This window comes from Ovis aries, chromosome 7 (assembly GCF_016772045.2).
Source record: "Ovis aries strain OAR_USU_Benz2616 breed Rambouillet chromosome 7, ARS-UI_Ramb_v3.0, whole genome shotgun sequence".
NCBI lineage: Eukaryota > Metazoa > Chordata > Mammalia > Artiodactyla > Bovidae > Ovis > Ovis aries.
The window spans coordinates 4,988,040-5,132,218 of NC_056060.1; the positions used below are offsets into that span (position 1 = coordinate 4,988,040).

A 144,179-nucleotide genomic window follows, 5' to 3' on the forward strand; every position below is an offset into this window, starting at 1 on the left:
TAAATACACCTTTTCAATCAAGATAGAATAGGCCTCAGGTCAGGAGTTTGGGTCTGGTAACAGCATCTGACCAGAATTTGATAACATTGCTTTTGTTTTCACTTTATTTCTTTTTGTTCATTTATATATGTAGTTAATTGCTTTTCGTGGTAGGTAAGGTCGGCTGTCGATGGTGGTGATAAAGTTCTGTTTTAAAATTTAAGTAAAAATGACTCCATTTATTGAAAGATACGTAATAGTGTAATTGGTTTGTGGATGCAGAAAAGTGCGGAAGTTTAACAGGCTGGAGAATGACTTCCTTGTGTCTAGACTGGACAGGGGTCTTTTTGAAGAGACTTGTCATTTTGAAATTTTTACGTATTTGATTGAGCTCTGAGAGCTAATTCCTTTTCTCACACCAGTGTCCTGGGTGACACACTACATCAGTGAATCATATCCAACGTGGTGCAATAGAATTGTTTTTATCACATAATTTGAAGCTGATTACAGTTTAGGCAGGGTTTTATTTTTAATTAGTTAATTTTAATTGGAGAGTAATTACATTATTGTGATGGTTTTGGCTACACATCAAAATGAATTGGCCACAGGTATACATGTGTCCCTCCCATCCTGAACACACATCCCACCTCCCTTCCAACCCTGCCCCTCTGGGTTGCCTTAGAGCAGGAGCTTTGGCTGCTCTTAAGCAGGGTTTTAAAACAACTGTGTACTTAGTGACCCCAAATGATATTGTACCTTAGTGTCTCTTTTTATTCCATTATCTGCTATGTAGGGTTTTTTTCCTTTCTTTTTTTCTATTTTTGGTGTAATTGCCGCTTCCCTCCTCTCACTCTTTTCCGAGTTCTGAGTTAAGGGGTACATAAACATCCGCTTCTAAATTGATACGGTTCCCCACCGAGTGCAGGCTTTCCTAAATAGAGCGCCTGGCCTAGAAGAAAGAGAAAATGTGCCAAATAGACATTTCCAACAGAAGTACTTCCGGCGGTATATGTTGGAAATGTCCTGTCTTCTTTGCTGGCCGTCATCCGTTTTTCTTAATTTCACTTTATAGCAGTCAGTTGTTGACTGCTTAACAGTCAACTGTACTTAGAGCAATGACAGTACCACTTGGGGGAAACTCATTTTAAAACTTTGTTTTGTGAATTTCTTTAGCATGAAAAAGCAGTGTCCCTGATAAATGAAATAGATACAGGAAGACTTCCATGGCTGCTCACCCGAATTCTTCAAAAGCTTCACCGGAAGGCTTGTATGTCTGAATTTCTATAGCTTATAATTTGTTCTTGTGATTCCACTGCCACTCTGTTTCTACTTGAAGAACTTTTTGCAAGGTGGTGTTCTGCAGCAATACTGGAGAATACTGGGTCTTAATGGCAACCCAGTCCGGTACTCTTGCCTGGAAAATCCCACGGACGGACGGGCTTGGTGGGCTACAATCCATGGAGTCGTGAAGACTGAGCGTCTTCATTTTCACTTTTCACTTTGGTGCATTGGAGAAGGAAATGGCAACCCACTCCAGTGTTCTTGCCTGGAGAATCCCAGGGACGGGGGAGCCTGGTGGGCTGCTGTCTATGGGGTCGCACAGAGTCGGACATGACTGAAGTGACTTAGCAGCAGCAGCAGAAAATTTGATGATAGTCCATGATCAAAAAGTTTGGGAAATTCTGCCTTCATTCCAAATACTGTTTTTAAAAAAAGTTATAGAACTTTTCAGAGTATATTTTATGGTAGTGTTAATAATAAATATTTAAGGGTGAATATTGTGTGCAGAATTTTCCGTACGTACTTGACCATGGAACTGTTTTATCTGTTTTGGGACAAAGGCTTTGTGGAACTTGCTTTGGGAAAATTCTGATATCATGATTTCATTTTTCCTCTTAATAATAATTCTGTGGTTTTGCTATCAACCAGTATATAATCTTTCTCTTCCACTTTTATTTCAAGGGTGTGGTTATCTTGAATGTATTGATAGTTGGTAATTCACTACTTGGTCACTAAACTTATTTCTTTATTGGGTTATAGAAGAATTATGAAAATCAGACACAAGAAATACCCAATTCATTACCAGAAACTAGTGTAATCCAATATACTTTGTTTACAGAAGTCTAGAATGGGTACCATACATTTCAGAAAGATTGATTTTAAAACTTTAAGTTATCTCATAGATTGACTTGCGGGTACCACCATATTTCCCTATTATGATAATTAGGTCTTAGTATATTAACATAAAGGACAATCACAAGTGTAAACCCCAGCATATAGAAATGTGTGAGGATTTTGGTGGTTGTTGTTACAGTGTGTTTAGGGTGCTACTGGCATTTCTCTATATAGAAAAATTAATATCCACTTTCCATTTAAAATTTAAGTTTCTTGGACACTTGGTTTCTAATTTTATAACATGGGCCTTAAATTTTTTCTCCCATTGAGAAGATAAAAATGAATGTATCTCTTTAGCTTTCTCTTTAATACCCATTTATGTGTGGGTTACTCTTGGCACAGAGGGAGAAGTTAAGCTGCTGTTGGAAGCAAACAATGTGACTTACATTTAATATTTATCTGCCCGGGGATGTTGTTGGATTAAGATGTTGAAGAGAGTTTGGAACTTTGTTTCAGAGCTGTGTTCTCCATTTGTTGTTCTGCTCACATATTTTAAGCTCCACCTTCTTTTAAGGGTGCGCGTGTCACGTATCAGTTATCGGGGGGAGATAAATGTTTCCTTGTCCCCCTTCACTCCACTTTATGAATAAAACTTCAAACCACTTTATTAATAAGATGCTTTTGAAGATCTTAAGAATGTTCTTTTGTTTTTGCTCTCTTTTTAAAAAAAAATCTCACTTTCTTATACATTTTGAGGACATTGAAGTTTGTTTTTCTATGTGCTCAATCACTATTTTTATTTTGTCAAAAAAGCGCCTCATTTGGCATATGTTAAAAGGAATCAGTTGACAAACTTGGATGTTAGATTGTACATATTCATTGAATTTAATGCAACATGTGGCTCAGTGATTATACGTTAGTAATACTGTTATTCTGTTCCTCATATTGACAAACTCTGGTACTGTAAGTCATTATTTCAAGAAGGTATATGGTAGTCACAGAAAATTACATTAAGTGATTCATAATGCAGGTTGACCCAAGTCTTTACATTCAAAGACTGCCTTTATTAACCCACATAGTTGTCCCTAATCCTCATTTCTGCCAGCTCCTCCCATAAACTTCCTGCACATTAATCTTAGAAAGAGTGATGGATGGTTTCTTTTTTTCTTTTATGTATAAGGATTCTCATGGAGAGATGGGTTTTAGGGTCTCTAAGGTCAATGCAGAAGGTGGCGATCTCATAGAGACGAGACTGTTTCAGGGAGGGAGAGGCAATTCCTTAGGAAAGCACCGCGTTGGATCCTAACATAACACTTCTTCATAAGTCAGTTTCAGTTGTATTATTTTTCTTCCGAAGTTTGTTGGAGCTGTTTGCTGTTTCTGTAGTTGAACACTTAGATTTGGAGTGCATGTTTGTCTTTTAGCCCTAGAATCACCCTAGTACACGTGAGATCTCAGCACACACTGACCGAGGAAGCAGAAGACACATTCCGCATCTCACACTCGCTGACTTCAGGACTTAACTCGTTCAGGGAATGGTGGACCTCATTATTTAGTCTGGAGAAGGAAGTGGCAACCCACTCCAGGATTTTGCCTGGAGAATCCCATGGACTGAGGAACCTCGTGGGCTACAGTCTATGGGGTCGCAAAGAGCTGGGCACGACTGAGTGACTAAGCAGCAACAATTATTTAGTTAGTATTCTATCTCTGTTTGCACAGTGTAGAGATGAAGTCATATAAGTGAATCCTGTTTGAATTCACATAAATTAAAGTGTCACTCTGTTCGATTAACTGATGACTTATTTACACTTTGTCCCTTTTGTGTCTTTCCAACTTATGCCTTCAGAATCTTCAGGTTCTCTTGTCTTAAAATTTAAAAGTACTACCGGGAGATGGTGATGGACAGGGAGGCCTGGCGTGCTGCGATTCATGGGGTCGCAAAGAGTCGGACACGACTGAGCAACTGGACTGAACTGAACTATATCTATTAAAGAAAGGCTCTTACCTATCACCAGTCTCTTACTGACTTATGGGATTAGAGCCTGTGAGGAGAGAGAAAAGTTTCTTAAACATAAACTCACTGGTATTCTGTCTTTGTCAGGTAAGTATATTCTTATAAAAATCTTGTAGGTAAGCAAATATTCTGTGTGTCCTAGTGAAAAAAAGGAGGGGATAAGATAGTATAGATTTAGGTGTTAGGTGTTAACTTTTAAAGTGGGAGGAATGTGAGTATCTTCACCTAGTTGGTGCCAATTTGAGGAATTCTAATATGATTCCCTGTTTTCCTTCCAACTATATTGAATTGGGTTCTGTTGCTGCAAGCCAAGTTATTCTAATCGAATTTAGATTCAGACATGACTGTTTCCCATGGCTTCCATTCTTGTAGGTTTTATTTATACTGCTTTGTACAGTAAGGGTTTGCCTTTATTTATATTCACAGCATTAATCACCTATTAATTTTTCATTTTAGGTTATTAAAACATCACATTCATTAGTATAATAATTAGAAAGTCAGTTATCCTCCTAAGGACCAAAACATTTGAGAACAACTCTGATATTTAATTTCTTATATTTTAAAAGGTCTGGCTGAAGATTTTGATTTTTGTCCCCATGTTAATATTGTTGTAGGGAGGTTTAGACTTATTAAATAGGTGTGTGTCCTGGAACAAGACATTTCTCTGGATCCTAGTGATTTCTACCACCCAGCTAAAAACTAACTGTATTACATTTGGTAGATAGTGGAGAATAAGGCAAAGGATTTGAAGGTGGCATTGATATGTACTAAAAACAACACGGGCTTTGGGATCACACTGTTTACCTCTTGGGGACTAGCTAAAGAATCTCGAGCAGGTTACTTACCTAGTTGAGACTTAAATTCTAGTCTGAAAGTTTGGACAATAATAGCAACCTTTCGAGGTTTTTCTGGAATTAAATACAGTGCACGCTCAGTCGTGTATGACTCTCTTGCAGCTCTGTGGATTGAAGCCCGCCAGGCTCCTCTGTCCATGGGATTTCCCAGACAAGAATACTGGAGTGGGTTGCCATTTCCTCCTCCAGGGGATCTTCCCGACCCAGGGATCAAACTGTGTCTTTTGTGTCTCCTGCATTGGTAGGTGGATTCTTTACCACTGCACCACGTCAGAAACCCTTAAATACGGTCAGAAACGTTAAAGCATCTATTGCAGTACAGCACATACATATCTTAAGTTTCTAAAAAAGTCTTTCCAGTTTAGGGCAGGAGACTAGAAATGCCTAGCTCTTTATAAGGCCGTTGTTAAGTTTTGCCAAAAGTGAAACTAGTTGTGAAAGTAGAAGGTGTAAAGAAGATAATTCCTTCCTCTTCTTTTTTTTTCTTTTTTTTTAAAAATAGTCTATTATCTTTAGGATAAATTTAGGAAGAAAATGTTTAAGGGAAGATTCAGTTCAGTTCAGTCACTCAGTCGTGTCTGACTCTTTGTGACCCCATGAATCACAGCATGCCAGGCCTCCCTGTCCATCACCAACTCCTGGAGTTCACCCAGACTCACGTCCATTGAGTCAGTGATGCCATCCAGCCATCTCATCCTCTGTCGTCCCCTTCTCCTCCTGCCCCCAATCCCTCCCAGCATCAGAGTCTTTGCCAATGGGTCAACTCTTCGCATGAGGTGGCCAAAGTATTGAAGTTTCAGCCTCAGCATCAGTCCTTCCAATGAACACTCAGGACTGATCTGCTTTAGGATGGACTAGTTGGATCTCCTTGCAGTCCAAGGGACTCTCAACAGTCTTCTCCAACACCACAGTTCAAGAGCATCAATTCTTTAGCGCTCAGCCTTCTTCACAGTCCAACTCTCACATCCATACATGACCACTGGAAAAACTGTAGCCTTGACTAGATGGACTTTTGTTGGCAAAGTAATGTCTCTGCTTTTGAATATGCTATCTAGGTTGCTCATAACTTTTCTTCCAAGGAGTAAGCGTCTTTTAATTTCATGGCTGCAATCACCATCTGCAGTGATTTTGGAGCCCCCCAAAATAAAGTCTGACACTGTTTCCACTGTTTCCACATCTATTTCCCATGAAGTGATGGGACCAGATGCCATGATCTTCGTTTTCTGAATGTGAGCTTTAAGCCAACTTTTTCACTCTCTTCTTTCACTTTCATCAAGAGGCTTTTTAGTTCCTCTTCACTTTCTGCCATAAGGGTGGTGTCACCTGCTATCTGAGGTTATTGGTATTTCTCCTGGCAATCTTGACTCCAGCTTGTGCTTCTTTCAGCCCAGCGTTTCTCATGATGTACTCTGCATATAAGTTAAATAAGCAGGGTGACATAGATCTATTAAATGTCCTTATTGAATATTGTTCTTTGGTGCTAGAGACCTTTCCCTAGCTGTTTGAACCAAGTGAAAAAGGTTAATAAAGCTCTACAGTAAAACAATCTGACTAAAAATAAAGCTGCATACTTAATGGAAAGCCTGGCCCTTTCATTATAAGTGGGAGAATATAACTGAATGTTTGATGAATGCAGAACTTTCATAAGATTTGAGACTATACCAGTTCAAGTTTAAAATAAAGAGGAAAAGAAGTTCAAAATGTATAGATCACCAGATGAGAGTATAAATTATATGGGAAAGTGTATATAAAATAGAAATTAAAGAGGTTGTGGGCATCCTAATGTCACATCTATACTGAAGATATAAAAAATTAAAGTGTCTTCCAATTTTGTATTTTTAACCAGAGAAAAGTTGTTTTCTGTGAATACTTCTGTTTACCAAAACAACCATTGACTTGGTTCTAAAAGAGTTAGATTATTTAAGTCCTGGAAGAATTTCATCTGAAATAGTTTTAGCAGCATACAGTATCAGTAATTATGATATGAAGTCAGCATAATCTTCTAAAACTGGTTTGATATTTGCTTAGTGCAGTTTTACCCAATTATGTTAGTGACCTTGAGAATTAAAAAAAAAAAAAAAAGTCGCAGCAGTGTCCTGTGAAAGAAGTTTCTATAACCTGAAGTTAATTTAAAATTACTTATGATTGTCACTTATTTTGGGCTCCTAATAAAATCCAGTTACAATTTTAAGACCTGGCAAAATTCAGTTAAAATTTCTATTTGCTTTATTCAGAGTACCAAGGAGTAAATTTTCCCCCTAATTTGTTTATGGAGACCTACTTTTCATAAAGGACTTAAACAAAAGCATCTTGGGTCAAGGATTTGCATAAAATATTCGTTTCTCCCAATGCAGTTAAATGGATGCTCTTTCAGAAGATGTTCTTGCTTGCAAAGATGGTCATAAAGTCATGCCTATTCCCATATGGAAGAAAATTTGTTATATGAAAAAGCTCAAAGGTTTAGGACAACCTGGGGCAGTTTTTTTGAGGAAGCTTCAAACAGCCCAAGAAAGAAAGGACTCTTTTGAGGATGAGAGTGATGCAGAGGCTTCTTGGAACAAAAAGATAAGCCAGAGGTCAAAGGGGAAGACTTGAGTTAGGTAGGGCTTGCCTAGTGGCTCAGCTGGTAAAGAGTCTGCCCGCATGCCAGAGACCTGGGTTTGTACCTGCGTTCGGACGATCCCCTGGAGAAGGGAAGGGCTACCCACTCCAATATGCTGGCCTGGAGAATTCCATGGACTATCCATGGGGTTGCAAAGAGTTGGACATGACTGAGGGACTTTGACTCACTCACTGAGTTAGGTAAAAGATGGGAGCGGTGGTAACAGGAGTGGGTGGCTCAGTAGCTTTGGCCCAAGGGAAGGAATGTGGGGAGGTGAACTTAGATAGGTCACCAGAGGTCCCTTCACTGATATGAAGGGATGTGGGATGTTATTGGCAGAGGGGAGTCACTGAAGTCTTCATAGGAATCAGATAAAGACGTTTCTGATTTAAGAATATCAGCATGACCACAATGTTCTGGGTAAATTTAGGGTAGGAAGAAATTGTGGGCAGTCGTTTTAGGATGAGATGGCAAAACTGAGTGAAGAAAATTATACCTATCCTTACATCACCTGTAATTGCCTAAGATAAGATTCACCTGGAGAGCTTTTAATTATTGCAGATTATCGCGATTTTCATCTGCGAGTGGTCACCCCAGTAGGACTGGCATCTGACAGGGAATTGATCATTTTAAAAACAGTTCCATGTGGTTTTATCTCCAGATGGCTGGGGAAATGCTGAATATTCATTGGAAGGACTGATGCTGAAGCTCCAATACTTTGGCTATCTGATGGGAAGACCTAACTCATTGGAATTGACCCTGATGCTGGGAGTGATTGAAGGCAAAAGGAGAAGGGGGTTGCAGAGGATAAGATGATTAGGTAACATCACCAACTCAATGGACATGAATTTGAGCAAACTGCGGGAGATAGCAAAAGACGGGATCTTCACTGGCCGTAGTGTATGCTGTCCCAAAGAGCTGGACGCAACTTAGCGACCGAACACCACCACCACCACCTAGAAGAGGCAGGCGCTGCTTGCTTCCCGTTTTGGTCCTGCTTACAAGTATGAACCCTGCTACTAATATGAACCCAGCAGTTCCTGGAAGAGGGTCCCTGCTCACTTCAGGTCTTCTTAGTCAAAGTGCCTTCACATCTCTCTGAACGTCAACTTCCCTAAATGAAAAAGGTTTGAGAGTGTCACTTTACCGTGCTATCTCAGTCTGTCCTCAGCCTGTCACAGGCCCAGGCATAGAATTCTGGTCAGTTCAGTTCAGTCGCTCAGTCGTGTCCGACTCTTTGCGACCCCATGAATCGCAGCACGCCAGGCCTCCCTGTCCATCACCAACTCCCGGAGTCCACTCAGACTCACATCCATCGAGTCCGTGATGCCATCCAGCCATCTCATCCTCTGTCGTCTGGTCAAAGGGCGCTTTTCTTCTGGGAGCTGGCGAGTTAGACACACGGAGCCCTGAGCCCAAGACCGTCAGTGCCCGTGGTGATCCCGGGGCTTGCCGGGTCGTGGACTACCACTCCCAGCATGCTCCGAGCCCCGCCCTCATCCTGCCAGGTCTCGCGTGAAGTGACGCAGCCTCGGGAGAGTTTATCAGGGAGGCTGCCGGCCGCTGGTATCCTGTTCTCCCTCCCAGGTTGGCGTCGGGGACCCTCTGTGTCGCCACAGGCACAGCGCCGCTCACACCATGGCTTGGATCCGGACTGCGCAACAGCCTTTCGAGAGACGTGGGTCTTTGGAGCCTCTTTAGTCCCGGGCCGCAGGCAGCTCCGCGGCGGCGGCGGACGGAAAGGTAACTGGAGGAGCCGGGCCTGCCCTCCCGGGGGCTCGGGCTCCGCTGTTTAGGACGGCCTGGCCCCCGTCCCCGCCAGGCCCGGGCCTGGGGCCTCGCGCTGCCCTCCCTCAGGCGGGCTTCCTCAGGCTCGGAGCTTGGCTGGACCGCACCGGGCGGCTTTCGCTCCGCCTTCTGTGCGGGGGGGGCGGCGGGTTCCTCCCACCGCGGGGTTCCTCAGCGATGACGCCCCCGCGGCCCCGGCGCCCGGCCCCGCCTCTACCAAGCCGGCCTGGTCCTGGACCACCCTTGCCCGCCTTCAGCTCCCCAGCCTCCTCCTTGCCTTGCCCCGGGAAACCTTCATCTTGAGCCAGCCCCTGCCCCTAATCTCCGTAGTCTTCTTAAGCCTCGCTGGGTGGAAGAGGCGGTGAGTCAGCCCAGGCCTTTCGCCTCCTGGTGGCGTTGTCTTGCCTCTGGTAAAGGAGAAGTCAGAGCTCTGCGGGGCAGGGGGAGGGCCGGGCCCCGGGAAGTGGAAGGGGAGGTGGCCTTGTCGGAACGCTCCCTGGCCTCCGAGGTTGATGGAGCTTTGGCTTCTGCGATGCTCTTTACGTGGTTGCCGTCTGAGCTTCATCACGGTAGGGGGGCCAGTGTAGCAAGTTGAAAGCTAATAACGGCTTCCTCAGAGCTTTGCCTTACAGATGGGCCACTTATCTGTGACCTTGGACAAGTCACTTCTCCTTTTTAGTTTCTTCTAAAGTGGGAGTAAACAATGGATTGCCCCAAGGGTTAAAACACAAGATAAGCGTTGTCTGAGTATCAGTCAGTACTAGCAACAAAGAATGAATTGATTGACTTGATCCCTGGCCGCTTGCTGTGGGTCAGGTTATTTTGACCCTGAGCCCTAACTTACTGAAAAATAAAATGAGTATAGTATCTCTTTTTAGGTTGTTGTGGCAAAAACATGAAATACAGGGAGATGTTTGGCAGACTCTGCAGGGCTGTGCCAACGCTGGTTATTTGTTCTCAGAACCTCTGGAATGGATGGACTCTTCCTGAGCAGTTTCGCTAATTTGCAGCAGCTGGACAATGCTCCTCATTGATAGCTGTCTGTCGGCATAATCGTCGCATCATCTCTCTCTGGTAAGGGGACCTTTTCACTCTGCATGGCGTCTTTGTCATATCATGGGTGTTAAGATCAGTGACGGGTACACTGAGTCCTTTGACTCTATCCTTTTTTTTTTTTCTCCCTTGGCGTGTCTGTCACTCATCGGCTCTTTATGTGTTAAAGCCATAAAACTCTGTGTGCCTGTTGAAAGAACAGCATTGGAGCTAGTCTTCGGTGTTGCCTGTAAGAAAATACCCTTTGTTATTTTTATTAGGTGGCGGGGAACTCAGCTCAAAATCTGTGTAGGAAAAGCGCCTGGATCCCAGTCTTTCAATGGCTTCGAGACAACCAGAAGTGCCTGGTAAACTTAGTTCTTTTTGATAAAGTTATGTTTTACCCTTTAAGGTTTTAAACTAGACAGAAACCACTTTTTCTGAACCAGATGTTAATAGTTACTCTCTGCCATTCAGACTTACTATTTAAATGATGCCAGTCTGTTATCTTATTAATATAATCCTATTAAATGATTAGTATTATCTTATTATCACATTAAATCTTAACATATTATCTTATTAACCCACCCAGGGTATGAACGCAAAATCTAACTTCGACCCAGGGATGGAACCCGGGGCTCCAGCGTTGCAGGCAGACGCTTTACGCTCTGCACCACCAGGGAAGCCCCGTTGCGCTTAAGCATATGACAGATTTGTCAGTTTCTTACGTATCAAGTCAAAATTCAGAATAGTTCTTGTACCAAAATGACTAAACTCGCCCCTTTTTTTTTGTGAGGAGGAGGTAGGAGATTGGGAAGAATGAAAGTCAAAGCAAAAAAGACACCAGCCTGATTTCAAGGCACCTTGAACTTAGTTATGAGAATATTCACTGCAATTAGTGAGTCCTGGGTTCTTTACAGGGTGGTAATTTCTGGGTTAGTGAAGCCACTGATCCTTCCTTGGACTGTTTCAGTGGGAGTGGTTAGTGATTTTTAAAATCTGAATCACTCAATTTTTAAAACAAATTTAAAAATCTGTTCATCATCATCCTGGCTGCACTGGTCTTCGTTGTGGTGTGCGGGCTGCTTTCTCCAGTTGCGGCGCCTGCAGGCCTGCCTTGGTAGTTGGGGCACGGGCTCTCCAGTGAAGGTGCACTGGCTTCGTTGCCCCATAACGTGTGGGATCTTAGTTCCTGGCTAGGGAGTGAACCCCTGTCCCCTGCCCTGGAAGGTGGGTTCTTAACCACTGGACCACCCGGGAAGTCCCTGAATCAGTTTTTGAGTCTCAGTATAGGTGATAGTGCCTGTCTCTCAGGGTTACTGTGCAGGTCAAACATCAAATAAATGAAAATTGTGAATCAAAAGTTAATATCGAATAGTTACTTACTGCCCAGAAAAATTTTTGTTTTCTTACTTATGGGAATATGTGTGAAAGTCGCTCAGTTGTATCCGACTCTTTGCGACAGTCCATGGAATTCTCCAGGCCAGAATACTGGAGTGGGTAGCCATTCCCTTCTCCAGGGGATCTTCCCAACCCAGGGACCCAACCCAGGTCTCCCGCATTGCAGGCGGATTCTTTTCCAGCTCAGCCACTGGGGAATATATTTCCTCATAAATACTACCTGACTTTATTATTTTTAGGAAGGCTATTGGGATGTCTTTAAGATGTTTGTGAAATTGCTCCCAAATTAAGTGGAGGGATAGGAGTCTCCCCTCTGTCTTTCGGTACGGATCCATCCTGAGTCTCAGCCTCCCGTCAGCTTGTGCTTGTTTGTCTTTCGCTGTGGTTGTGCTGACTGTAACCTCCCTGTGGGCGTCTGGGCCCCAGGGTTGCATGCACCAGGTTGCTGCTTGAAGGGTGGGGAGCATGGAGGGTGTGAGTGCTGGCTGGTTTCACCTCATGCTTGCTAGTGGGGTGTTTAAGATCCGTGCCTCAGTTTCCCAGGCTGGAAAAGGGGAAGAATATCTGCTTAATGAGGATTAGAAAAGATGAGGGATGCGTGCTTGACAAGGAAGGTACTTGGTAATTGTTATTTGCTTTTGTGTGTGTTTTGAGTGAGATAATCCACATACTATACAATCAGCCATTTTAAAGTGAACAGGTCAGTAGCGATCTTTAGTGTAGTGACAGAGTTGTGCAACCATCACCACTGCCTAACTCCAGAATATCTTCTCACCCCCAAAAGGAAGCCTTGTCCCTGCAGTGGTCATGCCTTATCCCTGCCTTGGCTCCTCCCTCCACCCAGTTCCAGGCAACTACTAATCCTCTTTCTAAGGATTTGTTGGTAATTGTTACAAATCATAATAGTAAGGGTAACTGCTTGTCCGACTCTGTTTACATAGAATGTCTTTGCTGGTTTGGGACTTAACTGCCACACAGGTTGATGTTTTGGAGAAAGTGGTTGTGTAATTATAGCAAGAGGAAAATGTCAGCCTGAAGGCAGGATCGGGCATTAGTCCTGGTTTGAAAGGATCCGCAAACAAAGTGAACTTTGCTCCCTGGTCTGGTAGAGCTGAGCGCGCCCTGGAAGTGGGAGCCTGGGTCAGGGTGGGGCGTTCCAGTGGGCAGGAATAGCAGGGTCAGCTGGTAGTGCTTTGAGAGAACAGTAGCCAGTAGTTTCTGGATGGACATTGCCTTTGCTCTTTTGAGTCACAGGGAACATTTGAAACTGTTTTGGACGCTGCTGGACACCCAGTGTGCCCAGCACGTCATATTGCTCATTTTCTGAGGAGATGTAGGAAAGGCAGGATCTGTCACCTCTGAGCCTTCACTCACTCATCTGTAGTATAAAATGGGAACAAGACTTCATGCTTTTTTTGGGGGTGGGTGGTGCAGGCCATGAGGCTTATGGACTCTTAGTTCCCTGACCCTGGATTGAACCTGGGGCCTCAGCAGTGAAAGTGCCAAGTCCTAACCACTGGACTGCCAGGGATTCCTAAGACTTCATATCCTCAGTTTTGCCTGAGTTGAGATGCTTGGGATTGCCACGGGGTGATGGCCTAAAGAATACAAGCTTTGAAATCAGGTGGGTTTGGGTTTTGATTCCTTACTGCACTTTGAAGTTATGTGACCTGGCTCAGGTAAATTGAATTGTTTGGTTTCCTAATCCATGAAGATGGATTAGGGCCGCTGTGTGGGTGAAGTGGAGAATCCAAAGTGGCAGGCCGAGAGGAACGGCTTTGTCCTGTTTCCTTACCTTGCCTGGGTTAGCTGTTCTAGAACCAGCTGCTATTGCTTTGTCCCAGAAGTGTTTCAGAGCCTTCCTGCCTACAGACAAATTAGTTTAAAGCTACCAGTATGTTCAGCTGGTAAACCCATCCTGACCAGTGTCTCTGTTCTTAGCTCTTGAGCCTAGTGGGCCTCTAGGCAAGATGTCCCTGCCCATCGGGATGTACCGCCGGGCATTCAGCTATGATGATGCCCTTGAGGACCCTACACCCATGACTCCTCCTCCATCGGACATGGGCAGCATCCCCTGGAAGCCAGTGATTCCAGAGCGCAAGTATCAGCACCTCGCCAAGGTATCTGACCCTGCCGAGTGCCGCTGGCAGGCCCAGCCCCTTCCTTCTCCTTCCTCTGCTCCTGAAGCCGCCGGTGGCTCCCAGCACCCAGCGAGTGGGGCACCCACTCATCTTTGTACATGTTAATGTTCCCTGTGGGGTTGGTGGGCCTCTTTTCCTTTATCATTTTAAACTAGCGTGGCCTTGTCTTCTCTCGTTACCCGCCCCTGCCGTTTCCACAGTATTAAGTCCAAGCTCCTTAGTCTTAGTCTGGATTTGCATGGTCCTGGTCCTCTGAACACCATGCGCCCCACATGCCGTGATCCAGCCTTGCCAGTTTCCTGAGATTTCTTGTGCTTAATAGGGTGTTGGATGCCTCTCAATCTCTGCTTGTCACTGCTCCGATTGCCTGGAACAGTCCCAGTCCCCGTCCTGTCCCATCTGCCTGACAGACGGCATCCTTTGAGTCTTAGCTCGATCTCAGTCTCCTCTGTGGTCTTCCTCTGTCCTCCCAGTAAACTGTCCCCCTGCTTTGCAGGTCTCCAGTGTCCTCTGGACCCTGTCAGCATCCCTGCTGTGTTACGGCACCCTCCATTAGCATCCTGGGGGCAGGGCTGCGTCTGATTTGTACCCCTCTGCAGCATCTGGTGGAGGGCGTGGCAGATGTGCTGCGCTGCTCCTCGTGCGGTCCTGTCTCAGGTGCCCGTCCTGTGCCGTCCCCGGGAAGCTGCCTCCCTGTTGGCCCTCCTGCCGCAGGCACACGCGCGGATCTGTGCTCACAGCCCTTTGTGCAGCTGGGCTCATGCTTCTTACATGTTGGCTGCAGGCGTGTTATTGGAGCCTCTGCTTCCTGACTGTCTATTCTCACCTCTGACTTCCCACGACCAAGATGCCAGAAAGTGGTCCCATTGCCTGAATTAGCTGGTGCTTCTGCTGCTGCTAAGTCGGCATCAGTCGTGTCCGACTTTGTGCGATCCCATAGACAGCAGCCCAACAGGCTCCCCCGTCCCTGGAACTCTCCAGGCAAGAACACTGGAGTGGGTTGCCATTTCCTTCCCCAATGCCTGAAAGTGAAAAGTGAAAGTGAAGTCACTTAGTCGTGTCCAACTCTTAGCAACCCCATGGACTGCAGCCTACCAGGCTCCTCCATCCATGGGATTCTCCAGGCAACAGTACTGGAGTGGAATGCCATTGCCTGAATTAGCTAGCCTTGCCCAGTTCAGGTGACTCCTCCTTACCCACACCTGCGGTCGCGCTGCACTGTGGGGTCGTGTGACGGCTCGGGTCCTGAGGGCAGGTAAAGCCCCTGTGTAAGCAGCCCTGGGGGTGAACCCCGAACAGCCTGTGCCCCCGCCGTGAGCCTGGCCTCACCCCTGAGGCAGCGTCTCATGTGAGAGATGAAAATACTTTTGTCATGGAGCTGCTGTGGGGATTAAAGAAGAGATAGCAGGGAGGCTCCCATCTTCTGTGTGGAGCCAATGCTGTGACTGGCTCCCAGCCCGCCTCTCTCGGTAGAGCCGTATCTGAGCCTTCCTTTCTAATGGGGGTGCCCCACTCACCCGCGCCCGCCCTGTCAGGCTCTTAGAATGGGGTGCCTCTTGCTGTCGCCATGAAGGAGTCCCCTGCAGCTCCAGGGCGCATTCCCCACATTAGTCATCTACCAAGATCTGACCCAGTCAGCTACTGAGGTGGAAGCACTCTGTAAAAAGTGCGGGCAGTAGCAGGAGAGAAGGGCCTGGCAGCGGCCGGTGGCGCCACAGCAGCAGGCTCCCGGGACTGGAGCAGGGGATAATAAGCGCGGCTCCTGATGGGGCTTGGGGCTTGGGCGGCCCGCCACCCTCTGCATCTGTGAAGGCTCCTGCCTGCTTCACGAGGCAAAGAATGTGGGTCCAGTCTTCGGCTGTGCCCCAGCTGGGACAGCTGACATTTGGAACAGCCGTTCTCCACGGGGAGCCCAGCCCCACTCTGCGTGCATGCTTCCGCTGGTCCTAACTCTCTACGCCCTAGGCATCTGCGTCCCCACCCGCAGCTGTCCTCCAAGTGAGGAAGCAGAGGTTTATTTAGGTTTTACTCGAGTTAGTTAGATTGTGGCTGAGAAGTTTAAATCCTGTTTTGTAACAGGGACACATTTCAGTACTTTCCGTCTACTCCCCTCCTTTCTGACCATATTTCCTCTCAGCTCCTTTGGAGAAGCAGAGAATAAGGAGGAAGCCCACTTCTCTGCTTCCAGTCAGCGCCGAGCACCGCGTCAGGTGCTGAGCTGAGGGAAGGCAGCATGCTCCAGCTTGCTCGCATGAAAGACGAATTGCTATGGAGACTTTCTGGTGTGTTTTAAAGGACCATTATTGGACCTTTAGAGCCGTGGTCCAGAAAGTGTGGTCTCGGGACCTGCAGCAACAGCATCACTTGGGGGTTTGTTGGAAATAACGTTCTTGAGCCCCTGCCCAGACCTCCTGAATCCCCTCTGGGTGGGGCCCAGCAGTTGTTTAACAAGCCCTCCAGTGGATGCTGGCGCTCGGCAGGGTTCCAGAACTACTTAGTAGATGCAGTGGTTAATCGCGCAAAAGCAGGGATGGTGCTCGGGACACAGTCAACGCCTAGTGATAGGTCTCCTCTGCGTCCTTAGGGCGTGGTAATATAGTGTACTGGACACAGTCTGGGAGGACAGTAAAGCCCAGGGCTTCCGATTCTGGCTCTCCCACTTCTATGAGTATGTAAATACAGGCTCTCTGTATCATCTCATATGTGCTGTCGCTGTGCATCATCTATAGCTAACCAGGTGGGGATGACAGCCCCCTTCACGTGTTTCCTCACAGATCTGATTGCTCCTGAAGGGGGGGTGAGGCTGTGACTCTGTGTCTGGCTCACACGCCCCCTCCCATCTTGAGCAGGTGGAGGAGGGAGAGCCCAGCGTCTCCCCGCGCACCCCGGCCCCGCTGCCGGCCACTCACAGTGCAGAGAAGGCCCCTGTGGTGAAGGCCAAAGCGACCCATGTCATCATGAGCTCTTTGATCACAAGTAAGCCTCTGCGCCCTCGGAATAGAGTCAAGTGGGGCGGGGGAGAGCTGAGTCCCCGCAGCCAGCTGCTAGGGGCTCTGCATGCCCGCCTGCCTCAGTGTCTGTCCTCAGCAAGCCCCGCCGAGGCCAGCCTGAAAAGGCGGGAGATTGACCCAGTGCTCAGGATTGCGGTTCATTCGGGGCACTCCCGCTGCTCTGTTGCTACAGCCTTGCTTTCCCCCGTCCATCAGTGTGGCCTGGGGCAAGTTGCCTTAACCGTGGCGGCTGTTCCCCCTCCAAGAGGTGGGGGATCTGGCCCGCAGTAGGTGGCAGGGTTAGATAGCACAGTGCTCAGGGGCCAGGGGCTTCTGCTGCTGCTGTCTCAGGCTCTGCTAGAGGAGACCCCCTCAGGCATCACCCACCTGCCCTGCACTTACTTTTTTAAATTAAATGGCTCAGAGTTGTTCTTTTTCCTGGACCTTGAGGCACCAGTCTTTAGTCTTAAGAATATGTGATTTATGGTCCTGATGAGACTAGAAACAAGATAGCCTGAATTAGAAACATCCTGACAAGTTCTCTAAACTCAGTGGTTCTGGAGGGTCCTTGTAGTTGCCGTGGGAGGTTAACAGTTAATAGATACAGAGCTCTGCTTGTCCGCAGCAGCCTCTGCTGGGGGCAGGGCACGTTGGAGGTCAGAAGCCCTTGTTTATGAGCTCGGGGAGGGCGCCAATTAGTCTTGGGCAATTCCTGAAGAGCTCACCCAGGAACCGAAAGTTCAGACTCTTACCTGGACTTAGTTTCTTATTCACACAGAAATGCACTGTTTGAATCAGCAGCTACTACTTGTATTTTGCAACCTTGAGAATGTGTCCTGGCAGTGTTAAGAAGCTTAGTCATTGTTCTTTCTGAGCAGTAGAACTTCTTTATTGAAAATACAGGTTACCAACAGCATAAAACATCGTAGAACCCCAGTATATATTGTTATCACTCAGATACTTATTTGGCTTAGTTATGTCCACCTGTAAGCATATTTTTACATAATTGTAGGTATAATAAACCGTTTTATTTTTTCAGCTAATACTGCCATAAACTTTTGATGTTGGTATAATCTTAATTTTTTAAAAAAGCTGCATTTAAATTAGTGTATTCATGAAGAAGTCCTTTCCTGCTTTTAAAATTTTCAGGTGACTACCTGGCAAGACTGGAAAACACCTTTATACATTTAGTGTGTGTCTGTTTTCCCTTGCTTCTACTTCTGATGGAAATAAACTAGCCTCTTGGAAGGGGAAGAACTAAGTCCTGAAGGGCCTGTGGCGTCTGCACTTTTGGCCCACAGCCGCCACATTCTCACCCATGAGGGGTGTATTACGCAGAGTGTGCAGGTCAGGCAGAAATTCCAGTCGCCCAGGGCGTCACTGACACCGGTGATGAGACGATCAGATGCTGTGCCAGGCCCTGTGGCGGGCAGCTGCGCGCACCGTGGGAAGCACCGCGTCGGTAGACCTCGGCCAGTTCAAGGCACATTCTCTCGGGTTCAGATCTAACTGCTACCCTGGTGCCGCCTGGCCTAAGCGTGGCCTGGTTTCTCTTTGGGCAGAGGTCTGAGAGAGGGTGGTGAGGCTCTGAGAAAGCTTTGTGTTGGAGAGCTCGCACTGTCTCTGAATGTCCGCTGCCTTCTCTGTGCCGCGTGTCTAAATATGAATAACAGAAAATGTCCTGGGGTACAAATGAGAGGACAGTGAGGAGTGTTTCCCTGGAGTTTGGCCGGCTGTCTCTTTAGGAGTAACCTGCTCTTTAGCTTGTGTCAGGGGGCTTCCTTCTGCTCAGAGACGCTTTGTGGGAGATTGAGAATTGCTGCCATGACGCCTGTCTGGGGGATCCTCTCTCAGACAGCCAGTGTGAGCTCTTGCTCCCGGGGAGAATGGTGGCTATGTTATCTCCCCCAGGTTGCGATGGGAGGTGGGGGATGGCCATGACTATCATGTCCTCTGTCCCCAGAACAGAACCAGGAGAGCATTCATCGTTTTGAGCAACAGGCAGGGCTGCGAGATGCCGGCTACACCCCACACAAGGGCCTCACCACTGAGGAGACCAAGTACCTTCGAGTGGCAGAAGCACTCCACGTAAGCTTGTTCTTAGGAACTGAACACACACAAACCCTCGTCCTCTACAGCCTGAGCGCAGCTGTGGTTCAGGAGTTCCCGCTCAGCTAGTTGGGGGTTGAGGAGAGTGGTGGGGAGAGACTTGAATGAGGAATTTAGAGCTGGTTTAGTCCCCCTCCAGAGTGGTTGCACTTTAGCTGAAAGGTCCAGGGCTCTCAACCTCGTTTCTGCTTATCTGCCTATAAAGCTTGGGTCGGAGGGTCAGATGAGATTCTGGGCTGATCCGTGTGAGCACGTGATGAACAGCAGAGCCAACGTGGGTCACTCTGTGCTAGTGAGTGACCGAGGGTGAGAAAGGAGAGTTGGGAACCTCAGAGGTAACACTGGATGGGAAGGAGTGTCAGGTTCTAATTTAATTTTAAAAAAATTTAGATAGTGTAGAATTGGGATGTTTCTGCTCTTTGATTTTTAAAATTGGAACAAATAAAGAATTTTCAGTAAGGCTTTTGTTGTTTAGTCACGAAGTCCTGTCTGACTCTTCACAACCCCATGGACTGTAGCCCACCAGGCTCCTCTGTCCATGGGATTTCCCAGGCAAGAATACTGGAGTGGGTTGTCATTTTCAATTTCTCCAGAGCATCTTCCTGAGCCAGGGATTGAACCCATCTCTCCTGTACTAGCAGGCAGATTCTTTATCACTGAGCCACCTGGGAAGCCCCTTCAGTAAGGTTTATAATGACCAAATGTATCAGTAAAATAGTTTTAAATGATTTTCTTTCAGGGACTATCATTTTATAATTAATGCTGCTTTTAAGATTTATCAAGCACTTATATTCACTTCATCTTATTAATCCTCTGACATAGACTCTATTATCCGTGTTTTGTAAATGAAGAAACAGGTTTAAGGTTATGTATTTAAACATCCACAGTATCTGAACTCAAATCTCTGGATACCCTATTCCCTGTGGATTCTTTCTCATATTCCAGAATCTTCTAAGAATTTGGCTCCTGAAGGGGCTTACTCGGAGGCGTGATATACAATATATAGAAGGAGGAATAATGTAGTTAGTGGCCTGTGGCAGAGATACAAGACACTGTAGACGATGGTTGCCTTTTGTAATGGGTGTCCCGAATGATTTTTGCACACACATAAAACTGTGCCGTGGGGGAGTCAGGGCTGGTTTGGTGTCCAGCTGAGGCTCTCAGACGAGACATGCTTTTGGAGGAGCTCCGTCAGCCTTTGACACCGACAGCTTTCCAGGGTGCCATTCCAAACTCACGTGCCCAGTTCACCCCATGCACCCATGGAGCTGAGTCCGGCACATCTTCTGCATCTTGGTTGCAGAACATGAGGATGGCTGAGATGCCAGCTCACATAGCTTCCCATGCTGAGGATGGAGAGGATTCACACGTGGGCACTTAAGCGTAGCCTGGGCATTGGCATACTAGCCCCGGGGCATGGAGATGTGTGGAAGCCTTGGCCCAGGAGCAGTGAGACAGGCAGGCTTGTCTCCCCGGAAAACTGCTGGTCTGTGGTTAGGCATCTGTTTACTGCACCCAGAGCACCGGGTGGCTGGGTATGGGAGGGAGAGGCTCACAGAGGGAGCGTTGAGCTGGAGAGAGTGGTGCGCCGAGGCTGGGCCTAGGAGAGGCAGGGAGGAGCGCTGAGGAGGGCCCACGGCGGGGCTTCTGGCTCCTCCACTTACTGGCTGTGAATGTGTGGAAATCAGAAGCTCTGGTGTGAAGTTAGTACAGAGATGTTTGAGATGTATTTGATGAAAACATGTTTTTAAAAGACGGCCTTTTACCTAGCACGGCAGAGCCGGAGAACATCTGTCCTGTAACCCAGAGGGCGCGCCTGCGGACATGTCCTTTTCCTGAAGTTAGAGTGAGGCAGGTTGTTTGCACCCTAACTTGGCTGTCTTGTATCTGCTCTGACTTTCACAAAGTCTCTCTTCTGAACCCATGTGAGCAGAAACTAAAGCTCCAGAGTGGAGAGACAGCAAGAGAGGAGAGGCAGCCAGCGTCCACGCAGTCCACCCCGAGCAGCAGCCCCCAGGCCTCCCCTAAGCAGAAGAGCAGGTGAGCACCTCACCAGCCCCAGCAGCCGGGGGCTCAGCCCGAGGCTTCCAAGTCAGGGGCGGGAGCTGGCGGCCCCTGGCCTCAGCAGGGAACACTTCTAGAGCTGGAGCAAAAGGATGTGTTACCTGGCATTTTATCCTTTCTCTTCAGAGGCTGGTTCACTTCTGGTTCTGCCACAGCCTTACCTGGCCCCAGTCTTAGCACCATGGATTCTGGAAGCGGGGATAAAGACAGAAGCTCAGCTGATAAATGGAGCCTCTTTGGACCGAGATCCCTCCCGAAGTCTGAGTCAGGTGGGGCACCCTCTTCCCTAAAGAAAGCAGCGTGGTGGGCGTTTGACCACGTTTGCTGGTAACTGCCGACAGATCTTGAAATTGTCTGCTCTGTGGTTTCCTTCTGCAGGAGGCTTTGCCATCCAAGCCTACAAAGGAGCCCAGAAGCCTTCTCCAATGGAAGTGATGCGCGGACAAGCCACCCGGAGGACGGAGGAGCCAGCAACGTTCAAGCCGCCCAAGATGGATATCCCAGTGATGGAAGGGACGAAGCAGCTGCCGCGGGCCCACAGCCTCAAACCCCGGGACTTGAATGTTCTCACACCCACTGGCTTCTAGAGCTTTCTGTCCCGGGGGCTCTGCATCGAGGGTATCGAGCCCAGCTCCCTTTACCTTGGCTCTGACATAGGAAAAGTTTTGTCTTTGTGAAAATCAGACTGAGGCTAGATGGAGACATAATTGGTTTTTGCGAAACATTAGTGCAAAGCTTGTCCTTGTGTGGAAAAGCCATTTTGTATTGCTTTAACGTTAGACTGAACTTGAGCAGTGGTGTATGGGGACCTCCCCAGAACTTGGGCCACTGCTTACTAGGTGACTGTCTGCGTTGTTCCAAAACCAAGGCTTCAGGATTCCTTCACCACTGTCCAGGTGCGCGTGGACAGACCATGGCGAGGGGATGTCCGTGGGCTAGTGCAGGCAGCTTCGGCCCTCACGGCTGTGCTGGTGCTGGTGCTGGGTGCTCCGGTCTGGTCAGTCAGGGAACCCAAGGCCTGCTTGAGATCTGGGTAGGGCTAGGAGCCAGCCCCGGCAGGGACCCCCCGCTTGTGCTGGCACCGGCGTCTCCTCGCGTCCTGGGGGACCTCGTGGGCCTGTGTCCCGCAGCCAGCCCTTGCTGTGGGACCTCTGGGGCCTGTGCTGTGGGAGGGGTGCTTCTCTTCTGCGTGTCACAGAACAAACACTAGTCTTAACACATCCTTTGTTGCACTTTAAAGTGACATTAATTTAGCTTCCATTTGCTGCAGTTGGAATGTAGTCTTGAGGTTCATGGGAAACTGCTGTCACTCTAGTTTGATTTTCTTGCTCAGGCTAGGGCTTCGAAATTTTTTTCCTGGGAGGCAGAAGAATTAAAAAATTTCTGTATGCAATCATTTTCCCCTCAAATGAGCCTCATGCCTTCGTAAACATACCTCGCTGAGGAAGGAACTGGGGAAGCCACTCTCTCATTTCTCTTCACTGTACACGTGCAGCCACTGTCTTGAACACCGTCCGTTCCTGCTGTCTCTTGCTTTGGACGGTATTGTGTCTACACAAGGAGCCGAGCTGACCTTCCCCCAGAGACACCCTGGAGTCTCAGATGATCAGAATTAATTTATTTGTGTCTTCTGTTATGCTTGTATCTCTTACTTGTTTTGACAATAAAAATCCGTACTACTTTCTCAAATGTAGATGGAAGTTTTTTTTCATTAAGTTACTCCATTCTGCCTGCTCAGTCATGAAACCTAAGCATGATAAATTTGATATTTTGAAACACCATTGCCTTTTTATTGTATCCTTTTAACATCAATCTTTTTGCAGCACACTCAATACTTTTGTTTCTATCCCCCTTCATTACGTTAGGTCTTAACAGACTGGCCACAAATAGGCAATATCACAGGTCCGATATAGGATGTTTGTTTTCCGTTAGGGACACAAACATCTTTCTCTTTCGAAACAGGTTCTCAGTACCTTGAATGACGTAACATTGATGTCTCAAATTTGTTTAGCACATGGATTCTTTTTTTCACATCTTGAATGGAAATGTTAAACATATAGTGCATACAGTATTACCTGTTTCAAAAAAAGTATACATAAATAATTTATTAAAAAATATATACACCATATGTATTTAAGTCATATCTGAGAAGAGGCTAGGACAGGGTTGTTAAAAAAAAAGATGTTTACTAAAGAGTTAGAAAGTTATCATAGCCTACAGATAAATAAGGTAGGTTTGGTCCTGTTAGATTTTAAACTACTTTCTATCCTTCTGGGACTTCCAAGCAGTTGGAGGTGGAGTTCAGGAGGTATTCTTGGTGTTCAGTGCCTCAGACAACCTTGTGCTGCTCCAGGCCTATGGAGAGACCTCCGAGTCGGGGTTCAGGTCTGCGGCAAAGAAGAGCAGGAGCCTGAGGAGGCGCACCTTGTCCTGCAGCTGCGGGACGAGCGGCTCCCCCAGCATGCGGACCAGGCGGCTGCGGAAGGCCTCGATCTGCTTCTCCACGTCCACCACGGAGATGTCGTCCCCCTGCTGGGGCTTGGGCTTGATTCTTTTGATTATTAAGTCTTTCCGGTCAATCACTGAGCTCCGCAAGTGCTCTGCAAGAGGGAAAAAGTCAGCGGCACTGTTCCGAACGACTTTCTATTCCTCTATGACTGGGGAAGACGGAATTTTGGTAGGTAGGGTGTAGGCAAAGATTTGTTGATGAGTGACTAGGCTACAAGTCAAAGGCCCATTTCTGAAAGGTCCTTTGTTCTGGTTCTCTCTGGACCTCAGGTTTTAGTATTAAAAAAAGCCTTGGTTTTAGTTCTTTTTCCTTTGTTGATTTAGACAACAAACCTATATTAAATAATGAAACTATTTCAAATGGATATAATTGGAGAACTACTCTCTGAAAAGAATTGCAAAGATATTAAATTTTACATGGTAAGTCTGTCATGATTTTGGTTAATCGTAATTCTGTTGAATCCATTTTGTATGTATTGCAGGATAGACCAAATGAATAAACATTCATGTTGAGAATAAAGCAAGGGTTCTCACTATGGGAGACAAGATTGAATTAAGGAACAGGAAGAGGAAGAATTCTGTGGAAGTGGAAACAGGTATCAGTATGAACTTTCATTTTTTTTAAATTACATAATTTACTAGCCCTTGTCAGAAAGGGCCTAGAAGCAATAATAACTGATGGCTGTCCCAGTAGCAATCAGCATACTCAGCACCTAGATCTTGGTTTTGAAATACTATTTCCCACTCCCCACTAAAAAATACCAGAACTCTTGGCAAAAAGGCTGATTTTAGGATCATGGCAAGGAAGTTACAAGGGGAACCTGGAACTTTTTTTTATAAGAAAGTAAGGGAATGCTTAGAAACTAATGGGGACATATTAGTTTCTGTTGGCCACATTTTGAACAATATGATGGTAAATAATGGCCAAAAAAATGGGACTATAACACACTGAATTTTAAAATGTCCCAAATCCATAGTAAATAAGAATGAGTGCAGGGAGAAGGGGAAGGTCATTTTTATCAGAAGGCCAGTTAAGAAATGTAGAAGGAATACATGACTAGAAAGGGACCAATTTTCCATCTACTAAATCAATTCAGTAGTTCACCAAATGAAAGGCTGAACGGGAGACTGAGTTTCACCCTCTGGGAAGAGAACACGGGAGAAGTCTCTTAGGGACTCCCTGACCATATGGTCCAACTTCACACCAGTGAGACCACACTGATGTTCCTGCCTCTTGATGTAATGCACTGGAAAGGGGTAGCCACCCTCATCTCTTCTGTGTTCTTGCTGCTCATGAGAGAATAAGCTGACCACCCCAGTTGTGCGGTGTTCTATGAAGTAACTGACCTGGACTCTTCAAAAGTGTCCTGTTACGAGAGACAAGTAAAGGCTGGCAGCTGTGTTAGATGACAGGAAGCAGAAGAGCATACCAGCCAAGCACAATGTGTGATGCTTGACTGAATCCTGACCCAAAGCAAAACCAAACAGCAGTCAAGGCTACCACTGGCACACATTAGATAACATTCTATCAAGGACAGAATCAGAGGGATAATGAATAACGGCATGTAGGAGGATATTCTTAAGCTGAAGTGTTTAACAGTGAAGGATTATGACAGCGCAACTTACTCTGAACTGGTTCAGCGAAAAAAAGTATGTGGATGGAATAGATAAGCCAAATATGGCAAAATGCTAACAGCTTCTGAATCAAGGTACAAGTTACAGGAGTGTACGTCATACTACTCCTTAAGCTTTTCTGTAAGTTCAAAAATAAAATGCTGGGGAAAAGTACAAACTTCTAAAGGTACCCATTACAAAACCATGACTCGGTCCCAGCAGGGCTCTGGAAGTGTGTGGGATCGAGGCACACAGGGCACAGGGTCACAGGCAAGGCAAATGGAGGGGAAGGGCCCTGCAGGCCTTTTGAGTCCAGGTGTACCAGAGACCATGCCAGCATCATTGTATCCATCTCATTTATAAAAGGGGGTAATGGCACCTTCATTAACAGGGTTCCTAGAAGGACTGAACTACAGGGTCTAGAAATTTGAGAAAATAGAATCAACTGAAAAGAAAAAGTATAATAAATAGATTGCAGAATATCCAAAAAGTCTGGAAACAGGAGGCACAGCTGCTCTGAGATGTCATCATAGGGGCATTTCAGCATTTAATCAATGTTACAGTGAGCGCCTACTCTGCCTCTGGGACAGGGCTAGGCTCCGAGGAGACAGTGGGATCAGAGACCTGGGCCCAGCCCTCCTGGACTGACATTCTAGCCGCAGGAAGCCTGACAGTGGTTAGTCAACAAAGACAGTTGTGGTTTTGGTGAGTGCAACCAAAGAAATCAACTGGGTGCTGTGATACACAGGAACACTGAGGATCAAGGGAGGCGGTGTATTCTAGCTGGGGAGGGCCTCTTAGTTGAGTCCCAAAGGATAAGGAGGTAAGCATGAAAAGTCTAGCGGAAAAGCAGTCCATGTAGCGGGAAAAGGTGCAAATGCCATGATGTAGGAAAAGCTTGTTTGGAAAACTAGAGGTTAGAGCTGGGTAGTAACAAGGAAAACGGGACCAGAAGAGACTGGCAGGCAGCCTGGGTCACAGAGTTTGTCTTCTGGACGCAAAAGGAGATACGTGGAATGTTTTAAACAGTGAAATGTGCGATACTTCAGTCTGCTACTGGGGAAGAATGATCACAGGGGGCAAAATCCTTTTAGTAGAATTTGATTTTCTTAAAGCATGTGCTACTCTGAAAAACAAGAAAACGACTTCAAAATAACAAAGAATTGGCTGCAAAGAGAGGGATGGGGAGACTTGGGAGCAAGAGGAACTTGGAATTTATTAATACCGGAAATTTAGAGAAGCAAAGGTTAGCAGTGCCCACCTACCCACCGCCCAAGGGGAGGAAGTCCTGGCCAGTGGACTTGAACCATTCTGGCCCAGCTGGCGGGGCCTTGGATTTCATGCTTCAGTAGGGATGAGAGTTCTTACTGCAGAGGTTCTTGGGGTTGTTGTGTGAGGCAGTCTTTGCAAAGGGCTTAAGTGGCATGAGATCTGGCTCGAGATACTTGGGCTGGGAGTGCCGTTACTCGTCCCTGGGTCAAAACTAGGGCTAGTGATTATCATGTGTCAAGGTCATCGTCACCAGGGCCTCCAATCCAACGGTCACATGGAGCCCTTTACCATCTCTGCAGCTCTTCCATGTACCTCCGTGTCAGTACCGGCAGAACCCTGGGTGTATCTTCAGCCTCGACACCCTTGCCCTGCCACACCCTTGTCACCATTACCCTCGCCTGACCTCCCGCGTCCTCAGCCAAGCTGTCCGCCACCCATCGGGCCTTACGTCAACCGTCTTGCCGGGCTCCCTTCACTCTGGAATCAAGACAAGTGAGCTCCCTAGCTGGGGGCCTTCACGCCCGCTCCTGTCTAGGCCCACGGTCTTGTTTGCTGCTGCGCTCCCCTTGCTCACTGAATCCTAGTCCTACTAGGTTGCTCTATGTTCCTTGGACTCATTAAGTTGCTTCTGGCCTCAAGGTCCCTGGACATGCTGTTTCTTCTTTCTGGGAAACTTTGCCCTCCCTATTCGCCTGGCTAATACCAGTACTTCACATCTTAGTCTGAGTATTACTCCTTTAGGGAGGCCTTCCTGAGTTCCTCCATAAACAAGTCCTACTTTTTCCCTTCACAGCATTTATTTTCATTGCAATTTTTACTAGTGTGATGGTTTGTTTCAAGCCAATCACTTCACTAGACAGTTAAGCTCTAGGAGGGCAGGGGCCACGCTGGTCTTGGACACTGAAGTTTTCCCAATGAGCCAGGTGCAGAGGAGGCGCTGGGTGAATATTTGTTGTCTGGATGAATGTATGGACTGAGCCGACTGTGCCCGAGTCTGCCTTTCTCCCCTCTGTGGATGAGGCTCCTTCAGGAAGGCTGTGTGTGAGACTCTCCTTGGAATGAACAGGCGTCTGACTTTCACATCACTCTCAGTGGCTCAGAGTGAAATTCAGGAAAGTAATTTTGTTCATTTAAATACCATATGTTTAAATTCCTAGATTCATAGCTTCAAAGTATATTCTAATTACACGCATCAGGAGAACTCACAGCATATGGCAGCTCGTAATTTTGCTGAGGCTCGGACTTGAGTTTCATGGCTGTGAAACTGGGGTGAGGGGGCTTACTTCCCTCAGCTCAGGTGACAGCCCAGCATCCACCTCTTAGGGGCTGCTGTGCTCTCTATGGGAACATTTACAAAATGTGGGGGTTCAAGATACATTGCTCCCCAAGGCCAAGGGTCAGTATGAAAGTAATTTAACCATGTATAGAGAGTTTAGAAAGTGGGCATCAGAAATTCCTTAGAACCTCATCTTCTAATCTCATCTGGAATTTTACAGAAAATTAATTTCCTCCAGTGTGTTTCCACTGTACACAGGCTCTGGCCACAGACCTAGGTTTGAACCCTGGCTCCGCAGGTACTTTCCTCTCCGCTTCTGTTTGCCCATGTGTGAAGGGGGTTGGTGCTCATCTCACAAGCTTACTGGGTTAGACAAGCCAGTGTATGTGAATTTGCCTATGCCCCCTTCCTCTCTTCCTCCTTAGAAGTTCCCACAAACAAAGGGCACACTTGGACTCCCCAACCTCTTTCTTTCCTCCCCACCCTTGGAGCAGGACAACTCTGTGTGTGCGCTCAGTTGCTTCAGTCGTGTCTGACTTTCTGCGACCCTGTGGACCGTAGCCCCGCCAGGCTCCTCTGTCCGTGGGATTCTCCAGGCAAGAATGCTGCAGAGGGTTGCCGTGCCCTCCTCCAGGGGCTCTTCTCCACCCGGGGCTCGAACCTGTGCCTCCTGAATTGCAGGGGGATTCTTTATCTGCTGCTCCTCCTAGGAAGCCCATTGGACAACTCTGGCTGACCTCGAAATGTACTCAGTGATGTCCTCCTCCCACTTGAACCGGGCAGAGATGACTAAGGAGCCGTCACAGTAAAATGCCTCCTGATAAAGACACTGACTATTTCAGGGAACCATTCAGTTGTGTTCTTCGCAGGACACTATTTTCAAACTTCTGGTTCTAAATATTTCTTCTCCTTCTTAACTCTTTTCCAAAGAAGCTGAAAAGAATGCTAAGGATAAAACAGGATTGGAACACCCCATTTATTCTTAGTCAGTATACACTGGTCTGAGAGCTTCCTCTCCCTTATTCAAGGCAGAAAAGAATATTCTGTAATAAAAGTCGATCCCATGTCCACCTTGAATCACTATTGCCCATGACCCAGGTATATTCCCTGGGAAACAAAACAGAAATGAACAACAAGTATTAAGGGTGAACTTTAAACAAAACCAAGCTGCTTTAATATTAAACTTTCTGCTAGATCTCCAAAAGAAACAATTTACATAAACTTCAGTGAGGCTGAGCACACATGGAATTTGCCTTTGGGGCTTTGTTCTTAAAAGGACACGTACCTTTCTTTGAGCATGTTAAAAAATGCACAAACCACACAACCTCACGTCATGGCCTTGACAACACTGTGTTATGTTTTAGTTACAAGTGTCTGAAACAGAGAAGACCCCTGTAATATACTCCTGGCCTGGCCACAGGCAGCCTGAGAGTCGGCAACACTGACAGCAATTTCTGCTTTATTTCACGCTGCTGCTGCTGCTGCTAAGTCACTTCAGTCGTGTCCGACTCTGTGTGACCCCATAGACGGCAGCCCACCAGGCTCCCCCGTCCCTGGGAGTCTCCAGGCAAGAACACTGGAGTGGGTTGCCATTTCCTTCTCCAGTGCGTGACACTGAAAGGTGAAAGTGAAGGCGCTCAGTCGTGTCCGACCCTCAGCGACTCCACAGACCACAGCCTTCCAGGCTCCTCCGTCCATGGGATTTTCCAGGCAAGAGTACTGGAGCGGGGTGGCTTTATTTCATGCCTATTAGCAATTAGTCTTGGCAAGTTATGTATTATCATCCCTATTCTATAGAAGGAAGAAACTGAGGTCTAGAGATATAAAATTAGCTGCCCAACGCAGAGTAGGTGATGGAATTGGGATTCAAACCCAGAACTTCTATATTCAATCCAGTGCTTTTAAATTTTTTTAATGTTTCTGTAATACCTTCCTCAATTCCAGGCAAAAGAGGGTGTAAGGACCATCTTATCTTCCCAAGAGCATTACCGAGCTAAAATCAACCTCAATATGATCATGTATGTGTGTATATAGGTGTATATATATACACACACATATATATGCAATGTATATATATATATTAAGGACAGAATAAATGGCAGAAATAGCAAGGACCTAAAAGAAGCAGAAGAGATTAAGAAGAGGTGGTAAGAATACACAGAAGAACTGTACAAAAAAGGTGTTAATGACCCAGATAACCATGATGGCGTGGTCACTCACTTAGAGCCAGATATCCTGCAGTGTGAATTCAAATGGGCCTTCGGAAGCATTATTATGAACAAAGCTAGTAGAGGTGATGGAATTCCAGCTGAGCTATCTCAAATCCTTAAAAATGATGCTGTTAAAGTGCTGCACACAATATGTCAGCAAATTTGGAAAACTGTGCAGTGGCCACAGGACTGGAAAAGGTCAGTTTTCATCTTACCCAATCCCAAAGAAAGGCAATGTTGAAGAATGTTCAAACTATCTTACAATTGAGCTCATTTCACATGCTAGCAAGGTAATGCTCAAAGTCCTTCAAGCTAGGCTTCAACAGTATGTAAACTGAGAAATTCCAGATGTACAAGCTGGATTTGGAAAAGGCAGAGGAACCAGAGATCAAATTGCCGGTATCTGTTGGATCATAGAAAAAGCAAGAGAGTTCCAGAAAAACATCTACTTCTGACTCATTGATTGTGCTAAAGCCTTTGACTGTGTGAATCACAACAAACTGTGGGAAATTCTTACAGAGATGGGAATACCAGACCACCTTACCTGCCTCCTGAGAAACCTGTATGCAGCTTAAGAAGCAACAGTTAGAACTGGACATGGAACAACAGATTGGTTCCAAATTGGGAAGGAGTACATCAAGGCTGTATATTGTCACCCTGCTTATTTAACTTCTGTGCAGAGTACATCATGAGAAATGCCAGGCTGCATGAAATACAAGCTGAAATCAAGACTTACGGCAGAAATATCAACAACCTCAGATATGCAGATGATATCAATATAATGGCAGAAAGTGAAGAGGAACTAAAGAGCTTCTTGATGAGGGTTTAAAGAGGAGAATGAAAAAGTTGGCTTAAAACTCAACACTCAAAAAACTAAAATCATGGCATCCAGTCCCATCATTTCATGGCAAATAGATGGTGAAAAAGCAGAAACAGTAGCAGATTTTATTTTTATGGGCTCCAAAATCACTGTGGTTGGTGACTGCAGCCATGAAGTCAAAGGAAGAATGCTCCTTGTAATAAAAGCTGTGACAAACCTAGACAGCATATTAAAAAGCAGAGACATCACTTGGCCAAAAAAGGTCTGTATAGTCAAAGCTATGGTTTTTCCAGTAGTCATGTATGGATGTGAGAGTTGGGCCATAAAGAAGCTTTTTTTTCAGGATCCCCTCCAAGATCATGTTTTGCATATAATATTCATGTGTTTTGGTTTGATTTTAATCATCTGGAATAGTTCTTCAGTCTTCCTCTGTTTTTAAGACATTGGGACTTTCGAAAGTACAGGCCAGTTAGTTTGTAAAAGGCCCTTCAATCTGGGTTTGTCTGGTGCTTCCTTCTGATTAGATTCGGGTCAGGAATTTTTGGCACCTAAGTGATGAGGTGTTCTCAGGGTATCACATCAAGAGGACTGTCAGTTTTCTCCCTTGTAAACCTACTGTCTTTCCTTATGTAATCTGTAACCATGTTAGTTTTCCTAAGGGCCTCGTTAATCCTTGGCTGATCAAATCACTCCTATCTGAAGCACCTATTCCACCATTATCCTTGTTGATATTTGCCCAAGTGCTAGTTAACCAATTAATTAGTCTAACTCTCCCAGATCCTCACTGGCTTTGCCTGTGACTGGGGCAGAGCCACGTTCACAGTCTTACATCATTTGCAAGATGTTCACGTTTACCTTGCCACTGATTTTCTGTGTTTGTATCATATTGACCGATGTTTACAACATCCAAGTCAGTGAGCAGGAGACCCAACAGAGATTCTGCAGTGATGGGCCAGGGAAAGCTGCCAGGGCTCGGTCAGGTCATTACTGAATCTTGCTCATGTTAGGGTAACTCATTTACCTACACAACCCTAAGGACTGTGAGGACCACTGTGGTATCTGCCGTAACAAAAATACTACGTGAACTCTTCTGTTTCAGAGCAGCGATTCCAGCTATGTCCTTTCTCGTTTCTTGCAATTACACTAAGGAACAATGATTTACGGAAGTTAATAGAGTCCCTTATGTGACTTTAATTCATAATAATGTCCATGGCCAGACTCCCACACCACCCGGTTTGTGCCCAAATGCTCCTTACCTCTTAAAACATGCTGGTAACTGGATAACAGGAACTGTAGGTGCTCAACCAGCTCATCCCATTTCTGCCACTGGGTTTTATCTGACTGTAGAGATAGTAAAAGCAGTTGGTAATAAATTCTTTCCTCAGTAAGAGGTTTATACAGTTTTTAAGTAACTTACAAAAAGCTCAAGGATTAAGGAAAAGGTGGTCTGGGCCTGGGACTGAAGTAGGGAAAAACATACCTGACACTTGAGCAGTGACGTGGAATTGTTCAGAAAATAGAGGGCCTGGGCCAGAGACAAGGGTAGGCGGGTGGGCGTCTCACAGCTGTGGAGAAATATGATTTCCAGCACTTTGCAGCGTAGCAGGTGGCTTTCCATGGTAGTAAAGAACATCTCTCTGCATGGAGGAGAGAGAGCGCACCATCACAACTATTGTTTCAAGGAACGTATACCACAATTCTCCCTGAATGCTCTAACCTTTGCCTAAACCAGAGAAGGCTAGGAAGGAATGCAATGAAGGCCTACAAAATCACAAAGCCTGTGGACAGGGCAGAAACAGATTCGTTCATGAACTGACAACTGCCAGAAAACTCCCTGACGTTTGAAAGCGAAAGACTATAGTTTAGGACACGTGAAGAATTACAGCATACTCTAACCAAGAGAATTAATCATGAGATTAAATGTTTCTGAATGGCCATAAAGTGCCATAACTGGCACAAAAGAGGAATATTATTAAGAGGAATAAAAGAGGGTATTGCTCTTGAAAAGCTCATGGTTGAACAGGGGCAAAAGTGTGCAACAGGAACCTAACGCGCAGGGCCAGTGTGTACACGGTGTGGTGGTGCCCCCATGACACAGATGGGAGAGCACACTCAGTCGGGGCTGGAAGCAGCCTCTGACGGGGGAGACGGCACGGGCGGCAGTGGGCTAGGGGAGTAAGGAAGGCCCAAGGTAAGAGGCACTCCAATGCTAGGAGAGACATGGCGAAAAGCAAGAAGCAAAGAGATATACACATCTGGGGCGCCACAGCCTTCTTCAGTTTCAAGTCTCTAGGACGAGGAGTCCCCGAGGGACTTGGCCAGCGAGTGTGGGCTGAGCACACTCAGAGGCTTCTGAGAAGGAGAGCTGTAAAACGAAGGCTGAGCTTCGGGAAGGCGAATCCCACTCACTGTTCTAAACACAGTGTCAGCTTCCCCCCCAGAATGTGATGAATCTCAGATGCACAGGGTGCATCTCTGGACTGCCTAAAGGCTTTTGCCTGAAGGTTTGGTTGGTGGTTCTTGCCAGGTCTGCGCATCAGAGCAGTTTCTGAGGAGTAGGCAGTGAACAGATAAGGAGATGGCAACAACAGAACCTGCCCCAGATATCAGGGTTCTTTCTGCTACAGCTGTCCCTTTGCAGTGGAGCAACATTTGGAAAAATAGGGGGCTCTTGGTGCCACTGCCGCTTGTAACAATGATAAATAACAAAGTATCTATTCATTTTTATTTTCTTCTTCCCTTTCCTTTTGCTGTTCCACCAGACACGTTATTAGTGTAAAAGCAAAATTTTAAAAAGCAGAATAAATAATTCTAAAACCTTTGCTTAACATTCTAAAGTATTAAAAATGTCTAAAATATTTATGAAAATCCATTTGATCTCCTTAATGTATTTTCTACTACCATTCTATATCTTCTGTGACAAATTTTCTTTAATACGAAGGACTCCAAATTATTACATTCCTAAGACATTCTCCAAATTCTTTCCAAGTCTAATTTCCACTCTGCATTTGATGTATGACTTTCACAGACAGTTGATCTATTCAAGAACTTTTAGTTTCAAACTGTATTTTCTCCTCCCGTTTTGACTCCAGAGTCTGCATTTGTCCTGGTTTTATAATCCAATACGGCAAACCCAGAAATATACAAATAACAAGAAAGTAATTTTAATGTGTTGGACATAGTAGGAAATGGAGGTACAATTATCTATAGCAATTCAAATTCACATTTTAAAAACAAGATAGAGAGGAAGGCTAACTTCCAGATCCAGCCTTAACAAGTATATCTGGTATTGGATTTACTCTCCTTTTATCAACAATTATACACAAAATATATGAAATAACTATTTTCAGGCATTGGATAACCTACTACAAATGACTATTGTTCTTGAGAGAAAGGGGAAAAAAGGTGGTGAACTCCATGTTTACCCCAGATTTCCTGCTGGGGGCACTTTCTAACTAAGGCCAAGGAAAGTATGGGTCCTAAACAGAAAGCAGTGGATTTGTTGGACGGAGCAGAGACTGGAGGTCAGGGGAGCTGAGGTGGCTGGAATATCTGTAACAGTCCCCCTTGGCACATGGACAGGGAGATAGCCAAAGCCTGGGAGAGAACAGTTAGTGAGGGCTGTGAGATGAGTGCCCAGTGTTGAGAGAGATGGGGTCTCAACGAACTAGAAGAGAAATCTCAATTGAACATGTTGGGCTTTCAGGGATAACCCCAGAAGACTAAGCTACCGGACATTAGTCTCTTAAGAAAGGCTGCTTTAGCATGCTTGGGGCTGGTGCACGGTGATCACCCAGAGAGATGTTATGGGGAGGGAGGTGGGAGGGGGGTTCATGTTTGGGAACGCATGTACACCCGTGGTGGATTCATGTCAATGTATGGCAAAACCAATACAGTATTGTAAAGTAAAATAAAGTAAAATTAAAAATTAAAAAAAAAAATAAAAATCACGTTCAAAAAAAGAAAAAGAAAGGCTGCTTTAGAATACCCTTACAATTCCTAGAAACAAGCTTCAAAAGGAGAAAGCTAACCTGCTAATAAATCACTATCTGCCAGACTGGAAGTTAGTATTCTTTAAAGGAAGTCAGCAGATTTCAGATTCTCAACAACGGACCATTCATGTTAGGCATGCAATAAAAAAGTATTAGACAAGGGAAAAACAGGAAAATGAATCCATACCCAGGATCAAAATGCCAAAGAAACAGACCAATAGATGACACAATGTTGGAGTTAGTAGACAAGGACTTTAGAACAGCTGTTATAAATATGCTTAGATTAACCAACCAACCAAGATATATATACACGAATGAATAGAGGGGGACTCTCAGCAAAGAGAAATGGACACTCTAAGGATGAACCAAATGGAAGCTCTTGTTCTGAAAGATATAACATCTGAAATTAAAAAAAAAAAATCACTGGATAGGCTTACCAACAAATTAGGCACCACAAAAGAAAAGAAAAATCAAGGAGGAGGAAGTGCAACAGAGAGAGAAAAAAAGACAAGTCAAAACAAAATTAAAAAACAAAAAACAATAGTAGAAAGCACCAGAGCCGTAACGTTCTGTGGAACAGTGAGACACAGCCTAGCATATATGCACTTGAATCCCCAGAAGATGAGAATTCAGGCCAAAAAAACCCGCCCAAGATATTTCAAACTTTGATCAAAAATATTAACTCACAGATTCAGGAATCTCAATAAACCCCAAGCAGGGTAAACACAGTGGAAACTACAACTAGTTACTGTAATCAAGTAGACGGAAAAAAAAAAAGCAGCAGCCAGAGAAAAAAAGACACATGACTCAAAAGGGAGCAACAGTAAGAAATTCTGATGACTCCCCATTAGCAAGCCAGAAGAGAGGGACAGCTTCAAAACAAGGAGAAACACCTATCAACCTAGAATTCATAGCAAGTAAAAACACTACTCATATATGAAGGTGAGACAGCATATACGGATAAACAAAAGCTTTGCATTACCAGTAGACTTGCAGTACAAAAAAAATTAAAGAAGCTAAGTTCTTTACCTGGAAGAGAAATAATACCAAATGGAACTTGGATAGTCAAGAAAGAAAGAAAGAACACCAAAGATGGTAACTGTGTGGGTCTGATATGTGTTTTTTCCAGCCACACTAAGCAATTGACTCAATTTTGACACTATTTACCATAGCGTCAGATTCCGCAGGTTAAGGGCTCAGGCCTACAAGGCTGCCCTCGCATTCTCTCTTTAGATGCCAACCCAAAGTCCAGCTTGTCAATCTGTGTGCTTCTGAACCACGTAGCTATAGATGGGAGGTTCCCAGGACCCCCACTTAGCTTTGATTAATTTGCTACAGGGCTTACAGAACTCAGACAAACCCTTTGCTTACTAGGTTACCAGTTTGTTATAAAAGGTTTAACTCAAGAGCAGCCACATGGAAGAGATGTGTAAGGTATGGGGCAAGGGTGAGGCACGTCCATGCTCTCTGGGTGCATCACTCTACAGGCAGTCTCCACCTATTTACCAACCTGGAGGCTCTCTGGACCTAGTCCTTTGGGGTTTTCAAGGAAGCTGCATCAGACAGGCATGGCTGATTAAATCAGTGACCCCTGGTAACTGAACTCAACCTCCAGCCCCTGTCCCTTCCCCGGAGGAGGGGATGGAGCGGGAGAAGGGAGGGTAGAGGAGAGCTGGAACAGAAAGTTCCACTTTCTAATCACATGGTTCCCCTGGCAACCAGCCCCCAACCTTCAGGTCACCAAGTGGTTTTCCGAAAGATACCTCATTAACGGAACAAAAGATAACTTTATTAATTACTCTTATCACTTAAAAAACTCCAAAAGAGCTCTGTGCCAGGAACAGGATGAAGGTCTCTCTCAAACCCCGCCCCCCACACAAGCTTGGATGGTAAAGAATCTGCCTGCAATGTGGGAGACCCAGGTTTGATCCCTGGGTCAATAATATCCCCTGGAGAAGGGAATGGCAACCCACTTCAGTATTCTTCCCTGGAGAACTCCATGGACAGAGGAGCCTGGTGGGCTGCAGTCTGTGTGGTCACAAAGAGTCGGACACGACTGAGGACCAACACTTACTTCCTTTATATATATATTTCTTATTATAGGTTACAATATCACAGATAGGTGGAACAAAGACCGTTCCCCACCCACATCCCTGAATTTCTTTTAAAAACAACTGTTTAAAGCAAAAACATGATTCCATCCCAGAGTAAAATGCATGACAACAACAGCACAGATAGTGGATGGGAGTGGATAAACGAAAAAAGGGTTATTAAGATTTTAACACTACATGTTACGATAGAGTACTAATTCAAGGTAGACTCTAATAAGAACACATATTGTAATTCCAAGAGCAACCATTAAAAAAATAAAACATCTCTGAAAAAGCATTTGATAAAATTTAACATCCACTCATGATAAAAACAGAAAACTAGGAATAGAAGGGAAATTCTTCAGCTTATTAATGAACATCTACCAAAAAAGTCCTAGAAATAGCATCATGATTAATGGTGGACTGACATTTTAATTAATCAATAATTAATTAATGAACTGAATGCTTTTCCCTAAATCATGAACAAAGCAAAGATGTCTGCTTTCCCCTGGATCATAACCAAAGCAAAGATGTCTGCTTTTGCCATTGCTATTCAACATAATATTGGAAGTTCTAGTCAGTGTAGTAAGGCAATAAAAGGCATACTGACTGGAAAGAGAACTAAAACTTTCCCTGCTTGCAGATGACATGATGGTCTACACAGACAATCCCAAGGAATCTCTGGCATGAGAGCATTTTCCATAAAAGAAAATCTGATAAGATACAGATTTCATCAAAATTTAAAACTTGCTCTGTGAAATATCTTGTTAAAGAGGATGAGAAGACAAACTACAGAATGGGAGAAAATATTTGCAAACTACAGTCTGAAAAAGGATTACATCTAGAATATAGAAAGACTCTGGAAACAGGAAAAAGCAAAAAATCTGTTAAGAACATGAGAAAAGAAATATTTTAGTAAAGATGTTATACAATTGCAATTAAGCACATGGAAAGATATTCAACTTCATTAGCGATTAAAGAAATGAAAATAAAAATCACAATGAGATACCATCATACACTTATCAGAATAGCTAAAATAAAAAACTGTTTTAACACCACCAAATGCTGGTTAGGATGCAGAGAAACTGGATCATTCATACTGCTGGGGAGAATGTAAAATGGTAAAGCCACTCAAAGAAACAGTTTGGCAGTTTCTTAAAAAAAAAAAAACTAAATAAGTAGCTACTATATAATGCAATGGAGAAGTAAATGGCAATTCATTCCAGTATTCTTGCCTGGAGAATCCCATGGACAGAGGAGCCTGGTGGGCTACAGTACACAGGATCGCGAAGAGTCAGACATGACTGAGTAACTAACAACACATAAGGCAAAAATTGCACTCCTTGGCATTTATTCCAGAGAAATGAAGATTTATGTTTGTTCAAAAAGTCTGTACATGAATGTTTATAAAAGCTTTATTCGTAATAGTCCCAAATTGGAAGCAACACAGATATCCTTCAATGGGTAACATGGTTTAAAAAAAATACCAAAGGTATACCCACACTATGGAATACTATTCAGCAATAAAAAAGACACCACAACCTGCATGAATCCCAAGAGAACTATGCTAAGTGAAAAAGCCAATCCCCAAAGGTTCCCTACTGTATGAGTCCCACTTATATAATATGTTGAAATGATCTAATTTTAAAAATGGAAAATAGATAAGTGGTTGCCAGGGGTGGGGTGGGAGGGGAGTGGGTAGGGTCATAAAAGGTCAGAATTAAAATCGTTACAGCGCTGGAAATGCTCTAAACCTCATCTTGTGTCGTCCTTGTGTCCTGATGGTGACACGCGCACCAAGTTTGGCACTGTCACCACTGGGCAACCTGTGCAAAGAGCACATGTGGTGTCTCTGTACTATTCCTGTCAACTGCATAAGAACCTATAACTACGTCAGAGTAAAATTTTATTTAAAAAGCTAGAAAGCTTTGCTTGTGCTCAGTCACTTCATTCTCTTTGTGACCCCATGGACTATAGCCTGCCAGGCTCCTCTGTCCGTGGAATTCTCCAAGCAAAAATACTGGAATGGGAGGCCATGCCCTCCTCCAGGGGATTTCCCAACCCAGATATCGAACCCAGGTCTGGGGCACTGCAGGCAGATTCTTTACCATCTGAGCCACCAGGGAAGCCCAAAGGGAAGAATAGAAAATACTTAATTAATCCAAAAGAAGGCAGAAAAGGAGATAAAAATGAACAAAGAACAAATAGTAAGCAAATAATAAGATGACAGATGTAAAACCAATAATTAATTTAAATGTAAATGGAATAACTAACTCCCGTTAAAAGGCAGAGATTGTCAGCTGCCTAAAAAGCAAATCCGACTATATGCTGCTTACATTAAACATACCTTTTATTAAAAAAAAAACTTTTTGTTAGACTCAAAGAGTTGTAAGAATAGCACTAATAATTCCCAAATATCCTTAGTACTCCAGATTCCCTAAGTGTTAAACGTTTACCATATCTTCTTTATCCTTAATATCTCTGTGAACTTTTTTTGAACTATTTGATAGAAAGGTGTAGGCATGATGCCCATTTATCCCTAACCATTTATCCCTAAGTTCTTCAGTGTATAATTCCTAAAAACATTTTCTAAGGTAACCAAGTGAGTGAGTGAGTGAGTGAAGTTGCTCAGTCGTGTCCGACTCTGCCACCCCATGGACTGTAGCCCACCAGGCTCCTCCCCCATGGGATTCTCCAAGCAAGAGTACTGGAGTGGGCTGCCATTTCCTTCTCCAGGGGATCTTCCCAACTCAGGGATCGAACCCGGGTCTCCTGCATTCCAGGCAGATGCTTTAACCTCTGAGCCACCAGGTAACCAAAAAAAAAAAAAAAAACAAACCAGAAAATTAATCTTAATGCAACAGTATTATATTAACTGTAGACTTTAATCAGATTCTTTTCATTGTCCTAATGTTGCTATTAATAGCAAAAGAAATCGCAGGTTAGCACTGCATTCAGTTGCCTGTTTTTTTCAGTGTCCTTTGATCTGGAACAATTCCTCATTCTCGCTTTGTCTTTTATGACATTGACATTTTGCAAAAGTGCAGTGCAGTTTTTTTCGTAGAACATTTCTCATTGGGGATTTCTGATATTTATCCATGATTTGATGGAGGTTATGCATTTTTTGGCAAGAGGACTGCAAAAATGTTTTGTGCATCCTATCAAGGAGCATATGATGTCAGTTTGCCCCACTGCTGGTGTTAATTCTGATTACTTGACTCCATAGTAAAGTTATTTTTCACTTCATAATTAATACCTTGTGAGAATATACTTTCAGACTATGCAAATATTTTGGTACGCCACAAAATTTCATCATTTTAGTACCCAGTCATACCTGAATTAATTCTTATTATGATGCATGCGGCTCAGAGGGTAAAGCGTCTGCCTGCAGTGTGGGAGACCCGGGTTCAATCCCTACATCGGGAAGATCCCCTGGAGAAGGAAATGGTAACCCACTCCAGTACTCTTGCCTGGAAAATTGCATGGACAGAGGAGCCTGGTAGGATATAGTCCATGGGGTCACGAAGAGTCAGACATGACTGAGTGACTTCACTTTCACGATGCATGCCAAATGGTATTTTCCCCCCAAATTCATCATTTCTTCTTATATTTATTAGCTGGCTTTCTATTATAAGGAAGAGAGCCCCTTCTCTTCCTTCCTATCAGTATTAGAATCATGGGTTACTATTCTACACAACAGTGTGTAGTCTTTTACTGTCAATATTTATTTTGATACTCAAATTATCTCAGATTTAGCCAGTGGAAGCTCTTTAAGCTTCTTTTGTCATGTTCCAAACATTCTTTGAACATTTCCTCACTTTTTGGATCAAGATGTTCTGGGCTCATTTTATACTTTATCTCAGGTCTGGAATCAGGCATTTCTTTCTTTTTTTAACATAAATTTATTTATTTTAATTGGAGGTTAATTACTTTACAATATTGTTGTGGTTTTGCCATACATCAACATGAATCCGCCACAGGTATACACGTGTTCCCCATCCTGAACCCCCCTCTCTCCTCCCTCCCCATCCCATCCCTCTGGGTCATCCCAGTGCACCAGCCCCAAGCATCTAGTACCATGCATTGAACCTGGACTGGCGATTCGTTTCATATATGATATTATACATGTTTCAATGCCAGTCTTCCAAATCATCCCACCCTCTCCCTCTCCCACAGAGTCCAAAAGTCTGTTCTATACCTCTGTGTCTCTTTTGCTGTCTCGCATACAGGGTTATTGTTACCATCTTTCTAAATTCCATATATATGCGTTAGTATACTATATTGGTGTTTTTCTTTCTGGCTTACTTCACTCTGTATAATCGGCTCCAGTTTCATCCACCTCATTAGAACCGATTCAAATGTATTCTTTTTAACGGCTGAGTAATACTCCATTGTGTATATGTACCACAGCTTTCTTATCCATTCATCTGCTGATGGACATCTAGGTTGCTTCCATGTCCTGGCTATTATAAACAGTGCTGTGATGAACATTGGGGTACACGTGTCTCTTTCAATTCTGGTTTCCTTGATGTGTATGCCCAGCAGTGGGATTGCTGGGTCATAAGGCAGTTTTTCTTAACAAACTCTGGTTCCTTTTTGTGTAAACAGTATTTAGAAACAAAGATCTGAGAACTAGGTCTGCTCATTGCTACTAGGGTGTAGTTGTTCCTATGCTCTCTTAGTGGGTAGAGGTAGGAAAGAAATGTGTGAATGCACACACACACATAATATATATATAAATGCTGACACCTCTACTTTTATTCCTGTATCTATCTATTTATTGGAACCACAAGTTCATACTGATGCCTCCAAATCCAATCCAGCACCACAGGGTTCCTTCTGTCCTTTCTGCTTTTCATATGTGTAACTCCTTTCTCTGACAGTGAGAAACTTGGCTCTCGTTATCCACAATACATTTAAGTGTTTAATCCTAGAATACATATAAGATATTTTTTGAATTGTTAATACTTCCTGTGAAAAAGAAATTTACTAACTAGAGTTTAATATTTATTTACACTTCATTTTTTGTCTTTAGCCTGAGGGTATTTAGTCCAAATACTGCGTTTTAACTTACTTGGATGGGCCGGGGAAGATGAACAGTTATCATAAAAGGATAGTATTAGGGATCTTTATGGTGATGGAACAGTTCTGCATATGTTGACTGTCTTGGGGATTATATGAAGCTACACATGTGATAAAACTTAGAACTACATATGGTGAGTGCAATCTGGGCGAAATGGGTGAAATCTGAATATGTTCTGTAGATTATACCACTGTCAATTTCCTCTCTGCGATACTGTTACAGTTATGCAAGATGTAATCACTAGGGGATAAACAGTGAAGGGTATAGAGGACCGCTCTTACTAGTTTTTGCAACTTCCTGTGAATCTTTATTTAAAAATAAAAAGTAAAGGAAAAAAGGTTGCTTGGGCTTGTCCTCCCTCCAACTCTCATCCCTCAGCCCCATTTAAATGAATAATAATTCATTTAAAACACAGGTTAATTTGTTTGTATTGCTTGTTAGGCTCTCCTCCAACTTCCTTACTGATTTATTTTTCTTTTTTGAGTATATAAAACATTAACATGGTTCTAAAAGTTATAACTATACAAAGAAGTATATTCAGGAAGTACTATACTATCAATACCAAATTAAGGTCATTGTCACTCCAGCCCAGCACCCTCGCTCCTTTCCAGCCCATCTACCCCTGTATGTAAACAATTCGATTGGTCTGCATTTATCTTAACTATGTTTCTTTTTTTTACAATTATAATCATGTATATTAAAAATGTTCTCCTTCTTATATATATATTTATTATGCATACTCTATGTATTTTGCTTTGTTTACTTAACAATATATTTTGGAAAACAGTTCATAAAAATTTTGCTCCTATTTTTAATATTTACTCTTTTATAGCTACATCTTCATTTTGTAGATATACCAGACATTCAGCCACTGTCCTATGTATGGGAATTTGGGTTGTTTCTAGTATTTTGCAATTATAAACATGCTGTTGTAAATATCTTTTGCTTATGTATTTTCATACTGTTAAACGTGCATCTTTAGGATAAATTCCTACACATGATTTTTCTGGGTCAAGAGATTATGTACATTTAGTTTTGTTAGATATTGTAAAATTTCACCACACACACCCCCGCCCCCCACTGGCCGTAACACTTGTACCACTTTGCATTACCACCAGCAATGTATGGCACCTACCTGCTTTCTCAAACCTTCACTAACAGAGTGTTTTATAGTACTTTAAAATTTTTACTATTTGTATAGGTTGGAAATAGTATCTCAGTGTAGTTTTAATTTATATTTATTTATTTTTTATATACATTTCTTTAAAGATAAATGAAGTTGGACATTATACAAAAACAAAATTACTATCTCTAATTAACATAGATGAAAAAGCTCTTAACAAAATATTAGCAAATTGAATCTGTCAATAGAAAAGAATAATATATTACAATCAAGTAGGGTTTTTTATTCCAGGAATGCAAAGTTGGTTATAATACGAAGGAATCAATCAATGTAATTCAGCATATCAATGGAATGAGGGAGGAAAAACTGTGATTATTTCAATAGATGAACAAAATACATTTTATAAATTCAAATACCTATTTTTCACAAAACACTGAATATCTTAGACAAAGAAGGAGGCCTTCTCAATCTGACAATGGGCACCTATGAAACATCCACAGCTAATATTATACTTAATGGTCAAAGACTGAATATTTTCCTCTAAGATCAGGAATAAGGCAAGGATGTCTCTTCTTATCACTTCTCCAACATTCTATTGGGGGTACCAGCCCTTGCAATAGGGTAAGACAAAGAAGGAAAAGGTATACAGATTGGAAAGGAAGAGATTAAACTTCTCATTTGCAGACAATATATTGTGTATATAGAAAATTCTAAGGAAATCACAGAAAAATTCCTACTAGAATAACTGAATTCAGCAAGGCTGCTGGATTTCTACCACTATCAGTGAACCACTGGAAAATAATAGGTCACATAAGTTATACTTTTGTCAGAACTTTGGAATGATACCTATGTAAATTAGTTTATATCATTTAACTGCATGTAAACTATACATAAACTTTAAAAGATTAAAAGGTAAGGCCATATAAAGTATCTTCTAGTACAATTTGGGGTGGTTGCAAATTTTCCCTTCCTGAAAAGTTTTAAATTAGGACCAGGTTTCATTTAAACTATTTTTGTCTCTGTTTAGTTTAAATTTGTTTACAGTTACCCACTCCTTAGATTTCCCATCTCTCACTAGAATCTGGGCATAAATAAATAAACAGTATGGGAGCTGGATCCAAATGAAATACTAACGAAGTGATAGAGCAAGCATGATTTTATGAATGCTTCCTTCTGGCTGACCACTGTAATGTACTGCCTTCTTTGAACTGACCTTGCAATTAGGAAGTCTTGGGTTTAAATCTGTATTCTAAATCTGATTAGTGATGTAAACTTTGGCTAGTTATTTAACTATTTAGAGTATTTTTTTCATTTGTTAAATGGGACCAACATTATAAAGCTTTATAAAAACATGAGATAATTAATGTAACAATGACTGGCACATTGTATGGATCCAATTAATGTTTGTCTTAATCTTAGCAGGATAGTTTAACTAAATCTTTATTACAATTCTATTTGGAATGACATTTTCTTCTAACAGAGGAACCAGAAATGTACAAGAGTAGTCTTGGTTATCAACTGGGAGCTTACAGGATGGGGTGGGAAGCAGAAAAGGAGCTGACAGAGATTCCCTCAAGGGTTACCACCCTACAGTAGCTCTCCCATAGTTATTTCCTGTTCTAGCAACTGTTCATGAAATTACAGTCATGGTAGCTTATTTTCCTTCCTTTGGATTCTAAAATTACTGGTTCAAAGGAGGAATCATTGGTCCTAGCCAAGAACTCTTATTTCTTTGTCTCTTCCTAATGGAATGCTTCACTAATTGTTTAGAGAAAGTGAATTCCCTACTCTTAATATCTGGGCTCATTCTACAGGTACAACTGTACTCACTCTTGGATCACCTCTTCTTCCCCTTATATGGACAGGCCTATTTCACCCAACAAGACTTTAGTAAACATTTATACCAGGCTCTCTGGCTGAGGGTCAGAGAAGATGGTAGTGCTTAACAGCTAAAAACTTGAGGGATGAGTGAAGTTATTAGACAAATGGATAAAGTGGGAAATTTAGGCTGCATTTAAGGTAACCTGCCTCTTCCTAAGAAATTATGCCTTAGTAGCAAATAATAACAGTTGGTTGAGAAACTATTTCTTTCAAAGGTTAAAGAGACAGGAACTATTTCTCTACCCTTTCCCCCCCTAATTTAACTACTGTTTGGGATTTTCTTTTGAAATTATGTTCCCAGATCAAAAAATAAAACAAAGCTAAGACTCACCTCTGACTCCTCTCAGGAATGTCCAGCACAAACCCAAACATCATTTCAGCAATTTTATTGGAGCTGCACGTGGGGGTCCTGTCCACCTCTACAGCAATAGACAGCATCCTCTGGAGCTGGCATACAATCCTGAGTCCAGAACACAGAACACAAATGAGCAGGAGGGTCCCTGCAGGCTGGGATGAGGTGCCCGCCAGTGTACTAAAGGCTCTTGTAAAGCACACACTAGGTCAGGGAGAACTACTCAAGCATCAGCATGCTTTTATTAGCAATTTCACCTACCTGAATCCCTTTTGCCAGATCATACTATCAACCTCTCAGAACCTGGGGTTGCGCTGCAAAAGCAAGCTGCTTTTAAATTCAAAAATAGAAACATACAATCTTTCAAAAAATATAGTTCTTGTTGCTTATCTATTTATTTAAAAAAAATTTTTGGCCATGCCACAAGGCAAGTGGGATCTTAGTTTCCTGACCAGGGATCAAACCTCTAGAACCTTCCTCAATCTGCCCCTGCATTGGAAGCATGGTGTCCCAACCACTGGACTGCCAAGGAAGTCCATAGGAACATATAATCTTAAGGATCTAGAGAGCTTTAAGGATATCTAACCTAAAACTTCTATATTCTACCGGTGAAGAAACAGCTCAGAATGACTAACAATTATCTGAATTTCTTTGATAGGAGAAAATACGAATTTACTACATAGTTTTCTCCTGTTACTGGTTCCTTTACAACAATCTTTCCCTAAGTTCAGCGTCAGAATTTCAACTGGTGAAACGTGACCCTCTCTCCCATCAGACCTAACTGTGGGAGAGACCCAGGCTGAAGGAAGGAATCTGAGCAGCCCCTCAGGAGGTGAGCCTCACCTGAAGGTAGCCTTTTCTAATGTGCGCTGTTATTTGTGAGGCAAAGAGGGGCTCTGTTTGCAGAAAATCTGCAGCCAGGGACACAATAGGTGGACCAGAGTCAGATCAGATTCTGGCTCTGCAATGACAAGCTATTCAATTTTTGACAAATTACTAAACTGCTCTGAGTCAAAATTCTCTCATCTCAAAAACGGGGAAATAACACCACCTATTTCATAAAGTTGTGCTGAGTAACAGATCTGGCATATAGGCACTAGTTAATGGTAAACAGCAGTGCCTACTGTTGTTAAGATCATGATAAATTTTCAAGGACTCTAATTTTATTTTTCTAATATCTACTTATAATTACTATTCTTATATTAGTTTTCTCTTAAGGAACAGTGTCTGCCTCTCTCTTGGTCTATATACTGGGGTTCTGACATAATCTTATTTTCCTACTTTAGGACCTTCCCCATTCTGCCCAAGCAAATGCTTCATCATTCCAAAACATTCTTCCTTTAGATACACAATTGTCTCCTAGATTAGTTAAAATCCATAGCACTTATTTAAGAATCCGGTCAGTGCAACTAAATTATAGCACTGTGAATCTAGTTGCTATATTTGAACAAATGCTATATTTGAAATATCAAGTTTAACTGGCTTTATAAACATAACTGACATAGAATAGCAGGTTACTTGTACAAGGCCAGCTCCAGACCATAAAATCCTGGCATTTCCCCCAAAATGCCAAGACCACTTTCGATTCTGTTAAAGAAATGCCAGGAATTTCTTTCTGGTGCAGTCTGAGGGAATGGGACCTGATCTGGTCTGAGCCATTGCTGTTACACCTTGTTGGAACCTGCAGGTTGAACTGCTATTCTTCTTCCAGGACTGGAGGAGAGAGACCCAGGCCCTTGAGGATTAGAGGCTGCTAGAACGTCCACTACCCGTGAGTCCCCATCTGTCAGGGGACAGATGAAGTGGTGAGTGGCTTTGATCTGTATTGTCTCTGGGGATCTAGGAAGGGGAGGCACTGTTGTTCACTTTCGCTCCGCTTCAGCTGGTGAATTCACTTAGTGATGTCCTGTTCACCTAGGGGGAAAGATCTGCTTTTGTTTTACCTCTGGAATTAGGAACTTAGCCTTTGGTCAAAATAAGGTAGTTTTTAGTAAGAATCAGCCTATGCTATAAGAGCTGTTAATTTTGGGGAAACTGCTCATAGAGAGTGGTGCTAGTCTCCAACACAGTAAACCCCAGAGCTCCAGCAAAGGTAACTTCTGTCTGCTCCTTACAGCTGATTGGCGTTCTTTGTCAGGTTAGGTTGGGAAGAAGGGTGATTACTGCTGGTCTTCAAGATTCCTTTTCCTGGAGAGGTTTGATTCTGATTTGGGGGCTGGATTAATCTGTCTTCAGTTACTGCTCTGATCAACCACTTGATGACATCCCTGCAATGGAGAAGAAGATAAGAAAGAAAAAGTTTAAACTTCTATCTTACTGTTAGGGTGCTCAGAACTGCAACTTTAATATGGACTCCTAGACACTTAGATTTCCGTAAAGGCAACAGAGAGGAGCCCTTAGGCTATTTTCAATATTTTACAAGTCTAATGGGAACCCTGCATTTAATTGCAGGAAGGTTACAAAAGATAAGGAAAATGTCAACAATTTTCTTTAAGTTAGAATTGTTGAAAGGTATCTCCAAGGTTAAAGTGTACTATCTGTGGCTTCCTGACCAGGAACATGCCTTGCTTGACAAGGCGGAAAGCTGGACTAGACAACCTTGCTGGCTTTCTATTATTGGGCTAATAACCAAAGCTTAGAGTATGTTCGGTGTAGTCATATCTTATACAGGGTGTAGGTACTCAGTGTTAGGGAGATAAAAGCTTCTCATACAGTCCACATTTAATTTTGTTGCCTTCTAAAATCTCACTAATAGTAAATACTTTTTGAAAAATCCACAAAGAAGGGAAGAAAAGGAAGGCAGATAATAATGGTAAAAATCTGCAAGTTGGAAGGAAAATCAGTATTTCACGAAACAGAATATTATATAGTAGTGGAAATGAATATGCTACAGTGGATAGGTAACAATATGGACAAATTTTAGTACACTATAATATTAAGTGAAATAAAAGTACCAATCAATTACATACAGCATGATACTCTTATAAACAGCTAAAAGGAACTAGAATAAAAATATATACTTCACAGGAACACATACAGATGCAATAAACTACATGAAAAAGAAAGAAAAATGATGAACATTTGGGATGCCAGTTACTTTGGATGCAAAAAGGTGCAAAAGTGGGTGATAGAGGATGGACGTGTGGTTAGATATAGGTAACTGTCAAGGTCCTAGCCTTTGATTTAAGGGGTGGGGTAAGAGATGCTGATTACAACATTCAGAGTAACCAATTAGCTAAGTAAATAAGGCAACTGTCATATTTAGATGATGTTTAATCTAACTCTATGCCTTTGGCAAAGGAATACATTTGAACTGACTTGACAGAATTGAGGAAGCTGAGTCCTAAGCCACCGGTAGAGAAGAGTAATCCTATTTAAAGGCAGTACAAGGTTTCCATGAAGTTAGGATAAAATAGGGTAAATTAAAAAATAAATATAATGGTTTATAATCTGTTTAAGAAACTTTTAGAGCCCTAGATCTTCTTTTCCAGCCCTGAAGACTACAGGTTAACTCTGTGGAGAGATAAACAGGGTCTCTGGACTAGGATATCAGGCACAGCTGGGAAACAAAGGCATCAAAGCAAAAACAGGGGCGTTAAGTGGACCTGCACATGCTCAGTGCAGAGATCCTCGCCATCTTCCCACACCTGTCTTTCAAAAACCTGGCATCCTGGTCTCTATCCTTCATGGAGGGGATCTGAAGTCTTTTCTGGAAAACCCATCCAGACCAAGAGGAAAGATCTAAAGTCATTGACAAGGTATTTTCTAAGAAATGAGAAGCCAGTTCCACCTACAGGAAAACTCAAAAATGACAAGTCCTCACCTGTACTCAGAGCTTCCATCAGCTTTTGAGCACATCAGCTTTTTGCCCTTGAACAAGAATAGAGCACCAAATTTTTCCAGACTTCTATGGACATATTCTAACAGAAGAGATTAAGGGAAAAAACCCCAAACCAACCCGCCTCTCTCCTCAAAAAAGCAACTTGGAGAAAACAGACATTATACAGAAAAGTAACAAAAACAAAAGCTATCATTAGTAACATCAAAGATATGAAAAGACACAGATCTAAGAAAGAAAAAGACACGAACAGATTCCTATTTATTAATTTTAAAAAGGAACATTTAAAGAAAAAGTAAAAGAGCTCTTGGAAATTAAAAATATAATAACAGCAATGAAAACTCTATTTTCCAGAAATGAAGGATATGAAATGGCCCACTGAATGTCCATCATAACAGATGAATATAGACCTAAAACAAGTATACTGGGAAAAAAGATTCTGCAAACATCCAGAGAAAAAAATCAAGGCACATACAAAGAATCAGTAATCAGAGTAGCCTATGGCTTCTTCACAGCAAGAAGCTAGGAGGCAATGGAAAACTTGGAAAATTTCCTTTAATATTCTGTAGAAAAGTTATTTGTAACCTAAATATCTATACTCACATGAATCAATGTATGGAAGATAAAGATATTTTCAGACATACAAAAACTCAAATTTTACTTCCCACATACCTTTCTAAGAAGTTACTGGAGACTGATCCATCAAAGCAAGGGAGTAAACCAAGAAAGAAAAGATGTGAAACATATCCAACACTGGGAACAGGTGAAGGGAATTTCACATTTATGGTAGAGACTTGGCAAAGAGGACAGCCAATCCAGGTTAAAGGAGGTCGAAGTACCCCACCACAGATCTTCAAGAAGAAGAACTTCAGAAGTGGGAACAAACATCTTGACAGGATATTTAAATCAAACAGCAGAGAATTTGGGACTGACTTCTGATATGCAAAAGAATAGGAGGAAACTAAAAATGAGGCAATTACTAACTCTAAGGAAAACAAAAAGTTATGAGTGGAGGGAAAAGTAATCATAGTTTGGTACTGGGCTCAACTCTGACTAGCACACAGTTATAGTGATCAGAACATCAAATACTGATCTAAACAAAGTTCTGATATAGCTATATTATGGTATGGGGGCTGGGAAGTGTGTGTGTGTGTGTGAGGAGGGAAAGAGGAAAAAGAGCTAACTCCTCATCTTACAGGTGGGGAGTCAACAGATAGTCAATAATAGTCAATTATAGCCAACAGCAGACAGCAAGGAGATCCAACCAGTCCATCCTAAAGGAGATCAATCCTGAGTGTTCATCGGAAGGACTGATGTTGAAGCTGAAACTCCAATACTTTGGCCACCTGATGCTAAGAGCTGACTCACTTGAAAAGACCCTGATGCTGGGAAAGATTGAGGGCAAGAGGAGAAGGGGACAATACAGGATGAGATGGTTGGATGGCATCACCGACTCCCTGGACATGAGTTTGAGTAAACTCCGGGAGTTGGTGATGGACAGGGGGGCCTGACGTGCTGCAGTCCATGGTGTCGCAGAGAGTCGGACACAGCTGAGCGACTGTAGCGAACTGAACTGAACAATAAAACATCAATAATTAGCAACACAGGCAAGTTATTCAGCCCTGAAGAAGTTAAATCCAAGGAATCTCTTAAATGAAAGAGTTGAAAGCAGTTACCCCTGCTGGAAAAGAAAACGGGGGTGAGGTCACCTGGGGGCAACTATATTTCTTAAATTGTGTAGAACCAGATTGCTCTTCGTATGCACAGTTAGAAAGAAAAGAAAATCCCTTAAGGGGCCACATGGAGACTGACTGACCACCACTCTCTTTTAAAAGCTCATTTTTGAGGTATAACTTATATAAAATAAATTGCACACTTTTTTGTTTAATGAGGTGGTTTTTTTTTAACTTTAAGACAAAAAATGGAAATTTTAATTGCACCAAGCTGAGGATTACAACCCAGGAATAGCCTCTTCTCTGACAACTAAAGGTCAAAGCACAGTTATACCATTTGATGAGTTTAGATAAATATATGCCCATATCCATGTACCACAACCTCAATCTAATAGCCACCTCTTATTGAATCGAAAGGCTTCCCAGATGCTCAGACGGTAAAGCATCTGCCTGTAATGCACGAGACCCGGGTTCGATCCCTGGGTCGAGAAGATTCCCTGGAGAAGGAAATGGCAACCCACTCCAGTACTCTCGCCTGGGAATCCCATGGATGGAGGAGCATGGTAGGCTATAGTCCATGGGGTCGCAAAGAATCGGACATGACTGAGTGACTTCAATTTAGTTTTAGTTTTTTATTGAATCAAATACAGTGGTTTTCCCTCCAGCTGGAATTGACGTTTTTCATTAAGAAAGCACAAAATAGTGTATTTTATTTGCATTTTAGAGGTCATAAATTCCCATCTTTAAACTCAAGAGTTTAGTGTTGGGTACACTGAGAGGCTCACGTCCTGAAAGGTGGAAATGAAAGAGAGCAACTTGTTAACGGATTGAGTTGGGTTCAGGTCTCCCATCTCCCAATTCAACGCCTAAGCTCATAAAGCAGAATGGTCAGGAGAGCTGCTGTCACTATTTAAATTGTTGTTTTTCAATTTTACACCCAGTTACGCTATCCTGTGCTCTTGTAGTTTCGTTACTTACTGATTTTCTACCTCTATAATTAACATTTAAACTTCACAAAAAATGCCACATTCACAGAAGCGGATGGAAGCAGGCAAACCTAGGGAGAAAAAGCCATTGTCATTGTTACTGCTCAGTTGCCCAATCGTGTCTGACTCTTTGATACCCCATGGACTGCAATACGCCAGGGCTCCCTAGCCCTCATCATCTCCCAAAGTTTGCCCAAGTTCATGTCCATTGAATAGGTGATGCCATCCATCCATCTCATCCTTTGATGCCCTCTTTTCCTTCTGCCCTCAATTTTCCCAGCTGACTGATAATCAAAAACATAATGAAATGTCCTTCTTTTTTAATTACAGGAATTATAATAGCAAATATCCTATATTGGCCTGTGAAAACTATTCTTAACAAATATGCAAGAACATATGAGAATGTACATGACTGAAAAAATCTCAGTGATGTTTTAAAAAAAGGAATGCTGAAGCAAAAGAAGGGGGGTAGTTCCAGGATGAAAATTCTAGTCTGAGATCCCTACCCTAGAAACCACATTTCCCCCTACTTTTATAAGGATATGGTAGTTTCCCACTCTGAAGCTTCTAGCAGCTTTAGCCCTGATTTTACAGAAAAAAACATGTGTTTGCTACCTTATTGTATCTTGTTCCATGTAACCTATCATGAAAGATTTCTCAGAAAGTTCAGTTCAGTTCAGTTGCTCAGTCATGTCCGACTCTTTGCGACCCCATGAATCGCAGCATGCCAGACCTCCCTCTCCATCACCAACTCCTGAAGTTCACTCAAACTCATGTCCATGGAGTCGGTGATGCCATCCAGCCATCTCATCCTCTGTCGTCCCCTTCCCCTCCTGCCCCCAATCCCTCCCAGCATCAGGGTCTTTTCCAATGAGTCAACTCTTTTGCATGAGGTGGCCAAAGTATTGGAGTTTCAGCTTTATCATCAGTCCTTCCAAAGAACACCCAGGACTGATCTCCTTTAGAATGGACTGGTTGGATCTCCTTGCAGTCCAAGGGACTCTCAAGAGTCTTCTCCAACACCACAGTTCAAAAGCAGCAATTCTTTGGCGCTCATCTTTCTTCACAGTCCAACTCTCACATCCATACATGACCACTGGAAACCCAAAAAAGATGTCCTTTTCATTATAGGAGACTTGAATGCAAAAGTAGGAAGTCAAGAAACACCTTGAGTAACAGGCAAATTTGGCCTTGGAATATGGAATGAAGCAGGGCAAAGGCTAATAGAGTTTTGCCAAGAGAACGCACTGGTCATAGCAAACACCCTCTTCCAACAACACAAGAGGAGACTCTACACATGGACATCATCAGATGGTCAACACCAAAATCAGATTGATTATATTCTTTGCAGCCAAAGATGGATAAGCTCTATACAGTCAGCAAAAACAAGACCGGGAGCTGACTGTGGCTCAGATCATGAGCTCTTTATTGCCAAATTCAGACTTAAACAAACTGAAGAAAGCAAGAAAACCACTAGACCGTTCAGGTATGCTGCTGCTGCTGCTGCTGCGAAGTTGCATCAGTTATGTCCAGCTCTGTGCGACCCCATAGGCTCCCCTGTCCCTGGGATTCTCCAGGCAAGAACACTGGAGTGGGTGGCCATTTCCTTCTCCAATGCGTGAAAGTGAAAAGTAAAAGTGAAGTCACTCAGTCATGTCCAACTCTTAGCAACCCCATGGACAGTAGCCTACCAGGCTTCTCCATCCATGGGATTTCCCAGGTAAGAGTACTGGAGTGGGGTGCCATTGCCTTCTCTGATTCAGGTATGACCTAAATCAAATTCCTTATGATTATACAGTGGAAGTGAGAAATAGATTGAAGGAACTAGATCTGATAGATAGAGTGCCTGATGAACTATGGACGGAGGTTCATGACATTGTACAGGAGATAGGGATCAAGACCATCCCCATGGAAAAGAAATGCAAACAAGTAAAATGGCTGTCTGGGGAGGCCTTACAAATAGCTGTGAAAAGAAGAGAAGCGCAAAGGAGAAAAGGAAAGATATAAGTATCTGAATGCAGAGTTCCAAAAGAATAGCAAGGAGAGATAAGAAAGCCTTCCTCAGCAATCAATGCAAAGAAATAGAGGAAAACAACAGAATGGGAAAGACTAGAGATATCTTCAAGATAATTAGAGATACCAACAGAACATTTCATGCAAAGATGGGCTTGATAAAGGACAGAAATGGTATGGACCTAACAGAAGCAGAAGATATTAAGAAGAGGTGGCAAGAATACACAGGAGAACTGTACAAAAAAAGATCTTTATGACCCCACACTTCACGATGGTGTGATCACTCACCTAGAGCCAGACATCCTGGAATGTGAAGTCAAGTGGGCCTTAGAAAGCATCACTACGAACAAAGCTAATGGAGGTGATGGAATTCCAGTTGAGCTATTTCCAATCCTCAAAGATGATGCTGTGAAAGTGCTGCATTCAATAAAATGTCAGCAAATTTGGAAAACTCAGCAGTGGCCACAGGACTGGAAAAGGTCAGTTTTCATTCCAATCCTAAAAAAAGGCAATGCCAAAGAATGCTCAAACTACCGCACAATTGCACTCATCTCACACGCTAATAAAGTAATGCTCAAAATTCTCCAAGCCAGGCTTCAGCAGTACGTGAACCATGAACTTCCAGATGTTCAAGCTGGTTTTAGAAAAGGCAGAGGAACCAGACATCAAATTGCCTACAGATGCTGGATCGTGGAAAAGGCAAGAGAGTTCCAGAAAAACATCTATTTCTGCTTTATTGACTATGCCAAAGCCTTTGACTATGTGAATCACAATAAACTGTGGAAAATTCTGAAAGAGATGGGAATACCAGACCACCTAACCTGCCTCTTGAGAAATCTGTATGCAGGCTAGGAAGCAACAGTTAGAACTGGACATGGAACAACAGACTGGTTCCAAATAGGAAAAGGAGTACGTCAAGGCTGTATATTGTCATCCTGCTTATTTAACTTCTATGCAGAGTACATCATGAGAAACGCTGGGCTGGAAGAAGCACAAGCTGGAATCAAGATTGCCGGGAGAAATACCAATAACCCCAGATATGCAGATGACATCACCCTTATGGCAGAAAGTGAAGAGGAGCTAAAAAGCCTCTTGATGAAAGTGAAAGAGGAGAGTGAAAAAGCTGGCTTAAAGCTCAATATTTAGAAAATGAAGATCATGGCATCTGGTCCCATCACTTCATGGGAAATAGATGGGGAAACAGTGGAAACAGTGTCAGCCTTTATTTTTAAAAACATGTGTTTCCTACCTTATTGTATCTTGTTCCATGTAACCTATTATCATAAAAGGTTTCTCAGAAAGTAGCAGCAGCAAATGAGGCTTATCCTGAGCTACTCAGGGGGGTGGGGGTAAATTCAGGCTTAGAGCAGCTGTGAGGGTTACACAAGTTCACGTTTTCCCCTGTGTCTCCTGAGGCTGTCTGAACAAAACTGAAATAGATCAGTGCAAGTCTGATGGTCTCAGGAGGAAAAACCATACAAGTTATGACACCTGACACACAGCTGGTACAGAGGTTTTTTTTCCTAGGACTGTCTACATATCTGCCTGCAGTGCAGGAAACCTGGGTTCGATCCCTGGGCCAGGAAGATCCTCTAGAGAAGGGAATGGCAACCCACTCCAGTGTTCTTACCTGGAGAATCCCATGGACAGAGGAGCCTGGTGGGCTAGAGTCCTTGGGGTTGCAAAGAGTCAGACACAACTGAGCGGTAACAGTTCCCCTTTCATAGGAATAATCCCTATCCCTGTCACATCACCTAGTTACCAGACAGTCTCATCCGCCTGCTGCGCTCTCCGGGCTTGACGACTCGTCACCCCAGGCCCCGCACAGCTGGTTACCTGACATTGTGGGGCTGCTTGTCACAGGACAGCACAGTGCTCGCAATGGCTTGCTGCAGGTGCTGCCGCTGCTTCCTCAGGGTCTGCTGGAAGTCGTCTTCCAGGGTCTGTACTACATAACGCAGAAAGAAGACTCGCCCGGGCAGGTTTTGTCCCTTGGGGAGAAAAAATGAGAAGTAAGTATTTGTTCTCAGTCTCCTGGATGACACTGAGCCCTGGGCTCTCATAAATACTAAGTCAAGGGAAGACGCATGAGTCAACAAGTGTGTCTATCCAAAAGAGAGGCCTGTGGGAGAGAGCAAGCAGCCTAGGTCATTGCAAAAGAGGGCAAACAAGGCAATCCTAGAGCTTGAAAAGTCAGTTTCTCTCTCTCACGGAACCTCAGTGGTGAACCCGTCTCAGGAGAGGCCCCAAGCTGTGTATATCTGAACAGAGAGACAGAGAAATGACTGCTAAGCTGCTATACCAAACCGCCATGATCTTTATCCCACTGCCAAACTTCTAGTAACATGAGCTGATATACAGTTTATTGTTTAAGCAACTCTGAGCTGGGTTTTTTGTTACAGGTGAAATGATCCTAATTGCTGAAGCCCAGCTAATGCAGGTAAAGAGCATGGGCTTTGGTGATGCAGAGACATTATTTGTTTGTTTGAAACTCAGCCCCATTCCTTATTTAACTTACTGCTCTGAGTCTCAGTGTTCTCATGGTTTACATGGTGATCACCCTAACCTTACCAAAGCCAGGCAGGCATGCACAATTTGTTGGTTTCCTTTTACTGATAAAGAGAGACTTAATTCTGGCCTTGTTCTTTGTTTTCTAAATGCCTTATAGTTTTTTGGTCCCTCATTTCCTACATCACTGTCTTTCGCCTTTAGTTGATTCTTTTTGGTAATCAAATGCTTACATTCTTTTCTTATTTCCTTTTCTGTGCATTCTATAGCTAGTGTCCTTGTGGTTACCATGGAGATTACATTTAACATTCTGAAACTATAATACTTTGAATTTATACTAGGTTCACTTTAATAACACACAAAAGCTCGGCTCTTTATGGCTCTGTTCCCACCTGTTTTAATTGAAGTCACAAAACTACATTGTGTGACCAAAAATAAACTCATAATTCTTTAAAAACTTTTTGGTTTATTTATTTAGTTTTGGCTGCTCTGGGTCTTCACTGTTGTGCTCAGGCTTTCTCCAGTTGCTGCAAGTGGGGGCTATTCTCCAGTTTCGATCTGTGGGCTTCTTGTTGGGTGACAACTCCTCTTGCTGCAGAGCACGGTCTCCAGGGCGCATGGGCTTCAGTCGTTATGGCTTGCAGGCTCTAGAGACACAAGGGCTTAGCTGCCCCATGGCATGTGGAATCTTCCCAGTCCGGGGATGGAACCCATGTCCCCTTCATTGGCCGACAGATTCTTAACCACTGGACCACCAGGGAGGTCCAGTGATTGTTTTCAGTTCTTTTCAGTCTTTCAAATTATGTAGAAAACACAATGTGGAGTTACAAAGTTAAATAACACTAGCTTTTAGATTAATAATTTTAAAAGGTATTAGTCACTTAATACATTATAGAAAACCAATGTGGAGTTACAAATCACTGTCATAATAGTTTTTATAATTGCCCATGTATTTATCTTTACTAACATCTATTGCTTCATATGTCTTCAAGTTACTGTTTAGTGTTTCATTTTACCCTGCAGGACTTCCTTCAGCGTTTCCTGCTGAGGAGGACCAGTGGGAATGAATTCCTTCCAGCTTTTGTTTATCTGAGAGTTTCTTTACCTCTCCCTCATTTTTGAGGGACAGTTTTGTTGAATACAGGAATCTTGGTTGAGTTTTACTCTTTAGCACTCCAAACGTATGACCCCACTACCTTCTGACCTCACTTCTGACGAGAAATCTTGCTGAGGATCTTGTATCGACATGTCACTTCTCTCCTGCTGCTCATTCTCATTTCTTGAAGGCAAGTTTTGCCAGATATGGTATTCTTGGTTGACTGCTTTTTTCTTTTAGAACTTTGAATACATCATCCCATTACCTTCTGACCTACATGGCTTCACTGAGAGTTTGCTGAGAGACTTATACAAACTTACCTGTATGTCATAATTCACTTTTTCCTTGCTGCTTTTAAGTCTGACTTTGGACAGTTCGAGCATAACGTTTCTTGGTGTGAGTCTCCTTGGCTTACCCTCACTGGTGCTAACCTCCTTGACTCTGCGTGTCTATTTCTCTCCTCAGAGTCGGGAGGCTCTTTGGTCACCGGGCTCTCTGGCCCTCTCTTGCTCTCTGGAACTCCCATAATGTACATGTGGTCCGTTTAATGATGCCCCATAGTCCCGCAGGTGCTCACCAATTTTGTTCACTGTTTTCTTTTTGCTCCTCTGTCTCAAGGATTTCAAAGACCTTTCTTCATGTTCACTGATATGTTTTCCTCCTGCCTGATCAAGACTGTTGTTGAACTCCTCTAGTGAAATTTTCAATTCAGTTATTATACTTTTCAGCTCCAGAATATGTCTGATTATTATCTATTGTTTAAAAATTTAATATTCTCATTTTGTCCACGCATCATTTTCCTGCTTCATTTTGTTTGTGTTCTGTTTTAGCTCCTTGAGCATCTTTAAGATGGTTTTAAAAAATTCTTTCTCAGGAAGTTGAGAGATTTGTATTTCTTTAGGGTCACTTTCTGGAACTTTATTTCATTCTTTTGATTGGGCCGCACTTCCCTGTTTCTTTGTGTGCCTTGTACTCTTCTTTTGAGATTTAAACATTCAAAAAAAACAACCAACTTTCCCAGTCTTTATGCATTGAGTTCATGCAGGGCAAGGCCCTTAACAATCAGTCTGGCTAAAGGTTCTCAGCGCTCTCAGAACTTTTCTGGAGATGTGTTTTCTCTGAGCTTGGTGTATGCTTTTATCTGTCTTAACTCCCCAAGCAGCTTGCCCTTGTTCCTTCTCAAGAGCCACAGTCTCTTGCTCCCCTAGTACCTGTTTATGGAACTGCATACTCTCTGAAGCTCTAAAACGCTGCAGTGCTCACCTTTCTTTTCAGCCAGAAAACTAAGCCAGGGTCTTCAATAGTGTTCTGAGTCAGGTGAAACAAAAACTATGCCCATAACAAGCCAGAACCTGGACTTGACGTTCTCTCCTTTGTTTCCACCCCAAGGGAGTAGCCAGGGTATGGGAGATTTCCTCCTGGTAGCATTGCGCTAGGCTGGGTACAGGAAGGGGCATGGACACACAGAAATACCAAAAACATTCCTACTTTTTTAATAGAGTCCCTTCTTGGTTATGCTTTGGTCTGGGTACTGCAACTTCTCAACTGGTTGCTAGAGTTTTCACAAAGGTATTCTGGTCCATATATTGTTGTTAAGTTGGTGTCTCCATTGGGGAACAAGGGCCTGGAGCGTCCTCATCTACCATCTTGGTGGTATTTCCCAGATCAGCCTTTCTTAAAGCCCTGTGGTTTTTTGCTCCAATCTGGAGTGACTTTAGGTCTACTATTTGTGGTAGTCTCAGGACTTCTCTTTCTTATTCTTCTGGATTAGATCCAGTGTCCTTTGGATCCTGTGCCTCTTCCTCTTTTGATTTCTCCCCTATTCTCTGTAGGCATATCTTCAAGTAACCTATGAAATGGGGTGTATGAATATTTTTTCAAGCTTGTACATGTCTGGAAATATCTTTATTCCACCCTCACACTTGATCAATATCTTGGCTGACTAGAGAATTCTAAATTGACAATAATTTGTTCCATCCATGTTCTTTTGGGTAAGTAGACACAAAGCTGGCAATTAAGCTCAAGGATCCCTAAAGGTCAGAATGTAGACTTTTCTCTGGAGCACCAACTCTACACTGAAAGGAAGTGAAAGTGAAAGTAAAGTCGTGTCCAGCTCTTTGGGATCCCAGCCTACCAGGCTCTGGCAGGACAGCAGCCTACCAGGCTCCTTCACCCATGGGATTCTCGAGGCAAGAGTACTGGATTGGGTTTCCATTTCCTTCTCCAGGGGATATTCCCGACCCAGGGATCGAACCCAGGTCTCCTACACTGCAGGCAGACGTTTTACCCTCTAAGCCACCAGGGAAGCCCATATAAGAAGTCCAAAAATTCTCTGTTCTAAAGGGCAGATTTCCTTCCTCTTTGGCAAGCCTGTGTTCTAGCCTGTAGCTTTTGCTGCCTAGCTTCATCAGTCATCACTTTTACATTTCCTTTAGCTTTTCCAGTCTTCATTCAAATCTGTTCTGTTTCCCCTTATTTTCAGTGCCGTAGGTTCATAACTTCTTCTATTCATTTACTGTTATTTTAAGTGAAATCTTAAGAAGAGAAGGAATAAATGAGTATATTCAATCTTGAATTGGAAGACAGCACATACCATTTCAATAGAAATATTTTGGTCTGGATCGGGGGAGTAAAAGCTAAAAGGAAGGAATAATGCCAAAGACTGTACTACCAGGTTTACTGTCACTTTTGTTTCTAGTTAAAACTTCCTCCGCAAAAGATTTCTGCATGCAAACTGTTGTTACCTCTTCCTCCATGACATAAGCGAGCAGCTTCCAGTCCCACTCCACCGTCTTGGCATTAGCTGGATGTAGCCTGAAAGTCAAGTGATAGCAGTTAGAATTCTGGAGATTTTAGTGGAAGGAAGGATGGGATCTGGAAGACAACAGAAGCAAGAAGCCTCTTCTTATCCTCAGTGCTCTTGCCCACCCTTGTCTCTGAGGGAAGTAGAACTTCATTTTTTTTTCTGGCTACCTAGTATCTACTTCTCTTTTGGGAGGCATTAGCACTCCAATTTTGCCTTGAAGAAATCAACTCTTTATTACTCTTAGCCCAGTGGCTTTCACCCACTAGGACCCTGGGATGAAGCCTATGAAGCATGTTGAGCTAATCACGATATTCTGTCCCACCGCTCATATGACTGGCTCAAAGACAGACTCATGTCTTGTATCATGCCAGTTAAGACCTGTAAGACTCAACTTCAGAACTCTCATGTGACTATAAAGGAGATGGATGCTCTCTTGTATTAAGAGTGTCTGAGAAAGCCACCATATGAAGCCTAGAAACAGAAGCAAAGGAAAGCTGAAAAATGGATACTGGAAACCATTTTGGAGCTGAATTAAGTCACATCTTACTCCTAGGTTTCTAGGTTTTTAGTAACATGTGTCATTAAATTCTCTTTTATCATTTGTTAAAGCCAGTTTGGATTGAGTTCCTGTCACTTGTAATCCAAATAATATTAATATACTGTCACCCGCTCTAATGTTTAGTTGAATAAATCTTAGGCAAGAGAAAATTGTGCCCTGATTCCAGGTTCCCTAAAAGATTTGCCAACAGCCAAGGTTCATACTGTTGAATTTTCATGAGAAGCATGTAGGCCTCCTTTAGAACATCCACAGTCTCAGAGCCACTGAGCAGGATTTTCTGGATGATGTGAGCCACAATTTCTCGGGGTGGGTAATGCTGGGGTGACACAAAGTCCATCAAAAACTGCACAGTCCCCAAGGGGAAATTTTCTTCAATGGTGTTTGTCACCATCCTTAATCTTCGATGAGGGATAGGTTCTAATTTTTGACTCTTGTTCTGTAGAGATAAAAAGAAAATAAATTAGGATAGGTTTCTATAGACAAAAACACAAGAGGTTCTAGAAAAAGTTGAAGACAGCATTTGAAATATTCATAATTAGAAAAACTGAGATTGGAAAGCCTTATCTAAAAAACTTCTAATGATATAGGAAGTGCTTATATTAAGTTAAATAAGAATTCAAAGTTCTACATGTAAACATGACTTCAACTGTTAAAATACAGCATAGAAAGGAAAGTACAAGAATCAAGAGCTAGCCTAAGTTGATTCTGAAGTGAGGGTGGTAAGATATTTAGGGGTAGTTATGATACTATATCAGATATTAAAACAAAAAGATGAAGAAAGATGTTTTAAATATGTTTCATTGTTAGAAGAATTTCATTTTGTTGATTTTTTTTTCAGTTCAGTTCAGTTCAGTCGCTCAGTCATGTCCGACTCTTTGCGACCCCATGAATCGCAGCACGCCAGGCCTCCCTGTCCATCACCATCCCCCGGAGTTCACTCAAACTCACGTCCATCGAGTCAGTGATACCATCCAGTCATCTCATCCTCTGTTGTCCCCTTTTCCTCCTGCCCCCAATCCCTCCCAGCATCAGGGTCTTTTCCAATGAGTCAATTCTTCGCATGAGGTGGCCAAAGTACTGGAGTTTCAGCTTTAGCATCATTCCTTCCGAAGAACACCCAGGGCTGATCTCCTTTAGAATGGACTGGTTAGATCTCCTTGGAGTCCAAGGGACTCTCAAGAGACTTCTCCAACACCACAGTTCAAAAGCATCAATTCTTTGGCACTCAGCTTTCTTCACAGTCCAACGCTCACATCTATACATGACCACTGGAAAAAGCATAGCCTTGACTAGATGGACCTTTGTTGGCAAAGTAATGTCTCTGCTTTTCAATATGCTATCTAGGTTGGTCATAACTTTCCCTCCAAGGAGTAAGTGTCTTTAATTTCATGGCTGCAATCACCATCTGCAGTGATTTTGGAGCCCCCCAAAAATAAAGTCTTACACTGTTTCCACTGTTTCCCCATCTATTTGCCATGAAGTGATGGGACCAGATGCCATTTTTCTTTTTTCAGTCAACAGTAAATATTAAGCTTCTTCACCCCCTACCCCTACCCTCAAACAGCATGTATATAAAGACTGAGAATGTGTAAAAAAACTATCCATTATCTAGGTGGTGAAATGATGGATACTTTTTCCTCTGTATGTACCTTTGTATTTTTTACTTTTTCTGTAATAGGCAAATAATCGGAAGAAAAACAAATGCTAAAAAGTCTGTTATGGGAACAGTATAATAAAAATAACTATAATAACACTTTTTTTAACATCTAACTTATTCTCGCTTAATTCTCACAACTCTAAGAAATACATGTTATTATTATTCCTATTTCATACATAAGGAAACAGATTTAGAGAGAAAGCACTTGTCAGGCAACAGAAGTTGGTTTCATATGGTGCTAATACTTCAGAGCTACCCTCTACATTCATACTCTCTATAAACAACAAACCCAACAGTAATAAATATATTTTGTTTAAACTCCCAATTATTAAAAAATTTAAAGTGCCTGCAAAAAGGCCAAAAGGAAGGAAATATATCCAACTATTAATATTAATAAATGCTGACTGATAGCATCATGTGGGTAATTATTTTTTAATATTATATACTTTAAAATGTTTTATACTAAGCAAGCAAGCATTATTTCAAAATCTGAGAACAAGCATTAATTTTGAAACACCAACTAGACAAAGTTTTGACAGTTTATGTGTAGCAGTAAGATAGTGACGGCTAGAATTGCCCTTCTAGGGAGAGGGCAGTTAGCATTTTGGAGGAAAGAACTTCAGCTAGTTTTCTTACGTCTCAAGCCACGTGAGTGTAACTCCGCTGATCTCACTGATGAGAGACCAACACTGTGAATAGCATGTAATAAGAGTTAAGAGCGAGAGCAGAAGAAAAATCTCGCTCGGTGACTATTTTATGTGTGATGCACTTTATGATCTTGAAACTGTATTTTATTCATTACTTGCCTACAAATGGGGACCTCTACAAATTTTAGATAAAGTTTATAAATTGTTCTAATGCCCTTATCCTTAAGGGGAACTACTATTCATAGAACATTTCTATAAACCCTGAAAGGTTGCTTCATGCGTCTATGTGTTTACCTTTAAGCCAAACAATGGCATAATACAGGCGTTATGACCCATTCTAGTGCTAAAGAGAAAGAGACTCAGCAGAGCTACGGTCCGTAAGCAAGGAATTAAGAGGCAGCATAGAGCCTGGCCAGGAAGCCACTGGGTGAGTGCACTGCATAGCTTAGCAAGCCGCAGTGCAGGAGCTTCTCCAGCTGCAGCACACGGGCTCCTCTCTCGCTGAGCTAGGTGGGCTCCAGGGCACGTGGACTCAGTAGCTGCAGCACATGGGCTCAGCTGCCCCATGGCATGTGGGATGTTAATTCCCCAAGCAGGGACTGAACCAATGGCCCCCGCACTGGAGGGGGACACTGGAGGGTTAGCTAATATAGGGGATTATATTCAACATCTTGTGAAAACCTATAATGGAGTGGCTCAGTGGGTAAAGCGTCTGCCTACAATGCGGGAGACCCGGGTTCGATCCCTGGGTCGGGAAGATCCCCTGGAGAAGGAAATGGCAACCCACTCCAGTACTCTTGCCTGGAAAATCCCATGGACTGAGAAGCCTGGTAGGCTACAGTTCATGGGGTCGTAAAGAATCGGACACGACTGAGCGACTTTCCCTTCCCTTCCGAAAAAATAATGGAACCATTCTGCTATACACTTGAAACTAACATGATATTGTAAACCAACTATATTTCAATAAAAATATTATTAGAGTGATCCTAGTAGATGTGATTTTTTTTTTTTTTTTTGCAGTTCCTAATGACTGGCTTAAGACTCAACATTCAAAAAACTAAGATCATGGCATCTGGTCCTATCACTTCAAGGCAGACAGATGGGGAAACAATGGTAACAGTGACAGACTTTATTTTCTGGGGCTCCAAAATCACTGCAGATGGTGACTGCAGCCATGAAAGTAAGACACCTGCTCTTTGGAAGAAAAGCTATGACCAGCCTAGACAACATATTACAAAGCAGAGACACTACTTTGCCCATAAAAGTCCATCTAGTCAAGGCTATGGTTTTTCCAGTTGTCGTGGATGGATGTGAGAGTTAGCTCACAAAGAAAGCTGAGCACTAAAGAACTGATGCTTCTGAACTGTGGTGTTGGAGAAGATTCTTGAAAGTCCCTTGGACAGCAAGGAGATCCAACCAGTCCATTCTAAAGGAAATCAGTCCTGAATATTCATTGGAAGGACTGATGTTGAAGCTGAAACTCCAATACTTTGGCCACCTGATGCAAAGAGTCGACTCACTGGAAAAGACCTGATGCTGGGAAAGATTGAAGGCAAAAGGTGAAGGGGGCACCAGAGGATGAGATGGTTAGATAGCATCACCTACCCGATGGACATGAATCTGAACAAACTTTGGGAGATAGTGGAGGACAGAGGAGCCTGGCGCGCTGCAGTCAATAGGGTCACAAAGAGTCAGACATGACTTAGCGACTGAACTACAACAATGTGATGTCTCCAGTGCCGGTTTCTAAGTGTGAGGCTGAATTTGAACCCGGACCCATTCTATATTGGACGGTTCCACAAATGGGAGAAAGATAATGTGAAACTCAACTGGTCCTGTTCTCTCATGTGTGGATCCCCTTGAGCATATACAAGGCCTATACAGAGGACACTTGATCCCCAAGGGAAGGCATGTTAGCTCACCTCTCTTGTGTCTTTATCTGGTATTAGTGTCTGGAAGAAGAGGTGATGCACTGGAGGTCGTAAGAAGTACTTCAGTCTATGTAGGCACGGTCTGTTGTACAACCCGCCTTGCGGTATCTGTGTCTGTATCAGGGCACACCCAGGGTTGACAGGCTCTGACAGTGATCTCTCTTTTCTGGCTGGATTTTCTGTGACAGAGAGCCAAGGAACTTTCTCTAAGGAAGTCTCAAACTCTGGGGACTGTGGGCTGGGAAAGGAGCTTGGAGAGGCTGGAGCTGAGATATCCATAGGGGTGTCGTGGTTCTGTACGTCATTCTGCAGAGAGGCAGGCCTGATTTTTGGTAAATGAGCCAACTGTCCAACTGTGGGTGGCACGTCTTCCAACGAGCATGACATGGCCCCAAGTGAATGCAGGGCCTCTCCTGATAAGCGTGAGACTTCTCTAGGTGAATGCGGCACACTTGCTGGTGACGGTGGCGCGTCTGCTGATGGAGGTGGCGCGTCTGCTGATGGAGGTGTGTTGACGGGTAGCTGTGACGCCTCTGCTGATGGAGGTGTGTTGACGGGTGGCTGTGGCGCACCTGCTGGTGGCTGTGGCATGCTGACCAGAGGCGGCGGCATGTCTCTCGATGACTGTGGTGTGCTGACTGGGGACAGCGGCATGTCTTCTGGTGACTGTGGTATGTCTCCCAGGGACTGCGGCACGCCCGGTAGATGGACCACGTCTTCCAGATACGATATATTCTGAGGTGGACCTGGTACATCTTGAGGTAGGCCCAGTGAGTGTTGAGGTGGGCAGAGTGAGTCTTGAGGTGGGCTTGGTGAGCGCTGAGGAAGCCATGATGAACCATGAGGTGGACTTGGCATACCCTGCTGGGGGCCTGGCACATTCTGAGGGCAGGGCATATCTTGAGGCGGACATGGCTCTTCTTGAGGCAGGTGAGGCAAAGTTTGTAGCTGGTACTGCATGGTTTGTGATGGGCATGACAAGGCTCGCGGTGGGCATGAGGAGGCTCGAGGTGGACATGGTGAGGCTTGCAGTGGGCATGGCAAGGCCCGCAGCGGGCATGGCAAGGCTTGTGGTGGGTATGGCACATCTTGCTGTGGGCATGGCAAGGGTATCCTTTGATTGCTACTGCTACTATTATTGCTGGTCTGGGGGAGGGAGTGAATATTTGAAGAGGGCTGTAGGCTTGCCAAGAAGCTGAGGTCACCTTTGAATATGGTTGAGCTACAGTTCGGCTCTACTGGGTAAACAGAGTCCCCACTGATAGACATGGGTGGCTGGGGACCTTCGAATGCTGTTTCTTCCAAAAGGTCCAAGTCCACAGGATCACTGTTGATGATTCTCCGTGCTGCAGGCCTAGAGCTTCTGTCCACCCACCCTTCCACTATCTCTTTGCTGGAGAGGCTGGCACATGCTTGAAGACTGGCTGGCTCTTTCTGGGAAGGAGCAACAGGCTCTAGAGTCAAGTCAAGCGTGGCAACAGGTCTACTCTCTTCCTCAGATCCTGTCAGGTCAATCACACAGAGTCCACTGCGATCCTTTGCCCTTGGTCTGGTTTCTCTAGTTAAGTCGATGATGTCCTGTTGAAGGATTGTGAGAAGATAAAAGGTTAAGTTGGGAGGGGAGGGGGTGTCTTAGCTTTATCTAAGAGGACTTAAAGCTTAGCTTTTAAGGCTAAACCTATTTTACCTTTTCATTTCACTGGCAATTTACGTATCTTGTATAACATAAGTATTAGTTTATTTCCTTTGGTCAAAATTTCACTATTGTCAAAGCTGCCAACTTCCATACCTTCTTAAATTATCCAAAGCCCATAAGCACATAACAGAGGGCACAGAGGGAAATGTTTTATGATCCACGGTAGACAGGGGAGTAGTAGGGAAGATTTCAACCTAAGTCAAAGTGAAAAGCAGCCTTTGTTTGGAAAAGCAAATACACAGGATAACCTACAACAGAAGTGAAAGAAGGGAAGCTAGTACAAGAGAATCTACTTTGTGCTAAGAACATGGTGAGTGCTTCCATACATCTTTAATTTTCACAGTTACCCTATCAGGAAGCCATTTTATCATCAGGAAGGCACCATCATCTCCATTAGACAGGTTGGGAAACTAGAGTTGAGAGAGTTATGAATTATTTAGCTATGAAGCAGAGAAAGACACTCAAACCCAGGCCTGTTTCTTTCTTTTCCTGTTAGGCCCTAAGAATGTACCACCTCATTCAATGTATAATCAGCTTACAGTCAGATATGGAGGATAATACAATAAGGGTTATAAACCTAACCACTGTAAGTTTAAGCCTACATTAATTACAAAAATATCTTCTATCTTCACTACCATTCCTTGGCAAAATGATTAAGCAGTTCACAAAGTCTAATGATGCCAGTTGAGGTACTTAAACAGCCTCTGTGTCAGGAGCCAGGAATGATATGGCTCTCTCTTCACTTGTTGGGTACCACTGCCACTGGAATATTAGGTAGCAACTGCTGGGCTGCCAGTGCTACTGCTGCTACCACAGTTTCCACACTATCTCTGCTAGCAAATGTGATGGTTACCACTGCCAACAGTGCCAAAGCTGGACACAGGATTCTGGGTGAGTCAAGTGAGAAGTTGGCATGCCTCTCACCCTGGAATAGGGATTGTCTGGTGAAACCAAATGCCTCATTCCTAAGCAGCAGCCATAGAGTGTCACTGCCTCTCTACTGCTAGCTGAACTCAACATAAATAGCTATAAGGGTCTGAACTGAACTCCTCTGCCATGGCCAACTCCTAAAACAACATTATCAGTCTCTTTCCCTTAAAACCCACCATATGAGGCACAGGATAAAGGACAAAGGCCTTAGTAAGACTCATGAAAAAGTGGAAGTCCCTCAGTCATGTCCCACTCTTTGCAACCCCATGGACTACATAGCCTGCCAGGCTCCTCTGTCCATGGGATTCTCCAGGCAAGAATACTGGAGTAGGTAGCCATTCCCTTCTCCAGGGGATCTTCCCAACCCAGGGTTCAGTCTCCCGGATTGCAGGCTGTTTCTTTACTGTCTGAGCCACCAGGGAAGCCCATGAATACTGGAGTGGTAGCCTATCCCTTCTCCAGGGGATCTTCCCGACAACAGGAATTGAACTGGGGTCTCCTGTATTGCAGGTGGATTCTTTACCCGCTGAGCTAGAAAGTGAAAGAAAGTGAAGTAGCTCAGTTGTGTCAGATTCTTTGCGACCCCGTGGACTGTAGCCTACCAGGCTCCTCCCTCCATGGGATTCTCCAGGCAAGAATACTGGAGTGGGGTGCCATATCCTTCTCCAGGGGATCTTCCCATCCCAGGGATTGAACCTGGATCTCCCACATTGCAAGTAGACTCTTTAACCTCTGAGCCATCAGGGAAGCCCTTTAGCTGAGCTAGAGTCCTTCACAATTTAGTGTCTTCCTGATTTCTCTTCCTCATTTGAGCAAATCACATAGAAATACTTCAGATCCTTAAATATGCCATGCTGTCTCAGTATTTCTATCTTTATGTTTGCTTATGGTTCTTTCTTTTGCCTGAAATGACTATTATCTGTTTGACTGTTTCAAAGTTATTTGTCTTTCAAGACTCAGCACAGATATCACTGTGTCTGAAAATTCTTCCAGATCACTTCTGGTCTCAAATTATTTGTTTCCTTCCTTATTTCCCCACTGCATCTGTACAAACCTTTTCCTTTTCTAAACTTCATTTTTAATTGGGGGAAGACTGCTCTGCAATGCTGTGTTGGTTTCTACCATACAGCAGTGCAAATCAGCCGTAATCACACATATGTCACTCTCTTGAAGAAACACTTTAAAGATATGTATTTATTTATTTGGTTGCACCATGTCATGTTTGCAGCATGGAGGATCTAGTTCCCGGATCAGGGATTAAAGCTGGGCCTCCTGTATTGGAGGAGTTTTATCCACTAAACCACCAGGGAAGTCCCCAAAACTTTTCTTTTGATCCCAAAGAATTTGATGCTTTTAAATGATATTGATAATGGAAACATTTTTTCATTTTCCAATTATTCATTGCTAGTATAAAGCAATACTATTGATTTATGTATGTGTATTATCCCTGTGTCCTTTGACCTAGTTAAATTCGTTTACTAGTTCAAGTAACTTTTTTTTTTGTAGATTCCTTGAGGTTTTGCATATTAAAAAATCATGTCTGTAAATAAAAGTTTTATTTCTTCCTTTTCAATCTGCATGCCTTTTATTTCCTTTCGTCACCATTGCAGTGGCTAAGGCATTCAGTACAATTCTCAATAAAAGTGCTAAGAGCAGACATATAATCATTAAGCACCATGTTAGCTGTGTTGTTTTCATAGATGCCCCATATCATGTTGAGAAACTTTCCTTATTTTGTTTTCTGAGAGTTTTAATTGGGAATGATCATTAGTCAAATGATTCTTCTGTACCTGTTATTTTATGGTTTTCTCTTGTACTATTAATATCAAAAATTATATTCATTGATTTTCTAATGTTAAATTAGTCCTGGGGAAAATTCCACTTGGTTATAATGTATTACTCTTTTTCAATAGTTTGGTTTAACATACCAATATTTAGTTAAGAATCTTTACATATTCTTGAGGGATATTCAGTTCAGTTCAGTTTAGTTGCTCAGTCGTGTCCAACTCTTTGTGACCCCATGGACTGCAGCATTCCAGGCCTCCCTGTTCATCACTAACTCCCAGAGTTTATTCAAACTCATGTCCACTGAGTCAGTGATGCCATCCAACCATCTCATCCTCTGTCGAACCCTTCCCCTTAGTTTGTAGTTTTCTATTCTTATAATTTCTTTTACTGGTTTTGCCATCAAAATAAAACTGGCCTCTTACAGTGACTTGGGAGCTATTCTCATCCCCTCTATTCAGGCTGTTGTTGGGTTGGTGCCACATCTTTCTTCAGTGTTTATAGAAGCTATCTGGGCCTAAAATTTGCTTTGTAGTTAAAATTTGGAAGACATAAGGCTATTAACATTTTCTACATCCCGTGTTAATTTTGTGACTTGTGAAACTGGTCATTTTCATCTAAATTGTCAAATTTATTAGCATAAAGTCATTCAAAATAGTGTTAACTATCTTTTAAATTCTAAACTCCAAATAGATTTATCCCCAATTTTCTTTTTTATGCTCAATATTGGTAACTTATATCCTTTGCATTTTCCCCCCTCATCAGCCTAGCTAGAAGTTTATCAATTTTACTGATATTTACAAAGGACCAGGTTTTTTCATCTATTTCCTTTATTTCTATTGTTATCATTATCATTTCCTTCATTCTATTTACTGTGGGTTTGAATTTGCCTTCTTTTTTTTCTAACTTCTTTTTTAAAAAATGTATTCATCTTATATCTACCTTTGATTGTGCTGGATCTTCACTGCTGTGCCTAGGGGCTACTCTTCATGCAGGGCATCGGTCCTCACTGTGGTGACTTCTCTTGTTGTGGAGCACAGACTCTAGGTGTGTGGGCTCAGCAGTGGTGGGGCATGGGCTTCATTGCCCCACAGCGCGTGGAATCTTCCTGGATGAGATGGAATCTGTGTCCCCTGCGTTGGCAGACAGATTCTCATCCACTGTACCACCAGGGAAGTTCTTCTACCTTCTTAATGTGGAAGCTTAGATAACTTGATTTTTGAAATCTTTCTTTTCTAACATTAGCATTTAAAGCTAGAAATTTTCCTGTTAAGTACTGCTGTAGCTTCATCCCACAATTTTTAATACAAAGTCATTTTATAATCATGCAGTTCAAGCTTACCATCACCGTGGTCGGAAAACAAAACCCTGTAAGATCTCAATCTTTTGAACTACACTGAGGCTTGTTTTATGCCCTACATAAAACATGGCCTACTTGCTGAATGTTCCTTGTATATTTTGGGGAAAAAATGCTCATTCTGCAATTGTTGGCTATAAATGTCAATTAGGTCATGGCTGTTGACAACTTTTGGATCTTTGACTTTCTTCACCTTTGAAGCAATGCAGCTGTGCTATTAATTACTGAGTGTATTAAAGTGTCCAACTAAGATTGTGGCTTTGACCATTTTTCCCTTGTGTTTGGTTAGTTTTTGCTTCATGTATTTTCAAATTCTGTTTATTAAGTGTAATAATATACTTAAAATTATTCTACCTTCTTAATGTATTAACCCATTTATCATTATTAAAACAACATTTATCCTCTCAAGTCTCCAGCAATCTTCCTTGTACTGATGTCTATTTTTTCTGGTAAATAATAGAGACACCTTCTTAAGCATATTGTTTGCCTAGTGTATTTCTATCTTTCTATTCTCCACATATTTGTGTCTTTGTATTTAAAGTGCACCACATATAAATAGCTAATAGCTGTTATTGCTTTTTTTGTCCAATCTGACCACCTCTGCCTTTTGATTAGTTTTTGGTTCATTTACACTTAACTGTTGATATATCTGCATCCATATATTTATTTCTTATTTGTCCTATCTGTTAACTCTCCCTCTGTTCCTCCTTTCCCACTCTCCTTTGAGTTAATCATATATATATATTTTAGAATTCCATTTTAATTCCTCTGTTGGGGTTCTAGCTATATTTTTTTAATTATATTTTTAATGGTTACTCAAGGGCTTCTCTAGTGGCCCAGGTAAAGAATCTGCCTGCAGTGCAGGAGACCTGGGTTTGATCCATGGGTCAGGAAAATCCCCTGGAGAAGGGAACGGCAACTCAATCCAGTGTTCATTCTTGCCTGGAGAATTCCATGGACAGAGGAGCATGGTGGGCTTCAGTCTAACTCCTCTCTTCAGCTCTTATTTGGGCTTTCCAGGTGCCGCTAGAAGTAAAGAACCCACCTGCGAATGCCGGAGATGTACAAGACATGGGTTCAATCTCTGGGCTGGAAGATCCCCTGGAAGAGGGCGTGGCAACCCACTCCAGTATTCTTGGCTGGAGAATCTCATAGACAGAGGAGCCTGGTGGGCTACAGTCCAAAGGGTCGCAAAGAGTTGGACACAACTGAAGTGACTTAGCACGCATGTGATTACAGGGGCTTTCCTGTGGCTCAGATACTAAAGAATCAGCCTGCAATGCAGGAGACCTGGGTTCGATCCATGGCTTGGGAAGATTACATGGAGAAGGGAATGGCTACCCACTCCAGTGTTCTTCCCTGGAAAATTCCACAAACACCGGAGCCTGGAGGGCTATAGTCCATGGGGTCCCAAAGAGTTGGACACAACGGAGCGACTAACATTTTTACATTTTTCATGTGGTTACAGTATACAGATTCAATTTATTCCAGTGTACTTAGGAAAATATTAAAATACTTAAGATAAAAAAGTAGAAATCTTACAAAATATTTCTTGCCTTATGCCCCGTTATTTTTGTTGTCATATATATTATATATATATAGCATAAGTATTTACTTTCAGTTATTCATTTTTAAGGAAATTAATAGAAGAAAATACTTTCTTTTCCACACATATTTACAATTCCTAGTTCCTTCATTTGTGTACATCCAACATGCCATTTGGTGTCATTTCCCTTCAGCTAAAATATCTTATAGTACAAGAGTGCTAATGATAAATTCTCTCATTCTATCTGAAACTGTCACTATTTTGTCCTTATATTTTTTAAAATAATTTTATTTATTTTTGGCTGTGCTGGTTCTCCATTGCCATGCAGACTTTTCTCTAGTTGCAGCAAGTAGGGGCTGCTCTCTAGCTGAGATGCACGGGGTTCTCATTGCAGTGGCCTCTCCTGTTGTGGAACCCGGCGCTGGAGCACAAAGGCTTCGCTAGCTGTGGCTCTCAGGCTCTAGAGTGCGGGCTCAGTGGCTGTGGTGCATGGGTTTTTAGTTACCACAGGATCTTCCTGGACAAGGGATTGAACCTGTGTCCCCCACACTGGCAGGTAGATTCCTAATCAGTGGACCACCAGTTCAGTTCAGTCGCTCAGTCGTGTCTGACTCTGTGACCCCATGAATCGCAGCATGCCAGGCCTCCCTGTCCATCACCAACTCCCGGAGTTCACTCAGACTCGCGTCCATCGAGTCAGTGATGCCATCCAGCCATCTCATCCTCTGTCGTCCCCTTCTTCTCCTGCCCAAATCCCTCCCAGCATCAGGGTCTTTTCCAATGAGTCAATTCTTCGCATGAGGTGGCCAAAGTACTGGAGTTTCAGCTTTAGCATCATTCCTTCCAAAGAAATCCCAGGGTTGATCTCCTTCAGAATGGACTGGTTGGATCTCCTTCCAGTCCAAGGGACTCTCAAGAGTCTTCTCCAACACCACAGTTCAAAAGCATCAATTCTTCGGTGCTCAGCCTTCTTCACAGTCCAACTCTCACATCCATACATGACCACAGGAAAAACCATAGCCTTGACTAGACGGACCTTAGTCGGCAAAGTAATGTCTCTGTTTTTCAATATACTATCTAGGTTAGTTCTAACTTTCCTTCCAAGGAGTAAGCGTCTTTTAATTTCATGGCTGAAATCATCATCTGCAGTGATTTTGGAGCCCCCCAAAATAAAGTCTGACACTGTTTCCACTGTTTCCCATCTATTTCCCATGAAGTGATGGGACCAGATGCCATGATCTTTGTTTTCTGAATGTTGAGCTTTAAGCCAACTTTTTCACTCTCCTCTTTCACTTTCATCAAGAGGCTTTTGAGTTCCTCTTCACTTTCTGCCATAAGGGTGATGTCATCTGCATATCTGGGGTTATTGATATTTCTCCCGGCAATCTTGATTCCAGCTTGTGTTTCTTCCAGTCCAGTGTTTCTCATGATGTACTCTGCATAGAAGTTAAATAAGCAGGGTGACAATGTACAGCCTTGACATACTCCTTTTCCTATTTGGAACCAGTCTGTTGTTCCATGTCCAGTTCTAACTGTTGCTTCCTGGCCTGCATACAGATTTCTCAAGAGGCAGGTTAGGTGGTCTGGTATTCCCATCTCTTTCAGAATTTTCCACAGTTTCTTGTGATCCACACAGTCAAAGGCTTTGGCATCGTCAATAAAGCAGAAATAGATGTTTTTCTGGAACTCTCTTGCTTTTTCCACGATCCAGCGGATGTTGGCAATTTGATGTCTGGTTCCTCTGCCTTTTCTAAAACCAGCTTGAACATCAGGAAGTTCACGGTTCACGTATTGCTGAAGCCTGGCTTGGAGAATCTTGAGCATTACTTTACTAGCATGTGAGATGAGTACAATTGTGCGGTATTTTGAGCATTCTTTGGTATTGCCTTTCTTTAGGATTGGAATGAAAACTGACCTTTTCCAGTCCTGTGGCCACTGCTGAGTTTTCCAAATTTGCTGGCATACTGAGTGCAGCACTTTCACAGCATCATCTTCCAGGATTTGAAATAGCTCAACTGGAATTCCATCACCTCCACTAGCTTTGTTCGTAGTGATGCTTTCTAAGGCCCACTTGACTTCACATTCCAGGATGTCTGGCTCTAGATGAGTGATCACACCATCGTGATTATCTTGGTCGTGAAGATCCTTTTTGTACAGTTCTGTGTATTCTTGCCATCTCTTCTTAATACCTTCTGCTTCTGTTAGGTCCATACCATTTCTGTCCTTTATCAAGCCCATCTTTGCATGAAATGTTCCCTTGGTATCTCTAATTTTCTTGAAGAGATCTCTAGTCTTTCCCATTCTGTTGTTTTCCTCTATTTCTTCGCATTGATCGCTAAGAAGGCTTTCTTATCTCTCCTTGCTATTCTTTGGAACTCTGCATTCAGATGCTTATATCTTTCCTTTTCTCCTTGGCTTTTTGCTTCTCTTCTTTTCACAGCTATTTGTCAGGCCTCCCCAGACAGCCATTTTGCTTTTTTGCATTTCTTTTCCATGGGGATGGTCTTGATCCCTGTCTCCTGTACAATGTCATAAACCTCATTCCATAGTTCATCAGGCACTCTATCTATCAGATCTAGGCCCTTAAATCTATTTCTCACTTCCACTGTATAATCATAAGGGATTTGATTTAGGTCATACCTGAATGGTCTAGTGGTTTTCCCTACTTTCTTCAATTTGAGTCTGAATTTGGTAATAAGGAGTTCATGATCTGAGCCACCGTCAGCTCCTGGTCTTGTTTTTGTTGACTATATAGAGTTTCTCCATCTTTTGCTGCAAAGAATATAATCAATCTGATTTCGGTGTTGACCATCTGGTGATGTCCATGTGTACAGTCTTCTCTTGTGTTGTTGGAAGAGGGTGTTTGCTATGACCAATGCATTATCTTGGCAAAACTCTATTAGTCTTTGCCCTGCTTCATTCCATATTCCAAGGCCAAATTTGCCTGTTACTTCAGGTGTTTCTTGACTTCCTACTTTTGCATTCCAGTCCCCTATAAAGAAAAGGACATCTTTTTAGGTGTTAGTTCTAAAAGGTCTTGTAGGTCTTCATAGAACCATTCAACTTCAGCTTCTTCAGCGTTACTGGTTGGGGCATAGGCTTGGATTACTGTGATATTGAATGATTTGCCTTCAAAATGAACAGAGATCATTCTGTCATTTTTGAGATTGCATCCAAGTACTACATTTCGGACTCTTCTGTTGACCATGATGGCTACTCCATTTCTTCTAAGGGATTCCTGCCTGCAGTAGTAGATATAATGGTCATCTGAGTTAAATTCACCCATTCTAGTCCATTTTAGTTCGCTGATTCCTAGAATGTCAACGTTCACTCTTTCCCCCCCGCCCCCCAAGAGAACAGTGATATTTTATTTTATTTTTTTTAACTTTTCATTTTTACTTTATTTTACTTTATAATACTATATTGGTTTTGCCATACATTGACATGAGTCCACCACGGGTGTACATGCGATCCCACACATGAACCCCCCTCCCACCTCCCTCCCCACAACATCCCTCTGGGTCATCCCTGTGCACCAGCCCCAAGCATGCTGTATCCTGCATCGGACATACACTGGCGATTCGATTCTTACATGATAGTATACATGTTTCAATGCCATTCTCCCAAATCATCCCACCCTCTCCCTCTCCCTCTGAGTCCAAAAGTCCGTTAGCTGTGTCTTTTTTGCCGTCTTGCATACAGGGTCATCATTGCCATCTTTCTAAATTCCATATATATGTGTTAGTATACTGTATTGGTGTTTTTGTTTCTGGCTTCCTTCACTCTGTATAATCGGCTCCAGTTTCATCCATCTCATCAGAACTGATTCAAATGTATTCTTTTTAATGGCTGAGTAATACTCCATTGTGTATATGTACCACAGCTTTCTTATCCATTCATCTGCTGATGGACATCTAGGTGGTTTCCATGTCCTGGCTATTATAAACAGTGCTGCAATGAACATTGGGGTACATGTGTCTCTTTCAATTCTGGTTTCCCTGGTGTGTATGCCCAGCAGTGGGACTGCTGGGTCATAAGGCAGTTCTATTTGCAATTTTTTAAGGAATCTCCACACTGTTTTCCATAGTGGTTGTACTAGTTTGCATTCCCACCAACAGTGTAGGAGGGTTCCCTTTTCTCCACACCCTCTCCAGCATTTATTGCTTGCAGATTTTTGGATCGCAGACATTCTGACTGGTGTGAAGTGGTACCTCACTGTGGTTTTGATTTGCATTTCTCTAATAATGAGTGATGTTGAGCATCTTTTCATATGTTTGTTAGCCATCCGTATGTCTTCTTTGGAGAAATGTCTATTTAGTTCTTTGGCTCATTTTTTGATTGGGTCATTTATTTTTCTGGAATTGAGTTGCATAAGTTGCTTGTATATTTTTGAGATTAGTTGTTTGTCAGTTGTTTCATTTGCTATTATTTTCTGCCATTCAAAAGGCTGTCTTTTCACCTTGCTTATAGTTTCCTTTGTTGTGCAACATTCACCCTTGCCATCTCCTGTTTGACCACTTCCAATTTGCCTTGATTCATGGACCTGACATTCCAGGTTCCTATGCAATATTGCTCTTTACAGCATCAGACCTTGCTTCTATCACCAGTCACATCCACAGCTGGGTGTTGTTTTTGCTTTGGCTCCATCCCTTCTTTCTTTCTGGAGTTATTTCTCCACTGACCCCCAGTAGCATATTGGGCACCTACTGACCTGGGGAGTACCTCTTTCAGTATCCTATCATTTTGCCTTTTCATACTGTTCATGGGGTTCTCAAGGCAAGAATACTGAAGTGGTTTGCTATTCCCTTCTCCAGTGGACCACATTCCGTCAGACCTCTCCACCGTGACCTGCCTGTCTTGGGCAAGGAAGTCCCTATGTAACATATTTTTTTCTGGACAGTAAAGTAGTGGTTTTCTTTGTGTTCATCTTGTCTTGAGTCTCCTCTGCTTCTAGGATGTGTAACTCATTTTTTTCCTCATCAAATTTGAGAAGATTTCAGCCATTATTTCTTAAAAAAATTTTTTACAGTTATTCCCACCCCTCCTTAAAAGACTATTTTTTAAATTACTTGGTATTTCCTTGCAGATCTCTGATGTTCCGTTCAACTTTTTCTATCTTTTACTCTACTCTTAAAATTGGGTGATTTCTACGTTCTGTCTCAAACATCTCTATCCCTCCCCACCTGCCATCACCTGCTTTCTTTCCTAATTTGCCATTGAGCCCATGTAGTTACTTTAAAATTTTAGTTACTGTATTTTTAAACTCCTGAACTTTTCTTTTCTAAAAATTACAGAACGTTATTGTCTCACAGCTCTGAAGTCCAAAATCAAGGTGTCAGCAGGGGAGGTGCCTTCCTGGGCTCCTCTAGCTTCTGCTCATCGCAGTCCGCGGCACTCCTGGCTTGCAGGTGCAGCACTCCCATCACGTGGCCATCTTCTCCCTGTGTGTCTTCACACTGTCTTCCCTGTGGATGTCTCTCTACATCCAGACTTTCTGTTTTTATGAACTGAATTTCTGCTCTTTATAGCTTTCACTTCTCTGCTGAGATTTTCTATCTATTCGCTCACTGATGTCATATTTTCTTTAACTGAATAAACGTATTTATAGTAATTATTTTGAAGTTTTTGTTAAATCCAACACTTAAGCTCATTCCAGTCAGATTCCATTGACTGCCTCCTTTTTTTTCTCCCCCTGAGAATGAGTCACACTTCTGTTTTTTTGAATGTCTAGTAATTTTTGGTTGAAAATTGAGTTTTATAGCTACATGTAATGATTTGATTGTTTTCTTCCAAAAATTGTCCTTTCATTGTTGTTGTTGGTCTAGTAGTTAATCTGCCTGAAGTCAAACTGCAAGTTCCGTCTCCTCACACAACGTAGGTGCTGGTATCTTTGTTCTTATGCTTTCCAGCTGCTACCCTTTTAACCTGACCTTTTGGTGGTGAGGGACAGGGTGGTTCTTATTTGGGCAGAAATTTTACTTTAATTTTGGGGTTTGCTCTTACTGTGATTTTCTTGCTTCAACAGATTAGGGGTTGCAGCCCTAACTCTTTGCTGCTCTGCTATCCTTCACCTCTATCCCCTGACATTTCAAAACCGTAAGAATTTCAGCTTTCTGTCACTTATGTGGCAAGTGATTAGGGAATGCAGTCTGTTAAAAGAGCAGCAAATTCATAGGTATTGCCCTATGAAGCTATCTTTCAGTAGATTTCTCACTAGTGTCTGCCTGATTTTTAACTGGGCACTCAGGAAGTATTTTGGCAGGTGAGTTTCACAGATTGGAAGCACAATTCAGCTGCATTGCTCAACCTTGGAGAGCTTACTGCTTCCCTTTTGGTTATTCCAAAGCACTCTGCACATACCAATATCACTTTGGTGCATATCACAGAGCACTTCCATATCCTCATTAGACAGCAGCTTATTCTTGTATCCTGCACCCTCACATAGTATTTTACATTCAGCTCGTAGTATTTATTAACTCCTTAGATAAATGAATAAATTTAATCTAATGACAATTGTTTGTTTATCCTCTCATCTCATTGTCCTCCAATAGTCCTAACTTAATTATTTTGCATTTTATCACATATTATGCTAAGTTTTCAGAGATAAATTATCCTTCTAGTTTTAATAATTATGTCATCAGATAGAAATACAGATGACTAAGACTCTCCAATGGGCTTCCCTGGTGGCTTAGTGGTAAAAGATCCGCCTGCCAATGCAGGAGACTCGGATTCAGTCCCTGGGTTAGAAAGATTCCCTGGAGAAGGAAATGTCAACTCACTCCAGTATTCCTGCCTAGGAAATCCCATGGACAGAGGAGCCTGGCAGGCTATAGTCCATGGGGTCACAGAAGAGTTGGACATGACACAGCAACTAAACAACAAGAAGGCCCTCTAACAGTCTGCATCTGCAGAATGAAACACAGCAATAAGCCCATAAAGCCCTTGTCTGCCCTATTTCCTGACCCAGATGCCTCACAATTACCCTGTGAGGTGAATATCATTCATATTTTCTAGCTATAAAAACTAAAACCCAGAAAGCAAATTACTTTTGGGTTTCTGGATCTGTTTAAATGAGAAGTCTCATTCATTTTCAGCTTCAAGGGGCTGGTCCAAGACTTACTTCCTGATTATGGTGCTGATAATGGGATTTGTTCTTCACCAGTCCAGGTTATCTCATGATTTTGGTTTTACTTTTACTTTCCTCCTTTGAGATTTCTGTTAATTCCTGCCAACCCAGCAAGCAGGAAAATTAGTTTCTTTCAGAATCTAGTTGTTGTTTTAGCAGAGATCCCTTTAAAGTCAGTCAGTCATACTGCTGAAGGAAGAAGTTTCTAGATCGTCTTTTTACAATATTCCAATATCGGCTGCTTATCTTTTCCTCTAGGACTGAGTATAATGCCATAATGACTGGCACAGCATCTTTTGGAAAATGGCAAAGTGCTCAAGAAACATCAACTGAATCTAAAAAAAAAAAAAACAATTTTGAGGCGGAAAGTTCATCTTCCATACCTCACATATGGACCTTCCATTCAACATGACTGAAAACAATAGAGATACTTTAGGTTTCTCTCTACCTATCACTCTTTTCCAACAAGGCAAATGGAATGGCTTCATTATTTGGAGAAATTAGAACGAAGGGCTGAACTCAGAGTCCCCTTTCTTTATTTTAAGCCCTCTTCCCTAAAGTTCCTATCTGCTTTTTCCATGGGTAAGGTTACCATGCAGGCTTTTAACTTGAAACTTGTTAGGTAGGAAGGGGACAAAGGAGCACTAAGTTTAATTATAGTTTTAGGGAGCCAAATGGAGCTACAGATCCATGAAGCTTATTCTAACTAAGCACTATTAGTAACATAGCTATTATATCAATCTCCAGCTATCTGACCTATATATCCTTTTCCTGTCTCTATGAATTTGCCCATTCTAATATTTCATATAAATGGAATCATAATTATGTGGCCTTTTATGTCTGACTTCTTTTTTATTAATATACATATTTTATTGAAGTATAATTGACTTACACTGTTTCAGGTGCAGCAAGGTGATTCAGTCATACTTACATACAAATATTATTTTTGAAATTATTTTCCATTATAGGTTACTAGAAGATATTGACTATAGTTCCCTGTGCTATATAGTAAACCACTGTTGCTTGCTGCATATCTGTTTTTTTAATTAGAAATCTAGCACTCTACTCACACTAAGTCAAACAAGTAGAATCAAAGTTTCATAAATTTTTAGGCAAAAATTGGTAAGTTCTCTAAAAAACATATATTACACATATTATTTATATATATGCATACAAAATTTTTCTATTAAACTTGATAAAGGCTTGAGAAAGAACACCAGGAAACAAAAAGAGATGGAGAAATTGGAAAGCAAACTAAATGAAATGAAAGCACTGAATATTAAATAGAAAAAGTGAAACAAACTAGATAAAAGTAAAAGATCATCATATAGTCCAGTTGTTTTTAACCATGACTGTTTATTAGAAACCTATCTGGAACTCTGGAGATAAAAAAAGCAATACATGAGCATTTGTATTTTACAAAAAATTTCAAGATAATTCTGACTTGCGTCTGGATTTTAAAAAGTGATTAAAGGTTTTTCTATTAAATTACAGTTTTGGTGATATAGAATTCTATTATTTCTCTGCTGACAAATCATGATACAATGGTATTAAGTGACTAATAGTTACATAGTCACCATAGTGAAAGATGTTTATCAGTTTTCAAAATGAATAGCCAGAAAAAAAAAAACAAGATAATTATAACTGCAAGCCATAATAAGAATATGATTCACTTAACAATATAAAATAATTACATACAATTTGTGGGGGTCAAGAAGAGTGATGTGGTGAGTGGAAGTGTATGCATGCACATGTTTTCATCTGCCTAGCCAGTCTATGTCTTTTGGTTGGTACATTTGATCCATTTACGTTTTAGGTAATTATCAGTCTGTATGATCTTCTTAGAAAGCCTTGCTCAGTGATCAGTGCAAAGAAATAAAGGAAAACAGTCGAATGGGAAAGACTAGAGGTAGTCTTCAAGAAAATCTGAGATACCAAGGGAACATTTCATGCAAAGATGGGCACAATAAAGGACAGAAATTGTATTGACCTAAAAGAAGCAGAATATATTAAGAAGAGGTGACAAGAATATACAGAAGAACTATACAAAAAAGATATTCATGACCAAGATAACCACAATGGTGTGATCACTCACTTAGAGCCAGACATCCTGGAATGCAAAGTCAAGTGGGCCCTTGGGAAGCATCACTACAAACAAAGCTAGTGGAGGTGATGGAATTCCAGTTGAGCTATTTCAATTCCAGTTGAGCTAAATCAACTGGAAATCAAATCCTAAAAGATGATGCTGTCAAAGTGCTGCACTCAATACGCCAGCAAATTTGGAAAACTCAGCAGTGGCCACAGGACTGGAAAAGGTCAGTTTTCATTCCAATCCCAAAGAAAGGCAATGCCAAAGAATGCTCAAACTACCCTACAATTGCACTCACCTCACATACTAGCAAAGTAATGCCAAAACTCAAGTGAGGCTTCAACAGTATGTGAACCATGAACTTCCAGATGTTCAAGCTGGATTTACAAAAGGCAGAAGAATCAGAAATCAAATAAACAAGATCTGTTGGATCATCAAGAAAGCAAGAGAGTTCCAGAAAAACATCTACTTTTGCTTTATTGACTACGCCAAAGCCTTTGACTATATGGACCACAACAAACTGTGTGGAAAATTCTGAAAGAGATGAGAATATCAGACCACATGATCTGCCTCCTGAGAAATCTGTATGCAGGTCAAGAAGCAAAAGTTAGAACTGGACATGAAAAAACAGACTGGTTCCAAATTGGGAAAGAAGTACGACAAGGCTGTATATTGTCACCCTGCTTATTTAACTGCTATGCAGAGTACATCATGCGAAATGCCAGGCTGGATGAAGCACAAGCTGAAATCAAGATTGCCGGGAGAAATATCAATAACCTCAGATATGCAGATGGCACCACCCTTATGGCAGAAAGCGAAGAATTAAAGAGACTCTTGATGAAAGTGAAAGAGGAGAGTGAAAAAAAAAAAGGCTTAAAATTCAATATTCAAAAAACTAAGATCATGGCATCTGGTCTCATCACTTCAAGGGAAATAGATGAGGAAACAATGGAAACAGTGACAGACTATTTTGGGGGGCTCCAAAATCACTACAGATGGTGACTGCAGCCATGAAATTAAAAGATGCTTACTCCTTGGGAAAAAAGCTATGACCAACCTAGACAGTATGTTAAAAAGCAGAGACATGACATTACCAACAAAAATCTGTCTAGTCAAAGCTATGGTTTTTCTAGTAGTCATGCACGGATGTGAGACTTGGACTATAAAGAAAGCTGAGCACTGAAGAATTGATGCTTTTGAAATGTGGTGTTGGAGAAGACTCTTGAGATCCCTTGGACTGCAAGGAGATCAAACCAGTGCATCCTAAAGGAAATCATTCCTGCATATTCATTGGAAGGACTGATGCTGAAGCTCAAACTCCAATATTTTGGCCACCTGATGCAAAGAACTGACTCATTGGAAAAGACCCTGATGCTGGGAAAGATTGAAGGCAGGAGGAGAAGGGGACGACAGAGGATGAGATGGTTGGATGGCATCACCAATGTGAGTTTGAGCAAGCTCCAGGAGTTGGTAAGGACAGGGAAGCCTGGCGTGTTGCAGTCCATGGGGTCACAAAGAGTTGGACATGACTGAGTGACTGAACTTAGCTGAATGATCTTATTACCATTTTCTTAATTGTTCTGGGTTTATATTTTCTGTAGGTGTTTTCCTTCTCTGTGTTTCCTGCCTAGAGAAGTTCCTTTCTAGCATTTGTTGTAAAGCTAGTTTGACAGTGCTGAACTCTCTAAACGTTTGCTAGTCTGGAAAGCTTTTGATTTATCCATCAAATCTGAATCACAGTCTTGCTAGGTAGAGTATTCTTGGTTGTAGGTTCTTCCCTTTCATCACTTAAATATATCGTGCCATTCCATTCTGGCTTGTAGAGTTTCTGTTGAGAAATCAGCTGACAGCCTGATGGGAATGCTCTTGTATATTGTCATTTTTCCCTTGTTGCTTTTAGTATTTTATCTTTGTCTTTAATTTTTGTCAGTTTGATTACTATTTATCTTGGTGTGTTCCTCCTTGGGTTTATCCTGCTTGGCACTCTCTGTGCTGCCTGGACTTGGTTGACTATTTCCTTTCCCATGTTAGGGACGTTTTCAGCTATTATCTCTTTAAGTATTTCTTCTGATCAATTCTCTCTCTCTCTTCTCCTTCTGGGACCCCTAAAATGTGAATGCTGGTGTGTTTCATGTTGTCCCAGAGCTCTCCAAGGCTGTCTTCATTTCTTTTCATTCCTTTTTCTTATTCTGTTCTGCAGCAGTGATTTCCATCATTCAGTCCTCCAGGTCATTTATACGTTTTTCTGCCTCAGTTCTTCTGCTATTGATTCCTTCTAGTGTATTATTCATCTGTTTCTTTGCTCTTATAGGTCTTTTGTAAATATTTTTTGCATCTTCTCAATCTTTCCCTTCATTCTTTTTCCGAGATCCTGAATTCATCTTCACTAACATTATTCTGAATCCTTTTTCTGGAAGGTTGCCTATCTCCACTTCATTTAGTTGTTTTTCTGTGATTTTATCTAATCCCTTCATCTGTGACATAACTTTCTGCTTTTTCATTGTGATTACATTTCTGTAATATGGTTCTTGTTTTAGCTGCTGCGGGATTGTGCTTCTTTTTGCTTCTTCTGTCTGCCCTCTGATGAATGAAGCTAATAGGCTTGTGTACGCTTCCTGAACCTCCATCCATACTTCATCAGGCACTCTATCAGATCTAGTCTCTTAAATCTATTTCTCATTTCCACTGTATAATCATAAGTGATTTGATTTAGGTCATGCCTGAATGGTCTAGTGGTCTTCCCTACTTTCTTCAATTTCAGTCTGAATTTGGCAATAAGGAGTTCATCATCTGAGCCACAGTCAGCTCCCGGTCTTGTTTTTGCTGACTATATATAGTTTCTCCATCTTTGGCTGCAAAGAATATAATCAGTATGATTTCAGTGTTGACCATCTGGTTGATGTCCACGTGTAGAGTCTTCTCTTGTGTTTCTGGAACACAGTGTTTGCCATGACCAGTGCGTTCTCTTGGCAAAACTCTATTAGCCTTTGCCCTGCTTCATTCTGTACTCCAAGGCCAAATTTGCCTGTTACTCCAGGTGTTTCTTAACTTCCTACTTTTGCATTCCAGTCCCCTATAAAGAAAAGGACATCTTTTTTAGGTGTTAGTTCTAAAAGGTCTTGTGGGTCTTCATAGAACCTTCAACTTCAGCTTCTTCAGTGTTACTCGTTGGGGCATAGGCTTGGATTACTGTGATACTGAGTGGTTTGCCTTGGAAACGAACAGAGATCATTCTGTTGTTTTTGAGATTGCATCCAAGTACGACATTTCAAACTCTTCTGTTGACCATGATGGCTACTCCATTTCTTCTAAGGGATTCCTGCCCACAGTAGCAGATATAATGGTCATCTGAGCTAAATTCACCCATTACAGTCCATTTTAGTTCGCTGGTTCCTAGAATGTTGACGTTCACTCTTGCCATCTGTTTGACCACTTCCAATTTGCCTTGATTCATGGACCTGACATTGAAAAGAAGAGAAGTGAAAAGCAAAGGAGAAAAGGAAAGATATAAGCATCTGAATGCAGAGTTCTAAAGAATAGCAAGGAGAGATAAGAAAGCCTTCCTCAGCAATCAATGCAAAGAAATAGAGGAAAACAACAGAATGGGAAAGACTAGAGATCTCTTCAAGAAAATTAGAGATACCAAGGGAACATTTCATGCAAAGATGGGCTTGATAAAGGACAGAAATGGTATGGACCTAACAGAAGCAGAAGATATTAAGAAGAGGTGGCAAGAATACACAGTAGAACTGTACAAAAAAGAGCTTCACGACCAAGATAATCATGATGGTGTGATAACGCACCTAGAGCCAGACATCCTGGAATGTGAAGTCAAGTGGGCCTTAGAAAGCATCACTATGAACAAAGCTAGAGGAGGTGATGGAATTCCAGTTGAGCTATTTCAAATCCTGAAAGATGATGCTGTGAAAGTGCTGCACTCAATATGCCAGCATATTTGGAAAACTCAGCAGTGGCCACAGGACTGGAAAAGGTCAGTTTTCATTCCAATACCAAAGAAAGACAATGCCAAAGAATGCTCAAAATACCGCACAATTGTACTCATCTCACATGCTAGTAAAGTAATGTTCGAAATTCTTCAAGCCAGGCTTCAGCAATACGTGAACCGTGAACTTCCAGGTGTTCAAGCTGGCTTTAGAAAAGGCAGAGGAACCAGACATCAAATTGCCAACATCCGCTGGATCATGGAAAAAGCAAGAGAGTTCCAGAAAAACATCTATTTCTGCTTTATTGACGATGCCAAAGCCTTTGACTGTGTGGATCACAATAAACTGTGGAAAATTCTGAAAGAGATGGGAATATCAGACCACCTGACCTGCCTCTTGAGAAATCTGTATGCAGGCCAGGAAGCAACAGTTAGAACTGGACATGGAACAACAGACTGGTTCCAAATAGGAAAAGGAGTATGTCAAGGCTGTACATTGTCACCCTGCTTATTTAACTTATATGCAGAGTACATCATGAGAAACACTGGACTGGAAGAAACACAAGCTGGAATCAAGATTGCCGGGAGAAATATCAATAACCCCAGATATGCAGATGACATCACCCTTATGGCAGAAAGTGAAGAGGAACTCAAAAGCCTCTTGATGAAAGTGAAAGAGGAGAGTGACAAAGTTGGCTTAAAGCTCAATATTCAGAAAACTAAAATCATGGCAGCTGGTCCCATCACTTCATGGGTAAAAATGGGGAAACAGTGGAAACTGTGTCAGACGTTATTTTTTTGGGCTCCAAAATCACTGCAGATGGTGACTGCAGCCATGAAATTAAAAGACGTTTACTCCTTGGAAGGAAAGTTATGACCAACCTAGATAGCATATTAAAAAGCAGAGACATTACTTTGCCAACAAAAGTCCATCTAGTCAAGGCTATGGTTTTTCCAGTGGTCATGCATGGATATGAGCGTTGGACTGTGAAGAAAGCTGATCACCGAAGAATTGATGCTTTTGAACTGTGGTGTTGGAGAAGACTCTTGAGAGTCCCTTGGACTGCACAGAGGTCCAACCAGTCCATCCTAAAGGAGATCTGTCCTGGGTGTTCACTGGAAGGACTGATGCTAAAGCTGAAACTCCAATACTCTGGCCACCTCATGTGAAGAGTTGACTCGTTGGAAAATACCCTAATGCTGGGAGAGATTGGGGGCAGGAGGAGAAGGGGACGACAGAGGATGAGATGGCTGGATGGCATCACCAACTCAATGCACATGAGTTTGAGTGAACTCCAGGAGTTGGTGATAGACAGGGAGGCCTGGCGTGCTGCGATTCCTGGGGTCGCAAAGAGTCAGACACAACTGAGTGACTGAACTGAACTGAAGCTTCCTGATGGGAGCAACAGGCAATGGGAAAAACTGCATCTTGCTCTGATGGGCAGGGTCTTGCTCAGTAAAGCTTTAATCCAATTATTTGCTGATGGGGTTGCACTCCATCCTTGGTAGTTGTTTGGCCTGAGGCAACCTTGCCCTGGGGTCTATGGGCTATGATAGGGTTTATGCTGAACTCTAAGAGGGTTTACACTAAGAGTGACCTTTGTTGCCTGATGCTGCCAGTGTGCCTGTCCCTGTGGTGAGACCCTGCCAACCCATGCCTCCACAGGAGACCCTCCAACACTAGCAAGTAGTTTTGGTTCAGTAACCTAGTGGTCACTGCTCCTTTCCTTTGGGACTTGGTGCACAGAAAACGTTTGTACCCTCTAAGACTGGAGTTTCTGTTTCCCCAGTCCTGTGGAAGTCCTATAATCAAATACCATTGGCCTTGAAGGCCAGATTCCCTAGGGATTCCCAGTTCCTTTGTCATATTTGATTTTTTTCATGATTGCACCCCCTCTGCTGTCTCGCTGTGGCTTGTCTTTGGATGTGGGGTATCTTGTTTTGGTGGGTTCCAGTGTTCTTTTGTCAATGGTTGTTCAAAAGCTAGTTGCAATTTTGGTGTTCTCACAGGAGGACATGAGCGTACATCCTTCTACTCTGCTGTCTTGAACCAGAACCTATATGTGAGCTTCACGGTAGCCACAAAGCAAAACTCTCTAATATGCACATAAAAGACAACGTGAAAGGAATGTATGCATAACACTAAAGAAACTCATGAAATCACAAGGCAAGAGAGCAGCACAGAAACAAACCAGAAAAACGCCAGAAAACAATTAACAAAATGTCAGTAAGTGCATATCTATCAGTAGTTACAACACCTATCGATAATTACTTTAAATATAAGCAGGCTAAATTCTCTAATCAAAAGACATAGAGTGGCTGGGTGGATTAAAAAAACAAACATATGCTGCCTGTTAGATTTAATTCAGATGTTAGGACACACTCTGACTAAAAGTGAAGGGAAAGTCGCTCAGTCGTGTCCGACTCTTTGCAACCCCATGGACTGTAGCCTACCAGGCTTCTCAGTCCATGGGATTTTCCAGGCAAGAGTACTGGAGTGGGTTGCCATTTCCTTCTTCAGGGGATCTTCCTGACCCAGGGATCGAACCCGGGTCTCCCGCATTGCAGGCAGATGCTTTACCCACTGAGCCACCAGGGAAGCCTGACTGAAAGTGCAGGGATAGAAAAAGATGTTCCATGCAAATGGAAACCAAAAGAAAGACTGGGTAACTATACTTATATCAGACAAAACAAACATTAAAATAAAGACTGTAGTAAAAGACAAAGAGGGGCATTACATAAAGATAAAGGGGTCAATCCAACCACAGGATATAACATTTGAAAATATTTATGTACTCAACATAGCACCTAAATATATAAAGCAAATATTAATAGATGTAATGGGAGAAACTGACAGTAATAAAAAATGTGATACACTTTAATACCCCATTTACATTAATGGACAGATCATTCAGACAGAAGATCAATAAGGAAACACTGGTCTTAAAAGACACACTAGGCCAGGTTAATTTAATATATATAGAACACTCCAGCCAAAAGCAAGATATTATACATTCTTCTTATGTGTACATGCAACACTCTCCAGGACAAATCCTATTTAACAACAAAAAAAAAATCCCAATAAATTTAAGAAAAAGAGACATTAAAAAAAATGCGTTGAGACAAATGAAAAGGGAAAAACACAACTTATCAAATCTACAGGATGCAGCAAATGAGCTTTAAGAGGAAACCTGACAGGGAGGCAGGCCCACTTCAAGAGACAAGGCAGATCTCAAATACGTCATTTACCTTTACAACCAAAGGACTAGAAAAAGAAGGGATGCCTAGAGTTAGCAAAGGAAGGATATAATGAAGATCAGAGTAGAAAGACACGAAAGAAAGACTAAAAAGACAACAGAAAAGATCAATGAAACTAAGGGCTGGTTCCTTGAAAAGATAAACAAAATAGACAGATCTTTAGCTAGACTCACCAGGAAAAAAAAAAAATAGGAAAGACTCAAATAAATAAAATCAGAAATGAAAGAGAAGTTACAACTGATACCACAGAAATACATAGGCTCATAAAAAATACTAAGAGCAATTATAGGTCAACAAATTGGACAACCTAGAAGAATTGTATAAATTCCTACAAACACAATCCTCCAAGACTGAATCATGAAAAAATAGAAAATCTGAATAGACAGATTACTAATAATAATGAGATTGAATCAGTAATCAAAAACTGCCCATCCCCCAATAAAAGTCCAGGACCATGGTTTCATTGGTGAATTCTACCAAATATTTAAATAAGATTTAATACCTATCCTTCTCAAACTCTTCCAAAAAACTGAAGAGGAAGGAATGCTTCCAAACTCATTTTACAAGGCCATCATGGCCTTGATACCAACCAGACAAGAATATCAAAAGAGAAGTACAGGCCAATATCACTGATGTACATAGATACAGAAATCTTCAACAAAATAATAACAAACCAAACCCAACAATTTATTCGAGGAATGCAAGGATGGTTCACCACGCACAAATCAAGTAACACGATATACATGAACAAAATGAAGGATAAAAATCAAGATTATAGCAACAATTGCAGAAAAAGCATTTGACAAAATTCAACATTCATTTATGACAAAAACTCTCAACAAAGTGGGTAGAGATGGAAACACCTCAACATATTAAAGGCTATATATGACAAACCCACTGTTAACATCATATTCAACAGTGAAAGCAGAAAGCTTTTCCTCTAAGATCAGGAATAAGACAAGGATGTCCACTCTTGTCACTTTTATTCAACATGGTATTGGAAGTCCTAGCCAGAGCAATAAGGCAAGATGCAGAAATAAATGGCATCCAAAATGGAAAGGAAGAAGTAAAATTTTCACTATTTGTAGACAATATATAAAATGCTAATAACCATATCAAAAAAACTCTAAGAACTAATAAATTCAGAAAAGTTGCAGAGTACAAACTAATACAAAAATCTGCTGTATTTCTACACACTAACAATGAACTGTTAAAAAAGAAGTTGAGAAAACAATCCCATGTACAACAGTATAAAAAAAAAAATAAAACACCCATGAGCAAATTTAACCAAGGAGGTGAAAGACCTGTATATCGAAAACTGTAAGACACTGATGAAAGAAACTGAAAACACAAATTAATGGGAAGATGTTTTGTACTCATGGTTTGGATGAATTAATATTGTTAAAATGTCCATATTAGCCAAAGCAATCTACAGATTCAATGTAATCCCCATCAAAATCCCAACGGCACATTTCACAGAAATAGAACAATCTTAAAATTTATATGGAACCACAAAAGACCCCAAATAGCCAAAACAGTCTTGAGGAAGACGAATAAAGCTGAAGACACTGCACTCATTGATTTCAAACTCAATATGATTTGGCATAAAAGCAGACGTTGGAACAATGTTAAGAAAAATAGCCCAGAAACAAATCCCATGCATACATGTTCAATTAATTTATGACAAAGGAGGTTAAGATTATACAATGGACACTCTTTAATAAATGGTGCGAGGAAAACTGGAAAGCCACATGCCAAAGAATGAAACTAGACTACCATCTTATACCATACACAAAAATTAACTCAAGAGACTAGAGACTTAAATATAAGACTTGAAACCACTGAACTCCTAGAAGAAAATAGAGGCAGTAAGCTTGAAGATATTAGTTTTGGTGATTATTTTGTATCTGATTCCAAAAGCAAAGCCAACAAAAGCAAAAACAAACAAATGGGATTACATCAAACTAAAGCTTCTGTACAGCAAACAACACCATCAACAAAATGAAAAGACAACCCCCTAAGTGAGAGAAAATCTTGGCAAATCGTGTTATCTGATAAAAGATTAATATCCAAAATACATAAAGAACTCATACAACTCAATAACAAAAAGCCAAAAATCTGATTATGGAATGGACAGAGGACCTAAATAGACATTTATAGATGGCCAGCAGACACAAGAAAAGATGCTCAACATCACTAATCATCAGGGAAGTAAAAATCAAAACCACAATGAAATATCCCTTCATTCCAGTAACAGTGGCTCTTATTAAAAAGACAGGCGATAACAAGGGTTGGTAAGGATGTTGAGAAAAGGACACCCTTGTGCACTGTTAGTGTAATTAATGTTTAGCTCAGTGCTATGGAAAATAGTATAGAAGTTTCCCCTCAAATTAAAAATAGAACCAATCTGTGATTCATCTAGCCATTCTACTTCTGGTTATTTATCTGAAGAAAATGAAAACATTAATTTGAAAAAATATATGCACCCCTACATTCACTGAAGCATCAGTTACAATAGCCAAGAAATGGAAACAACGTGTTTGCTGATAACTGAATAGTAGTCCATGTATGTATCTATATGCACACACACTTTGGGCTTCCCTAGGGTCTCAGACTCTAAAGAATCTGCACACGATGCTGGAGACCTGGGCTCAATCCCTGGGTTGGGAAGATCCCCTGGAGAAGGGAATGGCTACCCACTCTCACTGGGAGAATTCCACGAACAGAGGAGGCTGGTGGGCTACAGTCCATGGGGTCACAAAGAGTTGGACATGACCGAGCAACACACACACACAACAGAATACTGCTCAGCCATAAAAAGTATGAAATATTGCCATTTGTGACAACACAGATGGAACTTGAGGGTATTATGCTAAGTAAAATAAGTCAGACAGAGAAAGACAAATACCATACGGTTTTACTTACACGTTCAATTGAAAAACAAACACACACAATATGAAATTCACAGGTACGAGGATTATAATGGTGGTTGCCAGGAGGGTTGGGAGGGTAAGCAGTCGGTTAAGGGGGCCAAGAGGTATAAACTTCCTATCAACAATGTTTTATAATATATTGATGTATGATAAATGACGTCGACAGACTTATCATGGATGTCATTTTGCAGTGTGTATAAATACTGAAGCAGTATGATGTACACCTGAAACTAATATAATGGTATATGTCAATAAAAAAGTGAAGGATTTTTGGAAAGTGGGACATGACACTAAAGTTCATTTATAATGTGTGAAACTTTGATTAAAACATAAAAACTTTATTAATTAAACTTCATTAGTTAAATCACCATGATATATACTTAAAATATCTTAGTTTCGTCAATTATAAATCAACAAAGCAAACATTTTAAATAAATAACAAAACAGGAGAAATGTGAGAAAACCTACCAAAAACTCTGGAAAATAATGAGCTGGGAACTAATACTACCCTAATTTTCATTGCATACCATTCTCTAGTATTTGAATTTTTTGGACTGGTACATTTTTTAAATGGATAAACTTTACTTTTTAGAGCAGTTTTTGGTTCACGGCAAAATTGAACAGAAAGTATGGAATGTTGCCATATAGTCCAACTCCCCATATATGTACAACTTCCCCACTATCAGCATCCAGCATCACAGTGGTGTATTAGTTACAAATGATAAACCTACACTGGCACATTATCAATACCCAAAGCCCATAGTTTATATTAGGGTTTGCCCTTGTGCATTTTATGGGTTTGGACAAATATGTAACAACATGTATCTACCAATGTAGTATCATACAGAACAGTCTCACTGCCTGAAAATTCCTGTGCTCCGCTTATTCAGTACTTTCTCTCCACTAACCCCTGAAAACCAGTAATGTTTTCACTACCCCCTTAGGTTTTACTTTTCCAGAATGTCATATTGTTGGAATCACACAGTATAGTCTTTTCAGACTGCATATTACTAAGTGAAAGAAGCCATTTAAGTTTCCTCCAAGTATTTTCATGGCTTGATAGATCATTTCTTTTTAGTGCTGAATAATATTTCAGTGCCTGGAGGTAACAGTTTACTTATCCATTTACTTACTGGAGGACATCTTAGTGGCCTTCCAAGTTTGGGCAATTATGCATGAAGCTGATATATAAACATCTATATTCAGTCTTTTTGTGTGGATTTAAGTTCCAATTCATTTGGGCAAATACCAGGGAGCACAATTGTTGGTTTGTACTATAAGAATACATTCAGTTCAGTTCAGTCGCTCAGTCGTGTCCAACTCTTTGCCACCCCATGAATCGCAGCATGAGAGGCCTCCCTGTCTATCACCAACTCCCGGAGTTCACTCAGACTCACGTCCATCAAGTCAGTGATGCCATCCAGCCATCTCATCCTCTGTCATCCCCTTCTTCTCCTGCCCCCAATCCCTCCCAGCATCAGAGTCTTTTCCAGTGAGTCAACTCTTCGCATGAGGTGGCCAAAGTACTGGAGTTTCAGCTTCAGCATCATTCCTTTCAAAGAAATCCCAGGGCTGATCTCCTTCAGAATGGACTGGTTGGATCTCCTTGCAGTCCAAGGGACTCTCAAGAGTCTTCTCCAACACCACAGTTTAAAAGCATCAATTCTTCAGCGCTCATCTTTCTTCCCAGTCCAACGCTCACATCCATACATGACCACTGGAAAAACCATAGCCTTGACTAGATGGACTTTTGTTGGCAAAGTAATGTCTCTGCTTTTTAATATGCTATCTAGGTTGCTCATAACTTTTCTTCCAAGGAGTAAGCATCTCTTAATTTCATGGCTGCAGTCACCATTTGCAGTGATTTTGGAGCCCAGAAAAATAATGTCAGACACAGTTTCCACTGTTTCCCCATCTATTTCTCATGAAGTGAGGGACCAGATACCATGATCTTCGCTTTCTGAATGTTGAGCTTTAAGTCAACTTTTTCACTCTCCTCTTTCACTTTCATCAAGAGGCTTTTGAGTTCCTCTTCACTTTCTGCCATAAGGGTGGTGTCATCTGCATATCTGAGGTTATTGACATTTCTCCTGGCAATCTTGATTCCAGCTTGTGTTTCTTCCAGCCCAGCGTTTCTCATGATGTACTTGGCATGTAAGTTAAATAAGCAGGGCGACAATATACAGCCTTGATGTACTCCTTTTCCTATTTGGAACCAATCTGTTGTTCCATATCCAGTTCTAACTGTTGCTTCCTAGCCTGCATACAAGTTTCTCAAGAGGCAGGTTAGGTGGTCTGGTATTCCCATCCCTTTCAGAATTTTCCACAGTTTCTTGTGATCCACACAGTCAAAGGCTTTGGCATAGTCAATAAAGCAGAAATAGATGTTTTTCTGGAACTCTCTTGCTTTTTCCATGATCCAGCGGATGCTGGCAATTTGATGTCTGGTTCCTCTGCCTTTTCTAAAACCAGCTTGAACATCAGGAAGTTCACGGTTCACGTATTGCTGAAGCCTGGCTTGGAGAATTACTTTACTAGCATGTGAGATGAGTGCAATTGTGCAGTAGTTTGAGCATTCTTTGGCATTGTCTTTCTTTAGGATTGGAATGAAAACTGACCTTTTCCAGTCCTGCGGCCACTGCTGAGTTTTCCAAATTTGCTGGCATACTGAGTGCAGCACTTTCACAGCATCATCTTTCACGATTTGAACTAGCTCAACTGGAATTCCATCACCTCTACTAGCTTTGTTCGTAGTGATGCTTTCTAAGGCCCACTTGACTTCACATTCCAGGATGTCTGGCTCTAGGTGAGTGATCACACCATCGTGATTATCTTGGTCGTGAAGATCTTTCTTGTACAGTTCTTCTGTGTATTCTTGCCACCTCTTCTTAATATCTAATGGAATGGAATGGGTGAATTTAACTCAGATGACCATTATATCTACTACTGTAGGCAGGAATCCCTTAGAAGAAATGGAGTCACCATCATGTTCAACAAAAGAATCTGAAATGCAGTACTTGGATGCAGTCTCAAAAACAACAGAATGATCTCTGTTCATTTCCAAGGCAAACCATTCAATATCATGGTAATCCAAGCCTATGCCCCAACGAGTAACGCTGAAGAAGCTGAAGTTGAAGGTTCTATGAAGACCCACAAGACCTTTAAGAACTAACACCTAAAAAAGATGTCCTTTTCATTATAGGGGACTGGAATGCAAAAGTAGGAAGTCAAGAAACACCTGGAGTAACAGGCAAATTTGGCCTTGGAATATGGAATGAAGCAGGGCAAAGATTAATAGAGTTTTGCCAAGAAAATGCACTGGTCATAGCAAACACCCTCTTCCAACAACACAAGAGAAGACTCTACAGATGCACATCAGCAGATTGTCAACACCCAAATCAGATTGATTATATTCTTTGCAGCCAAAGATGGAGAAGCTCTATACAGTCAACAAAAACAAGACCAGGAGCTGACTGTGGCTCAGATCATGAACTCCTTATTGCCAAATTCAGACTTAAGTCGAAGAAAGTAGGGAAAACCACTAGACCATTCAGGTATGACCTAAATCAAATCCCTTATGTTTATACAGTGGAAGTGAGAAATAGATTCAAGGGCCTAGATCTGATAGATAGAGTGCCTGATGAACTATGGACTGAGGTTCGTGACATTGTGCAGGAGACAGGGATCAAGACCATCCCCATGGAAAAGAAATGCAAAAAAAGCAAAATGGCTGTCTGGGGAGGCCTTACAAATAGCTGTGAAAAGAAGCAAAGCAAAAAGCCAAGGAGAAAAGGAAAGATATAAGCATCTGAATGCAGAGTTGCAAAGAACAGCAAGAAGAGATAAGAAAGCCTTCCTCAGCGATCAATGCAAAGAAATAGAGGAAAACAACAGAATGGGAAAGACTAGAGATCTTCTAGAAAATTAGAGATACCAAGGGAACATTTCATGCAAAGAAGAATACATTAGTTTTATAAAAAACTGCCAAACTGTTTTCCAAATTTGCTGTACCATTTTGCTTTCCCACCAGTAATTAATGAGAATTCTACTATTCCACATCCTTACCAGCATTTGTTGTTGTGTTTTGGATTTTGTCTATTCTAAAATCCAAATGCAATAATAGTTCAGTGTTGTTTCAATTAGCAATTCCCTAATGGTGTATGGTGTTGAACTTCTCTTCATACCTTTATTTGCCACCTGTATGCCTTCTTTATGATGTATCTGTTTATGTCTTTTGCCCATTTTTTAATCAGGTTGCTTGTTTCCTTACTGTCGATTTTAGGAGTTATGTGCATAGTTTCAGTAACAGTCCTTTATCAGTGTCTTTCATAAATATTTTCTTCCAGTCTGTGGCTTATCTTCTCATTCTATTGTCTTTCACAGAGAAGTTTTTAGTAGTAGTGAAGTTCAGTTTAACAATTATTTCTTCCATGGATTATGTTCTTAATGTTATATCTAAAACATCATTGCCAAATTCAAAGTGGTCTAGGTTTTCTCCCATCTTCTAGGAATTTCAGTTTTGCATCCTAGGTTCAGGTCTGTGATCCACGTTTTGAGTTGATTTTTATGAAAGTTGTAAGGTCTGTGTCTAGATTCATTTCTTTGCCTGTGACTCTCCAGTTGCTCCAGCACCATTTGTTGAAAAAACTATCTTTGCTCCATTCTATTACTTTAGCTCCACTGTAAAAGATTAGTTGACTAGCGTAATTTGGGTCTATTTCTGGGCTTTCTATGGTGTTGCACTGATCTATTTGTCTATTCTTTTACCAATTCCATACTGTTTTGATTACTGCGGTTTGTAGTAAGCTTTGACGTCAAAAGTGGCAGTCCTCTGACTTTGCTCTTCTCCAATATTCAGTTGGTTATTGCATCTTCTTAAAGAGAAAGGGAATACCAGACCACTTTACCTGTCTCCTGAGAAACCTGTCTGTGGATCAAGAAGCAACAGTTAGAACCAGACATGGAACAATGGACTGGTTCAAAATTGGGAAAGGACCACATCAAGGCTGTATATCATCATGCTGCTTATTTAACTTATATGAAGAGTACATCATGTGAAATGCTGGGCTGAATGTATCACAACTGGAATCAAGATTACTGGGAGACAATGTTCACTACAGCACTATTTACAATAGCTACAAAATGGAAGCAACCTAGATGTCTATTAACAGATAAACGGGTAAAGAAATTGTGGTATATATACATAATGGTTATTACTTAGCCATAAAAAAGAACGCATTTGAGTCCGGTCTAATGAAGTGGATAAACCTAGAGCCTATTATACAGAGTGAAATAAGTCAGGAAGAGAAAGATAAATACTGTATACTAAAGCATATTTATGGAATCTAGAAAGATAGTACCAATGAATTTATTTGCAAGGCAGCAATGGAGAAACAGACATAGAGAACCAACTTATGGACACAGGGAGAGGGGAGGAGAGGATTAGACGTATGGAGAGAGTAACATGGAAATTTACATTACCATATGTAAAATAGATAGCCAATGGGAATTTGCATTATGTCTCAGGGAACTCAAACAGGGGCTCTGTATCAACTTACAGGGGTGGGATGGGGAGGGAGATGGGAGGGAGTTTCAAGAGGGAAGGGATGTATGTATACCTATGGCTGATTCATGCTGATGTTTGACAGAAAACAATAAAATTTCTGTAAAGTAATTATCCTTCAAAATAAATAAATAAAAAGATTACCTTTTAAATCTCAGATGTGCAGATGATACCACTCTAATGGCATAAAGTGAAGAAGAATTAAAGAGCCTCTTGATGAGGCTGAAAAGAACAGAGTGAAAAAGCTGGCTTAAAACTCAACATTCAAAAAACTAAGATTGTGGTATCTGGTCCCATCACTTCATGGCAAATAGAAGGAGAAAAAGTGGAAATAGTGGCAGATTTTATTTTCTTGGGCTCCAAAATCATGGTGAACTGTGACTGCAGCCATGAAATTAAGATGCTTGCTCCCTGGAAGGAAAGCTATGACAAACCTAGATAACATATTAAAAAACACAGGCATCACTTTGCTGACAAAGGTCCATATACTCAAAGCTATGGTTTTTCCAGTAGTCATGTATGGATGTGAAAGCTGGGCCATAAAGAAGGCTGAGTGCTGTAGGAACGCTTTCAAATTGTGGTGCTAGAGAAGACTTGAGAGTCGCTTGGAGAGCAAGGAAATAAAATCAGTCAACCCTAAAGGAAATCAACCCTGAATATTCATTGGAAGGACTGATGCTGAAAGCTGAAGCTCCAACACTTTGTCCATCTGATGCGAAGAGCCAACTCTGGAAAAGACTCTGATGCTGGGAACGATTGAGGGCAGGAGGAGGGGGCAGCAGAGGGTGAGACGGTTGGGAGCATTACTGACTCAATGGACATGAGTTCGAGCATATTCAAGGAGATAATGAAGGACAGGGAAGCGAGGACCATAGAGTCTCAAGCAGTCAGACATGTAAGTGACTGAACAAGAACAAATTGCCTCTCCATATAAACGTTAATCAGTTTACTGATATCTACAAAATAACTTGCTAGAATTTTGATCAGGATTGCACTGAATCTATAGATAAGGTTCTTAGGAACTGACATCTTAACAATATTGTTTTCCTTTCCATGAACATGCGATCAGTTCAGTTCACTTAGTTGTGTCTGATTCTTTGCAACCCCAAGGACTGCAGCACGCCAGGCTTTCTTGTCCATCACCAACTCCCAGAGCTTGCTCAAACTCACGTCCATCAGGTCCGTGATGCATCCATTCAACCATCTTATCCTCTGCTGTCTCCTTCTCCTCCTGCCTTCAATCAGAAGGCATTAGAGTCTTTTCCAGTGAGTTAGTTCTCATCAGGTGGCCAAAGTATTGGAGTTTCAGCTTCAGCATCAGTCCTTCCAATGAATATTCAGGACTGATTTTCTTTAGGATTGGCTGGTTTGATCTCCTTTCAGTCCAAGGGACTTTCAAGAGTCTTCTCCAGTACCACAGTTCAAAAGCACAATTCTTCTGCACTCAGCTTTCTTTATGATCCAACTCTCACATCCATATATGACTACTGGAAAAACCATAGCTTTGACAAAATAGATCTTTTTTGCAGGCAAAGTAATGTTTCTGCTTTTTAATATGCTGTCTAGGTTGGTCATAGCTTTTCTTCCAAGGAGCAAGCGTCTTTTAATTTCTTGGCATCAGTCACCATCTGCAGTGATTTTGGAGCCCAAGAAAATAAAGTCTGACACTGTTTCCATTGTTTCCCCATCTATCTGCTATGAAGTGATGGGACTGGATGCAATGATCTTAGTTTTTTGAATGCTGAGTTTTAAGCATCACTCTCCTCCTTCACTTTCATCAAGAGGTTCTTCAGTTCCTCTTCACTTTCTGCCATAAGGGTGGTGTCATCTGCATATCTGAGGTTATTGATATTTCTCCCAGCAATCTTGATTCCAGCTTGTGCTTCATCCAGCCCAGCATTTCACATGATGTACTCTACATATAAGTTAAATAAGCAGGATGACAATATACAGCCTTGACAGACTTCTTTCCCAGTCTGGAATCGGTCTGTTGTTCCAAGTCCAGTTCTAACTGTTGCTTCTTGACCTGCATACAGATTTCTCAGGAGGCAGCTCAGGTGGTCTGGTATTCCTATCTCTTTCAGAATTTTCCACAGTTTGTTGTGATCCAGCCAAAGGCTTTGGTGTAGTCAATAAAGCAGATGTTTTTCTAGACCATGGAATATATCTCCATTTATTTCTTCTTTGATATATTTTATCAGTTTTACAGTTCTCCTCATATAGATCTCTCTCGTAGATGTTTTATGAGATTTGTATTTAATTTTTACAGTTTTGATGTAAATGGTAGTATGTTTTTAATTTCAAATTCCCCTTGTTCAGTGCTGGTATACAGGAAAGTGGTGACTTTTGTAAAGTGACCTTGCATCCTATAATGTTGCTATTATTACTTATTAGTATCTTTTTTTGGTTGCTAATTCTTTTGGATTTTTTTCTACATAGGCAATAATGACATCTCTGAGTAAAAATTTTATTTCTTCTTTCCTAATCTGTACACTTTTTTTTGCCTAATAACATCAGCTAGGACTTCCAGTACAATGCTGAAAAGCATTGGTGAGAGAGGATGTCCTTGACTTGTTCCTGGTCTTTCTGTTGTTTCTCACAGTTCTGGAGGCTCAGAAGTTCAAAATTAAGGTGTCTGTAGGACCACGCTCTCTTAAATGCTGTCGGGAAAAACTGTTCTGTGCCCTTCTCTTACCTTCTGGTGTTCATTGATTTGCAGTTGCATAACTCCCATAGTCTCACAGTGTTCTTCCTCTGTCTTCACATCTTATAAAGATATTACTCATATCAGACTAAGGGCCCACCCTACTTTCTATGATCTCATCTTCACTGATTACATCTGCAATGACTTGATTTTCAAATGAAGTCACATTCCGTAGTGGCACTGGGAGCTTCAACACATCTTTTTGGAGGACCCAATCCAACCTATTAAAAGTCTTTACTATGTAAGTAAAACTATGCTAAGTTGCTTCAGTTATGTCTGACTCTACTGATTGCAGCCTGCCAGGCTCCTCTGTCCATGGGATTCTCTAGACAAGAATATGGGAGTGGGTTGCCATTTCCTTCTCAGAGATCTTCCCAACTGAGGGACTGAACCCACATCTCTTTTGTCTCTTTACTACTAGCACCACCTGAGAAGTCCAAGTAAAACTGACAAATTAGTAAAACAAAAACAAAAAAATCCACCAGGACAAAAACAGGCAATTAACTCTCATAAACTATATATACACACACTCACACAGATATAGCACACTACATTTAAGAATTCATGAATCTTTCCTCTAACCCTGTTCCTCCACAAGACATCCTCATGTCAATGACTGACACCAACCTGCATCCAGTTGCTAGGGACAAACCAAGGCATCATTCAGGAATCTCGCTTTCCCCTCATTAACCACAACCAAGGATCAGGACTGTAACCAAAAGTAGGGTCTGGCTGCTTGTCATTCAAAAAGTCAATAAAGAGGCAAGGTTGTTGGAAAGGAAAGTTTGCTTTACTTTGGATGCCAGCAGCTAGGGTATGGGGGGTGTAGAGGGTGGACACCTGTCTAAAGGCCAACTCCGCCCCCTGAAAATCAGTGGACAAGAGCTTTCATAGGCTGAGGGAAGGGGCTACATGCAGAAACTGTACAGTCAGCTCTGACAATCACCTTGAAATTGGTCATCAGTGGTCTGATCAGTGTCACCTTGGTTGTTTTAAGTACAGTTAGTCTTCAGTTTCAGGGTTGGTTTGTTCTCACTTCTTTGAAGCCAATTCTTGGAACTGTGGCAGCTTATGTCATGGTTTCCCTGGTGGCTCAGAGGTTAAAGCCTCTGCCTGCAATGTGGGAGACCTGGGTTCGATCCCTGGGTCAGGAAGATCCCCTGGAGAAGGAAATGGCAATCCACTCCAGTATTCTTGCCTGGAGAATCCCATGGACAGAGAAGCCTGGTGGGCTACAGTCCATGGGGTCACAAAGAGTTGGACACGACTGAGCGACTTCACTTCACTTCATGTCATGGTTACAGTCTGGTCATTATGTGGTTAACTTCTACCTGGTTGGGGTTTCAGTAACCATAAGACAGCTCACAGGATTTGGCTCAGAATGTTATCTATAGTGCTTGAGAAGGAAGGAAAGGTCCTTGACTTTGTTTACGGACTAAATTATTATTACTTGGTCTCCTTGACTGCTTTCCTTTGTTTCTGCATGTTCTTACTTCTCTGATTAAACTTACTATGTAGCTAAAGTTTTTCCACGGACAAAAGGCAGAGGACGTACAAGGCAATGACCTCAGGGTCCTGCTGTTTTATGACCAGTTGATTTTTCTTCATTGGTACCTTCCATATCCCTCCAGTTATCTAGTCGCACCACCTACAAAGCTACGATGATCTCTGGTCTGGACTACTACTGCAACCTCCAAGACAAATCTCTTTGCTTCCACTTTTGTTCCCTTACAGTAAAGTGAAACAGGTTTGTATGGGACAGTTTCAGTTTCTACTTGTTGTTTGACACCCTGTCCAGTTAGCAACCTCTTTCATTTGCAAAAGGATCCCCATCTGGATGATAAATTATATGGTCACCCTACCTTACAGTCTTTTCTTCTCACAGTAGCTAAAGTCACTTTTTAAAATATAAATTAGATCATGTTATTCCCCTGCTTAAGACCCTTCAAAGATTTCTTATTACATAAGAATAAAATCCAAATTCCTTATCGTGGTCTACAGGCCTTATATAGTCTAGTCCACCTACTTCTCATAGCTTTCCAACTCTGTCCGTCACTTACATTCTAGCCCCACTGGCCTTTTGATTCCTCCAGTTAGTCATGCGCCTTCTTATTTCCAATCTTTGCTGTTGCTACACCCTTTGCTGTTACTTTATTCCCCAAGATCTTCTCCTAACAAATCTGTCATTTTGTTCTCAGATCAAATATTAACTCTTCAGAGAGGTCTTCTTTGAAGACACAATCTAACGTTCCCAAACCCACCCAAGTTGTTCTCTATTATACTGTTCACTTATTTCTTAGTTTATTGCTATTTCCCCAGAACATAGGTACACTTTCACCTTGTTCACCTTTGGTACCCAGGGACAGAGCATGTGCTCAACAAGTATTTAATGAGAGAATGAATCACCACCTACAACCAAAAAATAAAATTAAAACCATGACAACTCACAGAATCTAGCTATCAAACCAGCAAATACTGAAAAACCAAAAATGTCTTACTTTTCTTTCTAACACTCTGTGTATCATCTGATAGGACACCTATGTGATTGGTTACTCTTTGTCTCCCTCTGACTAAAATGAAACCTCCACAAAAACAGGGCCTTGGTTTTGTATTTTTAGCTGCATTCTTAGCAACTGTATGCCAACAAGAGTATCTGGCATATAGTAAGTGTTCCATAATTATTTACATATTTGGTAAATTGACAGTATCTAGGGGTAAGTAAGTAGTAGAGAAAGGGGTACTGTGAAAATATAATTGGTGTACAATTTCTGTAGGAAATTTGACAATATATATCAAAAGTCCTGGAAGAGGGCATACCTTTAGACTTAGCAATCTCACTTCTAAGAGGAACTTATCCTAAACAAACAAATGAACAAAGGCACAAAGATTATTTATGAGGAAATTTCTGACTTGTTTTATAGCAGAGAAAATTTAGAAATGGCAACATAATACCCATTTATAGGAAAAGGTACATGTAATTATAAATCTGTATAATGAAATACATTATAAATATTGGTGAAAATGTATATTTGTTGATGTAGAAAAGTGTATTAAGACAAAAAGGCAAACCAAAGAAAGAAGTATAGCGAGATTTCATTTTTGCAAAAACACAGTGGGAGACACATTTGTGTATGAGCGCACACTGGCACTCACAAAGAAAAGTTTAGGCAGGCATACTTCAAAATGTTAGCATTGGTTATCTTTGTATGGTGAGATTAATGGCAATTAAAATTTCCTTTTGTATACATTTCTCAATCTTTGTAATTAGGCGAACCAAAATTAGCTGAACATGTTCTGCTTTTATAAGTGTGTGTGTAGGGGGAAGAGGGGGAAGCAGTAAATATAAAAAACACAGACACATTTCATCAACTTACTGAAGTCTAAAGCCCAGGTTAAGACCAGAAGTTCAGAAACATCAACTTCAGCATAGGAGGTGGCTTTCTGATTTCCTGAATTCAAGCAAGTTGTTTCCCCTCAGTCAATATTTGCAAAAAAGAAAAAAAAAATCACAAAACTTGTTTCTTTTATTTCATTGCTTGCCAAGCTTGAGAAAACAGCATAAAGTGTAGCAAAAGCTATCATTTATGTTGGGCACTATCCTTGCATTTTTTCATTAAAAACCTTCTAATGGTCCTGCCAGGTAGGTATTAATGTTCTCAAATGCAGAAGCTGAAAGAGACAACAGAACTTGCCAAAGCTCCCAGAGCTGTTGGGCGGATTGGGAAGTAGAGTTGGGGGCGTTCTTGATTTAAACAGAGAAAACCTGGACAAAGGGGCTTGAGAGTCTCTTAATGCCTCTGATATTTTGTGCGGTTATCCTACCACCCTTATAACTTGCAAGAAGGATAAAAGGAGAACCAGCCAGGAGTTCTGAGAAAGCTGGAGTAAATATCTGGAGAAGTGAGATTTACATTGGGTGCTACTCTGGAACATACCTTTCACTTCTCTTCAGTTCTAAACAGCTCCCACTCAAAATGCTTGATTGAGTGGTCACAGAGGAGGAGGGGAAGTTTGTGAGCACCCCTATGTGTGTGCAAGGAGGGTTATAGCACATATCACAGACTTGGCTAAGGATGACATCTGTACACTTGAAGGAGGAAGCTGGCTCAGGATGATGGGAGGTGGACACCACTTGGGTGGAAAAAGCGAAGTTGGTAGGAAGTACAAAGTTAAAGGGGGGCTGAGAGAAGGAGGAGGAGGGAAGAGGAAAAACTAGGAGAGGCAGCTGAGGGTTATTCTGCAGTACTTTTTTCTTCCACCTTGTTTCTTTCTACATTCTTTCCCTTGATTATCTCAATCATAATGAGACCTTCAGTGCTTCTTTCTATTTAGATAACTACCAAATCTTTTCAATCCTGACTGTTCTCCAGAGTTCAAGTCCTCTGAGGCCCAAACTGAATGCAGCTTTTCTGCCACCTTAAGCCTGCTTCTGTTATATTCACTGTCACCATCAAACGACCGTCTGAACTGCTCTCTCCCCCATTCCGTCAACCTTCTTTCATCCAACAGATATATCTAGTATGTCCCCCACACTGTACTAGGGACATCCAGTCACTTTTACCTTGAAAATCTCTTGTCTAAAAAAAAAAAGAAAAGAAAATCTCTTGTCTGTCCATCTCTTCTAAATTATTTACTGAAAGTTATAGAGAATTCCTCTTGCTTGAACCATGGCAACACAGCAGTATAGGTTAATTGGTTTTGCATGCCATTCATTCTTATAGTGACCTCCTAGATTTAACACTATACCTGAGACACAGAAGTGGCTCACAGTGGAGGCTTAGGGACTCAAGACGCTGGGAAGGGGATTGGAGGAGCAGAAGCTGGACTTGCCTTGATTAAGTATTTACACAGGAAGAAAGGCGTTTACAAATAACATCAGCTTGACAATTCTGTTATTTCTGGGGTGTGGCTTTAAGAGGCTAGGAAGATTGTTGGAAGTCTGATGTTGAGAGTCTCCTGATACCGAAAAAGCCCCGCCCACCTCCCATCCTTTGAGTATTCTATAGCTACTTGTTGATTCTATCACCTTCTATGACAGAAGGCAGGAATGTTGTGTTCATCGTATCCCCAGCTCTTAGTACACCTGGCCCATAGTAGGGGCTCAATAAATATCTGTGGAGGATTCTAGAAAGGCAGGGACCATAGATGTTTTATTCACCACTTTAGGCAGAAGGACAAAGACTAATGAGCCCGAGGGGTAAAGAAATCGTGGATGTTTCCCTCCCTATTCCTTTAGACCTTGGTAAATGTTTGCGAAGCGCCATAAACCGCCCTCCCGCACAACTCCAAAATCCGGCCCCTCGCTCGACTGCCAGGCCCTGGAGCTTGGCCACCGTCGGGCCCAGGCCCCAGCTTCCCTCCCTCCCCGCCCGGGCTCCTGTTACCTCCCTGCACACATCTGTCCACACCACAGGCTAAACAATTACGCGCTCCCGCACGCCCGCCTCGAGGTCCGGGTCTCCCCAGGGGACCCCGTGTGTCCCCGGCCCCCGCCCAAGGCTCGGGGCAGCCCGCGGCCTGGCCTGAGGACCGCCGCCGCCTGTGGGCTCCAGCGGCCCCCGCACCTGGCGCGCCAGGACCTCGTCCATGTGCCCGGCGGCCACTCTCCAGCCCCAGCCGCTCTCGGGCTTGAGCGCGGAGCCCGGGAGGCCCAGCGTCTCGACCCGGGGCCCGCCGCGCTCCTCGGGGCGAGTAACAGCGGGAAGGCGGGAAGCGGCTGCAGCTGCGAGGCGCCCGGGGGCGGGCGGCGGAGCCGCGGTGGGTCGAGGGCTGTGCGAGCGGCGGGGGCTCCGGCCGCAGCGGGGCTCGGCGAGCGGCGGCTCGCTCACTCACCACAGTCCGGCGGGGCAGCGCGCCGGGGGTCCGGGACAGGGCCCGGCGGAGCCTCCGCGCCCGGCCCGAGCGGGTCCCCCCGGAGCTCTCGGAGCCGCTGTCGTCCGAGATCACAATGAAGTCCTCCATGGCTGCGGGACCGGCCGAGACAGCGCGCGGGCGACCAGCGACCCTGGCGGCAGCGACTTCGGTTCCTGCTGCTGAGGTGGGGGCCGACGACAGCCAGAGCCAGCCCGCCGGCCCCGCCCCTTCCCACCCCGCCGGCCCCGCCCCCTGCCCTCCGGGGGCCCGCCCCCTGGCGGCGGGCGGCCGAGTCAGGGCCGCCGTCTCGGTACTTGGCAGTGGCGCTGGTCTTCCCTTCCGGGGGAGAAAACAGAGAAGGGGGAAAGATCAAGTCGCAGCCGGCTTGGGCTGGTGTTGGGGCCGGTCGTGCGGGACGCTGAGGCTGTGAGGGCTTTCCCCGCTGCTTCCAACTGACTCCAGTGTGAAGTGAGGTGTGAATAGGCTTTTCTAACCACCATTAAGGGCTTCAACGGACCCACCCGGAGAAGCCCTTTGAGTATGGGACCCAGGCTTGGACTGGCGGAGTGCGGTTAGGTGGGGGGGATTGACTGAAGGTGGGGGAGCTGGCCTTCGGTTGAGTAGGGGGAGAAAGGCCCCCTTCTTTGTGCACACATGCAGGCCCCTCTGTGGGATCGCTTCCCTGTTGCTGTTGTTTTGAGAAGTGAGGCAGAATAAGTTGTACCAATTTCCGGGTTTCACCAACAATCTATGTCACTCAGGAATTTAAACTGAAATTTAGAGATTTGTTCAGTTGATAGCAGGATCAGAGATTGGGAAAAAATGCACAAAGAGAAGCAGCGAAGGAACAGACAGTTGTGAATAGTTAGATGTAATGAAGAGCAAAAAAGAACCCAGTGGATGGAGAAGTGGTCAGTAGTTGGTATAGGATAGGAATTGTGTTACAATAAATGTGGAGTATTGACCCAATCTTGCTGCTCAGGCTCTAGCAATTTGGCAACATGTTATTAACAGATCCAAAGGAAAATGAGTTTATCAAAAAGGGGATTGGTTCCTAAAGGAATGGCTATCAGGTGCTATCGAAGCACCTTCTAGAGCAGCGATTCTCAAACCTTAGTGAGGATCAGAATCACCCGCGAGGCTTGTTAAAACAGACGCCTGGACCCCACCCCAGACTTTCTGACTTAGTAGGTATGAGGTGGGGCCACCCAAGTTCATTTTTAACTCAACCCCAGGTGATGTCAGTGCTGCTCTTGTGGGGGCCACTGCATCGAAAACCCACAGGTCGGTGGCCAACAGATTTCAGACGTTCTGGTGGTATATTTGAAATCATCCTTGTGAAGGGATTCATTAAGTTTTTTTATCTTCACCAAATGCTATTAAACATTTAGTTTAACTTCTTTTCTGAGTTTCTGTGACTCACACCTCTGTTGCGACTTCTTTTCATTCTCCTTAGCTGATTTACTTAGTAAGTCCTCTAAGTTACTCCTTAAATCATAGAGTTCCTCATGACCTTTGCATACTCTGCCTACACAATCTCAACCATTTCCAATGCTTTAATGATACTTTTTATGGTGGTGAATCCCATATGTTTATCTTCAGCCCAGCCCTGTCTTCAAAGTTCCGGATGTATATATCCAAATGTCTATTGAGCCTCACAGGCATCTCAAGTTGAGTATGTCCAAAAGTGAACTCAAAAATACCTGTCCCCTACCCTGTGAACTCCGGGAGTTGGTGATGGACAGGGAGGCCTGGTGTGCTGCAATTCATGGGGTCGCAGAGTCAGATACGACTGAGCGACTGAACTGAACTGAACTAAACTGAACCCTGCTCTCCAGAAATAAAGCCTGTTTCTTCTGTATGTTCCCTCCTTCAGTGACTGGAGGTACCACCAGCCAGTAATTGCTCAAGTCAGAAATCTGAGCTTTATGCTCTCAACAAATCCTATCTCTTTTACCCCCTAAATAATTCTTGCACTCACTTGCATCTTTAGGTTTCTCACCTTAGCTCTTGCTCCAGCTAAGTAGGGATGAGGAGAAGGGAGAAAGAATGTTCTCTGCAAGACTGTCTATGAAGAGTTGTCTGCTCATTTTCTTCTGGTTTTTGCTGCTTTAGTAACAGTTCTCCCAATGTGTCAGGAGTCCAGATGCCAGCTCTCTCACTTGGACTGGGAACATCCTTGCTTTCTGGGGCCTCCCCTTGCACTCTCTAATGTAGCAGGGGTCAGTCTCAACTCTTTCTCCTGGGATATCCCCATCAGTCCCTGCCAGGGGTAGTCTAACATATAGCCTTTTGTTGTTGGGAGATCCTTGTCTAGAGGAGCTTTGTGAGGAGTGATAGCAAGGGACTGAAGTCTCGGCCATCTTCTGTGCTCTCCAGTTGACTCATGCATGGAGAATTTACATGGGTAACTCAAGGAGGAAAGGAATGCAGGCAACTCCCATCTTGGTGCCCTTCTGTCAGCATCAACTAGCTCTCCCCACCCTTCCTTCACCACAAAAGTTATCAGGGGCTTGTTGAGGCAATAGTTCAGTGACTTTGAGACAGGGTCTCATCTTGGGGAGTAGAGAGAGTAGTTTATCGCATTTTAAACTGTGGGAAGGGATTGGAGAACAAGATGAATGGCTTGCATCTTCTTTAGCTAGGGAAAAGCAAATGGATGGTTGCTATCTACAATAAGTGATGCTCATTCATAGATATATGGAACTAACTGGAAAAAATTCAAATATCTACCTCTTGCAGAAAATATGATAACGTGATAAATATTAGTAGCTGACTTTCAAGCATATAAATAGTGATAAGACTTTAGGGGTACAGCAGTTTTATGATTGTATGTATTTTTCTCATCAGCCATCCTGCCTGAAACTCAAGAAATATAGAATCCCTGGGAATGTAATGTGAGAACACTTGCAAAGTTCCTTGTCCTTAGCTGACAAGCTAAATGGATGAATACTAGCCCTGAGATTGCCTTTCTTAAAACCATAAGTAGTGTCACTTATGTTTTCTTGGCCATCCTGGATCTTTCGTGAAGTAGGCTGTTTACTCAAGACTTCCAAATTTATGATGATGTCTTTTTCAGAAATTAGTATGTATGTGTATTTTTCTTTTTCTTCTGGGTGACTTATTTTTTCCAGGTTTAATGAGATACAATTGGCATATAACATTGTGTAAGTTTTAAATGTGTGATGTTTTGATGTATGTCTATGTTGAGAAGTGTTCGCCACAATAAGGTTAGTTAACACATCTTTTCCCAGGTAGCACTAGTGATAAGGAACCCACTTGCAGGAGATGTAAGAGATTTGGGTTCAACCTCTGGGTCAGGAAGATTCCCTGGAGGAGGGCATGGCAAATCCACTCCATGCCCCACTCCATGTATTCTTGCTTGAAGAAACCCGTGGAGAGGGGAGGCTGGCAGTCTATGGTCCATTGAGTCACAGAGAGTCAGGGACAACTGACTTTTTTTTAAACACATAGCACAGCACATCTTTTACATTACATAATAACCATTTTGTTTTTGTTGTTATGGTGAGAACAGTAAAGAAATGTTCAAGTATATTATACAGTATTGCTATCTGTAGTCATCATGCTATGCATTAGATCCCTGGAACTTATTCATCTTATAATTGAAAGCTTGTAATTTTAACCAACATCTTCCCCAGCCCCCAGACACCAGCAGCCCCCATTCTACTCCATTTTCTGTAAGTTTGCTGTTTTTAGATTTCACGTGTAAGTGAGATCACAGAGTATTTATCTTCCTCTGTACAACTATTTCGCTTAGCATAGTGCCCTCAAGATCTATCCATATGGTCCCAAATGGTAGAATTTTCTTCTTTTTTTTATGGCTGAACAACATTTGTGTGTCTGTTTTGCAAGGTGACACTTCTTCATGACTTATTCCCCTCAATCATACATAAATTGGAAGGATAATGCAGCCATTTATTCCTCAAGTGTATACCCTAATGAATGAGTTCCCACTAGGTGCCAGGCACGTTGTTAGGGGTTGGGAATGCAACAGTGAGCAAGACAGCCCTGGCCTCAGTCTCCACAGTGTTTTGTTGTTGGTCAGTCACTCAGCTGTGTCCAGATCTTTGGAACCCCGTGGACTGCAGCACACCAGGTGTCCCTGGCCTTCACCATCTCTTGGAGCTTGCTCAAGCTCATGTGCGTTACATTAGTGATACCATCCAACCATCTCATTCTCTGCCTCCCCTTTTCCTCCTGCCTTCAATCTTTCCCAGCTCAAGGTCTTTTCTGAGTCAACTCTTCACATCAAGTAGCCAAAGTATTGGAGCTTCAGTTTCAGCATCAGTCCTTCCAATGAATATTTAGAACTAATTTCCTGTAGGATTCACTGGTTTGATCTCCTTGCAGTCCAAAGGACTCTCAAGAGTCTTCTCCAACACCACAGTTCAAAAGCATCAGTTCTTTGGTGCTCAGCCTTCTTTATGGTCCAAGTCTCACACCCATACATGACTATTGGAACAACCATAGCTTTGACTAGACAGACCTTTGTTGGCTTTTTAATACATTGTCTAGGTTTGTCATAGCTTTTATTCCAAGGAGCAAGCATTGCCACAGAGTTTAGCAATGAAGAAAAAGTATCTCTTATCTATGAATGAAGAAAAGGAATCCTGATCCCTTACTTTCTTTTTCTGAAATAATTTTTAATTAAAAATTTATAGTACATGAAAAAAATAATATGTAAAAATGCAAATCAAAACCACAGTGAGATACCATTTCACACCCATTACAGTGGCTTATTATTTTAGAAAAGAAGTGAGGATGGGAAACAAGTTTTGGCAAGGATGTGGAGAAATTGGAACCCTCAATCATGGGAATGTAAAATGGTGCAGCTGCTGTGGAGGACAGTTTGGCAGTTCCTCAAAAAGGTAGAATTACCATATGAACCAGCAATTCTAGATATTTTCCCAAAAGCATTGAAAGCAGAAACTCAAACAGATACTTATCCACCAATCTTCATAGTATTATTCATAATAGCCAAAGGTAGAAATCAAGTATTCATCAACAGATAAATGGATAAACAAAATGTGGTATATCCACATAATGGAATTCTACTCAGCCTTAAAAAGAGTGGAAAATATGACATAAGCTACACCATGGATGAAAATTGAGAAACCTATGCTAAATATAATAAGCCTGTCAAAAGGGACAAATATTTTACGATTCTACTAATACGAGTTACCTTTAATAGGTAAATTCATAGAGACAGAAAAATATTGGTTATCAGAGGTAGGGGGAAGGGAAATGGGGAGTTATTTAATGGGGGTAGAGTTTCTATTTGGAATGATGAAAAAGTTCTAGAAATGAAGAGTGGTGAAGTTTGTGTAATATTGTGACCTTACTATACTACTGAATTGTGCATTTAAAAATGGCTATAATGTGAATTTTATGTGTATTTTAATCACAACATGTAAATACTTTTCCTTTTACTAGAAAATTAAACATTATAGACAAGGTTAGAGCCCTCTTTGACCACTTCCTTCATCCTGATTCTAGTCACCCCTGTTCACTGCTTCTGTGCTTACTTAGCTAGAGTTTCTTTTTTTTTTTTAATATTTAGCTGTATTCATATGTACTTACCAAAATGCTATGTATTTTCAGCTTTATCCAAAAAACATATCTGCTTTAGTATGGAGATGTGAATCCATGGTTTGCAGTGAAAATGTTCTAAGCAGCAAGGCTACCTGGCTTATTAATGGAGACTTCTTTTTTTTTGATGGATATACATCTTTAAAAGGTTTTTTTTTTTTTTCAGTTTTCTTTTTTTTTGTTGTTGTGGCAGGGTTAGTGCCTGCAGACCCACTTTTGTTTATGCTAAAGCTGGCCAGCTCAGGTTTCACTCTTGCCCTAGGGAACACTCTGTTCTCCTTGCTGAATTCCAGGTATAGACTCCCAGTTTCGGGTCACTGCTCTTTTTTGCACAGGGCTGCTTTAGTAGGCAGTCTCTCAGTACCTACTTTATTTAAATCATTTTCTTTTCCTTTTCCCATTTCTATTACAGCTTCTAGTTTGCAGAAATATCAAATAGATGTCAGAATTTATATTAAAAAATTTTTATCTTCTGTGTTCAGAGATGATGCATCCTCATTCTGAGAAAATTAAGGCAATTCAGAATGGTTGCAAAGCAGAATGTATATGCATTTTGATAATCTTTCCAGACATTTCTTAATGTAATTACCCACAGGTGCCAACACATAATTTTACATAAGTAGGATCATACTATGTACATTGTATTGCAGTTTGCTTTTTTAAATTAAAAAAGGAAATCTGTATAGTTTTCTGTGTCAGTGAATAGATATACAAACCCATTTTTGACTCACAACAATACTTTTAAAAATAGAATGGGATTTGGTCTTATTCTATAGAAAAGCTCAAAGAATCAAACATTCTCCCAACCTTGAATGCTTACAGGGAACAGTTTGTTAAATTAAAAGAAACACATCTATGAGATTAAAAAATTCATGCTACAAAAAGTTCCCTTTTCTGGGGGGTGGCTTCCCTTGTGGTTCAGCTGCTAAAGAGTCTGCCTGCAACATGGGAAACCTGTGTTTGATCCCTGGGTTGGGAAGATCTCCTGGAGAAGGAAAACGCTAACCACTGTAGTATTCTGGCCTGGAGAATTCCATGGACTATCCAGTCCATGGGGTCACAAAGGGTCGGACACTACTGAGCAACTTTCACTTTCAAAAAGTTATAAAGTAAAAAGTGAATGTTGAGAGCCACGCTCCCCTTCTTAGTTCATTTACCCAAGGCTAAAATGCCTTTCTTAGTTTCTTGTGAATCCTTCAAAACATACAAAATTATTTACATATACTTATTTCTGTCTCTTTTTTTGTCTTTAACACAAAAGATCATAGTATACAGTTACTTACTTTGCTTTTATCATTTAATACATTATGGGGTTAGTTCCCTAACAGGAAGGTATAAAATATAATATAGTGTAATATAATATGCATGCATGCTACATCACTTCAGTTGTGTCCAACTCTTTGCAACCCTGTGAACTATAGCCTGCCAGGCTTCTCTGTCCATGGGATTCTCCAGGCAAGAATACTGGAGTGGGTTGCCATGCCTTCCTCCAGACCTTTCTGACCCAGGGATCAAACCTGCATCTCTTACGTCTCCTATAATTGCAGGTGGGTTCTTTACCACTGGTGCCACCTAGGAAGCCTATAATATAATGTAATATAATATAATGTAATATATAATAAATATATTTCTGGGCTGCTAAAAAAGTCAGTTGTTAGAATCTGCCACAATTTATTTAATCAGTTTCCTATCATGGTAATTTTGACTGTTGCTAGAGTTTTCCTTGTTTGTTTATTGTAGGTTTTGATTTTACTGTTACAAATAATATTACAAGAATACCTATGTACTTATGTTACCGAGCCCAAGCTTGTTTCGCTGGCCACACGACAGGCCAATGACTTGGAGACGAGGTGTTGAGGCAAAGTATGTGACTTTTTTGCATTCACGATGAAAAGCAAGTCAAAGAAACAATTACAACATAGAGTCAGAATTAATTCTTCTCTTCAACATTTATCTTAAGAAGTCTTGCCAGCATATCCACAGAGAGAATCCTAAGCAGTGAGGACTGGGTTAAATGATGTATGTGTCTTACATTTTGAATGAAATTACCAAATTTGTTTCCTAAAATTCCACAAGCACTGGTTATCAAAAGTTTTAGTTGTTGCCAATCAAATACATTAAAGTTAGTATCTTGCTCTGATGTGCATTTACTATATTATGAATGAAGTTGGGATACTTTAAAAATGTTCATTGGCCATTTGTAGTTTTTTCCTTGAAACGTTTATTCACTGTGGTTTTCTCCTGGGCTGTTCATCTTTTTCAATAGTTATCAGTAGAAGATGGTGGAGGACTAGGACGGGGAGACCACTTTCTCCCCCACAAATTCATCGAAAGAGCATTTAAATGCTGAGCAAATTCCACAAAACAACTTCTGAATGCTGGCAGAGGACATCAGGCACCCAGAAAGTCAGCCCATTGTCTTTGAAAGGAGTTAGGACAAAATATAAAAGATATAGAGAGACAAAAGAATTAGGGACAGAGACCTGTCCTGGGGAGGGAGTCTTAAAAGAGAAGTTTCCAAACACCAGGAAGCTCTCTTCACCGGCAGGTCTGTGGGGAGTTTTGGAATCTCAGAGGGCAACATAGCTGGGAGGAAACATAAATAAATAAAACCCACAGATTATGTGCCTAATGGCAACTCCCAGGGGAGAAGTAGCCCAGATGCTCGCATCCACCACCAGCAAGCGGGGGCTGAACAGGGAGGTGCGGGCTGCATTGCTTAGGATAAGGACCAGGCCTGAATGCCCTGAGGGCAATCTGAGGGAGCTAACATGAGACAGCAACCCAAACTGTGGGATAACCAGACAGAGAGAGAAAAAAAAAAAAAAAAGGAAAGAGAGAGAGAACTTTTCCACGAAAATCTCTAACCTAAGGCACTGCTGGCGGCTCACAGAACAAAGGACTGAGCAAATACCAGAGGAAAGCTAGCCGGCTGCGGACTGGCCCATCCCCCGCTGGAGGCAGGGAGGCAGGCGGGAGGCAGCCAGAGCTGGAAAGGGGCAATCTTGCCCCAGAGACGTCATTCTTTACTAAACTGCGAGCAGGCTCCCAGTTGCTAACCAAGACTTCCTGGGATTCTGGACTGTTGACATCCGCCAGGAGGGTCGCAGCCAGAGATCAGCGCCCCAGAGGAGACACACGGCACACCTGAGATGGCGCTCCCGCTGCGCACCCAGGAAACTGAGTGGCTGCAACGAGGGAGGTGATAAGACTCACTGGCCCACCTAGGGAGAGTGCATTCGCCAACCTGCTCTGACCTGGGAAGGGCACAAAACGCAGGCCCAACCGAGTCTGTGCCTTTGTGGAGTACCCAAGAACCTGAACCTGAGCAGCTTAGACCTGGGAGGTGCACGCAACCCAGGGCCCGCTTTAGGCAGTTCCCCTGCAGAGCAACATGGAGCCTGAGCAGTGTAAACTGGGAAAGCACACACACGGTGAGCAGGGGCACACCCAGTGTGGCCCAGACACTGGGAGCACTCCCCACACACGCCAGTGATATTTGTTTGCAGTGTTCCTTCCTCCCCACAGCACGACTGAACAAGTGAGCCTAAATAAGTGACCACCTTTGCCCCCTTGTGTCAGGGTGGAAATTAAGCACTGAAGAGACTTGCAAACAGAAGAAGCCAAAATAAACAGAGGGAACCGCTTTGGAAGTGACAGGTGCAACAGATTAAAACCCTATAGTTAGCACCAACTACATTGGAAGGGGCCTATAGGTCTTGAGAAGTATAAGCTGGAACAAGGGACTATCTGAAACTGAACTGACCCCACACTGCCTGCAACAGCTCCAGAGAAATTCCTAGATAGATTTTTACTATTATCATGTTTTAAATTAAAAAAAAAATTTTTTTAATTTTAAGTCCTCTATTACTCCTTTAATTTTCACTGTTTATGACCAACCTAAATAGCATATTCAAAAGCAGAGACATTACTTTGCTGACTAAGGTCCATCTAGTCAAGGCTATGGTTTTTCCTGTGGTCATGTATGGATGTGAGAGTTGGACTGTGAAGATGGCTGAGCGCTGAAGAATTGATGCTTTTGAACTGTGGTGTTGGAGAAGACTCTTGAGAGTCCCTTGGACTGCAAGCAGATTCAACCAGTCCATTCTGAAGGAGATCAACCCTGGGATATCTTTGGAAGGAATGATGCTAAAGCTGAAACTCCAGTACTTTGGCCACCTCATGTGAAGAGTTGACTCATTGGAAAAGACTTTGATGCTGGGAGGGATTGGGGGCAGGAGAAGAAGGGGATGACCGAGGATGAGATGGCTGGATGGCATCACTGACTCGATGGACGTGAGTCTGAGTGAACTCTGGGAGTTGGTGATGGAGAGGGAGGCCTGGCATGCTGCAATTCATGGGGTCGCAAAGAGTTGGACACAACTGAGCGACTGAACTGAACCTACTATTACCTTGCAAAAAAAGACCCTATTTTTTGAAGCAAACTTCATATATATTTTTTATTTTTTTGATTCTGTTTTGTTTTTTTAATATTGTATTTTTGAGAGTCTACTGTCTACTCTAGATTTTTAATCTTTGCTTTTTGGTATTTGTTATCAATTTTGTACCTTTAATAATCCAATCTTCAATACCCATCTTTACTTAGGAGTGTGGTTACTGGCTTGATTAGTCTCTCCCCCTTTTGACTTTCCTTTTTCTCCTCCAGGTCACCTCTATCTCCTCCCTCCCCCTTCTCTTCTCCAAACGCTGTGAATATCTTTGTGTGTTCCAGGCTGTAGAGAACACTTAGGGAACCGATTACTGGCTAGATCTGTCTCTCTCCTTTTGATCCCCCCTTTTATCCTCCTGGCCCCCTCTGTCTCCTTCCTCCCGCTTCTCTTCCCTGTGTATCTACGTGAACATCTCTGAGGGATCCAGACTGTGGAGAGCACATAGGGAAGTGATTACTGGCTAGCTTGCTCTCTTCTCTTTTGATTCCCCCTCTCTCCTCCTGGTCACTTCTATCTCCCTCCTCCCTCTTCTCTTCTCCATGCAACTCTGTGCACCTCTCTGGGTGTCCCTCACTGTGGAGAAACTTTTTATCATTAACCTAGATGTTTTATCATCAGTGCAGTATGGATGGAGAAGTGTTGAGGCTACTGTAAGAGTAAGACTGAAAACCAGAGGCAGGAGGCTTAAGTCCAAAACCTGAGAACACCAGAGAACTCCTGACTCCAGAGAACATTAATTGGTAAGAGTGCATCCAAAAGCCTCCATACCTACACTGAAACCAGGTACCACCCAAGAGGCAACAAGTTCCAGAGCAAGACATGCCACGCAAATTCTCTAGCAATGCAGGAACATAGCCCTGAGCTTCAATATACAGGCTGCCCAAAGTCACACCAAACCCATAGACATCTCAAAACTCACTACTGGACACTTCATTGCACTCCAGGGCGAAGAAATCCAGCTCCACCCACCAGAACACTGACGCAAGCTTCCCTAACCAGGAAACCTTGATAAGCCACTCGTCCAACCCCACTCATGGGGAGGAACCTCCACAGTGAACAGGAACCACAAACTGCCAGAATATAGAAAGGCCACCCCAAACACAGCGATCTAAACAAGATGAAAATGCAGAGAAATACTCAGCAGCTAGAGGAACGTGATAAATGCCCACCAAACCAAACAAAAGAGGAGGAAATAGGGAGTCTACCTGAAAAAGAATTTAGAATAATGATAGTAAAAATGATCCAAAATCTTGAAAACAAAATGGAGTTACAGATAAATAGCCTGGAGACAAGGATTGAGAAGATGCAAGAAATGTTTAACAAGGACCTAGAAGAAATTTTTAAAAAGCCAATGAATAATGCAATAACTGAGATAAAAAACATTCTGGAGGGAACCATCAGTAGGATAACGGAGGCAGAAGATAGGATAAGAGAGGTAGAAGATAGAAGGGTAGAAATAAATGAAGCAGAGAGGAAAAAAGAAAAAAAGAACGGAAAGAAATGAGGACAACCTCAGAGACCTCTGGGACAATGTTAATGCCCCAACATTTGAATCATAGGAGTCCCAGAAGAAGACAAAAAGAAAGGCCATGACAAAATACTGGAGAATATAATAGTTGAAAACTTTCCTAAAATGGGGAAGGAAATAATCACCTAAATCCAAGAAACCCAGAGAATCCCAAACAGTATAAACCCAAGGTAAAATACCCCAAGACACATGTTAATCAAATTAACAAAAATCAAACACAAAGAACAAATATTCAAAGCAGCAAGGGAAAAACAACAAATAACACACAATGGGATTCCCATAAGGATAACAGCTGATCTTTCAATAGAAACTCTTCAAGCCAGAAGGGAATGGCAGGACATACTTAAAGTGATGAAAGAGAAAAACCTAAAACCAGATTATTGAACCCAGCAAGGATCTCATTCTCATATGAAAGAGAAATCAAAAGCTTTACAGACAAGCAAGAGCTGAGAGAATTTAGCATCACCAAACCAGCTCTTCAACAAATGCTAAAGGATCTTCTCTAGACAGGAAACACAGAAAGGGTGTAAACTCTAACTCAAAACAACAACGTAAATGGCAATGGGATCATACTTATCAATAATTACCTTAAATGTAAATGGGTTGGATGCCCCAATCAAAAGACAAAGACTGGCTGAATGGATACAAAAATAAGACCCCTATATATGCTGTCTACAAGAGACCCACCTCAAAACAAGGGACACATACAGACTGAAAGTGAAGGGCTGGAAAAGATATTTCACACAAGTGGAGACCAAAAGAAAGCAGGAGTAGCAATACTCATATCAGATAAAATAGACTTTGAAATAAAGGCTGTGAAAAGAGACAAAGAAGGACACTACATAATGATCAAAGGATCAACCCAAGAAAATATAACAATTATAAATATATATGCACCCAACATAGGAGCACTGCAATATGTAAGGCAAAAGCTAACAAGTATGAAAGGGGAAATTAACAGTAACGCAATAATAGTGGGAGACTTTAATACCCCACTCACACCTATTGATAGATCAACTAAACAGAAAACTAACAAGGAAACACAAACTTTAAATGATCCAATAGACCAGTTAGACCTAATTGATATCTATAGGACATTTCACCCCAAAACAATGAATTTCACCTTTTTCTCAAGTGCACATGGAACCTTCTCTAGGATAGATCACATCCTGGGCCATAAATCTAACCTTGATAAATCAAAAAAATTGAAATCATTCCAAGCGTCTTTTCTGACCACAATGCAGTAAGATTAGATGTCAATTACATGAAAAAAAAAACTATTAAAAATTCCAACATTTGGAGGCTAAACAACACGCTTCTGAATAACCAACAAATCACAGAAGAAATAAAAAAAGAAATCAAAATATGCATAGAAACAAATGAAAACACAACAACTCAAAACCTATGGGACACTGTAAAAGCAGTGCTAAGGGGAACGTTCATAGCAATACAGGCTTACCTCAAGAAACAAGAAAAGTCAAATAAATAACCTAACTCTACACCTAAAGCAACTAGAAAAGGAAGAAATTAAGAACCCCACGGTTAGTGGAAGGAAAGAAATCTTAAAAATTAGGGCAGAAATAAATGCAAAAGAAACAAAAGAGACCATAGCAAAAATCAGCAAAGCTAAAAGCTGGTTCTTTGAGAAGATAAATAAAATTGACGAACCATTAGCCAAACTCATCAAGAAACAAAGGGAGAAGAATCAAATCAACAAAATTAGAAATGAAAATGGAGAAATCTCAACAGACAGCACAGAAATACAAAGGATCATAAGAGACTACTATCAGCAACTATATGCCAATAAAATGGACAACTTGGAAGAAATGGATAAATTCTTAGAAAAGTATAACTTTCAAGAACTGAACCAAGAAGAAGTAGAAAATCTTAACAGACCCATCACAAGCACAGAAATCAAAGCTGTAATCAGAAATCTTGCAGCAAACAAAAGCCAGGGACCAGACTGCTTCACAGCTGAATTCTACCAAAAATTTAGAGAAGAGCTAACAGCTATCCTACTCAAACTCTTCCAGAAAATTGCAGAGGAAGGTAAACTTCCAAACTCATTCTATAAGGCCTCCATCACCCTAATACCAAAACAGGACAAAGATGCCACAAAAAAAGAAAACTACAGGCCAATATCACTAATGAACATAGATGCAAAGATCCTTAACAAAATTCTAGCAAACAGAATCCAACAACATATTAAAAAGATCATACATCATGCCCAAGTGGGCTTTATCCCAGGGATGCAAGGATTCTTTAATATCCACAAATCAATCAATGTAATACACCACATTAGCAAATTGAATGATAAAAACCGTATGATTATCTCAATAGATGCAGAGAAAGCCTTTGACAAAATTCAACATCCATTTATGATAAAAAAACCCTCCAGAAAGTAGGCATAGAAGGAACATACCTCAATATAATAAAAGCCATATATGATAAACCCACAGCAAACATTACCTTCAATGGTGAAAAATTGAAAGCATTTCCCCTAAAGTCAGGAACAAGACAAGGGTGCCCACTCACCACTACTATTCAACATAGTTTTGGAAGTTCTAGCCATAGCAATCAGAGAAGAAAAAGAATAAAAGAAATCCAGATTGGAAAGAAGTAAAACTCTCACTGTTTACAGATGAAATGATCCTCTACATAGAAAACTCTAAAGACTCCACCAGAAAATTACTAGAGCTAATCAATGAATATAGTAAAGTTTAAGGATATAAAATTAACACACAGAAATCCCTTGCATTCCTATATACTAACAAAGAAAACAGAAAGAAAAATTAAGGAAACAATTCCATTCACCATTGCAATGAAAAGAATAAAACACTTAAGAACATATCTACCTAAAGAAACAAAAGACCAATATATAGAAAACTATAAAACACTGATGAAAGAAATCAAAGAGGACACAAATAGATGGAGAAATATACGATGTTCATGGATTGGAAGAATCAATATAGTGAAAATGAGTATACTACCCAAAGCAATCTATAGATTAAATGCAATCCCTATCAACTTACCAACAGTATTTTTCACAGAACTAGAACAAATAATTTCACAATTTGTATGGAAATACAAAAAACCTTGAATAGCCAAAGCAATCTTGAGAAAGAAGAATGGAACTGGAGGAATCAAGCTGCCTGACTTCAGGCTATAGTACAAAGTTACAGTCATTAAGACAGTATGGTACTGCTACAAAGACAGAAATATAGATCAATGGAACAAAATAGAAAGCCCAGAGATAAATCCACGCATCAATGGACCTCTTATCTTTGACAAAGGAGGCAAGAATATACAATGGAGAAAAGACAATCTCTTTTAACAAGTGGTGCTGGGAAAACTGGTCAACCACCTGTAAAAGAATGAATAGAACACTTTCTAACACCATACACAAAAATAAACTCAAAATGGATTAAAGATCTACACATAAGAACAGAAACTATAAAACTCCTAGAGGAAAACAAAGCAAAACACTCTCTGACATGAATCACAGCAGGATCCTCTATGACCCACCTCTCAGAATAATGGAAATAAAAGCAAAAATAAACAAATGGGACCTAATTAAATTTAAAAACTTTTGCACAACGAAAGAAATTATAAGCAAAGTGGAAAGACAGCCTTCAGAATGGGAGAAAATCATAGCAAACGAAGCAACTGACAAATAATTAGTCTCAAAAATATATAAGCAACTCTTGCAGCTCAACTCCAGAAAAATAAATGACCCAATCAAAAAATGGGTCAAAGAACTAAACAGACATTTCTCCAAAGAAGACATGCAGATGGCTAACAAACACATGAAAAGATGCTAAACATCACTCATTATCAGAGAAATGCAAATCAGAATCACGATGAGGTACCATCTCATGCCGGTCAGAATGGCTGCTGTCCAAAAGTCTACAAACAATAAATGCTGGAGAAGATGTGGAGAAAAGGGAACCGTCTTACACTGTTGGTGGGAATGCAAACTAGTTCAGCCACTATTGGAAATAGAACTGCCATATGACCAGCAATCCCACTGCTGGGCATACACACCAAGGAAACCAGAATTGAAAGAACCCAATGTTCATCGCAGCACTGTTTATAATAGCCAGGACATGGAAGCAACCTAGATGTCCATCAGCAGATGAATAGACAAGAAAGCTGTGGTATATATACACAATGGAGTATTACTCAGCCATTAAAAAGAATACATTTGAATCAGTTCTAATGAGGGGGATGAAAGTGGAGCCTATTATACAGAGTGAAGTAAGCCAGAAAAAAAAAACACCAATACAGTATACTAATGCATATATATGGAATTTATAAAGATGGTAATGATGATCCTATATGTGAGACAGCAAAAGAGACATAGATGTAAAGAACAGACTTTTGGATTCTGTGGGAGAAGGCAAGAGTGGGATGATTTGAGAGAATAGCGTTGAAACATGTTTATTATCATATGTGAAACAGATTGCCAGTCCAGGTTTAAATCATGAGACAGGGTGTTCAGGGCTGGTGCACTGGGATGACCCAGAGGGATGGGATGGGGAGGGAGGTGGGAGGGGGTTCAGGATGGGGAACACATGTACCCTCATGGCTGATTCATGTCAATGTATGGCAAAACCACTACAATATTGTAAAGTAATTAGCCTCCAATTAAAATAAATAAATTTTTAAAAAAGAAATGCTGATAATATATATTAAAAAAATAGTTATCAGTAGAATTTGTATGAATACCTAAGGCAAAGCATTACATTATTTTATGATTTATTCAACTACCTAACGATGAACACTTAGGGCATTTACAACATTACACTGCAGTTTCAAGCATTCTTATACTGACATACTTATCTGTACCAAGTATCTCTTTAAGTTAGATTTTTAGAAATGGAATTCCTTTTTTACAGCCAAAGTATTTGTCAAAATTTTCAAAACACCATTGTTTGATGGGAGAAAAGTGCACGTGGGAGAAAAGAAGAGGAATGAAACAGTTTCTCCTAAGTGTCAGGCTGCTGCTAAGTCACTTCAGTTGTGTCCGACCCTGTGCGACCCATAGATGGCAACCACCAGGCTCCCCTGTCCCTGGGATTCTCCAGGCAAGAACACTGGAGTGGGTTGCCATTTCCTTCTCCAATGCGTGAAAGTGAAAAGTAAAAGTGAAGTCACTCAGTCGTGTCCAACTCTTAGCAACCCCATGGACTGCAGCCTACCAGGCTCCTCCGTCCATGGGATTTTCCAAGCAAGATTACTGGAGTGGGTTGCCATTGCCTTCTCCGAAGTGTAAGGCTAATCAGCTCTAAATTAGGGTTGAACTATTAGTCTAATTGATGTTATTATCTTAATTGCTTTCATTAGTAAGCTTCTAAAAAAAATCCCAAATCTCCTTCTCTATTTGTGTTTCTCTATTTACAGACCTCTTGGGAGTCTATAAATCCTATGGAGAAAAAAAGAAAAAAGCTATAACAGTTTTGTAATTTTAAATTGAATAATAGTGTTTAAAAATTGTTAGCACATTCTGAATCATTTTATGGCCAGGCAGTTTTTATGTTGGCTTTAAATTTCTGTTTACAATTGTCTGAGTTGGTACAATTGTCTGAGTTTACAATTGTCTGAGTTTGATATTGTCTGATTTCCATGTTTTAATCTGATTTTAATGTTTGAAGGAACATTTAACATTGTGGTAGTTCATGAATTTAAACTGAATAGAGAGAAGTAGTGGGAGAGTTAAGTCAGTTACCTATGGCACTAGTGGACTCCTGGGGAAGCAGAGTTCAAAAGAAACTGCACAAACCAACCTATTAAATTAGAAGAATGCAGGAGACTATTTGGTGGAGGATGAATTACTTAAATCCTGTCTTTGTAGCTAACATGTTAATTAATGTTAAGTGTGGTAGAAAATATAGAGTGAAGAAACTTTCAGTTCAGTTCAATTCAGTCACTCAGTCGTGTCTGACTGTTTGCAACCCCATGAATCGCAGCAAGCCAGGCCTCCCTGTCCATTACCAACTCCTGGAGTCCACCCAAACTCATGTGCATCGAGTTGGTGATACCATCCAGCCATCTCATCCTCTTTCGTCCCCTTCTCCTCCTGCCCACAATCCCCCCCCATTATCAGGGTTTTTTCCAATGAGTCAACTCTTTCACATGAGGTGTCCAAAGTATTGGAGTTTCAGCTTCAGCATCCGTCCTTCCAATGAACACCCAGGACTGATCTCCTTTAGAATGGACTGGTTGGATCTCCTTGCAGTCCAAGGGACTCTCAAGAGTCTTCTCCAACACCACAGTTCAAAAGCATCAATTCTTTGGAAACTTTACATTTCTGATTTGAGTAATAACTGGATTAGAATACCAATTTAGGCCAAATTGTATTAATGACCACAGTGCCAGCCTCAGTCTTATAGGAGTTATGGAGATTTTTAATTTTAACTGCATTAAACTAGGTATTCTGAGATTGCTTGGGTGGGCTGCCTTGAGTTAGTAAAGAATGAAGTTATTAACACAATGTCATACAACATAATTATCTGAACAGATGTTTTCTGCATTTGTATTGACAGATACAATCAATTGGACAAAAATTGGTTTGTTCTCATTATTGATCAAATATGGATTTATTTGATTACATGAGGATATATACATATACATACATATAAAACATTAATGTTTTTCTTTTTTCCAGCATTACTTACTTGGCAGAAACTCCAAGATGAAAATCTATGACTTCATTTAAGTTTTCCTTAGTCCTTGTTACCACTACATTCAGTTTTACATCCTCATTTGTAATGTTATTACTACTAGCGTTTTGGTTTCTACATTTCATTTAACATGTACCGTAAATAGTTTTCCCCGTTTTAATCTGATTTTATCCTTATTTTATTTTGCCTATGCACTCTTTCTTGACAGTCATCACGTAACCTATGTCATTTGCCCAGGTATATGAGCCCACACATTTTTCTCCATAACCATTTAAACATCTAATATAGATATAGATATGTGCAAATAAATACATAAAATACATGGAAGATTGTGAGTTTATCATTTGGTTTTCCAAAAATGAGATAATAAAATCATAAGTCATATATATTTCTTAGTTATCTCCTTTCTACTTAATTTATCAGGGTAGTCCACCAGAGTAGGAGCTGTAGATTCAACTTGATTTTTTAAAATAGCAACATAGTTTCTATTCATGGATACATTAATTTACTCTTCTTCCATTGGTGGAAATGAAAGTTGTTTTCAAGTTTTTTGTCATTATAAATAATGCCACAATAGATATTCTCATAGGTTCATCCTTAGATGGTTAGAACTGGAACTATTAGATCAAATGATATGTATATTTTTTGTTTTTAATATATAAGGCCATATTACTTTAAAAAGCTGTGTGTGAATATCAAAAATATACAAGCAACTCCTGCAGCTCAATTCCAGAAAAATAAATGACCCAATCAAAAAATGGGCCAAAGAACTAAATATACATTTCTCCAAAGAAGACATACAGATGGCTAACAAACACATGAAAAGATGCTCAACATCGCTCATTATCAGAGAAATGCAAATCAAAATCACAATGAGGTACCATTTCACACCAGTCAGAATGGCTGCGATCCAAAAGTCTACAAGCAATAAATGCTGGAGAAGGTGTGGAGAAAAGGGAACCCTCTTACACTGTTGGCAGGAATGCAAACTAGTACAGCCACTATGAAGAACGGGGTGGAGATTCCTTAAAAAACTGGAAATGGAACTGCCTTATGACCCAGCAATCCCACTGCTGGGCATACACACCAAGGAAACCAGAATTGAAGGAGACATGTGTACCCCAATGTTCATCGCAGCACTGTTTATAATAGCCAGGACATGGAAGCAACCTAGATGTCCATCAGCAGGTAAATGGATGAGAAAGCTGTGGTACATATACACAATGGAGTATTACTCAGCCATTAAAAAGAATACATTTGAATCGGTTCTAATGAGGTGGATGAAACTGGAGCCTATTATACAGAGTGAAGGAAGCCAGAAAGAAAAACACCAATACAGTATACTAATGCATATATATGGAATTTAGAAAGACAGTAATGATAACCCTGTATGCAAGACAGCAAAAGAGACACAGATGTATAGAACAGTCTTTTGGACTCTCTGGGAGAGGGAGAGGGTGGGATGATTTGGGAGAATGGCATTGAAACATGTATAATGTCATATAAAAAATGAATCGCCAGTCCAGGTTAGATGCAGGATACAGGATGCTTGGGGCTGGTGCACTGGGATGAGCCAGAGGGATGGTACGGGGAGGGAGGTAGGAGAGGGGTTCAGGATGGGGAACACATGTACACCTGTGGCAGATTCATGTTGATGTATGACAAAACCAATACAATATTGTAAAGTAATTAGCCTCCAATTAAAATAAACAAAGTTAAATATAAATAAATAAATAAAAAGCTGTGTGTGGACCTTCTTTGAATCTCAATTTACATAAACTATGAAAGTCAGTATGACATTTGTAAGACAATTGGAAATTCAAGCACTGACTAGATATTTCATTAAATTGAGTAATTTTTGTAATTTTTTAGATTTGCTAATGGTATAGACACAAAAGGAAATATTTATGGATGAAATACTTCAGAAAATTGCTGGAGGGAGAGAAGTGAATGAAAGGATGGATGAAATAAGAGTGGTTGTGACAAAAAAAAAAAAAATAAAAAAAATTTAAAAAAAAAAGAGTGGTTGTGACTTGATAGTTGTTGAAGCTCGTATAATGGGAGTCTATTACATCATGATCTTCTTTTTTATATGTTTGAAATTCTCCACAATAAGAATTTTCAAAAAATTAACAAGTCATACTATATCTAGTGAGAAAACTTATTTCCATACATTTCCCTTAAAACTGAGTGTTACTGCTTTCTAGTTTTGAAAATCTGATGTGTGAAAAAAAGGTGTTAGTTGCTGTAATTTGCATTTCCTTTATTGTTAGTGAGGTTTATCATCTTGAGAGAGTGTAAATCTTCCTCACTGGCAGTTAGCATCTAGGCCATGGTGTTCCCAAAGGAACTTACATAATACTTCCTAGAATCTAAATAAGCTGTACACAAGGCCACTCTGACATATCTGGAATGAGAGAGACAAGACCACTTTGCAACCATAGAAACAATAAAACATCCCCCCATTCTGCCTAGCCTGAGTGACAGCTGCTCTTTTACCAATGACAACTTTAGCCTTGCTTTAGTGCTATTTGCTAGATAAAAATTATGAATCTATCCAGCTACTAAATTGCCCCAGTTTCTTGACAACCTTCAATCCGTAACTGGTCTCCACTTCTTTAACTTTTCTGGAATAACCCAGCACAAGTGCAAGTTCTGTGAGAAGCCCCTTCCAATCCTCTTGTTGAGGCCTATAGTTCCTCTGGAGAACTTTCTCCTTTGAGGCAGCGAGGTAAAGAAACCTTTTCTTGTTTTTAACTACGAATATGATGGTAAACAATCCACCTGCAATGTGGGAGACCTGGGTTCGATCCCTGGGTTGGAAAGATTCCCTGGAGGAGGGCACGGTGGCAGCCCACTCTAGTATTCTTGCCTGGAGAATCCCCATGGACAGAGGAGCCTGGCCGGGTATAGTCCATGGGGTCTCAGAGAGTTGGACATGACTGAGCAACTATCCACAGTGCAGCACATGTTTCTGAAGGTCTTTGGTCAGTGGTCTTTAAAACAATCTTTGCAAAGTTTATCGTCCACTTGAATTTCCTCTTCTCTGGGACATTTCCCCAGTTTAGTGGGTAATTCTGAAACTTTCCCTTTTGTTTTAGAGTCAGTCCCATTAATAACTCTAGGACCTGTATGTACTACTTCTTAGTCAGAAGGGGCAAAAGATAAGGATTCTTACTCAGGTTGGATCATTCCAGGTTTGATGGCATTAGCAATAATTTTCGGGATCTTATTAATTCATCAGTAAGGCTGCTGAGAGATGAGGTTGAAAGTAGGAGCTCAGCTAAGTTGGACTTCTCTATTTGCTGCAGACAATTCTGGTTATTTTCTTGGCCACCAATCTTATTTGGCCAGTGTTGATGGAGTGTGTGTAAAAGTGTGTATGTGTGTTTGTGTGTGTATACCACTTATTGCTTGTTGTATTAGGTACTGAAAGAAAATTTATCATCATAACTCAGAAGTCTAATGTTTCTATTAGATTTTGTTTTATATTTTTACAAGGTCTAATGTGAGATAAATAAAAATTCAGTGCCACTTTGTTCTTTGTTAATTGTTCTTGTATTGATATGAAATATTACTGTTTGTCCCTTTTAGCGCTTTTCATCTTGAATTCTACCATTTGTTACATTAACTTTGTAGCATACATAACACAGTCTTTGTTTGGTATGCTGGGAAAATATTTTGATATTTAAAGCCGTGTGTTTTTATCCAGTATGTAACTGTTTTTCCATTTAGATGACTAAACCCTTAGTCATCCTTTGCCATAAGGGAGATTGTCACAATAGAATCAGAGTAAAAGAGAGGCAAATTCTTGGCTAGTGAAGTTCCTGGCTGAGGCTCAGGTGTAGCTAGCTATAGGACGTTGAGAGCCAGTCTCTTCACCTTCAGTTAGCGGAGAGAAGAGACATGTCTTGTTCTGTTTGCTCCATTAGTTCTGTTTCCTTAAGTGTTAATGTCTGTCTTTTGTGAGATGTCGTGTTTATCAGTTTTGATGTTAGAATGTTTCTCAAATGTTGTGTAATTCTTGGGTTAGGTGTTCATTTTGATTTTTGAAGTTCCCTGTTAGTCCACATGTGAGTGCTAGATCTGTGTATCTTATCTTGTTGCCAGGAATTTCAGGAGAGTTTGAATTTGCTGCCAGACGTATTAGTGAGGCAGATATGATAACCTCTACACTATGGAAACCAGCCTGGATGGTCGATATTAGTGTCCAGTCTTCTGGGACCAGGGACGACCACATTACTACCATAGGCACTGCAGCGCCCTGCCTCTGTGGCTCACTTACACTCACTGTCCTTACCAGAAGCAGAGGTCTCTACTGCTAGTTGCTTTGCAAAATCTGGGGAAGATTATTTTAGTAGTTGCCTCAGCAAAGTCTCATTCCTATTTCCCTGGATCCTCCATCTCTGAGGTTGAAGAACCTTCAAGTTGCTGTCCACATTTGCTTCAGTTGTTTCCTCTGAATATTTTAGGTTATAATGTTCTCTTCCAAGTAGTCCTGTATGGATGTGAGAATTGGACTATAAAGAAAGCTGAGCACTAAAGAATTGATGCTTTTGATCTGTGGTGTTGGAGAAGACTTTTGAGAGTCCCTTGTACTGCAAGGAGATCCAACCAGTCCATCCTAAAGGAAATCAGTCCTGCATATTCATTGGAAGGACTGATGCTGAAGCTGAAACTCCAATACTTTGGCCACCTGATGCAAAGAGTCAACTTATTAGAAAAGACCTATTGTTGGGAGAGATTGAAATGCAAAAGGAGAAGAGGGTGACAGAGGATGAGATGGTTGAATGGCATCAACGACTCAACGGACATGAGTTTGCACACACTCTGGGAGTTGATGATGGACAGGGAATCCTGGCATGTAGTCCATGGGGTCACAAAGAGTCAGACACTACTGAGTGACTGAACTGAACTGAATGTTCTCTTTCAACCTGATACCGTTTAGTTTTCATTTTCCAAAGATTTCCTTGTCATTCCAGCAGATTAATGTCATTATCAACATCATATCAGTCCTCAACACTTCTGGATAATGATCCACTTTAAAAATCAGTTGGATTTTCTGCTCCATATTTATTCTATACTGCTTAAACTTTTGACTATTCTAAGTCAGAAGGCCTTGCCATTTACTGCATTACCCCTCTATACTCTACAGAAATGGTGCTCACTCAGTAAATCTGACTTCTATGGTGGTTTTAAAATCTGGGTACAAATTCTTTAATCTTCCTCCTTCAAAATGTAGAGTCTTATTCCCCCTGCCCTTAAGTGTAGGTTGTACTACCTGACTTGCTGCTGATTAATAGAATGTGCCAGAAGTGATGGTATTTGACTTCCAAGACTGGGTCACAGTGTAGCTTCAACCGCTCTGTCCTGGGTTGTTTGCTCTGTGGAACCCAGCTGTGAAGGGGCCGTGCTGGGAGGGGGTCCTCTGGTCCTGGATGGGGGTCCTCCAGGCCTGGAAGGGGGTGCTCCCGTCCTGTACACTATGCAGAGGAATATAGCCTGCCTGGCGTCCTGACTGTAGTCTCGTGGGAGGCTGAGCCATAACCATAGCTCAGCAGCTCCTGGGCCTTCCTTTCAGAAATCGTATCCCATTGCATATATATACTACATTGCGCTTATCTGTTCACTCACTGATGGACACCTGAGTGTGTGCTGCTGTGAACATGGGTGTGCAAATATCTCTTGGGAACTCTGCTTTCCATTCTTCTGGATATATACCCAGAAGTGGGATTGCTGTGTCATGTAGCACACTAGTTTTACTTTTTTGAGGAACTGCTATAGTGTTTTCCATAATGGCAATATCATTGTACATTCCCAACAACAGTGAACAAGGATTCCAGTTTAAGCAGTTTATCAAATTTTTCTTTTATGGATTGTCGCTTTTGTGTGATATCTAAGGACTTTTCGACTAACCCAAGGTCATGAGGGTTTTCTCCTGGTTTCTTCTAAAAATTTTATAGTTTTGGCTCTTACATTTAGATCTTTAATTCATTTTGAGCTATTTTTTAATGAATGTTGTGAAGTGAGGACCTAAATTCATCTTTTTTGCTTGTTAATATTCAATTGTCCCAGCAGCACTTGTTGAAACTAATATTCTTTCCCCATTAAGTTATTCTGGCACCTTTTTGAAAATCAGCTGACCGTAAATGTTAAGAGTTTATTTTTGGACTCTCAGTTCTGTTCCATTGATTTATATATCCATTAAAACATTTTTATTTGGCTGTTCCAGGTCTTTCTTGCTACCTACCAGTTTTCTATAGTTGTGGCGAGCGAGGCTACTCTCTAGTTGTGGCGTGTGGGCTTCTCATTGCAGTGGCTTTTTTTTTGTGGAGCATGGGCCTCTAGGGTGAGGACTTTAGAAGCTGTGGCTCGCAGGCTTAGTTACATATAGATTCCATGTGGAATCTTCTTGGACCAGGTATTAAAGCCATGTCCCCTGCATTGACAGACAGATTGTTGTCAATCACTGAGCCACCAGGGAAGTCTCATATATATATATTTATACCAGTACACTCTCTTGATTTCTGTAGATTTAGAATTTATTGTGAAATTGATAACTGCAAGTCCAATTTTGTTTTTTTTCAAAATTGTTTGAAGCAATTCTGTTCTGGGTCTTTTGAATTTGTATATGAGTTTTAGGATCAGATTGTCAATTTCTGCAAAAAAAAGGCAGCTGGGATTTTGGTTCGCTTGCACTGAATCTATTGATCAATTTGGGGAAGAATTGCCATTTAAGAAGAGGAAGTCTTCTAATCCATGAGTATGAAATGTCTCTCCTTTTATTTTAATCTTTTAAAATTTCTCTTAGCAATATTTTATAGTTTTTTCTTCCAGCTTCATTGAGATATAAGTGATATACAGCATTGTATAAGTTTAAGGTGTCCAACATAATGATTTGACTTAAATATAGTATATGGGTCTTATGCTTTTTTGTTAAATCTAGTCCTAAGCATTTAATCTTCTTGATATTATTGCGAATGGAATTCTTTTCTTTTTTTATTAGCACTGTTGTTGTTGTTTAGTTGCTAAGTCATGTCTGACTTGTTTGCCACCCCATGGACTGTAGCCTACCTATCTCCTCCATCCATGGAATTTCCCAGGCAAGAATACTGGAGTGGGTGGCCATTTCCTACTCCAGGGGATATTCTTGACTCAGGGATGGAACCTGCGTCTTCTGCAGTGTCAGGCAGATTCTTTACCACTTGAACCACCTGGGAAGCCTATGTTGATGCAAAAGATAAGACAAATGGTTTTCAGGTGAAACCTCATTACACATTTTTGCCCTTCTACTTAAGAGATTTTACAGTTTGGTTAGTCTCTCTTATCTTCCATATCACTATCTATGAAATGGGGTTAAAATGTATTTTAGTTGTCCTGGATCCCAGCTCTCAGAGCCTCAGGAGACTCTGCCCTTTGAGGGGTATTCCTCTCAGAGGGTCACTATGGCCAACAAGAAGGGGCGCTGGAAGTGGGCCATTGTTAGCGGCGTCAGTACGGTCCTAGTGTTTGCCGTTGCAATGATCCTGGGCTTCTCACTGCAGAAGTGCATCGTCCTGCCAGCCTATGAACAGGATGGGACCTGCTGCTCTGATGCAGACATGCTGGGCTGCCTGCTAAGTTTGGGTCAGCTCAGCCAAAGGGACGGCCTGCTGGTCACCTGGTACCACGCTGCCAACAGCAAAGAGCAGATGAAGGCTGCCCTCAGCAGCAGCGTCATGGTCCTGGAATCAGATGTCACAACAGAAGGGTGTGACACAGTCGACCAGACAGGGGTCCCCATCATGGTGCACCCCCCAGCCATCTACAGTGACAACACCTGAGAGCAGCGGCTGGAGGCTGTGCTGGCCTCTTCCAAGAAGGGCATCAAACTAGACTTTGAGAGCATCAAGGCTGTGGGCCCCGCCCTGGACCTCCTGCGGTGGCTGACAGAGGAGGGGAAAGTTTGAAGGCCTGTGTGGATCAATGCCAACATCCTGAGGGGTCCCAACAGGGTCAAACCAATAGAGGTCAACTGAGACCAATAGAGGCCACACAGTTCCTGGCCTTGGTCCAGGGGAAGTATCTTGAGACAACCCTGTCTCCAGGCTGGACTACCATCTACCTGCCCTTGTTTCCAAATGGGACATACACCCAGACCACGGTGGAGAAGATGCAGGAGCTGGTGGGAGCAGTGCCACAGAAGGTGACCTTCTCCATGTGGCTTGTCATGGCTAGGGCCGCCCGGCCCCGCCTCAGCTGGCTGCTGAGCCAATCTGACAGGTACAGCCTGACAATGCAGCAGTCTGCCTTGGACCCCGCGACAGTGGATCGCCTCCTCTATATCCGGGACAACACTGCCACGCACCAAGTCTGCTATGACTTCTTTGAGCCTCTCCTGTCTCAATTCAAGCAGCTTGCCGTACCTCACGGAAGCAAAGGTACTACGCCAGGGGCAGCCTGATCCCTGCTCTCCAAAACCCTGGAGACGAGGGTCTGAGAGTGGAGTGACTGGTTCCTGACATCCAGGGCTATGGAAGCACAGCAACAGTGCGGCTCCCAGACTGAGAGGGCATGATCCTGCTGGACGTGGGCCTTCAGAAGCCTGCAGCTGGGCATCCCGTGCCCATCGTCCACGCCCCAGATGGCCATGCCCTGATGCTTGAGTCCTGCCTGCAGCAGCTGGCCATACGCCCTGGACGCTGGGGCCTGCATTTGCGCATAACAGAGCTCACCACCCTGCAGCCATCCCTAGCCACGCTGGCCACCCCGTGCGCCCTTGGCCACCTGTCTAGGCCTGTGGGGGTTGGGACCACAGCCTCCCACAGGAGTTTCATGGTCCCTGGCTCCGTGGCTGGCAGGGAGTTGCTTATAGCTGTGGCCGAGGTGTTCCCCCATGTGACAGTGGCACCAGGCTGGCCCAAGGAAGTGCTGGGCAGTGGCCATGGGGAACAGCTGCTCACAGATATGCTGGAGCTGTGCCAGGGCCTCTGGCAACCTGTGTCCTTCCAGCTGCAGGTTGGGCCTCTGGGCCAGAGTCCTGCTGGAGTCATGGTCCAGCTGCTGGCAGCCTCCCCCTGGGCCACGGTCACAGTGGAACACAGCCCTGGCCAAGGCCACTATGCATCTATGTGGGCAGTGCTGCTGGCAGCCAGGGCCGTGGAGAAGACCCGAGTCTACTACAGGCTACCCCAGAGCTACTGCCAAGACTTGCAGGCAGATATTGGCAGACATTGAGCACCCAGGGGTACTTGCCTGGTGGACCCTGGCTTCCCACGGGGGAGGCAGGAAGGAATAAATGCCTCTGCTTCCTCAAAAAAAAAAAAAATATGTATATGTATATATATATATATTTTAGTCCTTTTGTTGTAAGGACTAAAGGGGAATTTGCAGGTGAATGTGAAGGAATCAGAATTGTGATCCGTAACTGATAGTTCCCCTCCACTGAACAGGATCCTCTAGAATGACCCTTTGAAGGAGAGTGCTCTGGTCTTTTCCCCAGGATAGTAAAATCACTCCTTTTAATCTTTTTTTTTTTTTTGGTTGTGCAGTGTGGCATGTGGAATCTTAGTTCCCTGACCTGGGATCGAACTCACATTTCATGCAGTGTAATTGTGGAGTCTTAACCACTCAGGTGCCAGGGAAGTCCTTAAAATTGGCTTCTTTTAATTAACAGGTTCTCTATCACTTCATTTCTTTTACAGTTTATCCTTTGAAAACCCATGACCCATGGAAAATAATATTCCCATGACTCATAGAGAGTCTCCAAACCTGGAATTTGCTGATTCCAAACTTTTGATACAACTGGGCATGCTCCTCTGTCTTATATACTTCCTGCACATTGGCAGTTGTATCTAGAGGCTCGATCAGATTTACTTTTAATGTCCTTGGCAAACTGTAGATGTTGTATGCTTTCGTCAGAGGCTTGTAATGTCTGACTGTCCCTTTATTTCTGTTCTCTTTATTTCTTGCAGCTGTTGGTGCTCATTGCCGAGGATATTAATTTGTGATTGCAAAATAGTGCTATTGTGATTCTATTACTTCTTTTTAATTTATTTGTTGAAATGTTTTTGTAAAGAGATATTTACCTTTATATGGTTACTTAGTGATTCATTTCTTTTCAAAAGTTTGGACAAATGTTTGATTTTTACCTTTGTTTACCAGTTCTCATAATAAGAAATTTTCTATCCTTAACCTCAAAATGTGGTTAGTTTAAAAAAAAATATTATTGTGACTTTATGTCCTTAAACATATTTGATATGGTTCACTGTATTCTAATTACTATTCTTATTGAAGCATAAATTAAGCTCCAGATAATATTCCTTAGGAAGTGCTCATGCAAATAATATTCCCTGACTTCTTGCTTATTACTAATAAAGTTGATTTGTGTCCTTTACACTTGAAATTTAGTTTTGCGGGATATAAAAATCCTTCACTTGAATTTTCTATTTTGTGTATCTTAAATGTTTTCCTCCTTTTTTATCTGCACAGATATGTGTCATAAAGTGTCGCTTTCAAAGAGACTGATGATTTTTAACTTATTTTCTTTGAAGAAACCAGCTTTTTGCCTAGATGCCCAGAGACTTTTTCCAGTAATTTATTATAGTATATGCCTTGATATTGGTTGTTCTGGGTTCAGATTTTCAGGTTCAGTTCAGTTCATTTCAGTCACTCAGTCATGTCTGACTCTTTGCAACCCCATGAACCGCAGCACACCAGGCCTCCCTGTCCATCACCAACTCCCAGAGTCCACCCAAACCCATGTCCATTGAATTGGTGATGCCATCCAACCATCTCATCCTCTGTCATACCCTTCTCCTCCTGCCCTCAATCTTTCCCAGCATCAGGGTCTTTTCCAATGAGTCAGCTCTTCGCATCAAGTGGCCAAAGCATTGGAGTTTCAGCTTCAACATCAGTCCCTCCAATGAACACCCAGGACTGATCTCCTTTAGGATGGACTGGTTGGATCTCCTTGCAGTCCAAGAGACTCTCAAGAGTCTTCTCCAACACCACAGTTCAAAAGCATCAGTTCTTCCGCACTCAGCTTTCTTTATAGTCCAACTCTCACATCCATACACGACCACTGGAAAAACCATAGCCTTGACTAGACTGACCTTTGTTGACAAAGTGATGTCTCTGCTTTTTAATATGCTGTCTAGGTTGGTCATAACTTTCCTTCTAAGGAGTAAGCATCTTTTAATTTCATGGCTGCAGTCATCATCTGCAGTGATTTTGGAGTCCAGAAAAATAAAGTTAGCCACTGTTTCCCCATCTATTTCCCATGAAGTGATGGGACCAGATGCCATGATCTTAGTTTTCTGAATGTTAAGCTTTAAGCCAACTTTTTCACTCTCCTCTCTCACTTTCATCAAGAGGCTCTTTAGTTCTTCTTCACTTTCTGCCAAAACGGTGGTGTCATCTGCATATCTGAGGTTATTGATATTTCTACTGACAATCTTGATTCCAGCTTGTGCTTCCACCAGCCCAGCATTTCTCATGATGTACTCTGCATATGAATTAAATAAGCAGGGTGACAATATACAGCCTTGACGGACTCCTTTTCCTATTTGGAACCAGTCTGTTGTTCCATGTCCAGTTCTAACTGTTACTTCCTGACCTGCATACAGATTTCTCAAGAGGCAGGTCAGGTGGTCTGTATTCCCATCTCTTTCAGAATTTTCCACAGTTTATTGTGATCCACACAGTTTTATGATGTATTCTTTCAGTATGTAGCTTGAAATGGTTTTTTATTTCGGGAAGGCTTTCTTGAATTAGTTTTGGGTATTTGTTGTATTGTTTTGCTCTGGTTTTCTTCAGGTTCTCTTATTATCTTCTTAGTATTCCAGTCCACTTACCACTTTCTCTCTTGTTTCTCAGCCACCCAGAGCTCAAGCCTATGTGCTCATCCTTCTAACTGTGTCCATATCAGGTTTGACCCATGGAGTACTTTGTTTCCTGAAGCGCAGGTGCTTTGGTCAGCATTGAGGGTATGGATGAGTTACTTTGGTGCAATTGCTTTTTCCAGGTAAGCTATTCTGCTAGTACTTTCCTTTTTGGATAGTTTTATTTCATCCTGGGTGAAATTGTGCCCTCCCCTTATTCTTTATACATGGGAAATTCTCTTTCTATCCTGTATTATAGCCTCATTGGTCTGTGAGGACCCTCAGTTTTAGCAGTCATAGGCAGATGCTAGCTTCAATATTCGGAGAAAGCAATGGTACCCCACTCTAGTACTCTTGCCTGGAAAATCCCATGGACAGAGGAGCCTGGTGGGCTGCAGTCCATGGGGTCACTAAGAGTCGGACACAACTGAGCGACTTCACTTTCACTTTTCACTTTCATGCATTGGAGAAGGAAATGGCAACCCACTCCAATGTTCTTGCCTGGAGAATCCCAGGAATGGGGGAGTCTGGTGGGCTGCCATCTATGGGGTCACACTGAGTCGGACACGACTGAAGCGACTTAGCAGCAGCAGCAGCAGCTTCAATATTAGAGGATCATTTTATTGACACTGCATAAGTAGAGACAGGTAACTAAAACCCCCACTTACATAGTGAGAATCATATCTTTCATCTTCAGCCATCAGAACTTCTTGAATGTCATATGTTTTTAATCTCTGCACATTGCTACTTCACCAGTATTAGCATAAATGAATTTGCCTCCTTAAGACATGTTGGTTTATATCATGACAAGCACTGCCAGGTAACAAGGGAGCAAAAGGTTTGAAAGGAACGCAGCAAGTCACAAGGAAAATTCTTTGTAAAAATATTTTACAGTTTAGCAAATTAAAATTTTTCCATAAAAACTACTCATTTTTTGCACTGGGTCTTAGTTGCAGTACACAGGATCTTTAATCTTTTTGTGACATGTGGGATTTTTTTGCTTTATTGTGGTATGTGGGATCTTTATTTTTTTAATATTTATTTATTTTTAGTTGATTGATGATTGCTTTACAATATTGGTTTGATTTCTGTCATACACTGACATGAATTAACCATAGATATACTTATGTCCCCTCCCTCTTGAATCTCCCTCCCACCTCCTGCCCATTCCTACCCCTCTAAGTTATTAGAGAGCCCCTGAGTCATACAGCAAATTCCCATCGGCTATGTATTTACATACGTTGGTGTATATACATCCATGCTGCTTTCTCCATTTATTTCGCCCTCTCCCTCTTCTCCCCCACCCTTGTCTGTAAGTCTGTTCTCTATATCTGTGTCTCCAATGCTGCTCTGCAAACAGATTCGTCAGTACCATCCTTGTAGATTCCATATATATGTGTTAATATACAATATTTGTTTTTCTCTTTGACTTACTTCACTCTGTATAATAGGCTCTAGGTTCATCCACGTCATTAGAACTGACTCAGATATGTTCCTTTTTATGGCTGAGCAGTATTCCATTGTATTCTTCTTTATCCATTCATCTGGCAGTGGACATCTAGGTTGCTTCCGTGTCCTAGCTATTGTAAACAGTGCTGCAGTGAACACTGGGGTACATGTGTCTTTTTCAGTTTTGGTTTCTTCAGAGTATACGCCCAGAAGTGGTATTACTGGATCATATGATGGTTTTATTCCTAGTTTTTTAAGGACTCTCCATACTGTCTTCCATAGTGGCTGTATCAATGTACATTCCGATGTGGGATCTTTAGCTGTGGCATGCAATTATGGAGTCTGGAATCTAGTTCCCTGACCAGGGACCAAACCTGGGGCCCCTGCATAGCAGATGTGGAGTCTTAGCCACTGGACTGCCAGGGAAGTTCCCCAATTTTTTCATTATAAACAAAAATTTTTAATACAGAAATTAGGTGAAAGAAAGAAGAGTAACCTTTGGTGTCATTACCTAGAGACTAGCTGTAGTAACATGCATTTCTTGTTTTTTGTTTTTGTTTTTTTTTTAATATATAAAATGTGTTAGTCTCTCAGTCATGTCCAACTCTTCGCAAACCCATGGCTTCTCTGTCCATGAAATTCTCCAGGCAAGAATACTGGAGTGGGTAGCCACTCCATTCTCCAGGAGATCTTCCCAACCCAGGGATCAAACCCGGGTCCCCTGTGTTGCAGGCAGATTTTGTACCATCTGAGCACCAAGGGGCTAAAATATATTTGTCATGAATTGCCAAAATAATTATGCTTTTCTTTTAATAACTCTCTCCCAAAATACAAAACAGAACTTGAAAATGGAAAAATGGAGAAGAGTATTCATATTACAACAGAAATTCCCTCAGACTTATTTTCAAATGTGATTCTATTGTTTTTGGAAATATCATACCCTTAAACAATTTCAAATTATGCCCAAAAGAACAAGAGAAGGTAAAAAAGTTGACATTCTCCTATTTAGAATGAACTACTGTTGGAATACAGCTAACCCATTGTTCCACTTCCCAGGTGGCACAGTGGTAAAGAATCTGCCTGCAGTACAGGAGATGCAAAAGATGTGAGTTTGATCCCTGAGTCAGGAAGATCCCCTAGAGTACAAAGTGACAACCCACTCCAGTATTCTTGCCTGAAAAATTCCCATAGGGTTGCAAAGAGTCAGACACGACAGAGCCCACACATACATATAACCTATTGTTTAGAGATGAACTCATGGCTGTGGGTTTTTATGTTGAAAAGAAGAAAGAACTCAAATGAATAACTTAATCTTCTATTTTAAATAACTGGAATAAGAGTAAACTAAACCCAAAGCAAACAGAAGGAAGGAAATATTAACGAGCAAAGTAGAAGTAAATGAAATAGTAGAAAAACAGTAGAGTAAATCAAGGAACACCAAAAATTTTCAGCAAAATTGGCTATTAGCTAGACTGACCAAATGTAAAACAGGGAAGATCCAAGTTATTAAAATGAGGAATAAGAGGAGGGACATTACCACCAACATTATAAATGAAAAGAATTATAAGGGACTGCTATGAACAACTATATGCCAAAAAGTTAGATTATGTAGATAAAATGGACAAATTCCTAGAAATACACAAATTACCAAAATTGACTTGAAGAAATAAAAAACCTGAATAGATCTGTGACAACAAAAGATATTGAATTAGCAATCAAAACCTTTTCACAAAGAGATGCCGAGGACCATATAGCTTCACTGGTGATTTCTACCAAACATTTGAAGAAGAGTTAAAATCAATTCTTCATAAATTACTCCAAAAAATGGAAACAGAGGGATATCTCCCAGCTCTTTCCAAGAGGCTATTATTACCCTGTTGCCAAAATCAGAGACAAATGGCACAAGAAAATTATAGACTAATACTAGATACAAAAGTCCTCAGCAAAATACTAGCAAACTAAATACAGTAGCATGTAGAAAGATTGTACACCATGACTAAATAGGATTTACCTGAGGAATGCAAGGTTTGTTCCACATAGGAAAATCAATCAATGTGTATTAATACATAGTAATAGAATCAGGGAGAAAATCCACATGATTATATCAATAACTTCAGTTAAAGCTTTTGATAAAATTCAATACCCTTTTAAGATAAAGACAATAAACTAGGAATAGAAGGTAATTTTCCTAACCCATAAATAATATCAGACTGTATGGTGAAAGATGGAGAGCTTTTCCTCTAAGATCAAGAACAGAATAAGGATGTTTGTTCTATTCAACGCTGCACTGGAAATTTTAGCCAGAGCAATAAGGCAAGAATGTAATTTTTAAAAAATCCAGATTGGAAAGGAAAAAAAAAAATTATTTGTGTGCATGTGTGCTAAGTTGCTTCCAACTCTTTGTAACCCTATGGATGAAGTCCACCAGGCTTCACTGTCCTTGGTTTCTCTAGGCAAGAATACTGGAGTGGGCTGCTATGCTCTCCTCCAGGGAATATTCTCCATCCAGGGATCAAACCCAAATTTCTTTTTTCTTTTTTTAAATTTTATTTTTTTACTTTACAATCCTGTATTGGTTTTGCCATACATTGACATGAATCCACCGCAGGTATACATGAGTTCCCAACCCTGAACCCCCCTCCCACCACTGTCCCCATATCATCTCTCTGGGTCATCCCAGTGCACCAGCCCCAAGCATCCTGTATCCTGTATCGAACCTAGACTAGCGATTCATTTCTTACATGATAGTATACATGTTTCAATGCCATTCTCCCAAATCACATATCCCTTAACGCTGCTACGCTGGCAAGAGGGGTCTTTACCACTAGCACCACTTGCAGATGATACAATCTTTTATACAGGAAATCCTAAAAAAAAAAAAAAAAGAAAAGGCATCAAGTAATTCAGCAAAGGTTGCAGGATACTAAGATATCAAAATCAGTTCTATTTCTATATGCAAGCAATGAACAACCCAAAAATGAAAACAATTCTATTTACCAGTAGCATCAAAAATAATAAAATACTTGGGAATAAATAAAAAAATAAAAGAAGTGTAAGACTTGTACACTGGAAACTATAAAACATTTTTTAAAGAAATTAACATACCAAATAAAAGGAAAGACACCTTGTATCCATAGATTTGTAAGACTTCATATTTTTAAGATGGCAGTGCTCTTCAAATTGATCTATATAGATTCAATGCAACCCCTATCAAAATCCTAACTACCTCTCTCTTTTTTTTTGGCAACAATTGACGAGTGGATTTTAAAATTTATATGGAAATGCAAGGGACCCATTATAGCCAAAACAATATTGAAAAAGAAAGAACACAGAAAAAAATATTTCAAATTTATGATACATGAATTTTATCTCAATAAAAAAAAATACAAAGGTAAATGTTAGCTACTGTTAAGAGTACCATTGTGGTGAGTACTGTCCAGCCATCTAGATTCATTATATAACCCTGTTCATGTGACACAAGGATGCATTCCTGCTGCTCTGTGACCTGTTCCTCCTTCATACAATTAAGAACACAGTGATGATTATCCTTTATGCAGTTTCTTTTTATTATGTTATCATCCTTTGGATAAATCATTGAACTCCTAGGTTGAGAGGTAGTCACACTTTGTAGAGGACCAAACAAAGAGTCAGACATGGCTGAGCAACTGACACTTTCACTTTACACAAACCACCTTGTAGAAAGTTTATTTCAGTGTATGCTTTTAGCACCAGATCATGCCATATTTGTGCAAGTTTCTTTTAATTATCTACTTCACCTACTACACGTAAAATGTAATTTAATTTGCATACAACCCTTCAGGAATATATCAAACATGGATGCATTACTTTTTCTAAATAGTTCAGCATAATACCATTTTGTATATGATTTTTCCCTAGGTTAAGAGACAAAAATAAAATTCTCATAGAAGTAGAATAAATGAATATCTATTTCAACCTTGATGAATAGCATAAATAGGAGATAGTCTAAGTTCTCATTAGAATAGTAATAGGTAAATAAGTTATAGTACATCCTGTGAGGACACCAAAAGAATGAGGAAGAATTATATGTATTGAAGTGTAAGGTCTGCAAAACATACAGCTAAAGGAGAAGAGCGAATAGCAAGTCAGTGTATGTGATGTGTTCTAATATAGACCAAACAATACTGAAACTAAGTATATAGGAAAAGTTCTTAAAGAATATACATCAAACAATACATTAGGAAAATGAAGTAGAATGGAGGATGAAAGGTAAGTATAAATATCTTATTTTCGTGTGAATTTTATGCAGTAAGCATGTCTTCATGTGTTACTTTAGGTAACAGAAGTAATATTTGCTCTTTGTAGAATATTTTGATATGCTGATAGATATAAAAGTGAAAGTCATTCAGTCATGTCCAACTCTTTGTGACCCCATGGACTATACAATCCATAGAATTCTCCAGGCCAGAATGCTGGAGTGGGTAGCCCTTCCCTTCTCCAGAGCATCTTCCCAACCCAGAGTCTCCCATATTGCAGGTGGATTCTTTACCAGCTGAGTCACAAGGGAAGCCCAAGAATAGTGGAGTGGGTAGCCTATCCCTTCTCTAGCAGATCTTCCTGACCCAGGGTCTCCTGCATTGCAGGCAGATTCTTTACCAACTGAGCTATGAGGGAAGCCTGATAGATATAAAGAGAAGAATAATAAACTATAGGTCCATAAGTCAGAATCATTAAACATTCTAATATGTTTTGATATAGTCTTTCTATATATGTATTTTATCATATAGTAGATTCAATTTTGACTTTTTTTTTTTTTTTGCTTAACAGCATACTATTAGTTGGAGAAGGCAATGGCACCTCACTCCAGTACTCTTGCTTGGAAAATCCCATGGACGGAGGAGCCTGGTAGGCTGCAGTCCTTGGGGTCGCTAAGAGTTGGACACGACTGAGTGACTTCACTTTCACTTTTCACTTTCATGCATTGGAGAAGGAAATGGCAACCCACCCCAGTGTTCTTGCCTGGAGAATCTGAGGGACAGGGGAGCCTGGTGGGCTTCCGTCTCTGAGGTCACACACAGTTGGACACGACTGAAGCGACTTAGCAACAGCAGCAGCATACTATTAATATTTTCCTACTTTAATCTTAATCATGGTCAAAATATTGAAAATCAAAAGCTAAAGAAATTTTATCTCAGGGGAAAATTGTGTATTTTAAAAATGTGCCAAAGAAGTACAATTTTGGTTAAAAAAAAAAAGTCTATTTATGAGACTGTATGGTTTAGTGGAAAGAATCATGGCTCTGGAGGCAGATAGAACTTTGTTCAGAATGCTAACTCTACTACAAGGTGTGACCTTAGTTAAATAACCAACCCATTTATGTAGTGACATTAAAATTTATGCCTTATCAAGGCACGAATTGAAGAGATCGAAGAAGACCTAAATAAATATAGAAACATATTGTATTCATGGATTGGAAGACTCAATATTGCTAATTCTCCCTAAACTGACTTATTAGAGATTTAATGCAATTCCCATCCAAATCCCAGAAGGCTTCTGTGATAGACTGAATGTTTTTGTTCCCCTCCCCCTCGAAATTCCTAAGCTGAAACCTGATCCCTAAAATGATGGTATTTGGAGTGGAGCCTTTGGAAGGTGATTGGGTCATGAGGCAGGGCTGTCATGAATGGGATTACTGTTCTTATAAAAGAGACTCTGGAGAGAAGCCTTGCCCCATTTACCGAATGAAGACTCAGCAAGAAGACAGCTTGTCTATCAACCAGGAAGCAGACTCTTATCAGACACCAAATCTGCTGGTACTTTGATTTTGAACTTCCTGCCTCCACCACTGTAGGAAATAAATTTCTCTTATTTATAAACCAATCAGTCTGTGGTACTCTGTTACCACAGCCTGAACAGACTAATACAGAGTCTTTGTATATAGCGTATTCTGATGTTGTATGGAAAGGAACTTGTAAGCCAAAACAATTTTGAGAAAGAACAGAATTGAAGGACTTTTACTAACTGATTTTAAGACAGACTGTAAAGCTATAGTGAGTAAGACAGCAGAAGATCGGTGAAAGGATATACATATAGACAAATGAAATATATACGCTGTATATATACATACATATATATGTATACATATATATATACACAGTATATAAATATACCGTCATGCTGCTGCTGCTGCTGCTAAGTCTCTTCAGTCGTGTCCGACTCTGTGCGACCCCATAGATGGCAGCCCACCAGGCTCCGCGGTCCCTGGGATTCTCCAGGCAAGAACACTGGGGTGGGTTGCCGTTTCCTTCGCCAATGTGTGAAAGTGAAGTCACTCAGTCGTGTCCAACTTTATGCAACCCTATAGACTGCAGCCTACCAGGTTCCTCCATCCATGGGATTTTCCAGGCAAGAGTACTGGAGTGGGGTGCCATTGCCTTCTCCAATATACTGTCATAAATAGTGTCAACTCATTTTTGTCAAATGTGAAATGGCAATTTTTAACAAATAGTGCTGGAACACCCAAATGCAAAAAAGTAAATGTTTATCTATACTTCATGTTGCATACACACCCCTCCCCCCAGCCCCAGCCCCAGCCAAAACTCCAGTTGGCTGGTAGACCTAAGTATAAAACATAACATTATAAAGCTTTTAGAAGAAAACATAAGAGAAAAAATTTTCCTATTGGCTTTAGGCAAGTACTTCTTAGATCTAACACCACAAGCATGATGCATAAAGAAAAAGTTGGCTTGTTGAATCTAGTGAAAAGTAAAAACTTTTGCTTTACGAAGGACTCTGTTAAGAGAGTAGAAAG

At 41.7% G+C, this 144,179-nt stretch overlaps 2 protein-coding genes, 1 long non-coding RNA gene and 1 pseudogene across 6 annotated transcripts; 2 read left to right on the forward strand and 2 right to left on the reverse strand.

Moving 5' to 3' along the window:
* Window positions 1-2,955: 2,955 nt before the first annotated feature.
* On the reverse strand, window positions 2,956-9,015 carry LOC132660151 (uncharacterized). The gene is made up of 2 exons (XR_009601399.1): window positions 8,102-9,015; window positions 2,956-6,371 (listed from the first exon to the last, which is right to left on the reverse strand). It is a non-coding gene; the product is annotated as an uncharacterized LOC132660151 (long non-coding RNA).
* A 76-nt stretch (window positions 9,016-9,091) lies between these two features.
* KIAA1191 (KIAA1191 ortholog) lies at window positions 9,092-22,778 on the forward strand. 4 transcript variants are annotated; one of them, XM_027971464.3, is made up of 9 exons: window positions 9,092-9,307; window positions 10,314-10,426; window positions 10,666-10,752; window positions 13,727-13,905; window positions 16,773-16,902; window positions 18,880-19,004; window positions 20,959-21,065; window positions 21,216-21,358; window positions 21,468-22,778. In XM_027971464.3, exons 3-9 carry the CDS (start codon window positions 10,725-10,727, stop codon window positions 21,674-21,676), a joined length of 921 nt encoding a protein of 306 aa, XP_027827265.2. In that variant the 5' UTR covers window positions 9,092-9,307; window positions 10,314-10,426; window positions 10,666-10,724; the 3' UTR covers window positions 21,677-22,778. The 4 variants fall into 4 exon arrangements, with proteins under 4 accessions (XP_027827265.2, XP_004010238.3, XP_027827267.2 ...); XM_004010189.5 differs by having other exon boundaries at window positions 16,776-16,902; XM_027971465.3 differs by having other exon boundaries at window positions 9,284-9,713.
* A 389-nt stretch (window positions 22,779-23,167) lies between these two features.
* SIMC1 (SUMO interacting motifs containing 1) lies at window positions 23,168-106,010 on the reverse strand. Its single transcript, XM_027971463.3, has 10 exons — window positions 105,787-106,010; window positions 65,016-66,602; window positions 60,993-61,225; window positions 60,169-60,238; window positions 55,657-55,811; window positions 47,425-47,577; window positions 45,290-45,418; window positions 32,270-32,426; window positions 32,046-32,130; window positions 23,168-23,689 (listed from the first exon to the last, which is right to left on the reverse strand). The coding sequence occupies exons 1-10, from the start codon at window positions 105,913-105,915 to the stop codon at window positions 23,445-23,447; spliced, it is 2,943 nt and encodes a 980-aa protein (XP_027827264.1). The 5' UTR covers window positions 105,916-106,010; the 3' UTR covers window positions 23,168-23,444.
* Window positions 106,011-131,524: 25,514 nt separating this feature from the next.
* Window positions 131,525-133,295, forward strand: LOC101103239 (protein FAM151A-like; annotated as a pseudogene).
* The last annotated feature ends 10,884 nt before the right edge of the window (window positions 133,296-144,179 follow it).

Excerpts from the sequence above, each read along its gene's own strand:
- KIAA1191 (XM_027971464.3), top strand. The coding sequence starts at position 10,725 with ATGGCTTCGAGACAACCAGAAGTGCCTG. Across the intron at positions 10,753-13,726 it reads GAGACAACCAGAAGTGCCTG|CTCTTGAGCCTAGTGGGCCT; the intron begins GTAAACTTAGTT and ends CTCTGTTCTTAG. Across the intron at positions 19,005-20,958 it reads GAGTGGCAGAAGCACTCCAC|AAACTAAAGCTCCAGAGTGG; the intron begins GTAAGCTTGTTC and ends CCATGTGAGCAG.
- SIMC1 (XM_027971463.3), bottom strand. The coding sequence starts at position 105,915 with ATGGAGGACTTCATTGTGATCTCGGACGACAGCGGCTCCGAGAGCTCC. Across the intron at positions 60,239-60,992 it reads CTTCTCATGAAAATTCAACA|GCTACATCCAGCTAATGCCA; the intron begins GTATGAACCTTG and ends CTTGACTTTCAG. Across the intron at positions 32,427-45,289 it reads ATTCCTGAGAGGAGTCAGAG|AGAGATGTTCTTTACTACCA; the intron begins GTGAGTCTTAGC and ends TCCTCCATGCAG.